This window comes from Crotalus tigris, unplaced genomic scaffold, assembly GCF_016545835.1.
Source record: "Crotalus tigris isolate CLP2741 ecotype Arizona unplaced genomic scaffold, ASM1654583v1 scf7180000017611.44802233496:7321179, whole genome shotgun sequence".
Classification (NCBI taxonomy): domain Eukaryota; kingdom Metazoa; phylum Chordata; class Lepidosauria; order Squamata; family Viperidae; genus Crotalus; species Crotalus tigris.
Window position 1 is genome coordinate 3,875,034 of NW_024096511.1, and position 133,197 is coordinate 4,008,230.

General features: G+C 37.3%; 1 protein-coding gene across 7 annotated transcripts; it reads right to left on the reverse strand.

The window, feature by feature from the left end:
• Positions 1 to 52,117: 52,117 nt before the first annotated feature.
• Positions 52,118 to 99,181, reverse strand: TMEM200A (transmembrane protein 200A). 7 transcript variants are annotated; one of them, XM_039324485.1, is made up of 6 exons: positions 98,451 to 99,180; positions 97,623 to 97,845; positions 94,227 to 94,316; positions 89,019 to 89,120; positions 62,555 to 62,674; positions 52,118 to 56,437 (listed from the first exon to the last, which is right to left on the reverse strand). In XM_039324485.1, the coding sequence occupies exon 6, from the start codon at positions 56,419 to 56,421 to the stop codon at positions 54,943 to 54,945; it is 1,479 nt and encodes a 492-aa protein (XP_039180419.1). In that variant the 5' UTR covers positions 56,422 to 56,437; positions 62,555 to 62,674; positions 89,019 to 89,120; positions 94,227 to 94,316; positions 97,623 to 97,845; positions 98,451 to 99,180; the 3' UTR covers positions 52,118 to 54,942. The 7 variants fall into 7 exon arrangements, with proteins under 7 accessions (XP_039180419.1, XP_039180439.1, XP_039180457.1 ...); XM_039324505.1 differs by lacking the exons at positions 89,019 to 89,120; positions 94,227 to 94,316 and adding an exon at positions 60,435 to 60,568 and having other exon boundaries at positions 98,451 to 99,181; XM_039324523.1 differs by lacking the exon at positions 97,623 to 97,845.
• Positions 99,182 to 133,197: the final 34,016 nt, after the last annotated feature.

Below are 133,197 nucleotides of genomic sequence, written 5' to 3' on the forward strand. Positions count from 1 at the left end.
CAATACTACACCATCCAGTATTTGCCTGATCCTCTCTTCTTCCAATAATAATCATTTTTCCCCACTATGCAAGTATAATTCTTACTGCTATTAATACCTATACAAGTAAATATAAACATCTTCATCACATTTCTAATGTTATACATAGTGTCAATAATATCAGTTTATAATACATTCTCTAGGCAAAACATATCTCAAATGTATTTTCAATCAGAGTTCCCTTATTCAATCTGTATTTTCTTTTTTTCTTTTTTTATATAATTTTAATTTGTTTTTAATTTCCCATAAATATTCAAAATAACTTTATCAATTATCATTTTTCTCATAATTAATTACATTTGGGTACTAAAAGCTTCCCTTATACCGACCCCCTTAGTATTTTCATATTTCCCATCTTATAGAAAAATTATGTTATCCTAGTTACAAATCACATCCTTCTATTTTATAATGGTCCTTTTTTTTCTAATAATTGTCTATTTTTTAAAATCATATTCAAACTTCCATTAGATAGTATAATAACTCATCTAATTAGTCAGGACCTCTATTTTCTTCAGTCTTACTCTAGCTTTCTTTCTTTGCCAAATAGCTTTGCAAGTCATTACATTTAAGTCACCAAGTATTTCTTTCTCTGTTTCTGTATATATTATTTAGAATAAAAAAGACAATTTAATTAAAGTGTTTTTGTAAAAACGCTTAATTCATTTATATTCATTAAACAGCCTCCATTTTCTTTCTCCTTCAGTTTCTCTTTTAGTTTCTTGTTCCCCAGTTTTCAGCATTTTTTAATGACAGCTGTCATCCATTCTATCAATTCTTCTTCCTTATCCTCAGATATGATCTGAAGTCTTGAAAAGTAAAATGTCTTTCCCATTTCTAGTGTTATATCTGGGTCTTCCAAATTTTTATTTATTTGAGCCTGTCTGTTGGTTTTTCTTTCAAATCCTCTATTTTTATGTTAGTTTCCTCTATTTTTTCTTCTGGTTTCTCAGTTTCTAGTTCATTCTTTATAGTCATTTTCTGAATGTTGGAGAGTTGCTCATTTATATTATTTAAATTATTTTTAGTCTCCTCATAATTTAAAACAATTGTTTCTTGAATTAATTTCAACATGAAAAGAATTTCTGAAGTCCATTTACATTTTCTTGTTGATTATTCATGTTTCTTTCAAAAAGAAATAGTCCAGAAGCAACTTTACCACTGTTTCTTAATATTTCTTAATAATTCTTGAAACTAAAAGTCAGTCAATATTTGTAATCAAGGCCGGCCAATTTAGAATCATTTATTGTCTCTTTCATACAGATAAAACAGCCCAAGGATTTTTTTTTCCCTTTTACCAACTGCAGTCTGCAAAAGTGAAAGTTTCCAGGAACAACAAAGAGCCTTATCTATGTCCGGGCTTCGTGCCAAATTTTCTTTAAGCATAATAAATTGTAATGCCAAGGTTCACCACTAGATGCCATTAACATCCATCTTCCAGCTTTTAAATCCAAATCTATTTCACCAACTTTCCAAATATCTTTTAGAATATAAAGTCTTAAAAATACTTTTAGTCCCCAAATTTGTCAAAGCTATGTGTCTATATTAAATCCAAATTAATCTTGTGGTTTTCTCTAATTTCCCCCTAAAGAAAGTTATTCTCTGCTTCTCTTTTCCTGAGAGAGTGGGGTAGAAATTCCCCTTCTCTCAATCATCTGGGGGATTCTTTGCTTTGGGAGTTCTTTTTTCCAGGGAAAGGTAAAGTTATAAAAAGAAGATAATTCTCACCCAGTTCCATCCATGTTGTTCAGAAGTTGCTAGTAAGTGCTTATCTTGAGTTGTCGGTGGCTTCTGGCTGGCCACATAAATGCGGCCAGTCTTTCTTCCACTGGTTTGAAGGGCTTCCTCAGATCAAATGGAAGGGCTGCCACCCCTCTGTGATTGACAAGGGTCCTCTTCTTCTTTGTCACCTCTCCAGGGTGGCTTTAGACCCTTTTTAGGGTGCCCAGCAGAGCAAAATCAGACATGGAAAACAGAGCCCCATTTTCCTGCGCCCGTGACACCACGACATCTAACCTGGAAGTCTGTGTTTATTATATTTCTGATTGTCTCCTAATCAATAGATTTATCAGTTTGTGAAACAAGCTAATAAGGTATCATCTGAACTATCATACAATAGATAAGAGTGGTAAAAAGACCAAGGAATTTACCACTACAAGATCGGGGTTGCAGTTAGGATTTACATATTTCCCTTTGCTTGATGAAAATGTAGTCAAGCAAATAATGTTTTGGGGGGAAAATATGCAGAAGTGATCCATTTGAAAGTTTAGGGGCAAGTCAGAAGGTTTTTTTTGTTGTTATTGTTTTTATGTTTTTGTTTTGGTCAGGAGTTTCTATCCCCTTCCAAAATGATCTCAGGGAGTTAGGGATTAAATATGATCAAATATAATAGCAATGGGCATCTAATAGGTTTGATGATTTCCTGACATCGGTGATGAGAAACAAAGCCCATTTAGACTGAGATCTGCTTTTGCACTGAAAAACTGTTGAGCTTGTAAAACCTCCGCTCGGGGACTGTGTGATAATACAGTTCATTCCACCTTTAATAAGAATTTCTTCCATGCTGCATACTGAATAAAGTTGCTTGCAAAATCAAAAAAAGTAACAAGGCGCATACAATATCATCCTCATTCATTCATTCATTCATTCCCATCTTTTTTATTATTATTAGAAATAATTCAAGGTAGTGAACACACACACTGCTCCTCCCATTTTTCTCACAACAACTCTGAGGTGGATTGGGCTGAGAAAGAGTGACTGGCCCAAAGTCATCCAGCTGGCTTCATATCTAAGGAGGAACTTGAACTCACAGTCTCCAGCTTTCTAGTCTGGTGCTTTAACCACTAGACCAAACAGACTGTTGTTGTCATCATCATCATCATCATCACCACCACCACCATCATCATCGTCGTTGTCATCGTTGTCATCGTTGTCGTCATCGTTATCACTTCATTATCTTTTAACACTATTGAGTAATGTTTCTGAAAAAGTTATGGGCTTGTTGAACCCAGTGCAACTTTATGCAGAACTAATTCTCATTGAGCTAAATGGTATTTGGTCTTAAGTTAATATTCCTAACAGGATAGCAGTCTTAGTGTTGTGAAGATTTTATGACAGTAAATAATATCCAAGTATGCATATTTAAATTTGATACTTGCTATTTAGTGGGAAAATGTGATATATAGTAGAACATGCTACCATCTGCTATTTATACAGAAGATCCATCTCTTCTGGCACGCTGAAAGAATTGAGGGTTTGGGGGGGTTTTTTGAGGAACTTTTTTAAAATCTACTGTTACAGAAATGTTCACAAAGGCTTTAAAAAAAGAATAAAAACTTGTATCACTGCCATAAATGAAATTGCCATGTGTTATTTAGATCTGTGACTTATATCAGATTATCTCAATATTTCTAATCTGGTCACAAAGCTGTTACAATATTAATAAATCTGCTAGAGAAATCTCTATTACATAAAAAGCTATTGACAGGCTGTTTCTATTTTCCCTAAGACTAGTAGGAAATTATTAAAGTCACATTGGCATGTGATACAGCTAAAGAACTTGTAGTTTAAAAATGATTTAAATATAAAAAGGAAAATTCCATGGGCAGCAGATGGTCTGTACTCAAAATATTGCATCACACCCGGCAAATGTTTCTGAAGCTCCATGAAAATAAGAAAGCTGTCCAACAAAGTCATCTTGCCAATATGAGCCGCCTTCAAGTTATACTTCACAGGAACTCTGATTATCTTATCCATATTTCCTAAAATAGAAAAAATTGGATCCTTTAAACCAATGTTTCTCAATCTTGACAATTTTAAGGCATGTGGACTTCAACTCCCAGAATTCCACAGCCAGCATTGCTGACTGTGGAATTCTGGGAGTTGAAGTCCACATGCCTTAAAATTGTCAAGGTTGAGAAACACTGCTTTAAACCAAGTTCATTTTGAAACTTTTCTTTTTTTCATGAGTAAGAAAGGCAGTGTGATTGTAAATTTAGATCCATAGGCAGAAGATATGTTTTTACCCATATCTTCTCCAAGCAAGTTGTCTTATAAACCCAGTTGACCAGACACAGGATGGAAGAATAACTATAACACAGAAACATGTTTTTATTTTAAAAAAGAATATCTGGCAGTGAATTTGCTTTAGTATCTCACTTAAATCCGATTGTTCGGAAAGAGTGCTGAATTATAATGAAGTATATTTCTTGAAATTCCAGGGATACAATCTCTCTTTTCAGCATTCCTATTGTTAGGCTTTAAAATTAGAACCTTGTGAACTAGTTTAAATATTTAGGACATATTTTATATATTTGACAATGTTCCCAGTTTAGTTTTTACTATGTTTTTCTTGTTCCTTTCCTCCAAGGAAGTACTTCTTTGTCTATACTATCAAGTTATGAAAAATGGTATATCTTTTATCTGGCTTAGTCCTGACAGTTATCTAGAGCAGGGGTCCCCAACCCCAAGTTTGGGGACCAGTACTGGGCCGTGGCATGCCAGCAACCGGGTCACACAAATAATCAAAGCCTCATCTGCAGGATGCAGGCAGGACACCAAACTGCACCCCCTCTGGTCCACGGAAAAACTTCTCTCCAAGTAACCGGTCCCTGGTGCCCAAAAGATTGGGGACCTCTGATCTAGAACAGTGTTTCTCAATTTTGGCAACTTCAAGATGTGTGGCCTTCCTAGCCAGTATAGGAGTTGAAGGCCACACATCTTTAAGTTGAGAAATACAGTTCTAGAGCTACCATCTTTATGTTTCCTGTGAATACATTTCTATTATTATTTCTGAGTAACATTTCCTTATGTTGACTAGAGGTTCCAGAAGTCATGTCTTCCCTGTAGAATTGAGTAAGAAGAGTTGCCAAACGTGGAATTTCTGCTGGAAATGTTGTTTAAATATTGAACGGCCTGGACTTCCCTTTCAATGGAAATTCATAAAGCTGAAAGTTTTACTTAAAAATAGTGAAAGCAAAATTTGGCTTGACAAAGAGGAAGAAACGAGAAGTTCCTCCTTTACTGAAAGAACAGAAGGATTTTCTCTCTGCGTCTGTCTTTCACTCTCTCTGTTTTTGTGTGAGTGTTTAAGAGAGTGAGTATTGGCAGGAACATTATAGTTCACTTAGCAATTAGATTTGTGCACATGTAAAGATGTTAACCATTATTAATAGTGGCTGTGTAATGGAGTTTCTGCCAGCAATATGAGTCCCCAGAGTCACTGAAATAGAAATCAGAGTGGTTTTGCCATATGGTTTCATACAAATATAAAAATAACAGGAGGGAAAATATGCAGCTCAACACTATCTCATCAAAAATTTAGAGATATGACCTAATTATTCTAATTTCTGTTTTTGTTAGGAGGCAAATAAGAATTGGCATACACTTTAAATAAAAAATATCCATGATGATTTTTGCAGCAAACAGAATAGATTAAGCCAGCGTCTCTCAATCTTGGCAAGTTGAAGATATGTGGACTTCAACTCCCAGAATTCCCCAGCCAGCAAAAATGGTTGTGGAATTCTGAAAGTTGAAGTCCACCCATTTTCAACTTGCCAAGGTTGAGAACTGGATTAAGCAATCCAATCCAACCCGATACATGTTTAATCACAAAGTACGTCAATCTGTGTTCCGTGGCACTTATAAATGACTAATAAATTTGTTAAGTGCTTCTTAAGTAAGCTTCCCAGAGATTGAATCCTACAGAACTCAGCAAGAACATCAAGAAGCTGCTTCATTTGGAGTCAGAAATCATTAATGCTAATTGATAGCAGAGTTTCAAGATTTCACTTACCTGAAGAAGTTGTATGCAGTAAAACTGATGGTTTGCAGCTGCACATTGGCTCCTACCAAATTGCTATCATCCACAAACTCTGAGATATGCTGCCACTGATTGATTTTGTTTAAAAATGTTGATCATAAAATCAAAATTTTAATAATAATAAAACAGAAATAGGATTGATTCCAGAAATTTGTTGCCTTTGCTCGGAACCGTGAATTCAGCTGAGCAAATAGAAAATCCCAGTCTTATGTATGCAATATTGTGTGGTTGTCAGAATAAACTCACATCTACCTAAGAATTTGAAAAGTAATTTGATGGAGAAATGAGTGTGACCGTCAAGTTTTTAAAGAGGGATCTGGTTATGTTAGAAGTGAGAGGACTCAATGAGGAGATGATATTGTAGATAACAGAATTTGTTTCAATTTCATCGTTCTTCATGAGTCATGCATTAGTAGATCAAGTGGTATCTTAACAGTATGAATGACACAACATAGACAAAAAAGAAATTGTCACATTATTCCACAACTCTATATCTTGTCAGATGTATCAGTTGGGATCTATAGTGTATGTCAATTCTTTCATTCCCTTTTATGTCAATTGAGGAGGATATTGCTCTAGGGTGTAAATGAATTGGAAATAGCTTTAAAAAATAATTTTACATAGCTACTCAGATGTAATCCAAAAATATCTATTTATTCTCATACTCTCTCCTACTAATTTCTCAGTGTTTCCGTATGATTGTCAGTTAACAAAATCTTAAAAAGGAATATTGAATTATTCTTTAACATTGGGTGGTATAATCCTTGTGTATCATTTGTTTGAAGCTGGCTGCAAATGAGGATCCCCTAAAGAGAAGCAACACTGAATGGTGTATTCTCTTTTAATAGTACCACCTTCTGTTTCTATGGAAACAGCACAACTTGTTTGCGGCTTGCAAGACATGGATTCGGCCCTTATTAAAATAGATTGTACACTGTGAAACATAAACTTTAAAATTCAGAGCTGCTTCCTGCTTTATGATACAATTATACGTATGTATGTATGTATGTATGTATGTATGTATGTATATGTAGCTAATTTTGTTAAAAACACAAATCCTGGGTAGAGTCAAATTATAAAAACAAAAAACAAATAAACATGAACACCAGGAAAAATTTAAACTGAAAACATTTAATCTAATGCCAAGATTTTGTTGGCCAACTACCAACATCATCAGGGCTTAAAACAGGTCGATGCGAGTCTCCTTTATAGTGTTAGTCAGTTTTTGTGCACGGCTCCTGGACCTTGTCACCGGTCCACTTGGTAGTCCTAATTGGTTAAACTGTATATTGGTTGCTTTCTTGATGTTATTTGGTGCTGCTGCTCCGTTACTTGCTTCCCTTCCTCCACTCTCCCCCTTTGTGCATATGTTGTTATCTATCCCCCACTGCAGGCTCCTAAGGTCCGCGTATTCCTTCCCCCACTTTTTTGGCCGTTCGTTTCTTCCATGTTTATCCAGTTGTTCCCTCTCACTCTATTGGGCTGTGGGCTTGATATTCGCCTCTCATCTTTTTCTCCCGTCATACTTCCCATGCGTCCATGGCCATGTCCTGCGCATACACCACCTCCTATGGTCTCCACCCCCTCTTCCTCCTCTTTGATGTTCATTTCATTCATGTCGCCCCGATCATCGCATTGCAACCTTTATTTTGATCCGTTTCTTTCATCTAATGTGGATCGTACACATTCCCTCTTCACGGGGGTATTATTGCATTGTGTGTTTAAGCCTGCCCCCCTCTTTCTCGTATCCCTATGATTGCATACAGGGTTAGCTGCTGGAGTGGTCGTTCGTTCCTCCCCCCCCCTTTTTCTGTGTTTGTTGTATGCATATCGTTGCAATCCTCATATTGCCTATAGCATTCCGGGTTATCCTCTCTCCTTGATCACAATCGGGTTTTTATTATGGGGCTGTCAACACGCTGTTCATTTGGTTCCACTCCACTGTTTTTGTGCTTTGTTGTTACTGAGCATGTGTGAGTTTTTTTGATGTCATTCATTGGGCAAACTCGGATCTCTGATGTAAGGGCTTTTTGCCAGTGTGTTCTTACCCTTGTTCTTTCATTGGGGCTTATTGTTATACCCCCTGGGTGTCCTGAGGAATCTGGGGGACCTCCTGCTGTGTTGGATTTCGCTCTCCCATATAACAGCTCTCTTGCTCTTTTTGAACGCGTACATACCCCCAGGAAAGGGGCTTCTGTTAGTTGTTTATTGGCAACCACTATCTGATTGCCCATGGGTTGCGATGGTACTTTCACTTCCCCTGCTGTCCTATCTCCTTGATCTTGTGGCACGTAACTGGATTGTCTTTGTTGGGATTCATGATTTTGTTTATCCCACGCTCTCAGTGCCTGGTGTGCCAGGCAGAGTTCTATGCGTCGGTTTATTAAGTTTTTATCGGAGAGCCAAGGCTCTTTAAGTAGGTGGCCTCCTTTAGTAGTGTCGCTGGATAGGGTACGTATGTCGATGAGGTCGAACTGGTGGCCAAAATCAGCCATATGTATCCATAACTGTGAGTGCTGTTCGCACCTTTTGATAGCCAGCTTGTGCTCATGTATCCGGGTCTTCAATCTTTTGGAGGTCTCCCCAACATAATTGCAGGGACAGTCTTTGCAATTAATCCTATACACCACCGCCGATTTTTCTGTGTTGGGGAGTGGATCTTTAGGGCGCATGATCCTAGAGCGCAGTGTCTGGTCCGATTTGTGGACTACTTTTATATTATGGGGGGCTAGTAGCCTAGCTTATGCTTCAGACACATTGTTGATATAAGGGAGGGAAATGTGTACCACCTGTGGTGATGTCCTGCTGATCTGTGAATTCTCCCGGGTTTGGGTGGTGCATCGTGGTGTTTAATAAACCTCACTGGGTAGCCGTTGCATTTGCAGATGTGGAAGAGATGATTCCTTTCCTCTGCTTTTGCTTTGGCTGTGCTACAGTGAGAGTCTATCTGTTTGAACAACATTCTGATGCAGCTTGCTTTATGGGCCACCGGGTGGTTATTCTTGTGGTGGAGGGTTCTATCAGCATGTGTTGGTTTTCGGTATACTCTTGTATGCAGGGTTCCATCTGGTTGACGGTGACTAGCACATCCAAGAAAGCCAGGGAACCCTGATTCTCCTCCTCTGGAGGAGGTTCTGGAGATAGTTGTGTCTTTCATAAGAAGCACCAATTTGGCCTGCGAGGATATAGTCAACCAGTACAACTCTTTTAATTTTGAAATAAAATGATGGTTCCAATTGGTCAAAGCCGCCTACATTCAACAGAAGCTGAAACTTCAAGTTGTCTTCAAGAGTAACGCATCAACATAACTGGTGGATAGCTCTTGTTTTATTGTGTCTGCTAAGTAGTTTAATTTTTTACATTGAATGGATTTAAGCCAAGCATCAGCCTTTCACTGATATGATATGCCTTCCCACCACCGTGGACTGACTACATCTTCATAATTTCCAACCAGAATTGTCTTTATCTCTCTCAGTTCCCCATTTTCCTTTCCTTATTATCCATCAGGGCTCAGGTTTTAGTTTGGAATAGTTCAAATTCTTTTCTTTCATGGTGGTGGTGGTGGGGGGGGGGAGAAAGTATGTATCTTAGACCATGTAGAGATTTAACTCCATTGAGACATCCTATTAATGTAGGATTCTACAGGTGAAAATTAGTTCTCATATAGTTATAATTAAACATAAATAGATTTAGCCATTGTCAAAACAATCAACAGATATTAATTTCCTTTATTTACCCAAATAGATTTATTTTTAGCCTTTTACACAGAGCGGGCAGGAGAAATAAACCCAAGAGCTTTGAGCATTAATTGTTAGAAATGATGTTTGCATTTGATATATAGCAGTTGCTAGTATTCTTTTGTGACGGTGTCTTTGCTTTTCTGTAATAAAACTCCTGGATTCTTATATGACTGTTTAATTGATTCTAGTATAGCCCGTCAGGCAGAAGCTTGACATGACCTGACTTGTTACATTTGAATATTGAGCTCTGGATGACATGTGGTGATAAGACAGGCAGGGCTTCTCTTCTGCCCAACACACATTTCCATAATGCAATAGAAAAGTTTCATGGATTCACCATCTTTATTGCCACGTTTCTATATGTGTGCTCTAAGATTACATTTCCTTTGGCAAAGTGAAATTGATCTGTCGTTTCTCTCACTGTAACACTTGCTAACAAGAAGCTGGGCTTGGCAAGTGATGTTTCCTTTGGCAATTCAGTCTCATTTTCTGCAAGACCCTGGATTCATCTGGCAGCATTTATTTAAATGCCCAATGCTTCCTTTCGAGATTATGCAGCTGAACTTCATGGGTTAGCAGTTAACGCAGAAAACAAAGGACAGTCACAAATGATTTTGAAGAAGTTGTTCTCTTTGATTACATACACGGAAATTTTCTGTTCTATTTTGTACTCCATGAGATAGAAAATAAAATAATGGTGAGCATACAAGCCTTTTCAAAATAACACAATCTAAAATTCATCCATCTTTCACTAATGTTTGACTTTGCTTGTAAACAAAGAGGTAAAGCACCTTCTGCAAAGGAGAAGATATTGTTTGAAATCCTTTTTTTTTTAAAAAAAATCACCTCACAAAGGAGGATTTACTTCTACTTTCTTTTTACTGCTGCAGGTCTGATTCCTCTGATTACATCTTTGTTCCTCCCCCCCCCCAATCTCCATTTCTTCTGATCCTGTTAAAAATTCATTGTGCAAAGAACAAGTTAAATGGTGGTGCCCCTAAATTAGTCATTGTACGCCCACAGTTGGGAGCCACAGAAATGTGTACACACGTGGCTGCTTTGCCTTTCAGATGTCAATTCTTCTACTAGGCTTTTATGCAATTGAAGCCTTTCAGCAAGAAAAGGCTTTGAGTTTTTTGCCATGTCAAATTGATCAGCTTCATCACTGTCACTCTTCTCCAAGTGTTTCTTTTGGTGAGAGGGCTAGGCTTTACATTTATCTCTTTAGCCAGGCTTCCTTTTTATTTAGAGCAACAGAAAGGCGGGGATCCTTCTATACTACAGTATGTATGCAAAATTCCATTTAAGTCAGGGTTCTTCAAACTTGGCAATTTTAAGACTTGTGGATTTCAAATCCCAGAATTCCCCAGTCAGCATTCCTCAGTGGAAGTCCACAAGTCTTAAAGTTGCCAAGTTTGGAGAACCCGGATTTAAGAGAATAAGAACATCTGCTTGGTGCACAATGGACCACAGAAAGAGTGGAGAATTCTCTGGGCATATGCAAAAGACATATTTGTTTCACAAGTTTCCTCCTTCCAAGGTATAGCTGAAAAAAATAAATCCTGGAGAACACCTGAGACATGTTTCTTGACTTTTGCTTAGGGAAGTTTAACTGACTAAATCTCTCCTGGCTTTTAACAAAAGGGTCTTCAATATTCTCAATAATAATGAAAGTCTTCTGCTTTCATTCTTCAACTTATGTTTTGGGGCTTCATTTATAAGTTTTAGGGTGGTTTCACAAGTACTGGATTTTATAGATATTGATATATTTTAACCTCCTCAGGAAATCTGGTATAGATTCAGATGGAATAACATTATCTGGAAAAAAATGGAACAGAAAACTTTCATTCCATAAATATAGACAATTGGAGATTAAATAAACACTGGAAGTTTTTAAAAAGAGACTGGACAGCCATTTGTCCGAAATGTTGTAGGGTTTCCTGCCTGAGCAGGGGGTTGGATTCGATGACCTCCAAGGTCCCTTCCAACTTTATTATTATTATTACTATATCATTATTATCATTCATCGCACAGTCAGCCAGATGTTCAGCCTGGATTTGGCATTTTGTCTACCTATCGAGTCCTTACCCAGGACCTGGGATAGGCAGATGTGGATGTTTGATGGTATTACAGGTATCGTCGCAGGATGGAAGCAGTTCCTAATAAGGACGCCTTTTGCAATTGACTAATAGCGAATTTGTCAATGCCAATGGTGTTCAAGTGGTGCTCCAGTTGTTTTGGGATTGCACCCAAGGAGCCTATTACTATTGGTATACCCTTGCTTGCTTTTGCCACAGTCTTTCTATTTCTATTTGTAGGTCTTTGTATTTTGTTATCTTCTCCAGTTCTTTCTCTTCTATTCTGCTGTCTCCAGGCACTGCCACGTCCACTATCCAGACTTTTTGTCTTTCTTATCGACAATTGTTAAGTCTGGGGTGTTATGTTGCAGGTGCTTGTCTGTTTGAATTCTGAAGTCCCAGAGCAGTTTAATTTTATCATTTTCTATGACTTTCTCTATTTTATGATCCCACCAGTTTTTGCTTACAGGCAAATGATATTTTTTGCAGATCTTCCAATGCACCATTGTGCTACTTTGTCATGCCGCTGCTTGTAGTCAGTCTGTGCAATCTTCTTGCAACAGCTTACAGGTGGTCCACTGTTTCTTCAGCTTCTTTGCATAGGCGGCACTTACTGTCTGTTGCTGTCTTCTCAATTTTGACTTTGTATGCATTTGTCCTTAAGGCTTGTTGTTATTATTATTATTATTATTATTATTATTATTATTATTATTATTATTATTATTATTATTATTATTACTTAAGGTTCCTGCCCTTTCCCCTTCCAATAGTGCTTAACACACCAGCTATTTATATTAATACTACACTACTAGCTATTGTAGGCTGCTGGGTTGCAAATTGTCTATGGATCTGTGCACAGCTGTTTCAGGTGATAAAGGTATCAACTGCAGTTTAGAATATCTCTCTTGGATGGACAACTGGTAATCCTCCATGTAATGCTGAATCATAATTTGTAGGAGTTCCAGTTAATAGATCAGTGGCATCTGAAGATCTTTGAAATAAATAATGAAATATCATACCATGCAGCCTGCTTCTTACAGTGCAAAGAGACTTCACTTGTCATTGTTGAGGAAGCTAAAGCTGGTTCAAGATGTTCTGGCATGCACCTTTTTATTTTTCCAGCTGTTGTGTCAGTTTGCTCTATTGAAAGAAAAATCTTCATCAAGGTCCAGTCCAAGCCGGGAATAAACAAAATGGAGACTGCTTTAAAAAGAAAGTTGTAGTTTATTGAAGAACAGAACCACAAGACATGTGGCTCTGGAGCAGCTGGCCACATGTTGTTGTAAGTGGTGGGTTTTTATACCTTCTTGAGCTTTTATGTTTGGAGTTATTCCTGTGGCATGAACTTTGGCCTGAGCTTTTGAGCCTGTCCTTTTGGTAGTCTGATGGTGGTGGTTTAATCCTATTATGTCCTAAAGGTCATGTCCTGCTTCCTTGGAGCTATGTCCTGTGTTGGATTTTTTGGATAAGGGGTTGCTGGTTCTAGTTGATTGCCTTGCCAATCGTGCTGGGGTGTAAAAGGTATACTGAGCCCACAAATATTTTTTCTCCTGCATTAGAAATAATGCATAAATAACTAGCTAAAGATTCCACCAAAAAGAGCAAATCCAGTTATGTGGATTTCAGAAAATCATGCAGACTTAGAGCAAAGTAGGTGAGATCTTTGCAAAATCTATGAATAAATCCCAGAGGATTGCACTCTATTATTTGTAGAGCAAATACGCTGTAGTAAGTGATATTCTCACTTCCAGGAGAAAACGTTCATATGGAAATACAATTAGTAGAACTGAAGCAACATTCTAAAAGAGACTTTTAAAATCTAACTCTAATGAAAACCTTCATATTCCGCTAAGTATGTAAATGTGTGATTGGAGTAGCTGACTCAAAACAGCAATCAGGAATTAAAAGAATACTTGCTTTCTAGCCAAAGCTTTCTGGAACAAAGTTTCAGGGCAAACAACTTCAGAAACAAGTGTGGCTTTTGTTAGATATAAGGCATCTCAAATTTTGAGGCATAACGGGCTAAATTGTGTGGAATTTGAAAATGACTTTAAGAGGAAAAAAAAATCAAGTCTTCATTACAAAATAGAATTGTCCCAGATATCTTGATTTGTGTAAATCTACTTTTTTTTTGTAAGCAACATGGAACCAAAGAGACCAGTTCAAAAGCATTTGATAATGTGTGTGGATGTTGAAGCTAGGGAGATGGGAAATGAGTCTGAGATTAGAAAAGACTATTCTATAAACATAATTCTGATAAAACCAACAGGCTGTATGAGAAATGGACCACAATCAGACTTCTATACAAGGCAAATGAAAGAGGCTTAGGAGCTGAAATGTGGGGTAGTGTGTGTGTATTTGTGTGTATGTGTGGAGAGGAAGAAACTGCTCAGATCTTACATAGGTTTCCTACTTAGGCTGAGACTCAGCCTCTATTTCTTTAAGCTAGGGCCGGTAGATAGTGAAGACCCCCTTGGGGGTGAGTCTAGGTCAGGACAAGGATAGGCAACCTTGGGTCTTTTATGACTCGTGGACTTCAACTCCCAGAATTCCTGAGCCAGCATGGCTGGCTCAGGAATTCTGGGAGTTGAAGTCCACGAGTCATAAAAGACTCAAGGTTGTCTACCCCTGGTCTAGAACAACTCACAGTGGCCAATGCAACACGGCCATCTCGCCATCACCATCTCATCATGGCCATCTCACCACGACCAAGGACAACTTGCTGTGGACAATTCCACGCAGGATAAGTCAACACAATCAATGTTATTCGCCATTGTTTCTTCAACATTATTTCCATTTTTGTCAGTGGAAATAATGTCAAAGATGTTAACATGTGACGGGTAACATTTATCCTGTTGAACTATCCCACGTGGAATTGTCCCATGTCAAATTGTCCCATGGTGACTTGGCTATGGTGAGTTGTCCTGCAGCGAGTTGGTTGTGGCGAGTCGTCCCATTCCATTGAGGGCAATTGTACCCAAGGGTTGAGATCCTTTCCTCTCCTTTTTTCTTTTTTTTCAGGTGGGATTTTTATATTTATTTAGGGTTTTTTTTTATTAATAGATTTTGATTAGGGGATTTGTTAGGATTCTAGTTTTCATTTTTCCTCTTCAGTTTTTGCTATTTTAAACATGATTTTTTTCTTTGCAGATCTTTTAGATCAGTTTTGCTTGGAGTCCTCGGTTAATCTTTCGGCCCCTGTGTAGCTCAGAATAACTAAATTCTTCTACTTTTCCAAGATTAATTTTTATAAGTGCCATATTATGTATATTATGTTTTGGTTCTTTATGTCCTTGAATTAATTTTCCAATCTTCGTTTTCCTAACTTGGTCTGCATCTTTCTAACTTTCATCCAAAACGAGAGGGATCTGTTTCTCAGCTTTTTGCAATGAATTAGATTCCCTCCCTCTTTAGGTTTTAAAGCAGTGTTTCTCAACCTTGACAATTTTAAGGCATATGGACTTCAACTCCCAGAATTCCACAGACAGCTTTGCTGGCTGAGGAATTCTGGGAATTGAAGTCCACATGCCTTAAAATTGTCAAGGTTGAGAAACACTGTTTTAAAGCATGTTTAGAAGAATTTAAATGTATCAAATTGGACTGGTGAAAGTTTAGATAGAAATGAGTAAATTAGAAAAAATAAAATTGCTGTTAATACAGCTCGTCATAATTTTCTAGAACAAAAATTAAAATTAATTTTTAATTTATCAATTAAATTAATATTTAATTGCTTTTTAAACTTTAAATTAATCAATTAATTGTAATTGCTTTGCATACTCGTATTTAACCGATATTTAGGAATACAATGCTCTTTTTCATTTATCTTACTGAAGTTCACTTGGGTATAATATTCTTAAATTTCTTTTCTAATGGTTTATTCTATATAATGCATTTGCTTTTCCTATCTTGAACGCACTTGCTGTTTATCCAGTTTAAAATTTTAAATAATATTTTCAAAATGTTTGGTGAGAACAGATTATCTCTTCCACTGTGACAGATGGGAAACTTCATTTTAATTTACTGCTAGAAAATGAAACTGGGAAGCTGTTCATAAAGCAACACATAAGAGACCCTGTAGAATCATTAAAGGCGAAAGAAAAGACTGTAATCATTAGATACTGGAAAAATAAATAAAGCTATGCATTATTTAAGTCAGTGTTGCTATGAAGTTGGAAGTAAACAAATCAGGTTATCAATGATCTGTTTTAAAGTTATGGCTGCATTTTGGCTTTAAGAAAGACTTCACTGGCTGGAGATGCTCATGGCTACAGACATATGCTGTATATTACAACTAGTAAAATATACTACATTAGCACTTAGTACTTTTATGAGATTAGAAACCAGGTTAATAAATATTGCCCTAAATAGGGTTATGCAAGAAAAAGAAAATGTGTTTTCTTTCAGATGTGGAATAAAATAGCTCTATCTGGAAATTCCATTGGAATAACCTGAGTTATTTATATTTTGACAGAATAAAATTCAAACCAGATTCATTGTTCCATGTTCTGACAGAAGTTTCAAGTGATCTGGCATAGAGAACAACAGGAACTGGGAATAAATCACTGGATGCCTTGTTTTTACTCCATTGCCTTCAGGGTGACAAATTGTAGCCTGTGCTGACTGCCACCAACTAGCAAATATCAAAAAAAAAATGATGTAACAGATTATTTTAAAAACATTTTGGAATACATTAAAATATCCTATAAAAATATGGAAACAACACATTGTTTCCTATACCAGCAGCCAGAGATATTTTTTCCCCCATTGGGAGGATAGTAACTAAAAAGAATGTGGATTGGATTTGACGATGTTATTTTCAAAGGACATATTAATTTCTGCATTTCTTTCAGTAACCCAGAGAGTAGATCACCTAAATTTAGTCCCAGCCAGTGCACTTAAATCAGGTTTCTTTTTAAAATGTTCTTTTAAAACACCACTTTAATTTGAGACTCCCTTGTACTTTCAGCCAGCAGTTTTAGTGTTTCAGGGCAGGTTGACCATCATCTGCCATTAAGGTATTTATTTTATTTGCTATTTTAGTGTATATAATCACTTGCTTATCATATAACTCAGGGTAGCTTATGAGGAAACAAACAATACATATTAAACCAAACCATTAAAACAGATCATGTTGAAGAGAGTGCATACATTCAAACAAAGCAGGTTCACATTGTCTCCAGAAAAATAGCCAGTCTTAAAAGCTTTTTGAATGGCAGGCAATGTTGGCCCTTAGAAGAAATGCTGTTCCAAAGGCTGGTGAAGTGATAGACAAGCATATCTCCGGTACCAAAAGATGACACTGCTTGAGTAATGGGACCTCAGACATTTCAACTCTGTAAATTCTTAAATGGACAGAGGAAGTCAGAGACAGTGGTTCTGCAAATAGCCAGGCCTGTGAAGGGCTTTGTAGGGGACCATCAGCAGTTTGAATTGCACCCATAAGCTCGCTGAGAAAGCAATAGCAATAGTCCTTAGATTTATATACCACCCCATAATGCTTTATAACACTCTCTGGGTGATTTACAATGTCAGCAAATTGGCCCCAACAGTCTGAGTCCTCATTTTACCAATCTTGAAAGGATGGAAGGCTGAATCAACACTGAATCCCATCAGGATCAAACTCCAGGCTGTGCTGGAGCTCAGCCAGAATTGCAGCTTCTCTAGAATCAGTATAAGTCATAGATTAGTGGTGTTACATTGGTGTGCCAAGGTATACCTACAACTGGATGCTACATTCTGGGCCAGCTGCAGTTTTCAAATGGTCTTCAAAGTATGTTGCAATAGTCTGTATGCAAGATGACCAGACACAAGTGACTTTGAATAAGGCCTCCTGATGCACAAACTGTGCACAAAAGCCTTCCTATGCACAGCTGCTACCTACTCCTTGAGCAGAAGCCATGAATCTAGGAGGACCTCAAGTTGTGCACCCATCTAGAATTAAATGTAACCCATCTAGAATTAAAAATGGAAAACCTCCAGATCTAGGTGACTCCAAAATCTACAGCTACATCTTCTTGCTAGGGTTCAGCTTGAGCTTTTTCTTCCCCATTCAAGCCCACTGCCTCTAATTGCTATGAAAGAACCATGAAGTCAGGTCTTGACAAGTCTTGACTTGAGATGTATCACTGGCTATCATCAGCATACCAATGAAACCTAACCCCATGCCAATGTATGACTTTATTCAGCAACTTCATGTAGATATTAAGCAGGAGCGGAAAGAGAATCTAGCCTTGAGGCATCTTATAAAACAAGGACTTAGAGCTGGATCTCTCCCTCTACTAATCCCAAATGGAAAAAGTCCCAGATGAAGAAGGAACAATTCCCAAATCCCACTAGCCAATCTAGAAGGATGTAATGATTGATGATATCAACAATTCCCAAAAGATCATGGAAGGTCAGAATGCATGCACAACTCTTATCCTGAGCCTGCTGTAGCTCATCAATAAGCATGATCATTGCTGACTCAGGACTCTCTGCAGGCCTAAAACCCTGACAAAAAAAGATCCAGGGATTCCTCCAGAGCCATCTGAATGTGCAGCCTGACCATTTTCTCAACATTTTTTTGCTGGAATAAGAACAGTTGCTAAAGGAGTAACTAACAGCAAGTGTTAGCTCTCTACACTGAAGAAAGATCTAGCAAGAAAATCAAAAAACCTCCATGTCTGACTACGTGCACTGACATCCTACATTTTTAGCTGAGAACAAAAAGGCAATAATGAATTATGCACACTTCATTGCTTGGCAACACCCCATTCTCCAAAACTGCTATACCTGAAGTGTCCTAGTGTTAGAAGAACTCAGCAAACAAGCTCAACCAACACATTCAAACATTTCTTTGCAACAACATTCATTATGGACTGCATCAGTGATGCACAAGAGCATGAATAGTTTGATGAAAAAGCCTTCCTTTTTAAATGCACTCTAAAATCTCTACAAACAGCATGTCACAAGATAATTCAAAGTGCAGTAAACATTGAAAGCTTAGCAAGTCAATCAAACACAATATATAGGGCATTTTATCTTAGCTTTTTAAAAATGCATTTGTGCTCTAGAAGAGCCAACACTCAACCAGTCAGTTCTGTATGTACTCTAGGTTGTCTAGATTGTAGAATGCTTTTGAAAATGAAGACTATTTTTAAAGGCATCCTAAATCTCAACATCAACAGAAAAATAAGAGTGTAAATAGTTCACACATGCACATCTGAGCATAAGAAGCCAGTGGCATGAGTAGTATTTGCCTTTACATATAATATTAGATCAGGGGTATCAAACTGCCGGCCCACGGGCCAGATGCGTCACACCAAAACCATGCCCCCCCATTGCCGGCAATGGGAAAAAAGTCACGATATGTCCTGACACATCACGTGACATCACGAGTTTGACACCCGTATATTAGATAATGTTCACTGCTTTTGGCTGATTAGGGCAGATGGTGGATTTATTGGGACTATTCTGAAAAGAACAGAAGGAAAGGTAGCCCCTGTTTCTGAAGGTGTATCAACACTTTTGGGTGTGGGTAATAATAATATGGTTTGGGCCTATTGCAAGATCTATAGCCATAGGCCATGCTAGGCTTCATCTGCATATTATTGGTTTCTGATGGTGTTGAAAGGTTGGGCAAGGCAAAATATGATTGATTTCAAGCTGATTCTTGCATCACATTTTTGGCCTTTGAATTCTTCCTGCTATTGTCTTGAGGTTCAGGGATATTTCTTATTTTTAAATGAATTATGAATGCAGTTTGCATGGGTAGGGATGGGGCTCATTAAAAATCGAGTGTTGTGGGAAATGAGCCTTACATCAAAACATTGGGAGAATCTTGTTTATCTCTTTTTTTTATTGAAAGTTTTTAAATTTTACAAAACAAATCCCTTCCCCAGACCCCCCCACCCTGCCATACCCTCCCCCACCTCCCCAAACCTCCCATACCCTCCCCCAACCTTCCCAGAGCTGAGTACAGGCTTGATTAAAATTTTTCAAAAAAAAAAAAACTTAAAACACATATAAATCCTAAGCAAGTCTAAATACATTAAATTAAACAGGTTATCTTCTCTAAAAATAATAATTACAATCATTAAACACATTATAATATACTCTAAACTTTTTCTAATATCATACTTATATTATTATCCATCATTCTTTATAAACTCCCTCCAAAACACAAATTTAAACATTACTTTCTTTAAATATCTATACCTACAATATAAAATCTAATCTCTCCCTCTTTCTTTATCCTAAAATACAAAAATAAATATATAAACATTCGTTATACCATTAAAACTAAATACTCTTTTGAATACTTAAACTAAATACTTAAACTTAAACTTCTTATTTAAAATTTTCATTCAATCTCCATAATCTTCTCTCCTATCAAAAAAAACTTAAAAAACATATAAATCCTAAACAAATCTAAGTGCATTTAATTAAACAAGTTATCTTCTCTTAAAAATAATAATAATAATAAAAAAATCTCAATCATTAAACACATTATAATATACTCTGAACCTTTTCATATCATACTTATATTATTATCCATCATCTTTATAAACTCCCTCCAAAACACAAATTTAAACATTTCTTAAAACATTGAAATTCCCTTATACATATTTAAATCTTTACCAATAACAAATTCCATCCACAATAAACACATTCCTTATCAGTCTCTCTTATCCATAAACCATAATCTTCTCTCCAGTAACCAATTCCATCCACAGTAAACACATTACTTATCAATCTCTCTTATCCATAAACCTCAAAAGAAGTGCTTTGAAATCTGCCCTTAAAGGTAGCTCCAAAAAGTTTGTAAATCCTGCTTCTCCCACAGACTCAGGAACCAATACTTGTGAGGCTTCCTTAACCTCCTTCTTCTGTTGCTCTTTTTCTTTATGTTTATATATTGCACGAGTTGTCCTCTGCTCCTCCATCTCAACTTGTTGAGGCCCCTCGAACTGAGATTTCCCATTTTTCATTAATATAGGCTCTTCAGACTGCAATTCTATCCTTAAAGGTTGCTCCAAAAGATTTATAGATCCTACTTCTCCCGCAGATTCAGAAACCAATACTTGTGAGGCTTCCTTGACCTTCTTCTGTTGCTCCTTTTCTTTACAGTTATATGTTGCACAGGTTATCCTCTGCTCCTCCATCTCAACTTGTTGAGGCCTCTCGAACTGAGATTTCCCAATTTTCATAAGTATAGGCTCTTCAGACTGCAATTCTACCTTCTTCTCTTCCAAAGCTTTAAACGTAATAGATGGCGATGAACATACCCCCAGGACCGAAGTATAAAAGTCTTTTGCTTGAGAAACAGTATTAAGTCTATAACGTATCCCCAGGTAACTCACCACCATTCCAGTCGGGACATCCCATCTGAACAAGATTCGTCTCTTTTTAAGTTCATCTGCTAAAAAAGCAAACTCTTTCTTCTTCTTAAAATTTTAGATGGGATCTCCTTTAAAATTATAACATCTTGTGAAGCAATTTGAAACCTCTTCTTATAAAAAGCTTGTATAATTTCATTGCGCAGGGATCTTTTCCCAAAGTAAATTACCACATCTCTTGGCAAATTCTTTTGCTCTGCCACCACAGAGTTAACTCTGAATGTTTTTTCAATTTCACTAAATATTTCCTCTTTTTCTCTATTCAAAATCACAGCAAAGTCCTTTGCAACCATCTCTCTCAAATCTCCTTGCACAGACTCTCTCATGCCTCTGATTCTTAAAGCATATTCCATTTGTCTATATTGAAGCATAAGAATCTCATCTTGAAAATTTTCCATCTCTTTTTCCATGCTTTCAAATTTTCCCTCCATCAATTCCACTTTTTCTACTACCTCTTCTACGTGAGAGTTCAGCTTTTCAAGAACAGAGGCAACTCCTTTTAAAGCCAAAACTATCTCTTGCCTCAAAATCTTATTATTTTCCTCTAAAATCTCTTTCATTTCTTCCCTAATTTGAAATATAACATTTCCCATCATATCTTGCAAATCCTTCACCATTGTTGACTGTGCCAAGGAAGAGGGTGAAACTATTGATTTAGGTTGTTGCACTGATGATAGCACTGAAGAAGAAACCACCTTAGGAGCTTTAGGAATTACTGGATGCTTTGGAGCCATCTTAAAAAAAATCTTTACTCCTTCTTAAAAATTACAAAAATTAAGCAAAAAAAAAAAAAAAAAGAGAGATTAACTCCCAAAAAATCAAAAAATCCTTCAAAAAGAGATCATTATAATAAAAAGAAAGGAGTTAAAAAAAGGAAAAGGGAAGAAGAAGAAAATGATTAAATAAAAAAAATCCATTCCATTTTTTAAAAGTACAAAAAACAAAACAAAGAAGTTGAACAAAAATAATAATGCCTCTAAAATCCAAACCCAAGATCAAAAAAATCATTATAAATAATCAGGTCCACATTCCGTTCCAATCATTTAAAAAAAAAGAGGAAAGGGGAAAAAAAACACCAAAAAGCCTGCCGATCGCCATTCTACCTTCCCAAAGGGAAAAAAAAAAAACACCGAAAAGCCTGCCGATCGCCATTTTACTTTCCCTTTCAACAAAGGAAAAAAATAAAAAATAAAAAGAGGGAATATAAAAGTAAAAGTAAATCTTTCAACTTAAAATCCAGATAAAATCAAAGAAAGCGAAAGCTAAATCCTCTAGTCAGCTCTGTCCGCTTCTAAGAAAAACTCACCAGATCACTTTAATCGTGGAGGTGGTTGCAGCGGCTTGTTTTGTCCCTAGGGACAAAAAAGCCTTGGGGGTGCATAAGAGGCTCTACCACTATTCAGACAACCCTCTTCCCCCCCCCCTTTGCCCGGGAGGGGGATTTTGAACCGCTGAACAGCTGATGTCCGCTGTTCATAGAGATTCAAACACTTACCCAGGAGGACGGCTACAAAGTAGCCGCCATCGCGCGCGCAAATCTACCGGAAGTCCTTGTTTATCTCTTTTATTCACTTTTTAGATGCATAGAGAGAAATAGGGACAAGAGAACAAGAAACACATGTGGAGTTTAAAAAAAAAGATAGCAATGGAAAGAAGAGAGAATGGGTTAGGCACGACAGGCATCGAGACATAGAGACAGAGATGGACTGGCACAAAAGAGAAAGGGATACAATATCTACCCACAGAACAAATAGGAAATAAGGAGAGGAGAATGGACAGAGCAGCAAGAGATAGCTAGCCATACACATAATAGGGATAGATAGTTATTCTGATATACATGGAAGGAATACCAGGACTGGTGTTTCTTCAGAGAATCAGGAAAGGAATGGTTTTGCCTTCCCAGTACAACTCAGTTGAGGGATTCAATGATCAGTGTGGCTGAGAATTCTCAAAGCTGCATTTTCAACACAACTAAGGTCTATCAAGGTAGGCAAAGCAATATGAATATGCTGCTATTCAAAAGCTCTTCGTGACCCAATCACCATAAGTTCATTGGACAGTTGGTGACTGCTGCTTTGAGTTCTTTAAGCATACACTTAAGTGATAGTGTCTATCTACTTTCTCTTCTGTACGTCTGTATTTGGGCTTCTCTTCCATTTTTCCAGGCATCAGGATTTCTCCAATGATTCTTGCTTTTGTACTACTTGTCTATTTTTTTAAAAAAATATGAATGCATCCAGTAAAAAATCACAGAATATAAGGTTTTCCAAGACCACATAGTAATGTATTGTGTGGAATTTCGCAGACCTTGAAAGATGAATGTTCTTGGTTAAGGTTATTTTTTTGTTCACTGTTGCAATTGCATTTTGCTATTGTTAAAGATAAATCAAAATTATTATAAGCAAGGTTGGGAAAGCAAGCAAAGCACAGCTTCTGGAATTATTCCCAACCCTATAATATAGTAGTCATAAGAGGATTCTGCATTTTCTTAGGTGTACTGTAATTAAGACACATGTTGTGCTTTGTGAATGTGGGATTTCTGGTTTTTCCTTTTATTTCATGTACAAATGTATGTACAAATAAGCGTACTAAGAAACACAAGGCATGTGTTCTGGATCACATGAGCATTTGAGGATTGTCCACAACCCCAATCTGATCCAGTATGCAAAGCATGGCCTTTGGGATTCTTTCCAATCCTTTAATACAGACATGTCAAACACAAGGCCCGGGGGCTGGATGCAGCCCGCGAAGTGGTTTCATGTGGCCTGCAAAGCCATCCTGGAAACAGTGAGGGAACGGCCCCCGCTGCCTTGGCCCTGGCCTAGGCCATCCGGGAGGGAGCCAATGTAAAATTTTGTGATGGCCATCTATGCTGAAACATATTCAGTCTTAGCTCCACAAGGTCATCTAGAAACAGCGAGGAACCAGCCCCTGCTGTGTTGGCCCCACCCCCTGGGTGCATGCTGGGGAGGTGTCACCCTTTGTGAGGAATGAAGAAATGGACCATACCTTGGTGCTTGCCCCGGTCCCACCCCCTTCTGCCAGAGATCATCAGATCTGTCCCACTCCTGTCCAGGCCCCCACAAGCACCCTTGATGCGAACGATGTAGAGCTGGCCATGCTCACCCAGTAGGCCACACCCACCCGGCCCCCCAAGGGCAACCGCAATGCTGATGCGGCCCTCAATGAAATTGAGTTTGACACCCCTGCTTTAATAGAAAGCCACAGATATAGGAGTTAAGGTTCAGGACTAGAAAGAGGGAGATCCAAGTTCAGATCCACTCCCTTCATGAACATTCACTGGCTAACTTCGGACCACTCTCCCAACCCAAACTTCCTCACCTTCTTCTCAGTAAAAATGGGACGAGGAAACACAATGTATGCACTCAGAGCTTTGTAGGATAGGCAAGATTTAAATATAACAATAGAGGCGTTCTGGTCACATGATCCAGAAGCAAGGAGGGGGATGGAATAGAGCAATCAGCAACATTCTGAGTCTCTCCCATGGAGAAAAGCAATGAGGATCTTTTTTCTGGAATTGTTTTCTCTGCAACTCCTTCGTATAGCTTAGACCAGGGGTAGGCAACCTTGGCTCTTTTATGACTTGTGGACTTCAACTCCCAGAATTCCTGAGCCAGCACGAGTCCACGAGTCATAAAAGAGCCAAGGTTGCCTACCCCTGGCTTAGACCTACTTTTCAACTCAAGATTTCTTTTGTTGGCCTCCCTTACCCCAAGTGTGGTCCTGTTTTGTTCATTTTCAGGAGCATTACCCTGGTGACAGACAGCTGGACTGACAGGCATAAGTCCACTATAATTTCTTTTTAATGTTCTGTTGTGTTGGAAAAATTAAAAATCTAACTGCAAATTTTCAGCAATAATTCTATTGCTATATTTGCAGGTACAAATAATTAAGATAGCCAGGAGAAAAATTATGTCTTGCGTGATTGTGAATGTTTGCTATAAACTCTTGCAATCTTGTTGGTCTGAAACACTTTATATGACAGATTTTAAAACCATTGCACTTAAAAAAAAAAAAAGTAGTGATAGCAAAATCTATAAAAACTCCCTGAACAATTATTCTACAGATTGGCAATTTTTAATTAGCCACCATGCTCTTCTGCAAATTCCTCCCAATTGCTCAATCAAATTGTTTCAGTCCTGTCCCTGTCCTTAAAGCAGTGGTTCTCAACCTTTCTAATGCCGTGACCCCATAATACAGTTCCCCATGTTGTGGTGACCCCCAAGTGGGTGTGGCCACCAATAAGAGGGAGTAGGACAGCTAGGGAAAAGGGGAAAAAATGGCGGACAGCGTGGTTTGGCGACCCCCATGAAATGGTCATTTGACCCCAAATGGGGTCCTGACCCACAGGTTGAGAACCACTGCCTTAAAGGAAAAGCAGGAGTTTTGATTGTGAATTTAATTCTTGGATTCTCACTGCAGCTTCTAGCTAGACTGCAAATTAGTTCAACGTGGGATAAGGTTTCTGTTGACCTGTCATCACTGGCCACTAAAGCAACCATCCTCTTTCCCCAAGAAATTGAATTTCTCTCATTAAGTGAATTGGAATAAACCCAGACGTATGGGATTGTATCGTTTTTGGAATATTCATGAGCAGGAAGAGTCATGTGGTAACTCAGTCAGCCAATGTGACGAAAGTGCTACTGAGTGTGTGCAAAAGGGTATTGGGTTAGGAGCTGAATTTTCAGTCTCAGATTTGTCTCTGTATCTCTCTGTAAGAAGTCTTCATTGAGCTATGTTGCTGTAAAGAAGAATGTATGGTATTGTAAATATTTTGATATGAATATAAAAAGGTTATTTGAATCAGCTAAATGCAGTGAACTGTGAGAGCTTCTGATTTATTTTTCACCAACAGAGAAATTAAAATTCTCTAACACATCCTGTAGGACAGAGAAAATGAAACATTATTATCATCCTGTTGCTGGAAAAATGGCAGGTACTTTGTGAAAAATTACCCTGAACTGTTGTTCTTAATCTGCATGCAGCACAATCAACTTTTTCTGTGCACTGAAGCTTTTCTCTCTGTGTGATTCTCTTTTTAAATGGCACTTGAAGTGCATTTGCACCCCAAGAGCCAACAGTGTTCAGAAATAAAAACATTTCTATTGAAAGTGAATCAATAGATTTCTTTCTTCTTTTCTATCTTCAGGTGGCATCAAATAAATGTTGATTATAAAAAAAGAAACAGGGATATTGATTATAAAAAAGAAATGTATGTAGCATCTCTGTTGCTTTGGAGCTGTGAAATAGCACAAAGCAAACCAATTCATTTCAAAATTGGGGTCTCTGCTCTTGAGTAGACTTCAAGAAATTGTGATGAGATTCCTGAACCAAAGTGTTCCACACAGCCTGGTTTTGTTGTGTGTTCCACACACCAGTTTCTTTTGGAGTCATGTTGTATGTTTTCACTTAGGATTCATATTGAGTTTAAGAACAGATTTATATTAAATTTAGTCTGAATTATTGTTGTGTTAGATCTAAATCACGCACCAGTCATTCAGCCATACCTACCAAGATCTTTCTTAAATCTTGTTACAGAATGATAGTCATGTCACCCACAGAAGTAATTATAGTTATAATCAGGAATACTGTGAAGGATAAGTTTTATTTTTCCTATTTACAATTGGTTTCACTTCATAACTAAATCAGCTTTGCAGAGATCTTCAGAGTGCTAAAATGTTATTTTGTACACAATGTTATGAGAAAAAAGATAAACAACAGAATATAGGATACAGATAAATATATTAATCTGCTGGAATGCTAAAATACCAGTTGGTTAAAAAAAATCAAACAGATTTGACTGCAGTTGCACACACTGTTCTTCTAATTAAACTATTTAAATAAACTTTATGTAGAGGTGCTCTTGAAGGTGATTCAGAAATGTTAGCTGACTTGCTTCCAAAATCTGGAAACCTAATTTCAATCCTGGGTCAGTTGCAAAAACTACTCTTATTTATTTTATTTATAATAGCAATCCTGCATTTTATTGTAAAACAATTGTGTAACATTTTTGTGCCCAGTCCAAGTATCTACTTGTACCTTCAATGGCTTAATATCTCTATCTCTATCTCTATCTCTACCTCTATCTCTCTCTCTCTCTCTCTCTCTCTCTCTCTCTCTCTCTCTCTCTCTCTCTCTCTATCTATCTATCTATCTATCTATCTATCTATCTATCTATCTATCTAAAAGATGAATAGACAAATTCCTGTGAAAATGCTGTGATTTGTGTGAAAATATTAAATATTAAAATCTCAGGAGAGACTTGTGGAATAGGTGCCCAAGATCAGAAAATATTTCCAAACTCTGAAATTTTATCTTTCTCATATTAGCTTTTCCAACCAATATGGTCCTAAGTGTTCTTTTGCCAACTGGGTTGGACCATATTGGTTGGGAACATGTGGAAGATGCCTTCATCCTGCAGTGGATAGACAACAGCTAGAATGATGATGTTATTAGCTTTTAAATAGCATGTATGAATGTCCCACCAGTAATACAGAAGTGAGATGGTAATAGCCTAAGTAAGCCATCATGACTAAGGCAAGTTTTATATTCTTGGAGTATTATTGATTGAAAGAGCTGATTTCAACCTGATGTCTGAAAATATCTGTGTTTCACTCTAACAGAACCAGCGTTAACTCCTTTTGACTGGAAAAAGTGAAAGTTACCTGATTATGGAAGAAGTGCTGGAAAAGGGCTGAAGAGTCTAGACCAGGGGTCCTCAACCTTGGCAACTTTAAGACTTGTGGACTTCAACTCCCAGAATTCGTCAGTCAGCTTTGCTGGGAGTTGAAGTCCACAAGTCTTAAAGTTGCCACGGTTGAGGACCCCTGATCTAGAAGAAACTCAGCATGGGGATGCTTTCATGTTATTTAATCCAAGAGAAGAAAGCCAGCTACACTATTAGGAATAACATCCTTGAACATTCTGAGGCAAAGTCTCTGTGTTAGTAAAGGGGTTGTTTGTTGCATACCAAATTACATTTCAGATGTCGCTAGAAGGCTCTCCCTGTCATTGCTTTCTTGTATATTTTATTTCTTTGTCAGAACATCAAAGGCAAGTAGCACCTCTCAATAGTAATGAGCAGGATGTCTGTAGGATTTCATACTTATAAATTAGATTTGCTGGAATTTAAGAATGTTGAAAGAACAGCAGGAGTTGTCTTGAAAGAAGGCAACCTAAAATACAATTTTCAGTGGAAAAATACTTAATGGGAAAGGGCATTAAGGATGGAAGTATGAGCTGTGGAAAACCGAGTCGTGGGTAGCCAGTACATATATTCCAGTACCTATAACTATGGTTTAGCACTATTGATTGGTAAATAAAATAGTACTCCAATTGCTCTTGTTGGTTAAACATTGTTGTCAAAGCAGTGCATTCTTAGACAAGAGAGTTCGGGGTATGCATCTGTCACCCAATTTACTCCCCAGGTTAATTCATGTGGATATATTAATCCAAGTGCTGATTTTGTAAACTTATTTTCCCACTAGTACATTCCATTGAAAGTTATTTGTTTGCAGATCTTATAGTGGTTCACCTCAAGCATTTGGCATCTCAGGAAATAAGGCACTGATGGTGAACTTTTTAGAGATTGAGTGCCCAAACTGCAACCCAAAACCCACTTATGCATCGTCGAGTGCTGGGTGGGTGTGGCCCATTGGCTGGGCATGGCTGCTGTGGTAATGGCAGACTGGGTGGGACTAAAAAGTTCAATCAATCAATTCCAACTTTGTAAGACCATTTTTCCCTGCGAGAAGTTGAAATTGACTAATTGAACTTTTTTTTTTTTTTGCACATGGCGGCAGAGGCCTAAAGTGAAAACGTTTTATAAAATCCACCTGAAGGCCTAGGACTGGGGTGACGGTGCACGTGCCTACAGAGAGAGCTCTGAGTGCCGCCTCTGGTACCCATGCTATAGGTTTGCCACCACTGAAATAAGGAATAATTCTTTGCCAGGCACTTGTTTCTGAAGATTATTTTTTGTAGAGCTAGTACAGGGGTAGACAACCTTGGCTCTTTTATGACTCATGGCTATGCTGACTCAGGAATTCTGGGAATTGAAGTCCATGAGTCATAAAAGAGCCAAGGTTGCCTACCCCTGAGCTAGTGCATCTGGGCTGTAAAAATCCAGAAGACCACTAAATAGCAGCAAAGAGCTAGAGTTCCTGTGTCTTGTTGCTGCCATCCAGTGGTCATCTGGATTTTGAAGTCTGATTCTGCTAGCCTTAGTTTTAGGCTCCTTAGATCCTTAGATCAGGAGGAATCTGGTATCCCCTTTTCAGACCAACAAAAATAGCATCTGATGAAGTCAGACACAAATCAAGAAACCTTATGCCTTTTAATAAAATATGTTAGTTAGAAAAGAATCTACCAGCCTCATTTTTTTTATTTTTTTTCCTTCTATAGACTAACATAACTCTTCTCCCACAATAATTGATGAAAGAGAATTGCTGGAATTCAAGTAATCAATTAATTATTTTCTAATCTATATACTACTAAAACTCTCTTGTTTGTCTCTGTGTAAACTTTAAATGGACAAAAGAGTGTATTGAAAGGCAACAGTTTTCAAACCGAAATTGGCTAACTTACAGAATTGTACCCAAAATCTGGAACCTAGGACTCCCATGAAATTAAAATTTGACAAATTTTATCAAACATTTAATGACATAAAATTTAGAATAAAACATTTAATGGCATAACGTTTAGGATAAAACATTTCATGACATAATGAAACAAAACATTTCCTGTGATCAACACCTGACATTTGATTGTTCAGCATGGGCTATTTTCAAAGCAGATATATCTCTGAATATGTCCCTGAATTTTTAAGAACTTATCCAGCGAAAGCAATACATTAGAAGTTCTGCTACTGTTGGAAGCTTTGGGGAAACTGGTAAGGAAATATCTCTGAAACAATGACCTAGTGCAGGGGTGGGCAACCTTGGCTCTTTTAAGACTTGTGGACTTCAACTCCCAGAATTCCTGAGCCACCCATGCTGGCTCAGGAATTCTGGGAATTGAAGTCCACGAGTCATAAAAAAGCCAAGGTTGCCTACCCCTGACCTAGTGGGTCACAGGTTGTCTAAAATTGAGCAACAGGAGGTTGCTGCAGGTTGTATAGTCTTCGTTAAGCCAATATCGATAGGGTACGTATTAGAAATAGAATTTGATTCAAGGAAAAGAGAGCTGTGATCTTATTATCTGTGCCATCCCCAGAGCTCAGAAAACTCTTTAAACTCCCATGAGCCTTATATACAGATGGCTGTTGTAACTGCTAAAACTGTGAAATTCTTCCAAGGGACTCATTTTAGCTTCAGAGTAAACACTTTTTTTTCACTTAATAGTGTTTTCTTTGAAAAAGTCCTTTGCAAACTTTCAGTTCATAAGGTAATAGGAGCAAACCAAGACAAGTAGGATAAATTCAAGAATAATAATGTTTGAAATTCATTAATTATATTAGGGCTATTGCTTTAAGATTGAGATTACAGGTGGACTACAAAAATCTGGATGATCTCTCTGTGGCCCCTTTTTTATTCCATTCAATCATGTCCAATTCTTGGAGACTGCCTGGATAAGTCCCTTCAGTTTCCTTGGCAACATTTTTCAGATGCGGCTTACCATTGCCTCCTCCCTACAGCAGAGAGAAAGTGACTGGTCAAAGGTCATCCAGCTGGCTTTGTGCCTAAAATGGGACTAGAACTCATGGTCGCCTGGTTTCTACTCTAGTAGGTGGCCACTAGGCAGTTACAAATAACTGCAGGTTCTTCACGGCACCCCTGGATTGTCTACACCTCTCTAGGGAAGAGACAGCTCATCGTCTGAGTAATGTTTTGCAGCTCAGATTCTCTTGTGATAATTGATGGTGAAATTGCTAATCAAAGGCTAGTAACACAGGTCACCTCCTCTCATTTATATTCCAGTGTCAAACCTGCAAACAAATTTTGCTAAAGTCATTTTTTTCTTCGTTTTTGGTTGCCACAGAATTGGGAGGGGAAAGGAGTATTTCTTCAGCTTAGACAAAACAATAAATATTCCTGTGGGAACCAAGGCCATTACTGCCTGGGTTTTGGCGGGCTGTAGCTTCCATTAAAAAGCCCGCCAACGTAGATTATTGGGGAATGTGATTTATGAGAAGGGAACTGAGGAGGGAGGGAATTGGGAAGATGTGGATGGAAAGGGGAATCTGAGTGGTGCATGCCAAGGAAAACTTTCATCTGTTAGAATGACATGTTTACAAATATAGTTACCACCAAGGAAGGTAATAATGTATAAGCTATATTTGTAATATTAAATAAAACTGTTTATAACCCATTTAAATCTATTTAATACAGGCTATTTTCTTTCCTTGCTTGAATGTTAGCAAGTGGATTGTACTGTCCTATATCTTGCCCATGTCTTTCTAGTCACTTTACCTCAGAGAAATAAGGGGGGGGGGGAGAGAAACAGAAGAATTTCTATGCCAGAAAAGAAACCACCACTTGCTGGTGGTGGCAGCAAGACAAATATATTCTTTAGAGATTTCTCATTGTTAATGAACTTTTGCTTTAGTTCTGTAGAACAAACAGTTAATAAAAAGATATTCACAATAGGCAGGTTATGCTGTATCTCTAAAATACAGAGGGGAAACCTGCAGGAACTTTTAAGGGTATTAAGCTCTGATGAGGTTATTATTGATTGTCCCCAGTAAATTTCAAATTGTCTTTACTTCAGTTTGAAGAAGGATTTGATTAGTTTGAACATTCTGCTATTCTGATTTGTAAAAAGGAACAACAACAACAAAAAGAAAATGGTCAGAATTTCTTTCTGTAATAGAAAGAGTGGACAAACAAAGCCACCTGAAGACGCTCTGGAATTGGGCAGCAGCTAACTATAATAAAACAAATTTTTAAAAAAAACCTTAATTGAATCTGCCAACTTTGTACCAGTGTGTTACTAAATAGAATTTAGGATTAGTAAATTTAGTAAAATTAGTAAACTTAAATTTAGCAAATAGAACTTAAAAAGGAAAGAACCAACCTAGAACTAAGGAGAAATTTCCTGACAGTGAGAACAATTAATCAGTGGAATGACTTTCCTTCAGAAGTTGTGGGTGCTCCATCTCTGGTGGTTTTTAAGAAGCAACTGGGCAGCCACGTCTGGAATGGTATAGGGTCTCCTGCTTGGGCAGGGGCTGGACTAGAAGATCTCCAAGGTCCCTTCCAACTCTTTTATTCTGTTATTCTGAATTGTCTGTAAAAACACTGCAGTGACTTAAAATAACCTGTGCATGATGACATCATGACAATGCAACAGTTACATAATTGTATCATGTTGCCTGACACAAGTATGTAATTCATGGCATTTGTGCGATGGATATTATTAAATGCTTGCTGTCATTTGTTACACCTTACTCCATGGTGGATGCTGCTGGGGGCTAAATGGATAAATATGACAGATGTACCTTCTGGGAGACAAGCTACATTAACACTTCTTCTCCAGTCAATATTGTACATCCCAAACAAGATGCTTTTTCTAAAAGTAAAAATACAATAAAAATTAAGAAACTTAGGTTTGTTTTGTTTCTATGGTGTATCCTGTAGTACCCTTCCATCAAGCTATTAAGTTATAAGGTATTGAAGCATGATTCAACTTTTACCAACATCATGCAAACTGTAGAGTCATCATGGTATTAATCATCTCCAAGGTGATCTATATTTCCATGGAAACTGTGATGTTTGTATTCTGTAAGTTGGCTGGTGTTCAAAGTTTGGAATCTTTCAGGAAGTAAGCCAACTGATTAAAAATGTTAAATCCTCATCATGAATTTTTCAATGCATCTGTAAAACTGAGTCAGTCATTTATTAGAATAATGACTAAATCATAAGGAAAATTAAATACGTAGATGGGCGAAAAAGTCTCCATAATGAATTTATCCTTAAGTAATCAGATATGCATATGTGCTAGCACACAAGGTAAAATTGTCAATTATAGTTATTATCTCTTAAAATCTTTTGAATATCCTTCAGATTTCACAATCAGACCAATACAAAGCTATTTTTCCTCCAAGGAGTGTACTGTATATACAGATAAAGAGTCAGGTTTTTTTTTTTTTTTTTTTTTTTGCAGATGGCAGCAGAGATCTAAAGCAAAAAGGTTTTATAAAACCCAGCTACAGGCCTAGGACTGGGACGATGGTGCGCGTGCCCACAGAGAGGGCTCTTGTGTCATGCGTGCCATAGGTTCGGCATCACTGGTTTATTCTATCAACTCTCTAGGGCAGTGTTTCTCAACCTTGGCAACTTTAAGAGGTGTGGACTTCAAACAGCAGGGAATTGGGAGTTGCCCTCCATACCTCTTAAAATTCCCAAGGTTGAGAAACTCTGCTGTAGGATAACAAGACATAATTGTGATAATATACAGTGTCCACTAATTAAAACTGAATTTGTTCATTCACAGAGTTGCACGGAGTATTTCACTCTTAGCTGGGAGGTAATAGTTATCTTTTAAATCAGTTTCCTACTCAAAACATTTGCAAAATATTTTAAGGAACAACCAGTTAACATTACAATCCTTTTGATATCTGATGTTTTTCCGTCAAGTCCAAATTTATTCTTTAACTAGTTACACAATAACAGATTATGAATTTGTGACTATATATATTTAGTTGGCTTATTATATATTATATAGTTGGCTTATATATATATTATCTATAATAAGTTGGCTTATTAAAAGCTTTCTAGCTATTGATCACCTGCTATTTATCTGATTCAATTATTGTATGTTTATACAGCATTCACACACACAACTATTCTAAATGAGAAAAAAAACAACTCATATTTAGTGTCAGGGATGCCTCTATGCCCATATACTCCTCCCTTAATGCCACAAGCCTCTGCCTTAACATATTTCTATGCCTGTTGAAAGAGTGTTTTAATTTTAAAAGGGGAAGCTGAAAGGCTGCAAAGCCAAGGGCCAATTTGTGATGCCGTCTTTCATTTCCAACATGACTGCTGATTTGTTCCATATTTGGAAGATTTTTTTAAATTCATTATATAAACTCTTTCATTGAATTTCTATAGCTGCCCAATACAACCAAGTAACTCTGGGTGACTTCCTTAGCAGCTTGTATAAGTATATGCCCACCTGCCCGCCCCCCCCCCAGAAAATAAACTCTGGTGGTTAGGAGTATTCATGGTAGTAGAAGGAAAAACAAGAACTATACTCCCCTCTTTATCCTTGGACAATGCAGTTTATTTGTTAAATTTAAATGCTACCCATCTCACCAGCAAGCAACTCTAGTCAGCTTACAACAAGATATTTGCTATGTTCTGAATCTACTTCCTCTAGCTATTCTTTTGCTCTTCTCTCTCTACCTTCCAAAGGAGTCTATCCCAGTTCATTGTGTTAAATTTCTAGGGAAAGACTCCATAAATAACCTTACAATGTGTACTAATTCAACTAAATTTATTTATTTAATCCTGGTGACCAACCCAGATTGGATCCTGCAATACGTTTTTTGTCACAATACAGAGATTATTTTACTAACATTTTGATGAACCTTTAAAACAAATAAGCAAATTTCCTGGCTTAGATTAATACAATTGAACTGAACTTAAGCAAACAGTTTTAACTTCTTGCTTCAAAAAAAAAACCTCTTGTATTCCTGCCTCTAATTATGCTGATGACATGGCATTTCATCTTTCAAAAATAAATTTTAAAAGGTGAAATTGTACTTACGTTATGCATACGCACATAAACAAATACAAAGATATGTTTTTAATATATGAAAGTTTCAGGAATTTGGCACTCTAATTTTGGAAGGATATGGAGGGATTCTTTTAAAGCTGCTTAATACAGAAAAGTCTATGCCTTAAAAAGGCAGATGTGTTTTGATTTATGAATTAAACCGCTTTTTATTATCAGTAACTCTTACCTTTTTTATTACTTTCTTCTCTCTGTTGTAAGAGACAAAATAAGCAAATCTGACTAAAGCTTCTATTAGTGTAGGTCAGGGGTCTTCAAACTTGGCCCTTTTGTGACTCGTGGACTTCAACTCCCAGAATTTCTCAGCCAGCATGCCAGGCTGAGGAATTCTGGGAATTGAAGTCCATGAGTCATAAAAGAGCCGAGTTTGAAGACCCCTGGTTTAGGTGAACTAAATAATCCTGAGATAACTGCTTTTCATCAGATTGGTTGACAGTGAAACATATTGTATCTTGGCTCATCTGAGGAGTGAAGAAAGAGAAGGCCTCTGAAGAAATCCGAAATCACCTAAGTGCCCAATAGGTAAATTTGTGGCTTGCATATGAACTGTGACCTGCCGTGCAGAAGGTTCAGAAACGGTGACCCAAAATACAGAAGAAAAGAAAGGAATTGAATGTAAGAAATGATATGTATATCAATGGCATCTTTGAGATCCACGTTCTTTTCATGCAATTAAGCTGGGAAGGGAAGTCTCACTTAAGCCAGAAACTTGCACTTGCTTATCTTTGTTCAATGCAAATAGAAATGCTCTTAGAGATCACTCCAGACAGCTGTCACTATATTTCCAGAAAGGCTTGCTATTTGTTGACTTGGTCTGACGCTGACTGGCAAGGTTGACATTCCTTCAGGAGCAGTCTGGTTTGGCAGAAGGGTACAAATGCATCCAGATTCTGCCAAGGCTTGGGAACAGAATCATCCGGGCTTTTTCCAAAAGTTGCCATCCAAGGTCCTCTTTAAGGTGATAGAAAAGGGAAACAAGGAACACGCAGGAGGACTGCCCACATTTCTCTAGCCTGGAAAACATCATGCACTTGTGTCTTCAAACCAAAGGCACATTATGTTATTTGCACTTTGATAAAATGCAGGGTTGAAACTGGGTCGCTTTTATTTGGGAGGCAAAACGTTTGTGTTACAATCTTATACTAGTTCATCTGGGCTTTCGTCTCCCATAAATGCATGGTTTCAAGGAAGTGCTAGAGTCAGAGGAAAGAAAGAAGCAAATATGATAATCAGAAACTGAACTTTCAGCACAATCCAGTGTGGCTAGTTTCTGTTTAAAAGGAAAGTGCCAGGTGACACACATTTATTCATTGCAAGCCTTCTCCCTGAACATAAGGGTACTTGTATTTCCGTTTCTATTATACAAAGCTATTGCTGCCATGCAGATTAACAGTGCTCTCAAAACAACACAGAGCATTGCTTGCTTTTAGGATCAGTTGAATTTCCTGAAAGTAATACTTGAGTCAAAAGAAAAGTATTTTGAATTAATTTTTTTCTGGATATTCAACTTAAGCCTCTACATGGCATATTTAAAAATATCTTTAATAGCGATTTTACTATAACATTTACTAAAAATTAAAGGAATAGAGAAAAAGATACAAAGTTCAGAAAAGGAAAACAAAATAGAAAGAAAAAAATAGAAAAAAATTACTAAGAATATACAGATAGTCTTTGACTCATGACTATAATTGAGCCCAACATTTATAGTTGCTAAGTGAGACATTTGTTAAGTGAGTTTTGCTCCATTTATGATTTTTCTTGCCACAGTTGCTAAGTCTATCATTGCAGTTGTTAAGTTAGTAGCATGATTGTTAAATGAATCTGTTTTCCTCATTGACTTTGCTTGTCAGAAGGTAGCAAAAGGTGATCACATGACCCCGGGACACTGCAACTGTCATAAATGTGAGTCATTTGCCAAGCATCTGAATTTTGATCATGTGACCCTGGGGACCGTGAATGGGGACCATAAAATGGTCATTTGAAAAATGGCCAGAAGTCACTTTTTTCAGTGCCATTGTAAATTTGATTGGTCACTAAACAAACTGTTATAAGTTGAGGACTACCTGTAGTATAAAGAACTATTAAAGAAATTACTTCATCACAAGGAGTATAAAAAACTTCAGTAAGTTACCACCTTCTCTCAAAATACAACAATTACTCTCTTCCCTTTTATCTCTGATATCAAAGTTCTTTATGGGTTACCAGAGATAACGACATATCTATTTTAATCTTAATCAAATAAGCCATCTTTATATCCTTTCCTTTTCCTTTTAACAATCTTGATCTTTAAATAAAGACCTAGAACTTGTTTTCTGTTCATTTTTTTTCCTTTGTCACTTCACACAAAATTCTTCAAAGTTTTAAGTCTCTTTTAGAAATCATTTGGAAACATTTGGAAATATCAAATGAATATTTTAGCACATGTTCAGCTGTGTGTTGCTTGCCTGTAGCAAAGAAATGCCGATAGTTGGCATTAGTTTATTTCCAGGACAGACCACAAAAGGATTGGAAAAGTTTTAAATAGAAATGCTGAGTGTCTGACTCATTCAGGGTTATGTGATCAAGTCAGACTTAATTACCATTCTTTGGCACACTGAGCAGGTCATAAATCAAACAGGAAAAACTCATTATCAAGATACTGTACAGAAAGCCATGCATCAAAGTTGAAAAATGTGGGTTACTTCCTCATCAGTCTTGTGTATTTTCAGAGGATTTTCAGTGAACGTATGAGGATGCCCTTCCTCATCAGTTATGAGGAGAAATATATGTGGGAATTGGACTTAGGGCCTCTTCTTTGAAGAAGCATATACACCTCTGTATTATATTTAATGGAGTCTATGTGCAGCTCAGTGGAGTGATGGATTCGCAGCACTTCTTCAATCTGCCTGAGATGTGGGAGAAATTCGCTCCCCACTATTTTGGGAACCACGAAGCATCTTCAGAATGCTGAGTGTACCTTGCCAAATGTTTGCCATTCTGGATGAGCCCATTATAAAACACTCATTTCCCACCAGGCAAGTTGGAGTTCAAAGGTTCGGCAAAAAAAAAAAAAAAAATCCCAAATGCAAAAAAAAAAAAAAAAAAAGCAGTAACTGCACAAAGACCCTTGATGAGCAATATTGAAAGAGGAGCTGGTCCCTTTACATATCTCCATTATAGAAACCAGAGATAGCTTAGACTAGGGGTCTTCAAACTTGGCCCTTTTATGACTTTTGGACTTCAACTCCCAGAATTCCTCATCTCAGCATGCCTGGCTGAGGAATTCTGGGAGTTGAAGTCCACAAGTCATAAAAGGGCCAAATTTGAAGACCCCTGGCTTAGGTCCTGCTGTCTGAAGCAGAAAAGCAAATAACTCTCTCTCCCAAACAAGTTAAGATGCACAATATTGTTATTTTAACTCCTGAGGAAGGAAATGCACATATACCCCTCTTTAAAATATGAGTGCTAGAAATTTGATGCCCGTTAATGATACCCTCATTTGCACAACCACAAAATATCTGACAAAATATAGATGGTCCTCATTTAATGACCACAATTGAGATCTACAACTCAGTTGTTAAATGAAGTGGTTGCTATGTGAAACTGTGATTGTGCTTCTGATATTACTGTGGTTTTTCTTTGATTTACAGACCTGCAAGCATTATAGTTCAAGAATTGATTGTAAAGTTATTTTTTCATCACCACTGTAACTTTGAAAGTTTTCTGAATGAAGTAGTTGCTACCTGTACAAAAAAAAAACCAGCTTTCTGTGCAAACTCTTATTGTCTTAAAATCTGCTATTTGCTAAAAAAGATCTAAACCAGTATTCCCACTTGAGGCTCTTTATTTGTAATTAAATAATGCATGCAACAATCAATTTTTTTTCTCAAATGTCCACAAAAGAAATGAGCAGATAATTAGACTTGCCACATGTTTAATTAAAGCTCTAATTATATACAATCTTTTTCAGCCTAAAATTGCAAAAAATCCAAACCATGCTGTGTAATGGAAGCAGCTCTCACTTCCAATCAGTAGTTTGATGACTCACTCATTCATTTCTGTAAAGGTTAATAGCAACATATTACCCCACTCTCAAACATTGGCTGAGGGTGATCTGGTGGACATTGTGAACCTTTGACAAAATAGTTTATCAAAAGCTGTTAAGTAGGAAACATGGATCGTCAACTGGATAAGAAAAAAAAGCAGAAGAAAGAACTAAATTGACCATTTTCACAGTGAAGGGATATAAGATTGTATTTTATTCATAAAGGTTTTGAAGATGGAGAGAACTGTGGGACTGCTAAATTAATAGATAATACAAAATTATTGATGCTGCTGCTGCTAATGATACAAAGAGTTTTTCCAAAGTGGCAACAATGGTTTTACTATTGTAATAGGACCCACTTCTGAATTGTCATAAGATGTTAAATTGAAATTTAATAAGATAGATTATTAAGTTTTAGTAGATGACCAATTTTTTTTCTTTAAAAATACTGCATACCTCCCCTTCCCCACAATGATGTCATTGTATAACCTATAATCCTTGGAGCAGGGACCTTCAGACTTGGCCCTTTTATGACTTGTGGACTTCAACTCCCAGAATTCCTCAGCCAGCATGCCTGGCTGAGGAATTCTGGGAGTTGAAGTCCACAACTCTTAAAGTTGCCAAGTTTGAAGACCTCCTGTCTTGGAGGAAGAAAGGGAGCTTGAACCAGAACAAAAACGTTTTGCTTTCTTGCTTCTTTGGAGTTTGCAGGTTATCACACAAATATAAATAGGCTGTGCTCCTCAGCAGTTGGTAGTGAGAGGACTGCTTCCTGATGATAGAGTAACACCTTGGTACTCAATTGCTTTGAAACTCATTGAATTTGGTACTCAGTGCATTTTGACATGAACATTTTGTCCCAATACTCATCATTTGTTTGGTACTGTACTCAACACACTAGCTAGAACCTGTCCATGTCACTTGCCTCATGACTAATACGTTATTCCCTATGGGAAAATTTGTTTGGTAGTCATCATTTTTGGTACTCATTGCACTTCCTGGAACCAGTGGTGGGATTCAGCCAGTTCGTACCTGTTCAGGAGAACCGGTAGCTAAATTTACCTGAATTTGGAGAACCAGCTGGCTTCTGGAATTCCTGTCTAGACCTTGGAGGCCTCCCAGGCCTAGAACAGCCCACCAGAAGTGAAGGGATACCACTTTTGGAAGTCCGTTCTAGGCATTGGAGGCCTGGAGGAGGCCTCCCAGGCCTAGAACAGCCCACTGGAAGTGCATGATGCCACTTCCGGAAGTCCGTTCTAGGCATCGGAGGCCCAGGCCTACATCACATAACAGAACTGGTTTTTCAGGTATTTGAATCCAACCACTGCCTGGAGCCAATTAATAACGAGTACAAAGATTCCATTGTCCTGGATAATTATAACCACTGATAGAATATCTAACCATAAAATTGTCATCTATATGGGTTGATGTTGGTGACCATTATACTTTGAGATAGCAATTTCCATAGTTTAATATTGCACAGAAGACCCAAGGTGTGAGGTTGTGATTAGGAGGGTCAAGTTCAATAGGACTGACTCTGTTTCTAAGTGACCACTCTCACTTATCCCAACCTGTCACACCGGTTATTATGAGGATGACAGGTGGTACTCAAATGGACTGCCTGAAGGCTCCTATCATATGATGCATATTGATTGAATTTGATTGAAATGGTGACAAATATTCCAAGGATTTTTTCCATTTCATTCAAACTACTGATAAACCTCAGTTTTATTGCTTAATCCTAAAGCTGTGAAAATATGTTTTACCAGACATTTCATTGTGGACAACGTCACAAATTCAGATAACATTTTTTTCAGATAATTTTTTTTCTTTCCATAACTCCAACTTTAAGTTGTGGTCAACTGTATCTTGTGTAGATTATAATAAAGCATAACCTAGATATGCATTATTTTAATTCTAACCCCTATCTGTTCTGCCCAATTCTATAATCAAGAATGAACGTACAGAGGCATTTGTGGAAGTATTTGTTCTCTTTCTGGATCAAATGGACAGACAGCTGGTCTTGATCTAGCTAGTGATCCTTTGGCAAGTAAAACTTTCATCTCCCCCCCCCATATTTGTCTAAACTTTTAATTGAACTATTAAGGAGTTCAATTAGTAGTTTAGACTATCATCTTTTCTTCAGCATTGTTCTCCTAGATTGTGCTTTTGAATGATTCACGTACTTTAGTCTTCTCATGTACCAGCAACTCTTCAGTAGTTGCAACCATTGCCTAATTCAACTGAAGATCAACAGTCATCTTCAGCCATCACAGAGAGCTGTCTAGATCTATTTTAACCCATCACAACTAGAATAGAATAGAATAGAATAGAATAGAATAGAATAGAATAGAATAGAAGGGACCTTGGAGATCTTCTAGTCCAGCCCCCCTGCTCAAGCAGCAGAACCTGTTTCCTGCCTGTCATTGTCTCCATTTTCCAGTTTTTTCATCCTAGAAGGTGCTGAAAGCTTCATCTTTAACGCTACTATAGCATCTGATACTGATACCAGTTGATTTACTATCCTTTGATTCCTATGAGAATTATGTCCAAAGAAGACATAATCTCTCCCAAAGCGAATAGATATAATTCTGTTTTGGTACCTATATGAATGCGAAGATCCAGGAAAAAAAGCTATTGCTGTAAGATGCTGTGGGATATACATTTAATTATATTTTACAACTTCTTTTTGTGTGTCTTGAATCCAATCATAGTATTTGATTGAGTGACCTTTTTTAGTATTATGTGAAAAACACGGGGGGAGGGGCACTCATCCACTTTCTCCACCTGATGCATGCTCTTAAATATCTGTACTATCGTATTATAATATTTTTTTAAAAAAAAAACTATAACATTTGGTTCTTTTTACTAGTATTATGAATGGTTACTGGATGAAAACAGTAATCGTGACATCAGATTCTGCTATCTGTTGAACTTCTAATTCTCTTCAGCTTTGTGTCAGGCTGGTAGAAGTGCTTTAAGAATTGCAACCATGCGGCTTTCCTGTCGTGTATTCTTAGAAAGACACTAAATGAATAGCTAAAATCCTTCCTGACTGCAAGTACTGCACAATGGAAGAAGCATAATTCATTCTCCCCAATCTAATGACTCCTAGATGCATTAAACATCTGTTCCCATAATCCTTCAGTGGCAAAAGGACAGCAAGCATTAAAGCTGGGGGAGGCAGGCTTAGCCATAATATGCAAGGCTTGAAAACAGCCAGGGCACTGACATAAACCACCTCTTGGAACCAAAAAAAAAAAAAAAAAAGTCATTTAACATTGATCACCACAGAGTCTTTTTTTGATTCTTCCTACCTTTGAACCCAGAGCTGCCCTGTGGTTAAAAACAATATGACAGTGTCAGTGAATGAAACTGAATCCCTACCTAGGTTAATTGTTAGCATGTCAGCTTCATCTCTTTCTGAGCACTCCTCCCTGTAACCCAAACCCAAGAAGCAAATCTCTTTGAGGGAAGGATTAGAAAGCCTCTTCCCATCCATCTTATATCAGACAAGGACAAGTGAATCCCATTGAATATTTAGCAAAGGAAAACATGAGCTCATATATTCCTCAGTGCAATGGCAAGATTCTCTTTGTGATGATCTATAACCTATATTTGCATGTACATCCCCCATGTGCAAAGTGGGAGGATGCTTGGTGTATTTTAGGTGCCTGTTTGAGAACACCGCATTTTGTGAGCAAAGAAATCCCTCTGGGTAGCAGAGTTCTGCTGAAAAATACAATCAGTTCCAATTGCAAGTTTAATAGGTCCCTTAATATTTTCATAGCCCTGTGTGGTGATTTTCTGCTTTCATCACGTAAAGACACTGTGCTTAGCAATTCCAGGGTAATAATCTCTAAATGTCACACAAACATTTCCTCTTTATTTGCTTCTGGCTAGTTGAAGAATAAAAGGTTTCACATGTGAAGATGATAAAGAAAGACAATATATCACAAGACTTGTGGTCTCACAGATGAACTCTGTTTTTTTGTGATGACAAAATAAAATGGAAAACTGAAAAAGACTTCACAAACAATGTGTACAATAACTTTGAAAGAAACAATACCGTACGAATTGAAAAAAAGAGAGATTAATTAATGGAAAAAAGCAAACACCTAAACCATCTTAATTTTATCCAATAACTAATAATATGAACTAGTTGAAAATGACTTCTAGATACATGGAGACCATCTCTTCCAAATATAAAATGTTGTACAATATCAATTATATCAAGTAGAATCCAGTGACAATTTATTAAGATTTTTTTAAATTGAGAAACCTAAATGTATATGCCTTATTAAATACAAGGGCACCTCAGAAAGGATTCTGGGAGTTGAAGTCCACATATCTCAAAATTGCCAAGGTTGAGAACCCCTGGTCTAGGAGAATAATTGTCTTCATTTGCTTACTTGGTTGCTGGTATTAAAGAATGATGCAAAACATTAGACATCAGGGCATGATATAAATTATTTTAAATAATGTGGAAAAAGAGAAACTAGATTAATGTGGTGCAGCAGTTAGAGTGCAGTACTGCAGCCAACTTTAGCTGACTGTGTTCAGCAGGTCAGCGGTTCAAATCTCACCGGCTCAAGGTTGACTCAGCCTTCCATCCTTCCGGGGTAGGTAAAATGAGGACCCAGATTGTTGTGTATATATATATGTGTATATATATATGTGTATATATATATGTAAATATATATATATATATATATATATATATATATATATATATATATATATATACACATTGCTTACTGGTGTACACCGCTTAGAGAGTGCTTGCACTTAAAGCGGTATATAAGTCTCATAAATAAATAAATAAATAAATAAATAAATAAATAAATTATTTTTTCCCTTAGCAACTTCACATTTAACCTAAGTGCCTCTATTTCTCCATGCTTATTGTCTCTGAATATTTCGGAAAAAAGTCTTACTTCTAGGTAGGCACCCAAAATAAAATGTGCAAATCAAACAAACACATGTGAATATGTGAAATTTTGCAATGTATTTTAATCACAAAATAAATGACAGGATAGACTGTGATAGTACCAGAAAAACATATGTAATTTGAATGTATCCATATGTATAAATCAAAACAATACTATTTTTTTAATGAGGTTGAGTTCTTTCTTTTAAAAAAATGTTTAAAGTTATTACTGGTTCAATTTTTGTTTTATTAAACTTTGTAAAGGAAATACTAAATACTATCTGCTGTATGATGTAAGTAGGGTTTTTTGACTATTGAACAACAGCAACAAAAATGAAATAATATTTTTCCTAGGACATTCTCTTTAGTTTGGAATTCTCCTTTAAAAATGCCTCGAATTCTGTATCTGAATTACACAGATCAAGCGTTTTGGAATAGATTGACCTTTAAAATGCCTTCCAATTCTATTTTTCTGTGACTTTATGATACATAGTGCCTCACTTTAGGGCTTTGCTGAACTTTTGACCTGAATTTATGATCCTTGTTATTTAAATGTAAATGTTCCCTAATAATATTAAATGTTAGTGTTTCACATTTATAATCAGATTTTTGCCAAGTAATGCGGACTTGTGTGATTGGAGATTCTTTCAAATATGCACTCTGCTTTTTATTGAAAGGAATGCATACTTTATGATCAGTTCACAAGGTTTTGCTTCAGGGAAGTGTCTTTACTTGAAATAGAGGCCACATGGGAGCAATTCCATTTGCACCCTTTGATCCTTGGCAGTCCCCCTTGGAGCAATGTCATTCTGTAACTCTTCTTGATTTATAGCTCTTTCTACACATTCATCGCTGGTGTTCCTTCTCACAGACTGCTTGGAACTCAAGAGGCTACGTGACTGGCAAAAATGTAACTAAATGCAGGATATCAGAACGATATTCTTTTTTATTAAAGCAATAATAAAATTTCAGCAGGGACAGGGACGGTTTCATTACAATCCACGCTCAAGGTCAGCCTACACTTAAAAGGCAGTCGACATTCTCAATGACCGAAGTTCTTGAAAAAGACGCAGTGGTGAACACTCCAAACAAGTAGCAAAATCAGATCAAAGCACAAGAAATGTCTGTGTCAACCTAGTGGTCTGTATGCAACAGAAAAACAAATATCCAGCTGAAGAGGCAGGTCTGGGTTTTTTTTTTGTTTTGTTTTGTTTTTTGGTGCTTGATGAATTTCAAGTGACCAAACAGTCATGTGATCTGGAGTTGTGTTTTGAGAGTGGGGAGTTTCCTTTTTAAGGCAGTCTCCCTCCCTCCCCCCCCCTCAAATGGGCAAATTAAAGATAAGGTTAAAAACAAAATCATGATCACCTCACGGTTCTGATTACAGTCAGTCCTTGACTTACAACCACAACTGAGCCCAAAATTGCTGTGGTTAAGTAAATTTTGCCTCATTGTACAACCTTTCTTGCCACAGTTGTTTAGTGAATCACTGCAGTTGTTAATGACACAGTTACTAAGTGACTCTGGCTTCCCCAATTGATTTTGCTTGTCAGAAGGTTGCAGATGGCAATCACATGACCTCGAGACACTGCAACCGTCATAAATAGATGGCAGTTGCCGAGCATCTGAACTTTGATCACGTGACCACATGGATGCTGCAACAGAAAAATGGAAATGAAAATGAAATGAAATGGCCATAAGTCACTTTTTTCAGTGCCATTTGAACAGTCACTAAGTGAGCTTTTATATATGGAGACTACCTATACTTGTCATTTCTTTCCGCTTTTTCACTTTCAGTGGGAACTGTTGCAAGGAAGGGACAGTGTTGAATATATCCACAATGTTGTGTGTGTGCGTGTGTGTGCGTGTGTGGTGTGATAGAGGGGCTCTGTCTCCATGTTATGTTCTTGGATTCCATGAGAGGAAGCATTTGGGGGAAACACGCATTTGACATCCCAACACAAACTGCACAATTTATGTACTTTACTATGACCCAGGGAGGCAACTATGAATTGCCAGATTTTTGTGTTATGACTCATGTTTCAATATTTTCTCATCATTGCTATCTCTGCCTGAGATGTATGCTTCCTACTGAACATAGATGGGAAGGCTGGTCACACAGGTAAGACAGTCAAGATAACTGGATGTTATTTTGAAACAGTGATTTCATTGTTGTAGTTCATGGGCTGATGCCTTTCCTTGAAAATTTCTTTCTACTTGCTTCCCTCTGAAAGATATTAACAAACTTATAAACATGAAAAAGGAAAGAAATAAAAAAGATATCTATTTAAAAAAATGGTTGAACATTCTAATTTTTAGCAAAGGAATGAATACACACCATAATGAAAGTTATGTAAATCAGTTGCTTTTATCACCAGTTCTTTTGTTAGAAAATTAATAGGAGTACAATGAAATTCAAAAGCAGACTTACAATTGATTAAAGAGCACACATTTAACAGGTAACCTACTGAAGGAAAATCATAGGCCTGACCCTGAGCAAGGTGGCAGCATTAGCCTCCCCAGAAAGGGAACCAAAGATCAAGATGGCAGCTGTGCCCATGAGCTCAAAGTTCCCACCCTTTTGATTACATAGACACCTCTGGGTGGTGGCACTTTGTCCATATAAGATAATTAGTACAACAGAAGCAATCTGGCATAGCTCACTAAGGAGTAGAGAACACAGTATTCACCTCATGAGCTGTTTCGTGTCATTTTTTAGTCTTCCACTAGCGTATCCACTAGATGGAAAGACTATGCAATCTACACAGGGCACACAGAGAAACTTTTCTGGCTAATGGGGTACTCCAGGAACTAAGTGGTGTAAAATGATGCAATTTTGTTTGTTCTTTTTGAAACGGGAAGAGGAGATTGCTTTGTAAAATATCTTCAAAGGGTACTTTGCTCAAAACAAGTTTTCAAAGCTTTTCATGCTTTCATTCTGCTAGCAAAATACAAAGTCCAATGGTAATTGTAAAGTATTGTTGGCCATGCCGGAATTCTGATCTTAAACTGCTGAAATTGAATATAAAGAGTAAAAACGCCATATGTGGATATTAAATAGATTTGCAGAGCAATACACTATCTGAATATAATGTTTTCAAATCACTCAACTACTAAGACCACAATTGATCAGATTTTTATGACCATTGGTTTGGATCTTGAGGTACTAAGGATAAGACTTCTGTTCACAACAGGGTGCCCCTGGTAGAAGGGCAGGGAGGCAGTTTTAGGCAATTTCCTTCCAATTTATCAAAAAAATTAGGACTGAAAGATTGGGAGGATCTTTTCAGAACAGAACACAAGGTGTTATGGAGGGAATCAGTAAAAAAAATCTTCCTTTTTTATATCTGCCAGTGGGAGTTCTTGCTTCACTAAAAGCCTTTCCATTTATACAAAGAACTCAAGATGAAGTCATTGGCAACATTGAATGGTAAACATGGTTTCACTTAAATTCTTATACTCTTCTAAAAGCTGTCTTTGCAGGTGTATTGAGTCCAGAGGACAAGAAAAACTAAATTGTACATCTGAAACCAACAAGGCTGAATAATACCAGCGCACATTTTCAACCTTTTTGATAACTTCAGCAACTTTGTACCCTGTATAAGTGCTGGACTACAAAACCTGTAAACTACGTCCAGCACACTGGTTATGAATTAAAGGAGTTATAGTAATAATTACCAGAAATGTGCCAAATTCCAAAGAGTGCTTGCATAGTCCCAATCTTCAAGCACAGGTATTTGAAAAAACAAAAAAAACAGTGAAAATTTTGGTAAACTCTGTGTTAGAATTTTCCCCTCCCCAAAGCTGCAGGAAAACAACCCAATTGCACTTTTAAAATGAATTTAAATGACTTCTATTGAAAAAAAAAAAATAAAGTAGGTACCTACTGCATGTGAAATAGTATTCATAATATAGTGACTTCTCACATATCAAGATTGAGCATAATCTTAATTAGTAGTTATTTCAGTAGCAGGCTACAGTTCTGTTCTATTGCTTGTGAACCATCTCTGGTAGCATAATCAAGGTGTTGTACTGCGATTCGGTTTCCTGCTGTTATTGACCCATATTGCTCACTTTATAATAAATCACTGTCTAGACTCAGCTTTTTCCCCCCAAGATAAGTTGTGTGCCATCTTGAACTATTTGAAGTAAGGTGGGATAGAAGTATGTCTTTGACAATTAATAGGACTCTCATTCATAGTATCATTATAATAATGATACACAGTAGATACCAATAATTGGATAAATGTTGATGCTTCCTTACACAACCAAAACCAGGAGCCATATTAATTGGAGTACACATTCTTGCATGGCAAATGTGGTGGACTTCAGAATCACAAAACTTCCTTTGATTTTTCATTACTAGAATCCTGAGGTGGGCCAGCTAGTACCTGGGGCAAAAGATTTATAATCTGAATTCATGAATTTGGGGGCAGAAATTGGATCTGAATACTAAACACTCCAACGTTTTGGTATGTCAATAGTAATTTTATAGGAGGCAAACCATGCTGTTCCTGCTGAATGCAAACCCTTCAAAGACCCACTATTTCTATATGCTGTATGAGTTGGAAATAATTGTACAGTCCTTCTAGTACAACTCTTGCTATTATAAGAAGCTATTAATCCATCTGCAATAAATGACTTCATCTGAAAACTTCCAACCAGGAAATCTACCACTGTTCTAGACAGACCTTTCCATCATTTAACAGCTCTTGTGGTTAAGAAATTCCTCCTAGCATACTCAAAAGTGACTTACATTTCTTTTAACTGCTTGGTCTACTTCTGCTCACCTTGCTCTAGGGTGGAAACAGATTTTAACCCAGATTCAGGAAATGATTTTAGCAAATTAAAAAAAAAACCCGACTGGTATCTTTCCATTTGCGGTACTATCAGACCAATGTAATTATTATTAGGAGCAAGGTGGCAATGCAAAACAAGCCAATTATTGTAATAGTAATTAGGTTTCATCCTTGATAGTTGGCTCCAATTCCTGGAGTGATTTGGCAAAGATATGGGTCTTTACAGAAAGTGTTTTTCAGGTTGTAAATTGTCTAGGTTTGTTCCCACTTTTTTGTCTACTCACTGCTGTTTATCTTTATTTGGATATTATTACTATATACACAAAAATCACAGCTGCCAGAGCTTTAGCTGGTATTGGCCTTCAAATGAATCAAGTTCTTCTAAAAAACCTAAAATGTCATAAGGTATAGGTGTAGTATAAGTGCACATCTAAGCAGTGTTACCTTTTGTTATTGACAGATTGAAATTTTTGTCAATACACAGGTTTTCTAAGTGCTGTGCAAGATTTCTTTTAATATGGCACCCAGCGTGCCAATAGCCGCTGTGATTAGTTTTTGCCATAATTTTTCAATTTCTATTTTCAGATCTTGATACCTTACAATCTTTTCCAATAATTTGTATTCTATTCTGCTGTCTTGCTTTGCCACATCAATTATTATCACTTTCTTCTTTTCAACCACAGTTAAATCTGGTATGTTATGAACCAAGACTTTATTGGTTTATATTCAGAAATCCCACAATATTTTAACCTGCTAATTTTCAACAATTTTTTTAACTCTATGTTTTTCATTATTCGCACATAATTTTTGCAGATTTTCCAGTGAATCATTTTGGCAACTATGTTATGTTGTTATTCATAATCAGTTTGTTTAATATTTTTTCACAAACTGAGTATATGATCTACTGTTTCTTCAGCTTCTTTATATAATTGTATTGTGAATCCTTTGATGATTTTTCAATTTTGGGCTTGATTGCACTAGTTTGAATAACCTGCTCCACAGCAGCCAAAATCAAGCCTTCAGTTTCTTTTTTTAATGTTTCAGTTGTAACCATTTCCAGGTTTTATCTTTATCCACATCCTCCTCTACATTTAGGGAAATTGACCATACAATATAATGCTTTTCCTTGCCAGCATTCTGTTCTTGTTTCTAATGCATTATTTGAATATTCATGTTTTGTGTCCTGTACATTCGGTAAGTTCCAATTTTTAACTTACATCAATACTTGTTTTCACCTTTTAGATAACCAGAGAATTCATGTTATTCTTCAACAATTGGTTTGACTTGAAGTAAATCTCTGCCTACATTTCTGCAGGGCAGATATAATAAATATATCAATATCATTATGCGGAGTTACTAGCTTTCTTGTTTTTTAGTCTAACTGTACAGTCCAGTTGTGTCCTGTTAATAATTCCAGCAGTCTATCATATTGACTGATGGGATCTTGTCAATGCCCCTGATGTTCAAGTAGTGCTCCAGGTATTATTATGTGTCGGTAATCTACAGTTAGATTTATAATCTAAGACTAATGAGAACTCAATAATTCACATTTTATCCAAGGACTTAAGAATCATTAAATTATTCTAAGCAGGATGTGTTTTTGTAAAATTAGGGTGTTCAGAAAAATTCAATATTTCCACATTTCAAGGAAGTCTTGGGTATTGCTCTGAGGACTCCAGTCATATTTGGTATAACAACAGATTTCTGCAAGTCCAGATATTGTGTAATTTTTTCTAATTGTTTTTTCTCAATCCTAGCATCACTCAGAACAGCAGCATCAATGAAACAGACTTTCTTGTTTTCAACAACTGTTATATTAGGCATGTTATGAATGAGATGCCCATAGGATCTTAACCCACTTATTTTCCAAAACCTTTTCAACTTGATGGTCCCAGTAGTTTTTTTTTTTTTTTTTACTGTATTCAAATAAAAATCTCTGGCAAAGTGTCCAATGAATAATTCTGGCAACTCAAGTTATTATAATTATGTGTGGGTAATCTATAGTTAGATTCACTGTGTTATTTTTGGATTGCAGGGGACCTCTAGGTAAATGTGTTTTTCTTATTTTGCCATTTTTTAAAGTTAATAATAATAATAATAATAATAATAATAATAATAATAATAATAATAATAGTAAAGTTGGAAGGGACCTTGGAGGTCATCTAGTCCAACCCCCTGCTCGGGCAGGAAACCCTACACCATTTCGGACAAATGGCTGTCCAGTCTCTTCTTAAAAACTTCCAGTGTTGGAGCATTTACTGCTTCTGGAGGCAAGCTGTTCCACTGATTAATTGTTCTCTGTCAGGAAGATTCTCCTTAGTTCTAGGTTGCTTCTCTCCTTGATTAGTTTCCACCCGTTGCTTCTTGTCCTGCCTTCAGGTGCTTTGGAAAATAGCTTGATTCCCTCTTCTTTTTGGCAGCCCCTGAGATATTGGAAGTTGTAGAAGGTAATGTTTTCTAGAACTTTTTAAAGGATTGTTGTTATAGTACTGCTTCTTTTTCAGGCTTAGCGTGGCAAATTGAAATGGATTTTATACTGCTTTTCTTAAATTGCATTGATGATGGAAATGCTTACACTTAGCATATTTTTTACACAGGCTGCCACAGTTTTTTTCCTATCACAATGTTACTAATTGCTTTTTGAAAAGCCAAATAAAGGTTTTATTTTGATTTTTAAGTAGAGCAAAGATAAAAGAAGATAGGGATGAAACTTATACCTGTTTTCGGTCATGTTCAAAAATAAAAACTAGTGCTGTGATAATTCAATAAAAATACAATATACCTTTGGGCCGTACTTTGTCTGATGTACAGTGGCCTAGAGCAACGGTCCCCCAACATTTCCAGCTCTGCACACCATTGGTGGCAAGTGGAGCTTTGCGCGCAAGTGCACACATCTGCTGCTTGTGCAAATGTAGTTTTGTGCACTTGCCCACTCGCCCGCCAATGGTCCACAGCCTGGGGGTTGGGGATCCTTGGCCTAGAGGTGAAGATGCTAGCCTCCCACTTGGAAGGTTGATTGTTCCATCCTAGGCAGCGACAGATGTTTCCATCAGGACCAAAAGAGAAAATATATGCTGTGAACTCCATGTAGGCATCAGGAAGGGTATCCAGGCAGTAAACACTCAACTCATTCCATCACCCTGACTCCACCCCAATAAAAAGGAATATAGGATTGCAAAATGAAAAAAGTGGGTTAGAAATATGCATATATATATCAGTTCCTTCTGATCCACATATTTTTCTTCTTGGAAATTCTGAAAGATATAATCCAACATAGTCAAAGGGTAGCAAATTGGAGAAGAACCTCATTAGAAATGGACACATCAAAAGAATGGATCAAGTTGTAGGATATGCTATAAAGAAAAAGGATGTCCTGTCTTGATAAAATTATCTTTTGGAATAAATTTTGCCCCACTATAACTACATACTACATAGAGAAAAAATAAGCAGCAAGAGCATATGTCTAACTGGGTGAAATGAGCCATTCTTTCACCTCTATTGATATAACAGCAGAACTACTGAATACTAAGGAAACAAACATTTACCATATATGCAGTTATATGTTTTGCTTTTATTTGAAAAAATAGTAAATGTAATAAGAACACTGACCAGAAAGTTATTAAAAGCTTCATAGCAAAATATTGAGTCAACTCTGTTACAATATTTAGGCTTGAAATTCTAATAAGTTAACACCATGCCTCAATTCACTGGGCAAGTAATGCTTTTGTCACAGAAAGAGTTTATTAGAATACAGACTTGGACAACTATAGAAAAAATATCTTTCGCAGTCAATTAAAAGTAAATTTTGACATATAACTATTTTGGGAGAAGCTAGTAAATCAATTCCTGAGTTATTTATATTATGTCCAACATCTTTCGATAAATTAATACTGTGATCTTGTAGGCAAAACCACAAACAAGAATGGACTACTTGCCTATTAAGCAAGAATAGGCTTCAGGGTGGCCTTCTTCAATTTGATGCTACTAAAATAATCTTGGGCTTCAAAATCTCAGACAGCATGGACTTTAATTTGCTGGCTGGAAAAAAAACTGACATCTGCATAACACCAAATTGTGAAAGGCTTCTCAGAGAGGCATATGAATTTATTTCTAATGAACATTCACCCTACTAATTTAACAATAATTTTCAGTGTCAGTATTGCTGTCTTTGTGGCATTTCACAATCTGATTTATCACTGCAATTGGCTGTGTTACAGTAAAGAAACATGGTCTAGAGGAGCTTCATAACGGATGGTGGTAGGCATAATGAATTTCTTTTTCATGTTCAGAAAAATTATACTGGGCAACAGGACACCAATTCTGTTATTTAAAAATTTCATCTAAATTCACTGTCTTCTAGGAACACTTGTGTAGGCTATCTGCATTATAGAAAAAAATAACAATAGGGTGAACCAGTTACAGGAATCAGTTGGAGGATTTTTTTTAAGCTATTTAATAGACTTAATTTTGGAGTGAAGCAACTGTATCCAACTTGGAAAAACTGATAAAAGATTTTAAAAAAATATGAATGGTGATTACATCCATAATCTTCCAGTGGAAATCATGAAATGCCAGAACTTGACAATTCTATATAGACACTTCTCAACAATTGAAGCGTAACAAAACTTCAGGTAAATAATTGTAACAATAAAGGAGAATATCTTAGCTCAGGGTTGAAATGAGGGGGTCCTTAGTGCTCCCTGAACTTGGTTGTTTTCTTGCAGACGTTTCACTACCCAAACTAGGTAACATTATCAGTGCAACAGGGCTCAGAGAGCATCAAGGACTTCCCTCAAATAACTCTAAGGATATGTGTGTATGGGTGTGAGTCCTACATTACTTTAAACATTGTTTCTATGTTACAAAAGGGCAAGCTATGTTAACACTTGTAAAATGTAAAATTCCCTTCTCTGGAGTTTAAGCAATATATGGCCCTCGTGATGACGAAATACTATGATCTCTAACCAGCTTGCTGAATCTCTTCAGTAAACAGACTAATGGTGGATGGGTGGGGTGGAAAGAGAGGATGCAGCAAGAAGTAGTGATAAAGCAGGAAGTGATTAAAAAAAAAAACCTTTGTTAACACCTCTCTAACTATTGGTCATTTTTACCAGAACAATATATATCGCTCCTTGATAAACTGCCAAATAAAGCTACAAGGACCTTTGTGTTAAACTGCATCAGAAATAATTTTGGGAAGAGGATGATAAAATTGTTTCAGTTTCCTCCCACTCAACCCTGGGTGATAAATAACAAAAGATCTACCTTGTATGTCCTTCGATATAATAGTAGATCCATAATAATGGATCTTCTTCATTCATGAAATAGGAATTAGGTAGTTTCGGAAAATGTACATACTATTATTTTTAATTTGCATATTCCCCGTTTTCCAGAAAATCCCAAATATCTAATGTCATTTCACTTAACATTTTTCCTATATATAAAAGAAAAATGGGTGCAATCTATTGAAATAAATGGAAAGTTACTGAATAGGTAATATTTTAGCATTCTCCAATCATGTACCTTCCAGATATGTTAAAACTATTACTTTCAATGCTGGTTTGACATTCAAACATATCTAATTGGGAAAAACTATTATTTTTGGTAAGTTTTGCAGGACAATAGCCTTGGATCCTCTGCTTGTAACATATTTGGCTTATATTCAAACCACTATGCAATTCTCCATGCTCAGACTAGATATGGACTTTTGTTTTTTGAACAGTAGCAACTGAGGCAAATGACAATTCTCTCTGGTAGCAGATGAAAGCTTTTAGATACAGAAAAGGGGAGAAAACAAAAACATCCAGAAATTTTGAGTTCATCTTAAGTACCTTTGAGGATTCTACAAATGATACCAAATATGATCTTGGTACTTCAGACTTTATATGTTTCCATTGTGAGCCAAAAACATCATTCTTAAACTTGCAGTCTCCGATGGTTCTGAACACTGAAACTTATTTAATCAGCCACAACTCTACTTTTAACTATGAAAAACAAAAGCAAAACAAAACATCCTTATGTAGAAACAAAAAACTGACTAGAAAGCAATCTGGATTTAAATCACTCAAACTTGCTGAACAAGTGGCACAGTAGTTGTAAATTAAGATATTATTTCTTAATCTACATACAATTGCCACCTAATGCAATCACTAACCAAATAACATTATGTCAGGGCCATGTTTTCCTGAACAAGCTACTTAACTTTAAACTTTTGTCATTGTGATGAAAAAAATATTTTCAAACACAAGGCAATTTTAATCAGAGAGAAATATTCAATAAGAATACGGTTGCACTAAAAGAAATGAAAGGAAGGGTTCAAAATGTTTATTTTATAAAATAAATACTGTCAAATATATTAACTGTAGTCATCTGATCATCAAAATCTTGTTTCTGAAGTTCCACGCTTTAAATTGTTACTCAAAAACTCATCATGCTCAAAACTCAAATTATTGTGAGATCTGGAAATCATCAATAGTTTTTCTTTATTAGTAAAGTCTTTCTTCGCTGCAGCTGGTGGTATGAGAAGCCTGTCCATAGGGTCTTCCTTATTTTCTAGTTTCATATAACCTTTGCTGTTACTACGGTCCAGTCGTGGCCAGCTTGGATGTTTTCTTTGTTCAACTTGGACAGTGAGAGTAGAAGGACCCCTATCCAAGTCTAGGGATTTTGAATGTGCAGACAAGTGATGCAAAGAGGTGTTAGACCCGAACTGTTGTCTGGCTGCACCAGGTGATAAGAGCTGTCCAGTGCTGGCTCCAAGAGTCATTGAAGATTTGAACTGACTGAATGAAGAGTCTCCATATAAAGTATTGCGTGGCAACAAATCATTGGCAGATTTGTAGCTATCACCAGTATTCATTAATGGGAGAGCCAAAGAATCCATGGACAAATTTCTAGGTCTGTCTCTACTCCTTGATAAATCCTCAGTGATATTGTCAATACTTGGTTCATCAATAACACAGTTATTCAGTTTGATTACAGGTAATGTGAAAGCATTAATGGAAGATGACACAATCGATTTTGTTTCACACTTCAGAGAGCCACTGCTTCTTTCGTCCCTCGCTTTCCCAGAGTGAGGGTAAAGGCCAAAGACTGAACCAGAGTGTTCCATCAGCAAAGGTGACATAAGATTTGGGATTGATTTCTTGGTCTCATTTCCAGCAAGTTCATCCTCTTCATCGTTGCTAACCCTTTGGAAGTTGCTTGCAAAGCCTGAGAAAGGAGCAATTGTATTTGCAGCCAGCCGGGATGCACAAGAGCTTCCACCATGCTTGATTTCATTCTCTCCTGCCAAGCCGGTATAGGCACCGTTCAGCTGCCTTTGCTCACTGATTCTCAGAGTGTGGATGTCAATTACAGTGGAATAGATGTCCCTCATGTGTATGATTTTTGTCTCCTTGTCCCGGTTTTCATGAAGCATGGCATTTGCACAAATAAAAATAAATATTCCAATCCCCATAGTGAAAGGCCCCAGCATTTTCATTTTATCAGAATGTAAATGCTGCTCAAGGAAGCGCATAATAAATCCCCCTCCTCTTCCTATTAACTGAGTCTCGTTTAGTGTCAAGCTGTCTTCAGGTTCCAGGAATGAGTCTTTTGGGGGCCAGTAACCAAGAATGGCCATAGCAATTCCGAGGAAAGAAATCAGCACTCCCAGGATAAGGAAGAATCCTGATGGGGAATACAGTCGGATTTTGCCTCGGACTACAACCACATCCGTCCTTGGCCGACGCTTGGCTGGTTTCTGTTCCTCAGGAGCTGGTGATGTTGCACGACTGAGATGGTGTTGGGATCTGGCAGAATCTTGCCTTTTTAAGGCAGCCAGTCCTGTTATGACTCCTCCGGTGGCTATCATAATTTTCTATTGTGATCTGGAATTGAAAGCAAAAACAAAAGACTTCAAAAAGTAACAACAGGCACTAAATAGGTAGCATTCGGTACTTCGAACTCCCCAGAACTGTGTAACTCTAACCTGTAATTTAGTACACTCAGAACTCTTCATAATACAAAGACCGAGTGCGTCGTATAATATACTGTATGCTGAATATATTCTGAAACTGTCTTATGTAATTACATATTAAAAAATTTACTTGTAAATCAATACAGGTAGTCCTTAATGTACGATCACAATTGAGCCCAAAATTTATGTTAGTTAAGTGACAAATTCATTGAATGATTTTTGCCCCATTTTATGACTTTTTTTGTCACATTTGATAAGAGAATCACTGCAGCTGCTGAATTAGCAACCCGGTTGTTATGTGAATCTGATTTCCCCACTGACTTTGCTTGTCATAAGGTCGCAAAAGGGGCTTGCATGACTCAGGGATACACTGCAACTGTCATAAATGTGAGTCAGTTGTCAAACATCTGGATGTAAATCATGTGGGATGCTGCATTGGTCATAAGTGTGGAAAATGGTCATAAGTCACTTTATTCAGTGCCTTTGTAACTTGGAATAGTCACTAAGCAAACTGTTGTAAGTCAAGGACTAGCTGTACATGGATTTCCAGCAGAGCTAAGAATCAAATACAATGTCCATAACAAATGAAATGTCTGTTCAATAGTAAAATATCTTATCTAGTAAAATCAGTAACAAAGAATATAGATTTTAGATGCCAGTCTTGAAAACACTTGTGATGCTATTTCTTGATTTTTTTTTTCATAAGTTATTTCAAGTCATTAAAATACTGATATTTATTTGCAGGACCATATAGTGCCAGGCATTGCTTCATATAAGTTCCTGATGTTAGTAACAAATGGTTGGAACTGTGATTTCACCAATGCCTGAGATGGAAAAAGTGACAGCTAGATTCAAGATCACCTCTGATGCTTCAGAATAAATTTATTTTAGAACAAAATCAAAATACTTTTACCTTTCAATTTGTATTATACAATAGCTTTTGCATGATGGATTCCATGAATCTGAGCATTGTGCTATTTAAAGTTAGAAAATCAGGGGCTTTTTTTTTAATGAGCATTGGAAAACTACTATGAAGTCTCTATTTCAAATGAGATGAGACTGCATAGGTCAGTGGTAGCGAACCTATGGCACGGGTGCCAGAGGCGGCACTCAGAGCCCTCTCTGTGGGCACGCGCGCTGTCGCTGGGTTTTATAAAACCTTTTCGCTTTAGGCCTCCACTGCCATATACAAAAAAAAAAAGGTTCAATCAATCAGTCAATTTCAACTTCTCACGGGAAAAAAAAAGATCTTGCAAAGTTGGAATTGATTGAACTTTTTAGTCCCACCCAGTCTGCTGTTACCATCGCAGCCACACCCACCCAATGGGCCACACCCACCCAATGGGCCACACCCACCCGGCACCCGATGATGCATAAGTGGGTTTTGGGTTGCAGTTTGGGCACTCGGTCTCTAAAAGGTTCACCATCACTGGCATAGGTACAATAGTGGTGCCAAATTAATGGATGTTTTTTTTTCTCTTCAGGGATTATTTGCACAAGTAATTAAAGCCTGTCCTTCTCACCCAGCAAGAAACAGAAACTTATTAAGAATTGACTTAGGACTACCAAGCAATTCCAGTAAACAGTGGCTAATTAATCCAATTAGGAATCAAAACCAAGAAGCAGAAGCTGCTTTAAAGAAAAAAGCAACAAGATACCTCTAATTAAAGGGCTACTTGGAAGAAAAAGCAAAATAGCATTTTGGAAATTCATGTTGGATAACTTGATATTGCATGAGGTTTAAGAGCAATATTGATACAAATCAAGACTGAAGGAAGCAAAAAAAAAAAATACTCCAGAATATGAAGTTATTTAGGTTCTTTGTAAAAAATTTCACTGTGATGAAATGAGCAGTGAGAAACTAACCATTTAAAATTACACAACAGTCCAAGCCCAAACTTTATCCTGTTAAAAAGCAAAGATTTAGCCACTGAAGCTAAATGCATGTCAGATGGCATGGGGCTGATATAATAGACTGAAATGAAAGCATGCTTCAACAATTTATACCGAAGAGAGTGAAAAATGAAAATAGGAACATTCCAATTTACAAGGGAACGCGAAAAATAGAAAAAGACAGCGAGCGATTAGCTTGTTTGGGAGAAGATTTCTATGCTGAAACAACTTTTTCAAAACTTGAAACTCTTATCTCTTTGCATAGACATTTATTGTAGGAAGTAAAAAGAACAGCAGACCAGTGAATTCATAAGATGGGCTGGATTCTATGAAGTGAATAGTAGGTTGCCGCTGAGAGGACTTTTAAGAAAGAGCTAATGCTGCCTGGAGCAAGCACTGCAGATGCTTAGCAACAAGAGAACACCAACACGGAGCCTACAGACCTCTTGGTAGGCCTGGTGGTAGAGCAGGTTGCCATGACAGCAGTAGCACAAGAAGAAGAACTAGGTATACTACTGTTGGCCAGCCTCACAGCAGGGGCACAAAATCAGAACTTGGTATATCTGCTACAGATTTACTGAGACTAAAAACAGAGGTAAGAGTGACACAAATGATCCTAGCACTGCATGGATGCAGGCTAATTCACACTTTAGATGTGCCACTATAAATCAGGACTGATTACAATCCACACGTATACATATATGTAAGTAAGGATGGTGATAAATGATCGTGCAACTTTGAAAAGGCAAAGACTTTCTTGGCAGGCCACACACTTTTCATGGAGAAGACCTGGCAGCTCCAGATGAGGCTGGAAAGTCCTGTCTCAAATCTGAGGTTAGATAGATCAGTAGTCTGACATGTTGTCCTTAAACTCTGAAGATATGTGATTTTGATAAGTCCCTCCTTCTTGCTGTGTCCTTTCTCTGGACAAGTCATTCCCACATCTAGTATGCAGAAGGCTACATACTGGCCAATAGTTGGAAGCAAAGAGCTAGGATTTTTCTATATGTCTCTGCTGCCATATCATGATCATCTGAATTTCTGCAGCCGAGATATGGTCTTGTCATGCCAAAACATAGACTAAAAAACATTAATGTGCATCTTTGACTAAGTTCTCCTATGACACAGTCTCATGCTAATCCAGTATTGAATTATTGGCTGAAAGACATCTAATTGAGTCATTCAATGTAGCTTCTGAATTTGCTCTGTCTTCAACCAGCCAGCGAGGAATAAGACCATATGTAACAAAGACACAGGAAGCCTTGGCACAGGGTAAATTTGTATGTTATCAGTTCAGTGATTACAATATAGGGAAAATCTAAAGACTGAGATTCTGCAGTCTATAATTCTTCAATTGCAAGCTATAAGTAAGCCTTGATCCTTATGTATCCAGACCAAGGGCTCCAAGGGTTTTGGAGGCTAAATCCTATTAAGAGTGCTAGGCATGTTTAGCCTAAAGAAGACAAGAAGGGAGATGTGATATTAGTTTTTCAATCCATACGTGAAGAGATGTCACAGGGGAAATAGTATGGATTTATTTTCCAAAGCAACCGGTAGATGGAAGCTCTATAGCAGTGGTTCTCAACCTTTTTAATGTCGCGACCCCCCCCCCAACCGGTCGTAAGTCGAGGACTACTCAACCGGTCATAAGTCGAGGACTACTCAACTGGTGCAGCACCATTTGCAGAATGGGACTTTTGGCGGGCTCAGCAGGGCAGAGACCGCCTGGACAATTCCTATTGGCTTTTGAAAGCCAATAGAATTAGACTCTATTCAAGAGAGTCTATTCTATTGGCTTTCAAAAGCCAATAGAATAAAAGGGAGTAGCACAACTAAGGAAAAGGGGGGAAAATGGTGGACTGCGTTGTTTGGCGACCCCCGTGAAATGGTCGTTCGACCCCAAATGGGGTCCCGACCCACAGGTTGAGAACCACTGCTCTATAGTAAGAGATTCAAACTTGAAATAAGAAGGAATTTCCTGTCTGTGAAAGCTGCTAAGCAATGGAACAACTTGCCTTCTAAAGTCATCGATGCTCCATCCGTTGAGGTTTTCAAAGAAAGACTGGACAGCCATATGTCCAGGAGCCTGCACTGGGCAGTGTAGTCAATGAAATACAACAGGAAAAAGAAGAAAGAATGCTATGATGCCCTGTATTACATAGTGATACCAAGGAAAGAAAGAAAAGAAGAAAAGAAAGAGATGGTGAAATTATTGTTTTTAATTGAAGTATACTAATTTGAGGAAAACTTTATTCTTATTTCATATGTTTGTCTTAAACCAAGGACAGTTACATGAAAGAACACTAACTGAACATCATTTTTGTTTAGTATTCTTTTTCTCTGATATCCTCCTACTTAGCTCATTTCCTGGTTATATTTAATCTACAAGCTCCTTGTGTTGGAAATTTGCTTTTTGCTTTTATTTCCTTGTAAACTGCCATACATATTGATGATGGTATGAAAAGAATAATAATTATGTGTTTGAAATTAACTAATGTTTAATGCATTTACTATGGCAAACGCTCAGATTGTCATGGTGTGACTTTCAAAGTGACTTCATTATTTGGTTTAGTTCATTTATTGGTGCTTTTATCTTTCTTTGCACCATTACATGAACTGAGCACATTTGTGAAATCAAAAGTCAAAATTTCCTGAGTTATATGATCTGACTACTTTAGAAGTAGCAGAGGAATCTATGTTTGGTACACATGATGATGATGTTATGCTAAAAACTAAGGAATACATTAAAAATACAGTAATAAGCATATCCATAAGCACAGCTAATAATACTGGGGGAACATACTTCGCAACTAACAACAACAACACTTGGTTCATTGGAGACTAACTTTTATGAGCCAACCTTAACACTCAGGATAAGGGCACCCACTCTTTCTAGTCCAATGAGATTGCATTACTTCAACTCCAATTTATCTATGCCCAATATAGAATTAATTTCCATATCTGAATAAGATGAAAAGGAAGTGATGGCTTGGTTGCCAAAATTCATTAGCAGAAAGATGTTCTCCTCCTCTCTCTTTCTTGCATCTAACTCAGAAAGATGAATCTTAGGATAAACAAATCTTAAGAAAACTATTTTCTCTGTGGGAAAATACATTTGCATTGAAAAAAATGTTTAATGTTATTTTTACCCTCTCTTTTCTCTGCATGTTAGACTATCACACAGGGATGTTGTGGCTCTACATTTTCCTTGCGCCCAGCCAGCGCAGTCAACTGCCCAGAATCATTCTAATATGTTTTATGTCCCATGTATATAAATATTAGCTATTTTTTCCCGTTTTCTTTCATTTTGATTATTTTAATTTTAGATTGAAACAGGGAGCCTATGAGTTGACTCAGACCAAGGTTGTATCAGCCTTCCATCCTTCTGAGGTCGGTAAAATGAGGACCCAGATTGTTGGGTGCAATATGCTGACTCTGTAAACTGCTTAGAGAGGGCTGTAAAGCACTGTGAAGTGGTATATAAGTCTAAGTGCTATTGCGATTCACTCTTTGGGCACAAACGACCTGTGTGACCTTGAGCCAATCTCTCTTTCAATCCTAGAAGAAGGCAATGCCAAAGCACTTTAGAACATCTTGCTAAAAAAATTGAACAGACTAATCCAGGCAGTTGCCTAGAGTCAACACTGACTCGAAGGCACTCACAAAGAGGGAAAAAATACAAATATGCCGTAATACTTTAACAGCGGGTTAGGAAAGCAAGAAACATGTGATTACTTGAGTGTTCAGTACAAATATTGTCATAATAAAGAGCTTTAATATGAACGCCTACCCTGAAAGAATAGCCCTTCTTTGCTAGCTAAAGTATTAGATAACTAAAAGCCTCGGGCACGGTCTTGGGCACCCGTAACCGACTGATGAGATAATAGATCAGATAAGCAAATTTGAGCTGAACGTTCTACTAAGCAGTTCTTCTCTGCCTGCTACTGATGGCAGCCAACTGCTGATGATAGCCTATTGCTAAGGCTGATAGAAAATCTGTTCAAGGAGACCAAATCATGTAAACTTGACCTGTGACCCCTTCTCTATTTCAACTGAGCCATGTAAAATCTTACAAGCCATTCCTGTTCTTTTTCCACTTTCTAACTCTTGCCACCCTCATTCTTGATGTACCTACCCCCACTCAGGTACTATTAAAAGACTGTCCTTTCAAACATCACTTCTCTTCAGAACCATCTGTGGTGGCAATCGCATCTTGTTGCCTCTAGACAGTCGCTCATCACTATCCAGCAGTTATCTGTAAATGGAACACAAAAAACAAAAGGACAACCATTTGTATGAAGCACAAGCTCTCCTGTGGGTTGCCCTACTAAGCTCTTTAAATCATACTTCTTTCTTCTGAGATTAATCTTTTTTTTTTCAATCCTGATTTTTCAATCTAGTAGATATGCATTTACCACAATAAAAATTACAACAATGAATTAAAAAGGGAAGTGAGGGTAGGAATTAGTACACTGAGGCTAAGAACGCTTTTTCATCCATCATGCCTTCACAAACTGGTTAGATTAATCAGAAAACCACATTTATCTTCCTTAAATAAGATTAGCAGAAGCTATTCCTGAAGGCCCACCTGCTTTTAAGAGCATAATTGCTTTTTTCTTACTCTAAGAAGCATTTCTAGTTTCAAGAGGTACAGCATTCATAGCAAATCAGCTGAGAAGGAGCAAAGAGGCAAAGAGAATAACAACACAATATACTAGCTTAAAGGCAATTATAATTGCTCTTCCCAAGCAGGAACACCAGTGTCAAAAGATATGCACAGTGTATAATACCAAGCTTTTTAGGAATATGGATGTGAATATTATTACAATAGTGTAAATAAAATTAAAGGTCAAATATACTTCTAACCATAAACTCCCTATTTGACTGCTATTTCATTCTTCCCATCTCAATATTTTTTCCTTTTGTTTCTCCTTCTACATAACAGATTTGCTAAGACTGATGTACAATTGGGACTGATGGATAAACAGCTGGAAAAAAAGTCATGGAACTTTGTTTTATATATATATGGTGACTGCAGTGAGATGATTATAGGCTCAAAAGTGGAAAGATCCATACTGCCCAAAATGGAGGAATGGTTGGTGAAGATGATGGGACTTGCAGAGCTGGCTAAATTGGCTTCCTTGATTAAAGTAAAAACAACTTCATTTGTCGCTGACTGGAAACACCTTAAGGACTTTTATATGAAAGAGAAAAAATGAACTTTTGTTTTGTGGTTTCATGATTAGAAGACATTAATGATACTGTAGAAAAAAGAGAGCTTTTTTGTAACCACAAGTAAGGAATAATTTTGTTATCATACTACAGTATATTTGCTACAAAGGAAATCAGAAAGCTTTTGTATTTCTTTTTATCTTGTCTTTTTTGCACTTTTTCTTTTTCTCCCTTTCCCTTTTCTTTATTTTTCATTGGTTTTTGTTAGTTTTTAAATCTTCTTTTAAAAACTTTTAAAATGCATAAATAAATACAGTAACACATTTGTAGAGGCAAATAAAATCTTTGCCTTTGCTTCAGCAATCTTTAACTATTCCTCTTCTAATTCTACTATTATTCACTAAATCCCACTGAATGATTAGTGTGCATAATTAAAACTCATCACTTTCACTGTTCAGTGCTTCATCTTTTAGTATCTTTCTTCAACCTCAATTGTTAATCCCATGCATCTATCATCTACTGTATAATCATCACAAACCCAAAATCTGAATGGAGGACACATATCTCATATTAGAATTTTAATGCATGTATTGTTTTTGCTAGATAGAGACAGAGATTTCAGCCTTCCCAATGTGATACCGTCCAGATATTTTAGATAATAGCTACTTTCATTCTGAATGTGAAGACTGCAAAATTATAGATTTATAATCTGACACACTTGCAAATTGGAAAAAAAATGTATATGTTTCCAATTATTAGGAAAAACATGTTCAGGGAGGCAAAAAAGGTAGAATGGAAAAATGTAGAAATGTAAACTGAAACCTGCAGGAGTGCTATAATTACATATAAATTACATATTTATATTCTATTTTCTAAGACTTAACATGTCACACATGATTTCTATTTTTGTTTTTACTATTAGATTAATTTTTACCACGTGCCTTATGCTGAAAGCTGATGGTCCTTCGAGGTTACAGAGTAGAGGTGAATTGAGATTTGAGCGGATATTCAAAATTGAAAATATAGCAGTACTTGTCCTTTTTAAATAAAGTAAATAATCCATGAATTTAATCAATAAAAGCACATTAATCAAATTGTGCATTTGATTGTTCATTATCTATCATGAAATGAAAAGTTTATTTAATCCAACATTCTGTTTCCACATAGGGGGCAAGTGGATGCTAGTAGAAATAACACATTTCTATTACTATTTCCAAGCAAGCAGTGCTAAATGACATAACCTATTGCCATCAAAACTAATAAATGATAGTCTTTTCCTCTGTGTTTATCTTAATCCCTAACAGTTTATTTCAGCGAAACCTACACTCTGAGTGATATGCTGGGTGAAGATCTTCTTTTTCTTTGTCTCTAATCTTTTTTCCCAATCAACTTAATTAGAAGATGGCTATGAGAATCAGGCACATTACTGTGGTTGCCCAATTGCAGGCAGTCCTCAATTTACAATCACAACTGAGCCCAACATTTCTCTTGCTAAGCGAGACAGTTGTTAAGGGAATTTTGGCCCATTTTATGACCCGGTTTCATGACCCGGTTATTAAGCAAATCACTGCAATTCTTAAACTAGTAACACAGTGTTGAAGTGAATCTGTCTTCCCCACTGACTTTGCTTGTTGGAAGGTTGCAAAAGTGGAGCGTATGACCCCAGGACACTGGGACCATCATAGATATGAGTCAGTTGCCAAGTGTCTGAATTTTGATCACATGACCATGGGGATGCTGCAATGGTCATAAGTGTGAAAAATGGCCATAAGTCACTTTTTTCAGTGCCATTGTAACTTTGAACAGTCACTAAACTAACTGTTGTAAGTCAAGGACTTTTCCAAGGATCTCCTTTTCTGCTTGAGATGTGAAGAATGCAAAACCTGTAGTGTAAGCTTTGACATAGGCTTAAGGCTTGAAAAAAAAAAACTCTCCAGAAAAAGTTAGAAAAAAATAGCAATCTTGTTCCCTGCTACTCATATAGCCCTGGAGTCCTCCAAGATATATTACATGTATATCATTGAAAGATTTTACTCTTGAAAACTTTTGATAGCTTCATTTTCAGATCAAGAAGGCTCAAATGATTACAGCATCAAGGAAAAGAATCCAGGAAAGAAATTTGCTTTGAATGAATCCCTCCATTTATTCCATAAACAGGAAATTATTTCACCTTTGTGGGCTGTATCTGATGCCAAACCAGATATGGGGGTCACACATGCATGCATATCCATATAAAACTATCTGGAGATGGTGCAGTTGTGGCAAGAGAACAGAACACTTCTTTCCATGCTACATAGAAGCCCTTGCAGAGCTACAGGTGACTTTTATGATACAGATGATCTATTTCTAATCCAAGTTCTACCGAATCATGCTGAGGACCTACAGTATTTTAGTAGATGATGAGGCCTGAAATAAATGTAATGTAATTTCATTTACATTTAAGTATCACAATCACAACCTGATTACTTTCAAGTGTGTGTATATAATTTATTTATTTGTATCCTGCCTTATTAGTTTTACAAATTACTCAAGGCAGCAAACATACACAACATACCTTATTTTCCCTACAACAACAACCCTGTGAGGTAGCTTGGCTGAGAAAAAGTGACTGACCCAGGGTCACCCAACTGGCTTTCATGTGAGACTAGAGCTCATAGTCTCCCACTTTCTAGCCTGGTGCCTTAACTGCTAGACCAGGGGTAGGCAACCTTGGCTCTTTTATGACTCGTGGACGTCAACTCCCAGAATTCCTGAGCCAGCATGGCTCAGCATGGAAACCTCTCCATTTCTCCTCAGCACAGCTGGCTCAGGATGTCTGGGAATTGACGTCCACGAGTCATAAAAGAGCCAAGGTTGCCTACCCCTGTGCTAGACCAAACAATTTATCCTCTTTCCTTTTAAATATAACAAATTAGAAGCTGATATTGAAAAAGTACCAGTTCCCCAAAGTATCTTGGAGAGTACTCAAACCTTTTGACTATCTTATGCAATCCTGGGGCTTCAGGTTGTATATATCTAATCTGTCCTTTAAATTCACCACTTAAACTTCCCCTCACAAAAGAGTATGAAGTTTACAGAATCAAACCTCTTTTTTCCACAAGCTTCAGGGCACGCAGTCAGAAATAAACCAGCAGATTTGAAATTGCGGTTTAAAATGGAGATAGGCGTAATATTAAAAATTAAAGCTTGCATGCAAATTGAAGTGAGCTGGGTTTTCTTTAAGTAAAACATTCATAGGACAGAACTGCACAACTAATTTTACTTGTAAGTGAGTCCTGTTGTACACTTATTTCCGCTGGTTTTCACAAACCACTAGAAAAAGCCTCAAGCCAAATTTATTTCTCTTCAGCGAAGAGACATTGAAACAATATTGTGAAATGCTTACCTTGCACACCATCAAGTCACAGATTCATTTTCAAATGTGCAAAACTAATATGCAAACAAACAATCCCTCCCCCCCCCTCAAAAAAAATCTATATTTCTGCAAAGAGCGATATGGTAGTCTGATCCTTTTCCATTTTCAAAGCAATTTTCTGAGGCAATACTTTCTAACATAAGTTATGTTTACAGTTGTGATTTTGACTGACTTCAAAGTTGCGAACTGATATTGGCAAGCAGTGCTCATAAGAAAAAAAAAATAGGCATGCTATTGCTGATACCATAGATGTTAAACTATATTGCCTGTGCTTTCTGAATAGGCAAGTCCTGTTTTTGGAAATGTAACCAGGCAGGAGAGAAGCTTTCCTGCTGGTTACTTTGAATACATTCCTCTATTGCTTTTTGCTCTTGAAGAGATCTAAGTGGGAAGCACTGAAGCAGGCATGTACTTTCACATCTCTTTAATCTTCCCTTCCTGCAAGTAAGTGAAACTCTTCTCAAAAGGCAGAAAAATAGATTCTTTCAGCTCTTAAACCTTCTTTCTCCATCAAGAGTTCCAGGATAAAGCATATTGAACTGAATTCTGAAAGGATTATATATAAACCCTGCACTCTCCATCTATGCATTATGTTATATCCATTTTTTTTTTTTACTTAAAGCATCCTCATAAAACCTACTGTCCTAGTAGTTCAGCCTGGTAGTATTTTCCAAAGGAAAATCAATATATTGGAAGTAAAAAAATGGAAAACTGTAGCAAAAAATGCAGAGATAAAATACAACTTTTTGTTGAATTACTACTTTAAAGTTCCAGACTTGATTTAATCCAAACCAGTTGAGACATTAATGTTTCTTGGCTTTGGCAATTCTAAGACATGTCGACTTGAACTCCGAGAATTCTGGGAAAATGCTGGCTGCGGAATTCTGGGAGATGAAGTCCACACTTCTTAAGGTTTTGCTGAAATTGAAAAAACATTTCATTATAAAAAAAAACTCATTCCCCCACCATCTCTCTCCGCCACTTCTACAACTGCATACACTGCATGCTTCTGTAGAAATATCTGAATGTGGGGGACTTTAAAATGTAACGCAACGTGAGATTAGCAACTTCAGAAAGTGTTATCAGTTCAGAAGTTTGTAATAAGAACAATCTGAAAATGTAAACTTATGCTATTTTATGTAAGGACAAGGTAGCCTGAACAGAAGCAAGTATTTTGAAAAGGATTTTGCTCTGTGACTGCTTTGATGATGCCACTGTTAAGTCTTGAAATATGTTGCTGGATTACCACTGGGCAGTTATTTGCATGCCACCAGTCTGAGATAGTACCCATTTTTAGAAGCTTTTGAAACAGCCTTTTCCAACCTCACGCTCCAAATAGATAAATTAATTGGCATGTGTGGTCTAGGCCAGGGGTAGGCAACCTTGACTCTTTTATGACTCGTGGACTTTCAACTCGGGAATTCTGGGAGTTGAAGTCCACAAGTCATAAAAGACCCAAGGTTGCCTACCCCGATCTAGGTAGTTCTTTTTTATAGATACATATTATGTTATTTTTGTTTTTTTTTCAGGCACATGATATGAACAGAACTATTATATACATCTCCAACCTTCCACCCACAAGTTCTGTAATATGTAGTAAGTATATCTAATATACAAAGAAGAGTTGCCTCAAACTGCAAGAAAGGCTGGAAATAAAATTAAATAAGTAAGTAAGTAAGTAAGTAAGTGTCAAATGAAGCCTTATTTTACTATTTAATGAAAAGAATCTAGACCAGGGATGTCAAACTGCCGGCCCACGGGCAGGACGCATCATCCCAAAACCGCACCCACCCCATTGCCAGCAATGGAGAAAAAGCTCCGATATGTCGCGCAACGTCACAAGTTTGACATGCCTGATCTAGACCATGGCCAGACAGTAACAGAAATATAGATTTTTCTGTCTCTTCACTGCAATCTAGTGGTAGTCTGGATTCTGGGAGCTTAAAAGTAGTAACCATAACTATATAAACAGGAAAGAGCTCAGGTTTATTCTGCATCCTTTGAAAAACAACAGCTGAAACAATATGGCAGATCTTTTCATAAGTCTTGTAACCACAGGCCCTTGCTGGACTATTATGGAACATTTAATGCATTAAAACTGTCAGCCGACTGATGTATTTTCCACCAGGCAAAGGTTAATGTTTGCTATGTATAAATCAGATCAATTTGTGTTATTAATTTGGATGATCTCTACATTTTCAAGAAAAGCTGTCAGCAGGGCAGGAGGGGACGATGAAACTCTACTATAACATGGCAGCATAGCATGTCCCCCAAATCAACCTTCTGAATATTATTCATCTCTTTATCAAAGTAATAGCATGCAAGGATGAATTTAAATCGAGCACATCTGCAAATAGTTTGGCATGAAATCCACTGCCTTGTTAAGGGCCATATCTTCTGTCTGAACATCTGTTCTGGTGGGGAGAAGAATAGCACACCAAATATGGAGCTTAATATTTTCTTATGAAACTCCTGCTACAATAAAGATTTTAATAACAGATAAAAATTAATACATCCAGCTGCACTGCTTTTCTGCAACAGTTGTCAAATAACAATTTTCATCTTGTTTACAGAGATGCTAATACCAGTTTGTGCCTAGGACCAATCATGTTTAGTCCCTTTTGGGGTAAGCAATGATATGCAAAGAAGAGAGAATAGGCCAGGGAAATTAAATATGTGAGATAAGGAAAGAAAGAGAAAGAGAAATCTACTTCACATCAACACAATTTATTATGCCTCTCCATGCTTCTCTGTTTTTGCAAGGCATCCTTATTTCCATCATATCCGGACTACTACAGGAATTGTCACTTGTCCTTTTTAAACTTCTCACTTATCTCTTTTGAGAATCTCATCAACTCATTGAACTGCTACTCTTCCTCTTCTTCATGGCTGATTCATTCTGCCTTTATATACTGCCACTTCCCATTTAGCAGCTAACTTGTTTAGCAACTATTCACAACTGCAGTGGCAATTTTTTTTTTTAAAAAAAAAAATCATTTACAAGCACTTAACATCCAAATTTCTGCACTTAACAATGGCAACAACCAGCAATCTCCGCAGTCTGCCTGTCGGTATGCATGTATGTATGTCTCTCTTTTTCTGTCTCTCTCTCATGTGATTGCTTAATAATCATTTCATTTAACAACCATTTCGGAATTGATTGTTGTTATTAATTGAGGAGGGGGTATACTTGTTTTGCAACTCATTCCTCATTCATTCCCTCTCTATATGACCAAGTCAGTTGAAGATGCTTCTTTCACACTTTCTATTACTCTTCTATTTAATTAATATGCATCTCCCAGTCTTTTTTTTAATTTCATTTTTTGTCTTACATTTCTTTAGGTATCCCTTCCTTACTCCATTCAATTTACTTGTATATTTCTCCTGATATATCCATCACTCACTTCCACCCAATAAGGCATGGGCAAAATTTATTTATTGACATGGCCACTTCTCTTGACAAACATTAATTCCTCACAGCTGACCACCAGGACATAAGAATGTCTTAAGGATAAATGAGAACAATATTTCCAAGAACCATGAACTCATTTATTTATATTATTTGGTATATTATTTTTAACATAGGTAGCATCTAAAAGCCATTCAGAACAGGACAAAAGTAGATGGGATAGCTCTCTCCCATCAAAACCAATCAACTAATTCAGCAGTGACATACATCTAAAAAACTTTGATGATTCAACTTAATGCAAACCTGGCCAGTACCAAGATATGGATACATGTATGGAATAAACAGCATCCATGGATAATTTGTATTTTATAACATTGATCCACCTTGGTTAGTAAGAAACTGGATAAATTGATAAAAACTGACAAAACAAATAAAATAAAACTGACGAATTTGAACCGTTTTCCTGTCTTGAATAATGAAGCTTCAAGTAGTTTTTGAACATATAAATTCGGTAGATGGGATTCTACTGAAATAGGTAGTAGAAACCTACCTATTACAATCTATTATAAATTAATGCAGTGTTTCCCAAACTTGACAATTTTAAGGCATGTGGACTTCAACTCCCAGAATTCCACAGCCAGCGTTGCTGGCTGTGGAATTCTGGGAGTTGAAGTCCTCATGCCTTAAAATTGTCAAGTTTGGGAAACACTGAATTAATGGATGGAAACTTATCAAAAAAAAAAAGAGAGAGAGAGAGAGAGAGAGAGAGATCCAACTTAGAACTAAGGAGAAATTTCCTGACAGCGAGAACAATTAACCACTGGAATGACTTGACTCCAGAAGTTGTGGGAGAAACATGACTGGAGGTTTTTAAGAGACTGGATAGACATTTGGCCAGAATGATATAGGGTCTCCTGCCTGGACAGGGGATTGAACTAGAAGACTAGAAGACTACTCTGTTATTCTGTAAATAAGGCCTTTGTGGAAGTTTTGTAACTTCTAAAGTTCTTTTAGACTTACATAACATATGAGTTTAGTTGGTTTGGCTGGCTGGAGATAAGTGTTCCAAACAGAATGCTACATGAAAATATGAAAATATAATATTTTCCTTACTTATCTCTAACACCCACAGCATTAATGTTATTTTTTTTAGCCCCATCGAGCTCTCTCCATTGTGGCCCCTAATGAATAATTTTCTCCATATTTTTGCCTTTTGCCTCTGCTTCTCTAGAATGTCAAGTCTTGCACAATCTTTCATTAAACAAGACAGGGTCTATTTTGCTGTAGGCAGGGCTTTGGACATAGAACAGGCAATTTTTGCTCGGAGGAAGATGCACAGCAACAAAATCTAATCATTAATCTTTTCACTGGCCTTTCTGTTCTGCACTGAATACATCCCTAAAAATAAATGCTAAGTAAACAAACTGTAAAGAAGCAGTAATTCTGGTCTTTTGAATTTCAGCAAACGGGATTTTCCCCCACTTATCTTTAACATATTCCATGTAGAGATTATTGGGTAGCCAAAATAATAAAAGAATCAAGGTGTGCACAAGATCAAAATAAACGATTAGGTGCTCTTCCCCATTAAATATGTAGAAACGTATGCATTTGGCTGCTCACATTAATGAACTGTGGTTTCAAAACCCAACAACTGGGCAGCTGTGATAGCAGAGATGGTACAGAAGGTATGATATAGAGGCAGGCTGATTTAACACGGCAGAAGATTGCTAACTCATAGCAGCTACCCATCTTTACATTACTACTTTGAATTTCTGCTTCTTTAATCTGGAGACAGAACGTGCAAAAACAGAACCAAGTTTCCAGGGCTGAACTGGCAAAGTGAAAACCACTTTTTTATACACCGGTATTACATGGGAGGAAAAGTAAAAGAAGAGTATAAGATTGAAAGATGACATCTGGCTTCCAGCAAATGTGGTGCATAGGTGTGGAAACAGTTCTAGCTGTTGAAATATCTTTTGAGTCATAGCAGGGTTAGCCAGGTCTGTAGCAGAAGCAAACCAAGGTCTGTCAGGCCCATCATTTCATTCCTAAAGCTGCCAGCCAGAAGCTTCTGAAGCTCTTGTGAAAGTGTTCCTGTTTGCCCTCAATGCAGGGTTGTCATTAAGGGGGTTGCCTGGTTACCACAGGTAAGTAGAAAATGCCCTTAGGGTGTCCTGATTTAACACTAATTGGCCAGCTGTAAAATTAACCATTTTTATTATGAACATTAACATCATAATCTAAAAATTGTCAATTCAGTGTTGTTTGACTTTCAGCAGTTATTGAACTATGAACTATGATGCTAGTACCAGCCCCCTCTGATTATTGCTGTCTATTTATCTGATATCTTTTCTTTCCCTTCTGGAACAATAAATTAAGGCAATAATAACCAAGGAATGAAGTTTTTTTCCCCTTTGGGAGGAGTGATTGTATCCTTCTCTTTACCTTTTCCTTGTCCTAAGGCTGTCACAAAGAAAGTAATTAGAGTGAACACTAATAGCTGTTCCCTTTGCTGCACCTGTCTTAAGAGAAAATAGCCTGGAAACGGCTTGGGCATGTTTTCTTTGGTTTACTGAAGCCTGGATATTGTTCTTTGTTGAATTAACTGATGTGCAGAGAATACGTTTCTTCATCTGGTGAGCAGATTATAAAATCTGCCCAAGTCTAATTTAAATGAAATCGCATCTTTACACACTGAAAAGCAACAACACCAATAACTCAATCACAAAACAAAGGACGGCAAGTCTAAAGGACTGACATCTGTGCTTGTATGTTTTGCAGGTTCTTTCTGAAATAAGTTCTCACTCTGCCTGTGGCACATTCTGGTCTACAGTAAACAGAAACACAAACGGAACTTTTAGTCATTTCGGAAAAATGAATTACAGTTCTTGTATTTTTCCAGAATCCCTGCCAAGTCTTAAGAAAATGGCCAGACCACATTTAAACAGACAAAAGCTTTGAGAAAACACAAAAAGAATGGCTCCTAGAATTTTCTCTTTCACAAAATTAAAAGGGAACTTAAAGATTATCCAGTAGTCCAACTCCCCAGCTGATACAAGAAACTCACTCTCTAAGATGTAAGCCATGTATAGACTCCTTGATTCTTCTACTTTACCCTAAAGAAGGGTTTTGTGAAAGTGCCCACAATCACTCAGGTGAGATGGTGGTGTATAATTTAATAAATAAATCTGAACAAAGTAAAAAAAAAAAAAACATCTCCTCTCAACTAACCAAATTAAATATACAACGTTTTTCTTGATACATTTTTTCCAATTGCCAGCCCAGGGGCTGGATGCATCATGCTGAAACCATGCCCACCCCATTGCCGGCACTGGGGGAAAAGTCCCAATACTTTGTGCGACGTCACGTGACGTCACGAGTTTGACATGCTTGCTCCAGAACAAAGATTGTAGAAGACCATAACTACATTGTCAGGACAAGAAAGACAGGCGAAGATAATTGAAGAATTGGAATGAAAGATACAGCACAGTTGGCTGATGATGACTGGGGCTTTCAAATGCCAAATTCCAGAAGGACTTGAATGAGTTACAAAGGACTAAGGCAGCAATAGCCCCAATGAACTCAGCCACCTGTTGCAATCCCAATGCTTGTCCATCATTGTCAGAAATGTGAAGTGGATGGCTATTATGTGAAGATGTACATAATTCATCTCAATGATTATTTTCCTGTTTCCTTTATTAAAGCATCTTTAAAGTTCTGTTAAAGTCACTCTATGCTTTCTCTCCTTTTTAATGTAGTCATTTCTTGCTCTGCTTGAGCATTGTCTGGTTTATTGAAAGCCTAAGGAAGATTAAAGAAATAATTTGGAAAACATGACCCACATGCTAATTTTTTAGTTACTTGAGGGGAAAAATACACAACTCTTATCTACTTTTTGCATAAAAACAACAAAAAGAAACCTGTGATTTATGGTTTTGATGAATATATTATAGAAAGAAGAGTAATATGACGTAACTTTAGAGAGGTCAAAATATATTTGTACTTATAACTGCTGTAAAGGATATCCAAAGCCACTTCTTTGTATCTTTATTCTTCCTTTTCTATTTTCCTTTATTTTTTTATTTTTTTATTATCTTTTCTTATTTTCCTTTTGAATACTTTATTTTCCTTTTTTCTTCCTTAATGTCTATTAGTTTGTGTTAGCTTTTACCTTGTTTAAAAGTTTTAATAAAAATTACACATACAACAAAAAAGAAGCAGTTCTCCTATTCATGATACAGTCATGAAGAAACTCAAAATTTTCACCCTAACAATCTGAATGGTAAACTATAGGGATAAAAGTAATATAAATGCTAAAATGTCTATACGTTTATTCCTTTCAGCAAATCTTGTAAAAGTCAACACTGTGGGAATCTTGTCTTTGATGAGTGGGCAAAAAATAGCCTGACAGTTACAGAATTGCAACTGTCCTTTTCTTTTAAACATATTATATCATGTCTTTCAATTATATTTTTTTGGGAGCAATTGTTCCCTTATACATCTTTCTTTTCATCTACAGCCCTTTTCAACCAAACATTCCACCAAATGTCCTTCTTCATACTTCCTGTTGCTGGAACTCCGTAAGCTTCTGGGGCACCCTACAATTTAATTCTTTTCACTTTGTTTCAAGCAGTCTCTACATCTTATATCTGTTTTCCATTTATCCTGTTAGACAATCAATCTAGCTTCTGTTTACCTGATGCAAGTTGATACAGAAAGCTAGGCCATTCTGTTTTGGAATCCATTGTATTCTTCTTAAAATATATATTTTCTTTCATATTTGCTTCTACTCTCTGAATATTCTACATGGGAAGAATGGTATAAGGGTCTTTTACAGTGTATTCAAGGTCATCCTTGTTTAGCAGCTGTCTCATTTTGTGACCACCAGTTATGATGGTGATGAAAAAGAAACTTTAAAGCAAAGGAAAGCTGAAAAAAGAGCATAAGCAGAATCTCAGTTTCACTCAGCAAACACTTCACTTAATGACCAAATTGCTGATCCCAATTGTGGTCACTAAATGAAGACTAACTAATTCTTCTGCATCTCCAAAAACAATATAAGACCAATGGTTAGGCCTTATAGATCTACCAGAAAGGTAAGTTTCTGATCTGTGATGGCAGGTGGGGAGGATAGTGTCAGATCCACTGAGGCAGGAAGCAAGCCCAAGTTCTGTGGAGACACAGTGGGGTGGGACTGGGGGATAGATAGATGGAGGGGCACTGTAGCATTCCTGCAGATGATCTTAAGTACAGGTGGATTGCCAAATGCTCAGATTTTATTCATGTGACTGCGGGGACTCTTCAGTGACTATAACTTTAGACATGTTCAGAATTACCATAATTTCAAGCAGTCGCTGAATGAATGCTCATAAATCAAGGACTACCTATATGTTATCTTCACCCTGGATTTGCTTTTCAACTCATCAAGCTGCATTGTGGCACCTGGCAAGGATGACCCTTGTCTTCTTTAATCTTTCATTTGGTTCTTGAGTCCTTGACTTCATTAAGACAATTTCAAGATATTAATGGTATGCTGGCATTTGATGCTGAATATAAATTATTTCTATATACAGAAATCATCAGTGTGAGCAAGCATGGGGTTTTCTCCCCGAGTCTATGCAGCAGCAAGCGCTGCCAGTTTTGATGGGGTGTGATTTGCTCCTTGAATAATGCCTCCTGCCTGATGGTTTGTTTGGTGCTTGTCCCTTCTTATCTGTATATGGGCTGCTGGAAGGATTGAGATAAAACGTAAGTGCACACCATTCAAAAGAGACAATTTTAAAAAAACCTAGGAAGGAAACAAAAAGACCACAACACATTCTTATTCATACTGATGATGTTGCCTAGTTGAGTAATGGAATGTCTGAAAACAAACATCCAAGCTCAGAGAGCAGCAAGAACTTCACAATTCATTCCTGAGCTATTGAGTAACCCATCAGCTATTGCACTAAAGGAAATACATATCTATTCACTATAACCAGGTATATACCCAAACGTGAGCAGATGCACTTTTGGCCCGTCTTCTCACAAGCGAGGAGTATACGATCACCCTTCTGTGCTTGAAGAAAGAAATTTTAACCATTATGATTAGGAAAAATGGCAATTCCCAAGTTCCAGCTATAAATGCTTGTTTGATTCTTTCTGTATTTCCCCAGATATTCCAGGGCCCTATTTACAATACAGATATAATACAGATAGATAGATAGATAGATAGATAGATAGATAGATAGATAGATAGATAGATAGATAGATAGATAGATAGATAGATAGATACATACATACATACATACATACATACATACATAATTTAACAAGCCAAATCACACTGTAAGAGCACAACTTGAAAACCATTTCTAAAATGCTTCTGGAATATGTTAAAACTTTTGGAAGACATGTTGCCCACTTCACAAAAACTGCACCAATTCTCCCTTAGGCATTTTAAGATAATATAACCATTGTGAACTCTCTGCCAGGAAAGAGAGATGTGCTCCACTTAGAAAACTGCACAATTTGAACAAAATAGAGTGAAAAGAGAAGAGACCCCAATTATTTCCCTGAAGAAAAAGTCTGGATGTATGCACCTCATGCTTTCATGCCTGGAATAATGAAGGCAACGGTTATCATCGCAATACTCTAATGTATCACTTTCTTCCCATCTTTAAATGCTGCCTGCTGAGGTTTTTTTTTTAAATATTTTTTTCTGAGATCACTCCCATTTTAATTCATCGCCTTGTCCTCATTTTTTTCCATTTATTTTTCTTTTGCCAGGTTTCTGCATTGTGGAGGCAGATGAGTCGTATGAAAGTATTCTCAAGCATGTTGCCTCCAGATGTGTTGAACATCAGCTCCAATAATTCCCAGCTAAAATGATTAATACCTATGCAGGATGGGAATCATAGCAACTTAAGTTCCAAAACCAGCAAGGGAAGACTAACTTAAAACTTTTGCTTGAGGAACATCTTTTAAATGAAGGATGAGGGGGGAACTTAAGTTTACTGAAGTGTCTTATTTTTTTTCTTTTCCTTTATTTCAATGAGACGGTGCCTTGAAATTCTACAGAGGAAAATTCCATATTTTTTGAATTGTTCTTTCTTTCTCATCATATACTGAATTATCATTTCTTTCTCCTCTAGTTTTACTAACAGTTTGCATCTTCATATGTACAGACTTAGAGAGAAATGGGCTGATATGGTAAAGCCTAACATGTTTCTTCCTTCCTTCCACAGGCAGTTATTTTTCCCACCATAGTACTAGGCAACAATTATGGGAATGAATGACAATTTTTTTTCTTTTTAAATATTTTTTTCAAAAGTGTCAGTAGAATAAATGGGCAGAAGCAGAGAATTGGAATCAAAAGTTTTGTTTTATTGATCTTTCCTATCTGAAACTCTTATGAAAGCATGAATATTTTCTCATGTTTCTGTATGTGTGCCTAACCCAACCACATGGTTCCTGTTATGAGGAAAATAGGAGGGAGTATTAAGTGTGTTATTTATAAAAATAATAAACAATAACAAAGTTAGGATAAACAAACAAACAAATCCAGTCCACTAGTTTCACTAGGAATAAAATTCTCTTCTGTCCTGTCCTGTCCTGTCCTATTATTTGAAGATCAAGTGGGCTACAAAATCTGACTTAACAGTCTCATCCTGTATCCAATGAGTGGAATAATGCTGCTTTTCCCCGATTAAGTTACAATTGGTTAGAGCATTTCAATTTTTTTTTCTGAACACATGAATAGTTTTGAAAGTCTTTGTCAATATAACATGAAATGTTTTACCTACACCATATACATACATACATACAGGGGTGAATATACACATTATCAATAACCCAAGAGAAGAAAAGAAAATCACATTCATTCGGCAAAAGGAGCAATCAAATAGCTATTCTACTGTACTTGAAAACTGTGATGCTATCTGAAAATTGTTGAGCAAAAAATAGGTTACACAATCTTTCCATATCAACAAAAAGGGAGATAATGTAGTGATGTTTAGTGAGAACTGAATTTGTATCATTGTAAAGACTGCTCTACTATAAAATAGGAAATATGCCATGTCTTAGAAATAATCCAATCAAAATAAATTTAATATTACTTCTATATTGTGTTATTGAGTTCAAAATAAATGATCTAAAATATGCTTAGCTTGAATTGATTTTGCTCTTTTTCTCAACTTCTGTACTTTCTGTACCCTATTTAATATGGGGGGATATCAAATCTCTTTGTTGGGCACTGAGTTAAAACAATTAAAATAAGTATAAAGAAATGCATTATTTAATCAAATATATGGTATAATCCAGCATGGTCGTTCATGAATTATGATTATTCTTAAGGTTTTTTTTTATTCACACTATTTGAAGAAAAGGGGAAAGTAGAACTTGATCTCACCTATATATCAAGGTTACCTATTCTACATTTGCCCTCTCAAAAAATATTACGCTGCATTCATCTTTAAATAACTTAAAAAATTATGGATTCAGGAAGCTTAATTGCTGGGGCAGACAAACACACAAAAGTGAAAATTATCCAAGTGAAAAATATTTACAATTATCTTTAAATGTAGGAGGAACTTATTAATCTCCTTGCAGTTATAGCTTGATGTATATATAAATCCTTTATACTAGAGAGAACAAGAAAGAGAATGGCTGCTCAGGCAGGAAACCCTATATCATTTCAGACAAATGGTTGTCCAGTCTCTTCTTAAAAACTTCCAGTGTTGGAGCATTCACAGCCTCCAGAAGCAGGTCGTTTCACTGATTAAATTGTTCTGTTAGAAAATTTCTCCTTAGTTCTAGGTTGCTTCTCTCTTTGGTTAGTTTCCATCAGCTGCTTCTTTTCCTGCCTTCATGTGCTTTGGAGAATAGCTAGACTCCCTCTTCTTTGTGGTAACCCCTGAGATACTGTTATGTCAACTCTAGTCCTTCTTTTCATTAAACTAGACATTCCCAATTACAGCAACAGTTCCTTATATGTTTTAGCCTCCAGTCCCCTGATCATCTTTGTTGCTCTTCTCTGTACTCTTTCTCGAGCAGGGGTATCAAACTGCCGGCCTGCAGGCTGGATGCATTATAATGAAACTGCACCCACCCCATTGCTGACAATAGCAAGAAATCGCGATACATCGTGACACGTCATGTGACGTTGCGAGTTTGACATCCCTGTTCTAGAGTCTCAACATCTTTTTTACATCGTGGTGACCAAAACTGGATGCAGAATTCCAAGTGTGGCCTTACCAAGGCATTATAAAGTGGTATTAACACTTCATGTGATCTTGATTCTATCCCTCTGTTAATGCAGCCTAGCACTATGTTGGCTTTTTTGGCAGCTGCAGCACACTGCTGGCTCATATTTAAGTGACTGTCCATTAGGACTCTGAAATCCCTCTCACAGTTACTACTATCCAAATAAACTGATGAAGATGTTGAAGAGCACTGGGCCCAGAACAGAGCCCTGGGGCACCTCTCTACACACTTCCCTCCATGTAGATGCAGTTTCATTGAGGATCACACCCTGAGTACGGCCGATCAGCCAGCTATGACTTCATCTGGTGGTGATGCTGTCTAACCCACATTATTCTATCTTATCAAGTAGTAGGTTGTGGTCTACATTATCAAATGCCTTACTGAAGTCCAAGTAAATTATATCCACAGCATTCCTCTGGTCCACTAATTTTGTCACCTGATCAAAGACTGCAATAAGATTCATTTGGCATGATCTGTTTTTGACAAACCCATGTTGACTTTTGGTAATGACTTTGCTTCTAGGTGTTTGCTGGTTCATTGCTTGATTATATTTTCCAGAATCTTCCCTAGTATTGAGATCAGGCTGATAGGTCTGCAGTATGAAACTACAGAAACTATGCAACCACGTTGAATTACATTGCTGCCTGAAACAAAAAGGTATCCTTTTTCAATAAAGCAATTATTAATAGAAAAAAATACCTTTCTATGAGAATAATAGCTATGATTAAATGGAGGTTAAAATTTGGATTCTACAATTTATGAATAACTAATGAATTTCCTTATTTGAATGGATTAACTCCCACAGTAAGGTTTGACATTATAAAAGAACTCCTCATTTTCTCTAATTCATTTGAGTTGACACACATGAATATAAAACTTACATTAAATTTGCATATATTGAAACTTTTAAAGATCAATGATATAAAACAAGCAAGGAAATTTGATTCTTTAATTAATCTAAATCTCACCAGAGTAGTTGAGAAACTCTGGTAAAATTGCAATGCTTTACAGTTTGAAGGGGAATTGTTCGATTTGAAAGCAAATATATATCTATCATTGCATCATAAGGTCAGGAATAGCTGAAAGCGTGAAGGGAAAAAAATTAAAGATGTCATTCTTCTGGTAATCCTAACCAACTTCAGATAGAACGTGACTTCTCTGGGAATCACTAAATTATGACAATCTTTGGGGTTTTTTTTTTTAGCTAATTCACATAAAGAATTATTTGTCACACACCATGAAATATTCTTGCAGAACATTCTGGCTGATGAACAAGCTTTCTATTCCTTGCATTATTCAAGTAGACTCTGAATTACTAGTTTCTGGTTAGAAGTCCATGAGTCTTGGCAATTTAAATCTTGAAACTTACAAATTACAGAATTTTAAAAATAATAACATTCCCACCTTGTGCTTTTCAGTTACTTGGAGCTGTACTCACCGAATTTCACTATATCTGGCCCCTAAAATTTCAGGGCAAATGAATGATGGACATAAATCCTAATACCACTGGATTAAATATGAATACAGCCAGTGATTTCATTCTCTGTATTTTCCCCCTAATATTTTAGTTATACCAAATGCCTTAAAAATAATATAATTTAAATGATATTAGAATATATCCAAGAATAAAAAAGAACACCCTACTGAATAAACTGACTTGTTTATTACATAAATATATTTCTTTTGTACTAATCATTCACTCTGTTATTCAATACACATTAATTCAGTATCAAATTATGCTTGATACTACTACTTCTTGGTTTAGTGCATTATATATAATTTGAAGTAACTTATTCACTGTGCATTCAACTTATTTTTACATTTCCTTGGACATGCCAAGTTATCTTTTTCATATAAAAAATAAGGCACGGGCGTGGCCTTATACACTACCATTTTCATTCTTTCTACATATATTGTTTGCTTACAACAGACTTCATACTACTGACATTTGGTTATCTTGGAACTTCTCCAGCCATTTTTCAGATTTAATGAAAATGAAACCAAAATACTTAAGTTGCTCTTCCTACTCTACTTTTTTCCTATATTCTACATTCATAACTTGCAATTCAACTCTGTTTTTCATGTTAAATACAACGAACCTTTGATAACATTGTTCAGATCCATACTCAAGGCATCATTTTATTTATGTAACATTATCTGCAAATGATTCAAATTCTCAGGAAACAACAAAGCATCATAAACAAATAACCATTCATACATTCAGATCCCCAACTAACGTATCTCTAATATCACAATTTCTATAAATACATTTTGAAAAACTAGTGAGGCTTCATACATCTATATCTCACTTCCTGGACAATATTAAACCATTCATTAAACACACCATATTTTCTCAAAAACATTTTATTCCCATTATATCCCACTTTTATTGCATTTAATAATCAAGTTCCAACTCTACAATTATGAAAGCATCCCATAATACAACCTTAATCCCTATATATATTTTAAAATTATTAAAATTTCTTTTTCACTCTCAGTAATATCTCAGTTACTTCTTGAAGTACAGAACTCTGCCCTATATAGCCCCGATTAGATATAAAGCTGAAAAATACTGCGAAATTATATAATAATTGTAATTCTGGCAAATATTTCAGTACATCCCACCAAATTCATTAAGCAGTCTTTTTGCATTAGAATTGTGATGCAGAATTGCCAATTTGATGCATGAAAAATTAATGAGCTCTATCTGCCGCAGTTTCTGAAAATTCCTGATTCTTATGCAAGGATTTCTCCAGGTCCAAGAACTCAAGAGAAAAATCTACTCATGTGCAAATGAACATTAATAGAACTCTTTCCAGATTATCCTGCTCACAATGAGGTTATCAAAAATGACTGGAGTGTAGAAATGATATAAAAATAAGCCATATATATACAAATTCTGTAGTTTCTTAAATTATTGTTATTATTGATCAATTATCAGAGCTGCCTTTAAATGTTTAATTGTTAATTGTTGTGGAGTTAGTTCTTCTGGAAGAAAAGTAGTTTCTGACTAACTATCTTTTGCTGATAGTATAAAAGACACAGCAAACCCTGTTATTTTAATAAGTTTAACCTCATTATAAAATATTTTGTTTTCAAGCAACAGATTCTTTGTATTATTATTGGGTAGAGAAACAGGAACTCATAATAGTACTTGGCTGTAACTAGTGGTGTGCTGGAGCCAGCTCATAAGAGCGGACTGCTAAATTTGGGGGAATTGTGTGACACAACTGAGATAGAATTGAGCTATGACATTGAGTGCACTGATCAGCTAATTCTGTTGCTATTGGCCACAGTGTAATACCAGCAATGGAGCTAGCAGAACTGGTTCTTGAACATTTACCACCACATAACTGACTGTAAGCCTCTAGAAAGCACAATTTCCCGTCCTCCCTTGGCCCCATCCAACAAGTTGTATCAAGGGCATTCTACCAAAGGTAGAGCATCTGATCAAATGGCTAACAGATACTGTTGATGATACTAGACATTTGAGTTTCCCCTTGAAAGGTCTAAAAAAACTTACTGCAGTCTGGTTTGACTTTCTTCCTTTGGCGGGTTTACATACATCTGTTGCCACAAGGCAAAGAAGGTAAATGGAGCTGCTTCCACCTAAATGGCAACACTGGAAATAAAAGCTTCTGAGAACTCCAGGAAACCCAACAATAGTAAATCATGTATGCATTTTTTATAAAACCCTTAACCTACTTTTACTTATTATAAAATTATGAATGGAGGCTTTGGATTTTATTCACGGTCTAGTTATCATCTTTTATTTTAATTAACCTATCAACCAACGATGATACACATTTATTCTAGAGACATGTGAACTAGAACTTTCAAATCTGTCCTGAAATCCATGAATAAATCATTCTAAATTAAATCATTCCAATATCAACAGTCTGAAATTATATTATGCAAGATAGATATCCGAAATCCTGTCTCAGACCAGCTTTTAATTTTGCTCCTACAAAACATGAAATACTGTAGTATTTCGGGGTTTGCCTTAGCTCCCTTTTTGTGGCACCTGCAGTCCTGTGTAAAACACTGTTGCCATTTTGACACAACGAAACACACAAACTGTAGCAAAAAACTAAAATAGGTTCCATGTATTTAAATATGCCTCTTCGAAATCTCAAAACTAGTGGGAAAAATCACTCATTTTATAATACTACCCATCACAACCATGGCATAAAATATGACATGCTGTCCCAATTACTAAAAGACAATGAGAGTTATTCAAAAACCAGACTATTGAACATTATTTATCAAACCATGGTTTAAAAATTCTGGCTTGCATTGAGAATAAGCACCATTTCTGACTGTATAGCAGGCTTGCAATTTGTGATTCATCAACCCAAATACCTCCTACTCGTTATATATTGTAGTCGGCTGATTTTTGATAGATGAGATTTTTGCAGTTCTAGTCAGGCAGAAAATTAGAGGTCACTGTTCACTATACATCAGAAAATACATCTCTCCTTGAAAGGGCTACTAATAACTTCCTGTTTTGCTCAGAGTTGGAAATCGCACATGACAAGAACATAACTGGACAACTTAAAACTGATTCAGATTTCTTCTCAGCTATTAATAAGACATTAATGTGGCCAAGAGTAATATCATCAGTGAAAAAGACAGATTCTCATCATGTAGTAGCAGGTCCCAGTTGGCTCAACATATAAAGGATTCTCAAGGAGTCTCAGACACAGACCAGAGCCAAAAGCCGCTTAGCTTCAGTAATTCAGTAGAATCAAGCTTTTTCTCACCATAACTAGGAACTACGATACATTGATATATCATTTATTAATTTTCAGCAGCAACATCGTATGCGTTCTATAGATGAAAAATAGAAGCATGAGTCAATATTGTAAATAACTGGTCTGGAAAATGTGGTTATGGCTTTCAATCATCATTGGGAGTCCTGGGGTGCTCTTCAGCCTAAACTATATCACAGTGTTGCTCTAAAGATAAACCAGATTAGGCCTTTTACACATTGTGTACAACTCCTTAAAGGCTAATTGTTAAATGTGCTCTAAGCAAATTTAGATGAAGTCTTAAAAAAATAGGCTGCTTTCTCATTCCCTTCTAGTATAAGCTAGTATAAGCAAAATTCTGAACAAATACTAGATTGCAGCAAACAATTAGTTTTCTTGCACCTTTTTGTGCCTAGATTCTTGCATTACAGATATGGCAGAATTAACTACCAAGATCAAAACCTAAATGGGAAAGTGGAAGATCAGTGTTTGGGTCTGAGAATATATATATCAATGCTCTTTTGTGGCTTTCAGAAATGAAGGCAAATATATGTGTCCCAAGTTAATGTTGCAGGATCCAATCTGGGACTATCATCAGAACCAGAGGTTTAGTCTTCCAAGCTTTTGAACTTGTGCAGGAGTCTATCCTCACGGAACTTCTCTCTCACCAGAATGTGTCTTTGTTTTACCTCTGAGTGTAGTGGTTGTCCAACTGCTCAACTTATTGTAAAAGTTGTTCTGGCTATGCCATCTCTTCTACAAGATTTATTTTTCCAAAGAAATTCTTGAGAAATCATTTGCAGGTCCCTAACTTCAGAAAAAATAATTTATTCCCTCAGTTCTGTGCACAATTTCCTGCTTTCCATCTTGAACACGTTCTGTGTGCTTCCTACATTTCTTTCCAATGAGGTCAAACATTACGAAAAATTCTAGAATGACATTCCTTTGCACTTGCATAGCAGTCAAGTAATAATTGCTTTTATAAACTGACAAACAAGCAAGAAAAGGACATCCTTCTGCAGTACAAGATTTTAAAAAGCAGACTTGGAAGATAAAGGACAGACTGCCAATAAACCGGGAAGTGCAAGTCTGTTTTCAAAGCAGGCAAGTTTTACTTTAAGATGCTGCACAGAAAAATAACTTTTGAGTTTTCACAACAACATACACAGACAAGTCCTAGTTTGTCTAGTCACCACAAATGCCTAAATCAATTTACCAGGCTCAGGATGCTCAAATCATGGGCTCTTACATTAAGATCAGGCTGAAAATGGTTTCTATCCAGCAGCTGCATCTGTGATAACACAGATGTTTTGTCACCTAATTAAACTGCAAAGTATATTTCCGTCTCTTCTCAAACTCATAAAATCTTAAATCAAAACCAGTGGCAAGAACAATCAGCTAATTTCAGGAATGCAGTGCATACATTTGTTTTGTCACTTGTTCAACACTCTCTAGTATACACTATTTGACATGACAGTTAATTTAGCCAATGGCAGGACTGACTTGGCACATATATCAAGTGTCCCAGTCTCAACCAGTCTGAGAAAAGCCACTTTGGTGTAGCAGTTAAGAAGCTGACCTAGAAACCAGGGGGCTGAGAGTTAGGCACAAAAGCCAGCTGGGTAACTTTGGGCCAGTCACTTTCTTTCAGCTCAACTTACCGCCCAAGGTTATTGTTGAAGGGAAAATAGGAGAAGGAAGGAGTATTATATAAGTTTGCCACAACTGAGTTACGTAAAACATAATAAAGGTGAAAATGAAAATCTAATAAATAAACCATAACTGTAATAGAGTCTTGTTGAAAAATAAACAAGATCTGCTGAGGTATAATATGATTGGTAGCTTCCCCTAAATTTAACTCGCCCATGATTTTCTGAATTAAACTAATTTAGTAGTGTGTATGGATGTGGGTGTGTGAGTATGACAGTGAATTGATTATAAGGGCCAGGTCCAAACAACACACAAGGGAGAAATGTGGTTTGTGAAATTACGGCTTAGTGTAGCATGATAATGTGAACACCGATTCTGGAATATGGAATAAACAAAGATCTGGGACTAGATCTCCCAAAAGGAAGAGTGAACTTTCTGCTTTGCGCAGTGGCTCTTTTGAGACTACTCAGTGGCAACTTCCTTGCCTGACTGCTGCAGAGTGCAATCTGATGTGTCATATGGGGAATGAGGCAGCAGGTGGTTGATTACTCAGCCAAGCAGGCACCCTGGAAAATTGTGGAAGCAGCTGGCATCTCTGGAGAGCTTCCCACTCTCTTATCTCCTTTAAAGCATAATCACCTCAAATACTTCACTCTGAGGGCTCCTTATTAGCAAGGTGGACACACAGGTGGTCTCACCAGCGTAAACTGTTTCCACAGACACTTGAACTACAACCCTCTTTCAGAAGACAGTGGGTGGGGAAGGAAAACATTTGAACCAGGCACTGGAATACAACCTTTATATTTACCTTTCTCTTCTGCTTATTACTAAGCATTTGGCACACAATGATTATTTTTAAAATAGAAGCACCCCTCAGCATCTGGTTTCTCTTTTTAAACAGTACCTCATGGCAATTCTTATTATTAGTTCATAGAAAGAGAGCAGGAAGAGAATTTATAAACCAAAAGGAACTGAAATTATCAGTGCAGGTAGAATTTGTTATAAGAATAAATTTGAATTAAATTTCATATAGAAGTAACATGTGTCACTGTATTTTACTTTTGTATGCTAATTTTCCCTCATACACAAAGGATTCATGTCTTCAGAGAACAACTAAGAATCTCTCATTTAATTAAAGTATGATATACACGATCAAAGTCTTTTCCTGTAATTTAATCATCATGTCTCGGGTGAATAAGGGATGTTCAGATGTGATGCTAAACCAGGGGTTCCCAACCAGGGGTGCTTGCACCCCCTGAGGGTGTGAGACGATATTCCAGGGGGTGCGAAAACTTGGGTTTTCAAAATTATAGTGTACATGCATAATTCGTTTCCGTTATTTCAATCTTTTATAAGGGGTCCGAGGTGGCGCAGCAGTTAGAGTGCAGTACTGCAGGCCACTTTAACTGACTGTGTTCAGCAGGTCAGTGGTTCAAATCTCACCGGCTCAAGGTTGACTCAACCTTCCATCCTTCCGGGGTAGGTAAAATGAGGACCCAGATTGTTGGGGGCAATGTAAATATATACATATATACATTGCTTACTGGTGTACACCGCTTAGAGAGTGCTTGCACTTAAAGCGGTATATAAGTCTCATAAATAAATAAATAAATAAATATATCAGAAGCGTTCTAGGAGTGCGGGGCATAGAAAAGGTTTTGAGCTGCTGTGCTAAATCATGGCTTAGCACTACAGTTAGAAACAAAAGCAGTCCAGTGCCTATCTAGTTCGTACTCCCCTCTCCTCAACTCCACCTTCCTAAAGAAATAGATGGAGGAATAAACCAGGATTTAATTTCAATTTCCAGCTTGCAATGGCATATGAACCTAGAGCTGTTGTTTAAAATAAGTGATATTTTCGGAAATAAACCTGCAAACTTGGCTTCTATAACAATTCATTAGAATTTATTTTAAACCATGGTTTGTTTTCCTGTAATAAACCAGAAAGTAAGAAATGTAGTGTAGCGCTTTACTAATCAAGATTCAGACAAGCTTTAAAACAAGAAGTAAAGTTACTCTTGTTTGTTCTGTAATTAGGGAGCCCCAATTTCTAATTCTTATATCACTACATAACAATGTTGTTCACTTAATGACCACAGACTTGCTTAACAATTGCCACAAAAAATGTCATAAAATTGGGTCTAGTCACATGGATTCCTCGACTTATGATCACAATGACTTACAACTAAAAATCCAGTTCCAACTGCAGTCATAAATTGATTTGTATGTTTTGACAAACGGTTATAAAATATCTGAACTTAATAAAATGAAATATGTTTGGTTGAACATGGCCACTAAATCTTATTGGATTACACACTCAATAGGATTACAGGATTCACATTTTAAAAATAATTAGGAAGAAGTAATTTAGATTTTGCATGACACTTCAATAAAGAAACTCATCTCTTTACTAGCTTTCTCATAAGCTTGAAAAAAGGATAAGCTGCTTTAATGCTGGAGAGTTGCTGTGCTTATATGGTGCCCAAAGCATTTCTTCAAAATCATTTGGACAGCCCTAATATTAGGGTTCTCAAACACCTATGTATTTACAGTAATGACTGGACAGAAAATACCAAGTTACTTTTAACTCAAGAAACAGGATTTGCACCAAGGTAATTTTATATTTTATGCTGCAGCCAAGTTTGCCTCAAATAAAGCAAAATAATATTGTGTAAAATATGAATAGCAGATATATGCCCTGAACACACCATACATGCATCTGCCATCTCATTTGGATCAAAATTCCCAGACCTCTTTTCCTACTGATATCCATATATCTGTGGGACCTGCAGACACATTAGATAGATAGATAGATAGATAGATAGATAGATAGATAGATAGATAGATAGATAGATAGATAAAGACAGACAGACACACATACACACACACACACTGGCATGAGCAAAAAATGCAGGGACTACACATCAAGGATATTTTATCCCACGGTGTTTCTTTTTTACCTTGATTGCTGATTATATATGTGTGTTTTTATTGTTACGTTTCTTTCTTGTATTTTTAACTGTTGTTATCTCTCTAATCTCATGAATTTGAGATGGATGGCCCTATGGATAAAAGAAAATAATAAAAAATAAAACACTCCCTGTAGGTTTCATCTTCCCAGTTAAAGTAAATAGGCGCTTATATTGGGCAGAAGCAATTCTGGAGGTGGACGTTTATTTTAATGACAACAGCAAAGGCATCATTCATACAAGATTAAACCATGCCAGTATTTTCTTTAAAAAAAATTCCATGGATAGACAATATAAAGTAATTGGCAAAATAATGCTGGAGGGTGGGCCCTTCAAATCAGATGGGACTTAATAGCATGCTATTGAGGAAGAGCTGAGGAGCTTTCAGAGTGGTTATAATATGCCTAAATTGAAATGATGTTTGAAAAGATTGAACTCGCTAGATTAAAATGATGTGTATGATATGGCTAGATTGAAAGCTTTTGAGACATCTACTTTCCCGACGTGCAGGAAAACATAATCCAGTTCTACAAAGGAAGAATTACAGTGGAAACATGGAATATAAAAAAATATAAACATTGGGAAGCTCAACTCAGCAAAAGATAAAATTAATTATTTTAAATTTTGTCATCTTTTCTTTAATGAATCTATTCCATCATTTCTTTGATTTTAGTGTAACTCTTATCCTGCAGTGAGTTGTCCGGCAGCCAGTTGGCCTCGCCAAGTTGTCCTAGACCAGCACCAGATCACTTCCTTTTCGCTGTGTTTACACTCCCTTTGACACTTCTTTTTTGTACACAGTTTCTGTGGTGAATTTACATGTGTCTAAAGCAGCTTCTTTAGCCACATGACTCAGAAATGCTTTCCAGAGATATTGGGCCCAAAAACAAGGCAAAGGAGAGCTGAATATCCTGCTTGGGATATCAGTGAGTGAAGAGACACCTGTGTGTGATCTCCACCTTCCAGAGTCTCCCTCATCTCTCTGAATGCACCCCACCCACCTTACCCACCTCTCTGTTTAATGACCACAACTAGGAGTGCCAGGATTGTGGTCACTGAGCAAAGCAGTCACATAATTTCTCACTTAACTAAAGCTTTACTCAGTGACCAAGATTCTGGTCCAATTGTAGTCGTAAATCAAAGACTACCTGGTAATGCAAGGTAGATGGACTTAATTACAACAGTGGTGCATGCAACTGCTGGAAGTTTTGAAAGGCTAGGTCAGCGCTAGATCATCCTGATGAAAACCCTTCTATTTGACTTAAAGAGCCAATAATTACTTCATGGTACATAATTAATCAATTAATCCTACTTTCAGTCATTACAGCCATACGACATCAAAAACTACTGTATGTAGTCATAGATAAGTCCATCCACAAATAAGCTAACTCTAACATTTTTAAGCAAAATATACTACCTAATAAGCCCGACCCTCAAAATTTTCTTATGTTTCTTCAGTATATTCTGAAGGACTTCTTTTGTTTTCCTATTTTGTATCCATACATGTTATTTTCCAGAACAGATTCTGATTTAAATTTGCACAACAGATTCATCTACAGCAGGGCTTTTCAACCTTTTCACCCACTGTACCACTTTTAGGATATGGCAACATCCGAGTACCACCAGTCGCCTAGCAAGGTGTCAAAAACTTGATGACCAAAAAAAAAAAAAAGGGAAAAAGTGATAAAGTAGAGATAGTCCTCGACTTACAACAGTTCACTTAGTGACTGTTCGAAGTTACAATGACACTGAAAAAAGTGCCCCCCAAGCCACAGCCGAGCAAGACACCTGCCTGCCCGCCCGGCGGCACTCTTCCTCCTCTCTCTCATTGTTGTGAGCATTTCTGTTGAGAATTGGCAGCGGGGGTGGGGTGGGGGGAGTGTTTGTTTTTTATTCCCCCGTCTGCTGGGTGGTTGCAGCAGATTTTGGTCACTTCACATGACCCTGGGACATTGTGACCATCATAAATATGAATCAGTTGCCAAGCATCTGAATGTAAATCACAAGACCCTGGAGATGCTGCAACATTCCAGCTGATCGGCGCTTCTTCTGGGCTCAGCAGAAGCACCGGGATCAGTGCTGCTTTCCAGCTGATTGGTGCTTCTTCAGGGCTCAGCAGAAGCACCAGGATCAGCGCTGAGCTCCAGCTGGAGCCTGGCGCTGATCCTGGCTCTTCCACTGATCCTTGACAGCCCTGCAGCTCCAGCCATCTCTCGCTCAGGTTTGTGCGGTGCTGCCACTGGTTCAGCTCATTCCCCTCCCTCGCTGCCACTTTTCTAGGATGGTCGCGTACGACTTGTCAGATGCCAATGTACCACAGGTGGTACCCGTACCACTGGTTGAAAAGCCCTGATCTACAGGAGGTACATTTTCATGGCATTTTGGTTAAAAATTTGAGGCTTCACTTACTGGCAAGCATATACTTTAGAAAAGTATAACAGATCTATTCATGATTCAGCCCATCTGCAGATAAGCCAAACCCAAATTTTGGGGTTTATATTAGAACCTAAAATTCTTGGCTTATCCATTGATTTCATATGGTGAAAAGATAAAGTTGCCCATAACACTTCACTTAGACAAGCCGTTGCAACATTGCAACATTATTCTGATGCTGCTTATGATAGGGTTCTCTATTAATATACTTGTCTCTAACTATTCCATTGATTACTGTGAGAGTTGCTCCCATATAAAGATTGCAGCTCTTATGCAGCAATCCAATCTTATAATTAGTAATGGGATTCAAGAGGAATTATATTATTTAATACAGATTTCTTCACCAAGCATGGTAGGACCACCATCTTTTCTATGAATTGATTAATTAATGCAAAGATTCATTATCTTTCAGTTTTTATTTCCCTACTCAGATAATTTCTTAATTAATTCTTCAAGGTTGCCACAAAGTTTAATTTAAAAGGAAACATAATGAAAAATTATCATACTTCTCATCATACAATATTAATTGTTAAAGTTAATTATGGTAAAAAACAGAACATTGTTAAAGGAATGTGTTCAAGTTCCCATCTCTTCTCCATACATTTTAACTATGAAATAAAATAATTAATTTAATATGGCCTTTCAAAACTTTTTAGTATTAACAGAATATTCACTCAACTATCTTTTGAATAATGCATTTTCCTCAACATATACTTTGCAACGGTTTCTTATGAGAGCCTGACCATTTTTCAGAAAATTATAATGATGTAGTTTTGCCAATTATTTCCAGGCTTTTATGGAGAAAAAGACTTCTGACATTGATTGTGAAGAGGTACTTGGGAATGGTTTTACAATTAAGGTGTCTTTCCATTACAATTATATGATTCACTCTTTATGTAAAAGCTGAAGTACATCTTTCCTTTTACCCAAGAAATAATATAAACCTTAATTAATAATACTATGCATGCTATATATCATGGCAATATTAAAATAGTGATGAATTACATACAAAACCAACTACCTGACAAGGTTTTATTGTATTATATAACTTATTTGGACTAGTGGGTCCCTTTTAAAGACCATGTAGTTAAATAATACAAAAAGAAATACAAAAACTGTTCTGTAAATAGCATGACTCATTTTTTACTTTGGGATAGGAGATACTTTTGAATTAATAGAAGTTGAACTTTTGTCTTCGTAAGCATATTTTTCATGTTTCTTTTTGTATCTTTTAACTACAATACTTTGAAAAAGAAACATTTCCAAAATGTACTCATTAATACAATAAAAGTTCCTTCTGCTCTGTGCCTTACTACACCATAACTTACAGTAGTGCATCCTAACCTACAAAATGTAAGTGCCCATTGTTTATATATAAGGAATTAGTTCTATAAATGTCTCCATGAGATGAGAGCACTGTGAGTTACATTGGGCCAAGACAGAGTGATTGGTCCATAATCATCCAGTAAATTTCCATATTTTAAGGTAGACAAGAATCTAGTTTTCTACAGGAACAGTCAAGCACCTGAACAACTCTACCATACTGTTTATTACATGCATTTTGCTCCAGAAAAATTTTGGATCTGTTTTTTTTAAAAAAATACTTTTTAAAAAGTATTTTAAATTAAAATCAGTGTTTTTATAACATACTTGAAATTGCTATCTATTATTCTATGTATTAGAGTGTTTCCTGATGAAAAATTCTGGAGAAAAACACTAAGCACACCAGTTACTTTAACTGAAATGACAGAGCAGTTACACAATGTCTTAGATCAGGGGTGTCAAACTGCCGGCCTATGGGCCAGATGCGTCACACAGAAGCCACGCCCACCCCAGCTCCGGCAAGGGGAAAAAAGTCGTGATATGTCGCGACACGTCATGTGACACAGTGAGTTTGACGCCCAAGTTTTCAGACTCGTGGTGAAGCCCATTCTCAGGGAACTTCTCTCTTTCCAGGATGACATTCTAGAAAAAGGCAAGTTCCCTGAGAATGGGCTCCAGTACTAGTCCAAAAGCTTTGAAAAGTAAACCTCTGGTCCCAGTGACCGACTCAGATTGTATCTTGCAATATTATTCTGGGACACATATATCTGTCTTCATTAGACAGGTTAAAGGCTGTAAAGTAACATTGCTAGGTGACATAGTCTTTAAAAAATGCTGTGCTTCCACATTTCAGGATACAAAGCTATAGCATCATCAAAAGTCAAGATGCTAAACCAAATTCAGATGGAGATGCTGGGAGTTGGCATCAAATTTAATAAATTATTATGATTGCAATGTTGATGATAATAATAAGCATTTATTATTGTCATCATAACCTTCATCAGCTTAATAGCCATGAATCCTGGTTACAGATTTTTACAGTTGTCTTCGTAAAACTGCTAACAATGAATTATGTGATTATATATGTATTTACTTCTATCTAAGAAAGGAGGATGAATCACTTTTGCCAAAGTAGATATGACATTCAGCCATGTGCAGAAAAATAGTACTAATTTACTGATGCTTATATTGCATGCACAGTCTTATTTTAATTCCTGATGGTTCCATATTGAAATAGAAAAAAATCCTATGTGAAACATGCAATACATATACTATTGACTGATCTATTATTAGGTAATTCTTGCATTCTTCTATATGTTAATCAGTATCTATAATGGAAAAAGTTCTTTCATAAGAATATCCTTTTGTTTTCTCTTCCAATGCACACATAACAAGAACCATGGATTAGTATGCATAGCAATGCATGGCACTATTCATACTTACAGACTCCAATATTTTTCCAACAAGAGATTCATATCCACATCAGAAAAAGTAACTCATGAAGTATCCGATTCCTAATGTCAGCTCTCTCCTCTTAGTTCATACAAGAGAAAAAGTGACAAGATGTCAAAGGAGAGTACATCAGAGAAACAGTGAGTAGAACTATATAGACCAGGGCTTTCCAACTGGTGGTACGCATACTATCTGTGGTACATTAGCACATGGCAGCTGGTACATGGCCCTGACCAGCCAATGTAGTAGGGGAGGGAACAAGCCAGCACAGAACAGGACTTACTGTGAGAGAGTCCTCTGGAACTGCAGAGTGGCTGGGGCAAGGCAAAGGCCCCAGGCTCACTTCCTGGTCTCCCGGATGAGAAAGGAGGAGGAGCGGGTGGAGACAGGAGAGGCTATAAAAGGAGAAAGTTTGGGCAAGAGAGAGTGAGAGAGAAAAAGAAACAGCCTTGGGAGGAGGTGGAGTCAGCTGTAGCTGCACTGAAGGGAAAGAAAGGTGGGGGGAGAGAAGAGTAGATCAAGCAGGCTGGCCATGAGCCAATCTGCAACTTCTGTGGCAGCCACCTGTGCTGGCAGCAACAAAGAGGCAAGAAACACAGCGGGAGAAGGGTCACCCTCCACGAGGAATGAAGAAAGGCAGCAATGAAGAAAGGTAGCATTGGCTGGAGGCGAGGCACGGAGGGAGGGAGATGGAGAGTGGAAAGATTCTTATGTGTTTTTGTGATTTTGAAGTTCTGGGATTTGTGCAATGTGGGCTTTGTGTTCTTAAGGAGTGTTTGGCAATTTCTATTTGGCGGATGGCTGATGTCTCATGTTAGCTTCTATTGCTGTGCTATTGTTAACTGTAAGTTTTGCTGCAAGGGATTTTGAAGTATTTTTCTCCTGAATGGATTTTGCCTGTAGCATTCCTTTACTTATGAATGGTGCCATTTGGGGAGGCTGCCTTAGCCGGCAGCCAGTACTTACTACATTTTTTTTCTTCCTTAAGTTCCGGCTGCAGTAACTTTCCTTTCTAGCCAATAGCTAATTCTTAAAGGGGAATGCGTTTTAAGCTAGTTCCCTCAGCGGCTTATATGGAAGAGGGAAAATATGGGCGGGGGTTCAAATTCAGAAGGAGATGGGAATGAGAAAGAGAGAGGCAGGGAAGGAAGGAGGGAGGGAGGGAGGGAAGGAAGTCCCGCCTTAGCACTTGGCCACCAGCAGCCCTGCCATTGACTTTGCTTGTCAAAAGGTTGCAAAAGGGATCACATGACCCTGTGACACTGCAACTATCATAAATATGAATCAGTTGCTAAGTATCCAAATATAAATCACATGACCTTGGGCATGCTGCAATGGTCATAAGTGTGAAAAATGGTCATAAGTCATTTCAGTGCAATTGCAACTCTGAAGGTTTTTTTTTTTTTTTTGGTCATCAAGTTTTTGACACCTTGCTAGGTGGTACTTGAATATTGCCATATCCTAAAAGTGGTAGAATTGGTGAAAAGGTTGAAAAGCCCTGATATAGACATCCCAGTTTTAAAATCTATAGATAAACCATTGTCTTCTGCGTGGTCCAGTAGAGCTGGTAGACATTAAAACAAAGGGTGAAAAATAGAATTGCACATACAAAGAAAACGCTCACATAGAGGAACTGTTGATGTAAATCAGTAATATGTAAGGATGTTCTTATCCGTGTAACTTAAACTGACTTTTTAAAATTTAAAACTGCACTCTTATTTCAGATACATTCCAGAAATCAAAAACCTGTTTATGGAAATGGTGAACTGCTTACGTGACCCACATTTTCCATAACTGAAAGCCTAAATAAATTAATGGTAATCTTATCATATTTTTCCATCAGGATCTCACAAATAATCCAATAATGAGCAACAAGTAATATATATTTCAGTGTCAGATACAAAAATGTAATAATTTCTTCTCCAAATTACTGCATATCTATATTTCGTTTTCTTCTATATGAACACTACTTTTTATTCAGAACAAAAAAACTAATTGTTACTCATGCATTAAATTATCCAAATTACTTCTTAATTATACACTTACAAATATGTTGCTTGAAAAGAAAAGTTAGTGGCAATGTAGACATTAAAATGCTTTTATTTAGGAATAAAATGAAGAAGTATTGCTAAATTATTCAACTATTCATGCTTCTATTTAATTACAATATAGCTTTTCTCTCTCTTTTTAAGTAGATTTTCTTCAATTATCAAAGTGGAAACACTTCTATTATTCAACACATTTACATGTTGTCTGCCAAAGCTGGAATATTAGAGCATGTTCCAGTTTCAACAAACAAAATAACATATCAAGTAATAAAATTTTAAAGAGAAACTACAAGAAAATTCCAAGCTACTTAAAGTTTTTTCCCCCTTTGTTTTATACAAAATGGAATCCTCCACATTGGCAGTGGCCATAAATAGTAAAGTAAATGGGATTTCAATAGCCCTAAGGAGACAATGGCAAACTACTTCTGAAAAACCTTGCCAAAAAAATTGCAAGGATTTATTCAAGCCATCTTAAAGAATTGGACACGATTTAACAGAAAAAAACCCCTGTGTGAAACACTCAAGCTATTATGACTAAAATACATGTCTTCAGTATTACCTAGATTTGAACTGAGAATTTTTTTAAAAAAACTAGTTTTACAGAAAGACCTGAACTAAATAGTAAGGGTTAGATCCTGACATTTCTCTAATTAGGTGCAGAATGTCTGAAAACTTCAATTTATTCAGAATTTTACCATCCAAGGTTTCATGTTTAGTTTTCTAGGAACTTCAATTTGCAATCTTCCCCAACTGAGTATCCACCCCTTTGGAAGCACTGGATACAACTTCCATCATTTTCAGCCAGCTTAGCCATAGAGGTAGTCCTTGATTTACAACCACAATTGGGAACTAGAACTTCTGTCCCTAAGTGATGTAATTTTTAAATGAGTCATCACACAACCATGACCAATACTGTGACCTTCTTGCCAAGCTGTTAAGCAAATCACATGGTTGTTAAATGAATTCAGCTTCTGCCATTGCCTTTCCTTTATCTCACTGGGAAGGTTGCAGATGACCATCACTTGGCCCGAGGACACTGTAACCATTATAAATACTGGACACCAAGTACCTGATCATGTGATTGCAGGGATCCTGAGATGGTTGTTAAGAGTGAGGAGCAGTCATAAGTCACTTTTGTCAGCACCATCGTAACTCTGAATGGTTGCTAAATGAATGGTCATAAGTCAAGGACTATCTGTATTAGTGGATAATGACAGAAGTTTAGAGGTACTATATTTTAGGAAATCTGTTCTATAACTTAAGGGTTAAATCACACAAATCAGAAAATTCTGTCACCTCCCACAAATACTACACTTAACAAACTTTTTTTTATGCTCACCTTTACTTCTACAGAATGATTGAGCAGAAATACGTTCAAATTTAGGGTCCATTTAAAGTCTTAGCAGGTCATATGAATATGATAATCTGTTTTGCAACCAGGCTAGTTTAAAACTCCGTTGAGACCACAATCCTAGTGCCATTTAGGATGAATTGAAACGCCTCATCACCACGTCTGTCAACCAAGGGAAAAGTAGTGTTGCTCACTCTTGGTCCTTCTTTGGCTGTAAGAAAGCCAGAACCAAACAACTGTTGGTTGTATGCATATGCGCACAAATGACCCAGCGTCCCGCTAAAAGCTAAATATAAAGAGCAAAAAAAAACCCAACCCTTTTTAAACGCCCAGAGAGGGCGAGAGAAACGTTGAAACTACCCAGGGAGTCATCCCACCCAGCGCCTCTTCCCATTTCCATGCCTTTAAAGCGGTTTTGGCTAGGAATGGACTCCGAACGGAAGAATTCGCGAATGTTGCCAGTCAAACAAAAGAGGGTGTAGCAGCTGCAGAAGACGGGCGGACCCGAAGGAGACCAAGCGGCTCCATCGAAAAGGCGGGAGCGCCCTATTTTGAGAAATGCAGCCCTCGATCCTTTAGCCTGCCCGCCCCCCTCCCTCTTCCGCGAGCCTTTCGGCTCTTCCCGGGACCCGGATCTGGGAACGGAGGAAGGAGAACAAAGAGTTATTCCTCCACGCCGGAGGGAATCCCTAAGACGCCGGCGGCGCCTGCCCTACTTCACACGAGGCACGGGCATTTCCTCAGCCACAGAACGGCAGCCAAGAGAGGCGTCCTTCGCCCCCACCCCCGCCCCTCCCTGCTTCGTTTGGCATTTACCTGGCGGGAGCCACCGCTTGGGGCTCTTCGAAGGCTCCTCCGCGCCCGCCTCGGCTTCACGCAAGCGACGGCTCGGAGGCAGCCAGACCCGTGTCGCTTCTCTTGTTTCTTCCCTTCCCCCTCCTCATCTTCAGAATTGCTCAGGCAGGGAAGAGAAGGGAAGGAAGGGGGAGGAAGCAAGAAAAAGGGCGCGCGTGGCGCGAGACGGAGCCCCGAAACGCCCCGTCAGGTTTGACAGAACCGGCGAACCGGGGCGTTTGTTCGGGACTTCCTGGGAAGTCCTTTGCCTCGCCAGGCCGCTCCTGTTCCTCTCTCCTTAAGCCGGCCAGATGTGGCGGTCGCCTCGGTGGGAGAAGCAGAGGTGGCATTGGTGGGAGTCTCTTTCCGAGGGGCGGGGCCAGCCTGTCCCTCCTCGGTGGCGGCGGGCGATGGGAGGCGTCACTCAACGGAGAGGCGAGGAGGAGGACGACGACGAAAGCGGTTCCGAAAGTTTTCAGCGCTCGGTTGATCGAGGGGAAGCGCGGGCGGGCCCGCGCCGCTCCCGCGCTCTGACCGCAGGAGAGCCTTTTCCCCGCCCAGGCTATAAGCCCGCTCGTGAGGCAGCCGCGGGCGCTAGGAGCAGCCCAGGTGTGCAACAACTGAGCCTCCCGTCTCTGTCACCTGTGCATTTAAGGCAGATGTCTGAACTGGGATACCGAAAAAGGAATTGTTTCCAAGCAGTAAACTTTACTTGCTACCTACATGCACTTTTGTGTGTGTGTTTGTGTGTGTGTGTGCGCGCGCGCGCGCGTGTGCGTAATGTTATTGTTGGCAGCAACAAAGAACTTCCAATTGGTACAGACGAACTTTTCCTTTAATGTCGTGCTCGTTATTGCAGACTAACGCCCACAATTTTTTGGCTAATGCTTAACCCGTTCCTCGCTTTTTTTTCCTCAAGCATTTGGGGGGGGGGGTACCATTGTGGGTGTGATTCACCTGTTAGGGAGAAGTGTACTTGGGAGACCGACAGGCGAATGTAGTGGGAGATCCTCTTGCTTGATCTCCTGTTAATCAAATGGGAGATGCATCGCAGTCAGACTTAAGCTCTGTATCTTTAAGGTAGCCCCAGGCAGGAAAGAGCAAAATAGGAGAATCCAGTTAGTAATTTAAGAAAAGGAGGGAGTAGGAAGAGAAAAAGCAGGTCAGCTCTTTCCCATGGGGCAAAATATATTACAGTGGTGGTAACTGGTTATTTCCAGAAAAACAAAATGTCACCTAGGTATTGAAACCACATTCCATGTTGAAAACTTGGTTTTACACTCTGCTTCACACTATGATCTTTTTGCCCTATCCTGGAATTCAGTTAGTGATGGATCAAGGGCCAACCAGTTAGTGATGGGTCAAGGGTGGCTTCAGGTTCCCTCAACAAGGCATTTGATAACAGATATTGTGCAGAGTGTTTCACAATGAAGAACTCTTCTTCTTGTGCCATATCTGTTATCGGACATTGGTGATCATGTTGGCCATCCTGTTTTTATCAGCAGCCGCACGAAAAAGTGCTGCTGAGTTTTGTCCAAACCAGTCCCTTAGATTTTGAAGCCATGATGTTCTTCTTCTGCCTGAACCTCATTTACCTTTAATCTTTCCCTGGAGGATTAAAGGGAGTATCCCGTATTTTTCTGGGTGTTGCATCACATGTCTGAAATATTCTAATTTTTGTTTTTTAATTGTTTTGATGATTTCCCTTGGCTTTCCCAGGCAGCTTATCACTTCCTCATTTCTGATCTTTTCAACCCAGCTTATAGATAACAGCCACCTCTAAATCCACATTTCAAATGCTTCTAGTCTCTTCAGGTGGCCTTCTGTCAGAGACCAACTCTCTACTCCATAGAGCAGGATAGAAAAAATATAGCATCTGACAAGCCTGATTTTCAGTCTTAGGCTTATGTCGTGACTGCAGAAGACCTTTTTCATTTTGAAGAATGCTGTTCAAGCTTTTTCTATTCTTGTCTTTACTTCAATGGTCATGTCCCAGCTTTCATGTAAGTTGGAACCGAGGTGTGTGATCTTTTCAACTTTTTCTAATGGTATTCCTTCTGAATTTATTGGTGGTAAATTAATGGGTTGTTTGCTGACAACCATGATCTTGTTTTTTCAGGTGTTAAGCTTCAAGTCGTATTTTTCAGATATTTCTGTGACTCTGTTGATAAGGAGTTGAAGGTCTTCATGCTTACTGGCAAGCAGAACTGTATCGTTAGCATATCTTAAGTTGTTGATCCAAACACTGTTTACTTTGATGCCAGCATCGATGTTCTCCAGTGCCTCGTTGAAGATTGACTCAGAGTAGATATTGAACAACAGTGGAGAACTCACCTCAGCCATTCCAGTAAGTGGGTGGGGGGTGCTTTGTACTCGCACTGCATAGGAGTCTTTTAGCACTTCTAATCAGTTCTTAGGTGGCCAGACAGAAACAATTTCTTCAGGCTTTGGAATCTGTTGGAAGACATTCCAAATTAAGAAATGTGGCCACTTCACTTTCAAGAGGCAGAAAGAAGAGTATTTTCTAAAGCAGAGATCCCCAATCTTTTGAGCACCAGGGACCAGTTCTGTGGAGAGAGGTTTTTCTGCAGACCGGAGGGAGCATGGTTTCATGTACGGGGCTTTGCTTGTTTGCACTGACCGGTTTCTGGCATGCCGTGACCCAATGCCTTCACAGACTGGGGGTTGGGGACCCCTGTTCTAAAGGAGCTTTGAAAGGAAGCTTAGTATATATTTTCATGGAAGTAAAACACCCTTTCAAAGGTTTATGCTATCTTGCACAAAGTCAGTGCTACTGGTTGCTCTCTAAGAAGCGTGTATATGTTAAAGGTGGTCAGAATTTGATAGTTGGGAAAGAGCATCAATAATCAGATCTGCATTGCTCAGGTCTCAGCCAAAAACTTTAATACTGTGACATCTAGCGTCTTCATGGAATGTGAGCAGCCATTTATGAGGGAATAACCAATCAAAAGAGCTGTTAAAACTAAGGAATCAATCCCAGTTAGGCTTGTTATGAAAGAAGAAACACTGCCTGGACAATTTCATGTCAGTGGGAATGTTTCCAAATTATTTGAATCATATACATAAAAATCTTCTGGAAGAAGCATTGGCCAACGAAACAAAACAAAATAAAACAAAAAGATTCCTGGGAAAGGACTGAAGGCTAATTTGAGAGAGAGCAAACGAGATTTAGTGAGTTTGGAGGAAGGAAGAATCCTAAACTGAAGAATCTCAGGATCATAAAGTTTTATTTTAGATAGGCAGATCTCCAGAAAATGTCAGAAGATATGTTTTTTTTAAAAAACTGCAGTTATTCTAAGTACTGTATGGGGAATATGATTTATCTGTAATTTTACTTTAGAAATATATGCCTTGTTATAAACTTTGACATAAAAATACTTTATGATTTGGAAAAGATTGTGTTATGTCAAGTTATCTGAGATAACAAGATAACAAGATGTCAGTGTAATATTGAATCATATACCAAAAATGTGTAACTGGTTAATATATGAAGAATATTGACTTTATTAAGCATGAAGTATAGCAATAAAGATTGAGAGAAAACAGCTTTACTCCCAAGTGACAATCATGGAGTAGAATAAGAGTAGAGTAGAGTAGAGTAGAGTAGAATAGAATAGAATAGAATAGAATAGAATAGAATAGAATAGAATAATAAAGTTGGAAGGGAACTTGGAGGTTTTCTAGTCCAACCCCCTGCTCAGGCAGGAAACCCTACACCATTTCGGACAAATGGCTGTCCAGTCTTTTCTTAAAAACTTCCAGTGTTGGAGCATTTACTGCTTCTGGAGGCAAGCTGTTCCACTGATTAATTGTTCTCACTGTCAGGAAGTTTCTCCTTAGTTCTAGGTTGCTTCTCTCCTTGATTAGTTTCCACCCGTTGCTTCTTGTCCTGCCTTCAGGTGCTTTGGAGAATAGCTTGACTCCCTCTTCTTTGTGGCAGCCCCTGAGATATTGGAACACTGCTGTCATGTCACTCCTAGTCCTTCTCTTCATTAAACTAGACATACCCAATATACTTTTAAATTCTATATATTTTTGCTTTTTTATTGTATTTTTCTTCCTTTTATTTCTGTATAACAAAATATTTTTAAGGCCATAGGAAGATCCATTCCAAGAGAGTTTGATGGTGTACATAAAAAACTAGTTAAGTATTTTCACTAATTATAAAACCTAATATTTAAAATAGATCATAAAAGAGATGTTTTAATATACATCGTAATTTGTGAATTTCTCAGACTTCTGGATCTGAATCTTCAGATGTCTATATTCTTGGAGGGGCTCAGCAAGGTCTCAATATAGGACTGACAAGGATAATTGGTGAGTGGGTTCCTGGGAGCTGACTTCATCCTTTGTTAAAAAAAATATTTGTTTATTAAAAAAAATTACAAAATACTCCATAGACTATCAAAAAAGAAAAAGCAGAAAAAAGAGAATAGAATAAGAAAGTAAAAAGAGAAAAGTACAGAAAAAAGGAAGACAAAGAAATAGAAAAAAGCTTCCAATTCCTTTGCAGCAAATTTAAGTTGAATTACAAAATTATCTCTTACTCTATGATTACAAAAGAAAATTCGTTTTCTATTATCCAGCGTTTTTTTCTAATCATAAAAACCACAAATCCTAAGTGCATTTTTTCCATTTTATGCAAAAAATCTCTAAGGTGTTTCCAGTCAGCCATATATGTAGATATTATTTTCATTCTAAGCAACAAAATTAATTTGGCCATCTCTGCAAGTTCTGCCATCTTCACCAGCCATTCCTCCTTGTGAGCGTTATTGAACCTTTCCACCTTTCTCTTTAAGGGAGCCTGGAATTGCTATCGTACGTCTTGCCAGTTGTTAAGCAGGTCGTCGTGTGACTGATTTTACAATTTTTTTCGTGATGGTCGATCCACTGTAGTCATTAAGTGAATCTGTGGTTGTTAAGCAAGTACTGTGGTCATTAAATGAACCCATTGTCTGCAAAGGGTCTTTTTCACTGGAAACTAGTAGATATGGGAGGGGCACTTAAGAAATATGAAATATAAATGTCAGTTTTTAGCAAACCCCTCCCCTCAAAACATTGCATAGTGCAGTCATGTGACTGTGGGAGGTTGCAAATGGCCATAAATGTGGGCTGGTTACCAAGCATCACAAATGCGATCATGTGACTGCAAGGGGGGGCAGGGTTTCCTCTGACCATTGAATCCGGGTTGTAACTATCTTTTTTTGGTCCATCATAACAGAATGCCCATTAAGCGACCAGTCATAAATAAAGGACTACTAGTATGTCTCATTTCTTTATTCTGTATATAAACTATTCTAAGGGTTAATGAGTGTGCTTGTGTGTGTGTGTGTGTGTGTGTGTGTGTGTGTGTGTGCAGAAGGCCAATATGTTTGTGATAGCAACTGCATCTTTGTGTGGCTGCATAGCACTCAGGGCGTATTATAAACCATTCATAGTGATCTTATTGCTACTTAACAGCTGCTCTGGGTACATAATCCTTCCCTGCTGTGGTAATAAAAGCCTAGCACATATCTTTGTTGACTCAGGAAGCAAATAACTTGTTCAAATAACAGGAAGCCAATGATCATGTTCAAATATCAAGAGCACATGTGGGCTTCTATAATAGGAGATGTTATGCATTTCTTTCTTTTCAGTTATGTCTATTAGTAGCAGAAATATTTACAGCGATTGCCATCCATTTAGTGTATATTGAGGTAGAATCCCAATTTTTAAAATTTACCCTGTGAATGACTTGGCAGTATGGATCACTCTCTTCAGCAGGATGGGGAAGTCATCTTAATTCAGCCCTTCAACAAATAGTGTTTTCCAAAACTTTAGTAATAATGAACAATCGTGGCCATAGATGGCAATAAATATACAGAAAAAAAGCAGTGTAGGAAAAGATGAGAATCTTTTGGATTTTTAGTTTAGGGGGGAAAAAAACCAGTAACGATTTTTCATGGGCTCATCGGTTGCTTTTTGATTATCCTTGATTTTGGCACATGTCTTCTCCAATATGAAAATTCAAATACTATTTCTACGCTCCCTGAAAGACAAACTAGTTTCTATAGCGTGTCACAGGAAAACCACTGAAGATGAAATTGCAGGAGGAAACATCAATAACATGCATTACTCTGATAACACTATTCTGATAGCTAAAAATAAAAATGATTTGCAATTCTAGTAATTAAAGTCGGGGGCATGATGAAAATATGGCACTAAGCTAAATATAAAGAAGTCCAAACTAATGACAACAGGTACTGTATAGCAACCAACTTTAGAATAGACATTGAAAATATTAAAGTGGTGGGTACTTTCTGCCTTTTTAGGATCTATCCTCCACAGTAAAGGAACCAATAGTCTTACCTGGCTTTCACCATATGGCATCTCCTTCCATTTTAAGACTCCTTCCATTTACCCAACTTAAGGATGGACATTTTCCTCTGTAAGAAATGCTGATAAATTATATAGAAGTTACTTAGCATTTGCTTCTGCTCATTCGAAAACAAGCAAATGGGGAAATGTTCAAATAACTATAGATGTAACTTGGAAGATTAAGCTAAAGATTAATCTTCATTGCTTATGGCGAGCTACTTGCCAGGTGAATTTAACCCTTTTAGTAACACCTCAACAGATCTCCTCTTTTTTCCCTCCCTGTTGAACTTCATCTTCCTTTCTCATATCCTTCCCTCCAGCTAGGTTTCTTTTTTTCTTTATTTTTTTTAGTGCAGCTATATTATTCAGATCTTCTCTCATCTCTGTCTTCCTTCCACTTATTTCTTCTGATGGAAGCTTTGTGGGTGTGTGTTAGTACTTGCGTTTCATTGTGTGATAATGGTTAGTGTGTGAGATTGGTATATGCAGACAAGGGATAAATTAAGGCAAAAATAGACTGTTTAATCTAATCAGTGCCTAGTAATCCAATTACAATACTGTACTATCATGGACCTGCTCTTTTTTTGAAATGTAGCTTCTGAGAGATACATATATATTTATCAGAGGCTACATGTGTATAGATATCCAGAGACACAAATTCATGTATTGATTTACATGTATGTTGCATCTTCACAGAATTAATTTCAGCTGGAGGTGGCCACACTAGCCAATGCACAGAATATTTTTACTCTGTTGATAATTTAGTTCCATTTCTTTTTAGTGGGTCATCTTAAATTCAAAGTCATCTTCCTTTCTGTCAGGCTCCTTGCCTTGAACTTGGCAGAACTGTCAAGACATTCAAAGTATGAACAGCAAAACTACTTTCAATCATTGATTGCCCTCTGCCAACATAGAGTGAAGAGACTTCTTATAACCCCAATGGTTAATTATGGCATTCCCCCCCCCCTGCTTTTCACAAAGTTTGAAATTTAGCCCGGTACTTTTAAGCCTTAGATCTAGACAGCTGACATTTCTATCCCAAATGCTAGCTCCTAATATAACTCCCACACTTTCAGGTGAATATACTTGGTTAGCTATGATTTCTATACTCTTTTTTCACAAATGTGGATTTCTATTTATCTGTCAAAGAGATTGGCCAGAAGAATGCTATATTAGGAGCTACCAGATACAGGCAAAATTATTTTAGTACATTGGAAAGTTGACAGAATATTTTAATTTTACTGAGACCTTTGTTCCTTTGTATCTCCAGCTTGCTCCATAAAGAAGATTGTGCATAAAAACAGAGAATCCACTGTCTGTGGGACATTGTCATGGTGCAGAATTAGAAACTAACAGTAGACTGAATGCTATACAAAAATACCCTTTGATTTGAGCTTTCCTACTGTCAACAATGCCCTAAGGAATAAATATAATATTTAAAAAATACTTTATTGAACAGAATTTTCTGTCTGTGCCTTTTTCTATAATTTAATCATTTTGGTCAATGACAATGACAACAAAATGTAAAAGTTTGTAAATCCAGATCAGGGAAAAAAAAATTCAATCCAATTGCTTTAAACTCCCTTTTCTTGTTCATTGGACACACACACACACACACACACACACACACACACACACAACATTCAAGTATTAAAAAACAGAACCTAGTAACTTACTGCTAACCTTAATCACATGTACATTTGGTCTTCCAGTTTTGCTAATGATTCCTTTGGCCAATGCATATTAATGACAGGCATACAGTTTGTGATGTTTTGATGCATTCCAAATACTGGGGAAGTAATCAAGCAGAACATATACATCGGGGTCTTCAAACTTGGCCCTTTTATGACTTGTGGACTTCAACTCCCAGATTTCCCACTCATACTGGTTGAGGAATTCTGGGAGTTGAAGTCCACAAGTCATAAAAGGGCCAAGTTTGAAGACCCCTGATATACATCCTGGACAAGCAGCAGGTTGAAAATCCTATGAATTTCAGTTCCAAATATGGTAGTGGTAGAATAGATCAATCCATATGGATTAACATACTGATTCATTAACTGCATCTTCTTCAGCAATGAATTCTCAATAAACATTTTGAGATATCTAATGTACACAGAATGATATGTTAAGATCAAGTCTTTGCAATTTAAAGCAGCCTTCCAAATGATGTACAAAACAGGACACTTAATTATGTCTTTTTATTTTTAAAAGATAATAATATGGGACCAACAGTTCACTTTTCCCTGACTGTTAACAAAATCGGGGTTTCTGTGGCAGAACAGCATCAGGATCAAAAAAAAAAAAAAGCTCCAAATACAGTATTTATTTCTTTTGTTCACCTTAGAGCAGTGGTTCTCAACTTGTGGGTCGGGACCCCATTTGGGGTCAAACGACCATTTCACGGGGGTCACCAAACAACGAGTCCGCCATTTTTTCCCCCTTTTCCTTAGCTGTGCTACTCCCTTTTATTCTATTGGCTTTTGAAAGCCAATAGAATAGACTCTCTTGAATAGAGTCTAATTCTATTGGCTTTCAAAAGCCAATAGGAATTGTCCAGGCTGTCTCTGCCCTGCTGAGCCCACCAAAAATCCCATTCTGCAAACGGTGCTGCGCCAGTTGAGTAGTCCTCGACTTACGACCGGTTGGGGGTCGCAGCATTAAAAAGGTTGAGAACCACTGCCTTAGAGGTTGCCCAAATCCAAAAACTTGGGCAATTGAAATGGAAGAAACAAACATAACACTCCAAAGATAAACCAAGGCTCAACAACCAACTTAACCACACATTTGGGAACAAAACCAAGGTTTTTTTAAAAACAAAATTTGAAACATTGTTGGGGGAGGTTTCTGTCTGGACACTGTTCCAGAGAATAATGCTATGATAGACAAGGTACATTTTTAGGTCCTGATGGATGACATTGTTTAACTGAAGATACCTGATGTTCCTTTACTTTGCCTGATCTTATTAGATGGGCCGAAACTATTAAGATAGGAAGTCCCTTCAATAACTAGGCTTTATATCTCAAAGCAAATGTTTCAACTGAAGCATTTTAAATGTTTAAATTGAATGCATTCCCAATATTTTTCTTAGGTGTATCAAACTCAGTTTTAAGTATCAGTTCCCTTTTTTTAAAAGCTTGGTACTTATCTGCACTTTTAAAAGAATTAAATTCAGTGTTATTAGGGAAACTGACCTAAATAATGATTAATATTGATATAATTAATAAGCATGCTAAAGAGGACAAAAAAAATTAAAAATGCTCTTCAATCTTTTAAAAAATAAAAGGAAAATGAGAGAGATGATAGGGAAAGAGGGGGGGGAAGCAAACCAAAGCTACATAGAAAACCTACATTTATGATACTTTGAAGCATTTTGTAAATAAAAAAAAGCTTTGTGAACAAATGTAAAACAAGCAGATGTCTAATTAAATGCTGACAATAAAACAATATTGTATGCCACATTTCTCTCATCTATTCATCTCTACTGCTGACAGCTAAAGACTGTAGTTAGTTGCTGGGTTTTCACAAGCCCATTAAGGATGGAAAGGCCTTGGTGAATGTTTATTGCAAGTCAACATGACAGTATGTCATCAAATACAATTGGGGTGGTGGTGGTAATAAGAGTCTAAGAGTTACTACTTCTTTAAGGACTTGATTATTAACAGATAACAAATCTCAATTTAATTGTCCAAGCAATTATTCTTTTTATGAATGAAACTTATGACATCAAGTCCACAATAATCCATAGCCAAGTTGCTCCATTTTCTTAATGATAAAAAGAGTTTTCCATGAAATAAATCAAAGGCTACTATGATTATTACCTATAATATATTCGGAGAGTCTAGATCAGTGGTTCTCAACCTTTCTAATGCCACGACCCCATAATACAGTTCCCCATGTTGTGGTGACCCCCAACCACTTATACATCACCGGATGCCAGGGGCGTGGCCAAAGAAAAGGGGGAAAAAATGGCGGACAGCCTTGTTTGGCGACCCCCATGAAATGGTCATTCGACCCCAAATGGGGTCCCAACCCACAGGTTGAGAACCACTGGTCTAGATACTGGTTTGAAATGAAAAAAATGATTGATTGTATTGTTCAATGAGGCAAACTTAGAGAAAAAGATTTTATATGCGTATTCTTGCAAAAGGCATTGTATAAAATCTCTTTTCCCGACATTTTCTTTTGGAATTCTTATGACTGATGTACTAATGACATTGTAATACAATAGTAAAATACATGCCTTGCAAACAGAAGATTTAGAAACTATATTCAGTTTCTGAAAGCTTCAGTCAAACATGATCAGTGATAGGAAATGTTTTTCCTGTCACCCTGCAGAACCTCTGTCAGTTAATAATGCAACTTCTGAATGTTTTTTCGTAAGATCTGGCTAACATATTGATCCTTCTCAGAGGAATAAATTGTACCTTTGTTATATCAGACATGAAGGTTCACCAAATAAATATTTTTTAAAATAAAATAAAATGGAGGTTTAAAGATGGCAATATGAAGAGTTGAACTATAGTATAGTACCTGCCTGAAACAATTTTTGATGCAGTTATCATGTTTGATCTTTCTACAGCACATACTATTTACTTTATGTGTAGTAAAATCTAATAGAATGGTCAAAGTGGTAAAATGGATGGAATCATTTCACACTTTATGTAATTAAAGTTAACTAAATTAAATTCCCAGTGGTAAGACTGAGGGTGGCAAAGAGAAAACCAGTGATTCTCAGGCTAGGCAAAATTGTTATGTAAACAGGAACAGAAGGGAATGATTTTTTTTTTTTAAAAAAAACCTATGATTTAAACTCTGGAGCAGATGCAGAAATAGGGTTGGATTTATGTCCATCTGCAGGAGACGGATCTTCTTTGTGCACATAACTTCTATCTCACATCCAAGAAAGTAAGTATGTAGTTTTATCACCTTTGTGAGCTTCTTTGTAAGCAAGTCCTTCAATATGGGATTAAATGTCTACAGACTTGAGATTTATTGCCTTTTGTTGGTAAGAAGCTTGTCAGCAGTCACCCATAATTTACAGGGGGGAAAATCCTCATATGAATGAAGCATCAAAAAGTATCAGCAGATGATGGCCCAAAGGCTCATTCTATTTCATAAAGGTTCCCCTCTGAGGCTAGTCTGATTCAATATCTGTCTATAATTTGTACCGTATTCCTTTATTCTGGACATTCTGAAAAACAAAAAGTTGTATCAACTATTTCCCCTCACTGTTATCAAGGCATACACAGTGCTTAGCTATGATTCACTTTACTATGGCTTATTTAATAAGCCATAATAGTTCATACTTGTTAATCCACAATGTGGCTTTCTTCTCTGCGACATAGTGTGATGCAGGAACACAAACATTATAGTCTGCAAACCATCATTTATGTCTTAATGCAATGTGTTATGACAAACAATTGTGACTTATTTCACAAGTCATTGCGGCTTTCTGCTATATGTGACAGCACTCTCACAAGAACCTTGGCTTATCATGTTGAGAAAATAAAAAGCTGAAGAGACCATTATAGCAACGATTGTATCACTTGTGAAAATCTTGGGCCCAAACACCTTGGTTAATGTGAAAACAAATAATTGCCCCTTTCATGCATTTTTTTTAATGTATAAATGCCTACTGGAACATTTTTTTTTATTCACATTCTAATCACATATCAAGTTCCCACTGCAGCCTTCCACACCCAGAGACAGAAGATTATAGGCTCCATAGCCAATTTATAACCCAACGGAATCAATATAGCAAATATATTAATAGCAGATAAAGAACACTGGCAAGTTAATAGGTTCTCAACTTTTTCCTTCAAAGTCAATGGGGCACATGGCCCCATAACAGAGAAAATGGTGCAAATGGTGATCTTGTTACCATGGGACACTGCAACTGCATGGAATTCACCTAACTGGCCCTGCCGCAATTGCTGTTGTTAGTGCAATCACATGACTTTGGGCTTTATGACTACATTAATTGGCAATGATGCTCCTGGACCCAATCACCATTATTAAGTGAGGACTAACTGTATTCAAAATTGACAAAGAGACAAAGGTGGTTAAGTCTGAACTTCATTTTCCTTTCCTGTACAATTATTACATGAAACATTACATTAATAATACATTAAGTATTATTCCTAAATCTCCTAGGTATTGAGGGAAGTTAGCCCAGAGAAGGAAATATTAATAGGGCAGGAAAATATACTTTTCACCAAAAGGATTTTTTTTAAAGTATTTTTTGAAAAGCAGAAACCAAACCTGGCCCCAAATCTATCTCTTTGCCCCAAGCAAAAGCCAACCCTATACAAATGCAGATGTAAAACCATCAGGAAGGTTGGAGCCAGGGAACTCAAGACAAAGAAACTCTTAAGAGTCATTAGCCCAGCCCCAGGAGACGACTTTTGGGACTAAACCACAGATACTAAGGCCTAGAAGAGCACTCAGATTCAGTTCAAAGTTCATGCCACAGGAACAGGAAACTATTCCAAACAAAAAGCTAGAGAGGGTATAAAAACCTACTACCCCATGTGCTCACCCTTTCTCTCCTCTGCTCTTTTCTGAAGAACATCTTTCTGCTTCTTCAATAAACTGTAACCATCTTCCCAAAGCAGTCACCATGTTGCTTATTTATTCCCTGCTTGGGTGAACCAGGATGAAGACTTACTTCTGACAGTACAATATATTGTTTCATTGTCATAACTGATCAGTACTAACAAAGGCATCCTCAACATCAAAATTATTTTTTGCTAATGCAGAAGACTGATGCTTCTAGGGCAATCATTATCTAGAGAGGATTGATGTCCCAGATGCGTAGTTACTTAGCTGTTTTCCTCTATTAATTTTTAAGCTGGTGGTTCTGATAATATTTCAACAATCATTTATGAATTAATTTACTTCCAATGTCATTGGAAGTGAATGGCCCCATTAAAACAGTGCTAGTATTGTGTTCATTTTTTTTTATTTTTTTTTCTGTTGATTTGGCTCTTGGTTTATCTTAAATTGGGAGGAAATAGGGAATAAAAGCCCATCTCTCACCACATTATAATAATAGAGAGCTGAAATAGCTTTTGATTGCAAATTGCATTTTGAATTATTTTGTTGTTTGCATTTTTTAAAAAGTAAAAGTGTAATCAGCACTGCAACTGATTTATTATATTGAAGTAGGATAGGGTCACAATATCTTTAAACAAATGGAATTGCTTTGAACAATAGCAAATAGAATTGTTCTATTTTAACCATTCAATTTTTAAAAAAATATGCAGAGAAAGCTTCAATAATGTCAGCAACATTTTAAAAGATATTTGATGGACAAAGTGATGAAAATGGAGACCAGGCCATTCAGAAAGCATTTTGCAGTTATGAAGGAAATAAGAGCTAAACAGGCTAAATTGGACATTTGGAAAGCCAAACAGAAAGATGAAACAAAAACTGAAAAGAAAACAAAACAAATAAGACAAAATGAGAAAGGAAAAGAAATGAGATAATGGAGGTTTACTAACTGTTTATTCTGAATCATATTCCCTTGGTTTTTTTTCCCATTCTCAGCAAAGCACCCGGAAGAAAAATTCTGCCTGGAAACTAGCAAAAAAGATTAAAGAATTATCCTTTCAACTACTGTTGTGTGATCATATTGCTTTTGGTGACCTCCTTTCCGTGAATCAATAAAGTAACGAAGGCTTTGAAGACATATTTTAAATATAGTCAATTCCTTACTTGTAACAGAAGTTTTAACAGATTGCAATACGGTAGAAAGTCCTCTCCACTCTTTACAGGTAGTTCTCAAGTATAGCATTTGTTTAATGACTGTTTGAAGTTACAATGGCACTGGAAAAAGTAACTTAAAACCATCACAGCATTTCCACGATCACTTGATTCAAATTCTGGCACTTGACAACTAGCACATAGTTACAACAGTTGCGGTATCCTTCAGTCATGTGATCACCATTTGTGACTTTTCCAGGCAACTTCCGACAAGCATAATCAATGGGGAAAGCTGGATTTGCTTGAAAACCACATGATTCATTTAAAAAATGATAATTTTTTTTGCAAAAAAAGTTTGCAAAATCAAGTGTGATTTACTTAACAACCACCTTGCTTAGCAAAGGAAATTCTTGTCCCAGTTATGGTTGTAAGTCAAAGACTACCTCTATATCAACTAGGACTCTTTTAAGTCTTAGACACACCACTTGTCAGCCTGGAGGGCCTCACAAGTTATTATCAACTGCTCTTCAATAAAGCCATCCAATATAAAAGAATGAACAGTATAAAAACACATTACACTGTTTATAACTGATTATGGACATAAGTGCTTAGCCATTCTTATATCTAGGCAATTTACCCCAATGTTGCTGGATATCTTTAACAAGGAAATTTTAAAAAATAGATATGGAAACAAGCATTCACAGAAAAATTCATTACAATTATCTCTATAGGACTACAGCTGTTTCATTTCCAAACATTGGGCACCCAAACCCATAGATTGAAAAATTTAGAGAAAAAAACATCAGCAAAACTTACTTGATCGATCATATAGAAAAACAAGCAGGCAGTAACTGAAGATAAATCTGCTTTGAAGAATTAAATTAGAATAGAGAAGGCTGCAATATTCCATCACTGTTTTATCTACCTCAGCGCTACAGCAATTGCCTTAACCTAGTATTTCCATAGGTATATGGCACCACAGCCTTTATCATCCTAGGTTGACTGGGGATGAGAATTGATCAGACTACGGATTTGGTCAGCACTGAAAGCTCTAGGATTTCAGACTGGAGATTTCTCAAGCCCTGCCTCAGCTTTCCAATTACAATTTTCCCCTTTGCCAAGAATAGATTCTTCCAAGCTTATCTCAGTGATTTGTTCTGTCTCTGTCTGGTTTATGAAAGAAAAATACATTTAAACAAACAATATGGGACCTTACTGCATATCTACTCTCTGTTTGTATGGAAGAAACACACAAGGGAACCACTTTCTAGGATATCACAGTAATCAAGGAGTTTTTATAAGTTGCGTTTGTAGTCAAGTTTCCGCTGTGATGTTCACATGCATTTTAAAAAAAACTAGGCCAAGAATGTTCAAAATTTAGCAGAAAGTTAAGGGACTTTTTCCTGTATTCATAATGCAAAGTTCTAAGAACTGAGTCATCAATCCAGGGATCTATTCTGAGAAAGAGAAATAGGACCTCAACATGAACCTCTGCTACAGAACCGGCTAATAAAATGTTAACAAGTTACAACCCAAATTATTTAGGATACTTTAATTTTCACTCCCAATCATCCCGTACATCATTCCTAAGATTTTTTCAAATACTCTGAGGGAAGGCAGACTTGGTCCTCGGAATGGAGAACAAGTTATCAGGGGAAGAATTTCTGAAAAGATTACTCAGTCCTAGAAACTCAAAATAACCAGGCCTGGTTTGGTTTGGTATAAGTTGTGGTACAAAGAAGCTGATAGACTTTCAAGATTCTATTATTTTATAGCCCATCATCTGAAATCCCTGCTGTTCCTGTTTCTTGGCTTTACTTACCCTGAAGGGACCTTTATCTGTAGCCTTCAGGAGCTCAAGTGATATTAGAATACCAAGAAATCCAAAACTAACAGAAGAATTCTCATTTGAAACCATCTCGTGAAAGATCTCAGAAGCTGGGAGAAGCCAGGGACAGATTAGAGAAGAATGAAAGTCTCCAAAGGTTAAGACAGAGCCAGCATTCGTATTCTTGTCTTCACCAAACCAGAAGCAGCATGAATGTCCAACTCTCTGAAGGATAAAGTGTGTTTGTACTTTCAACATATGCTTTGTGTTTGCATGGAAAATGTCAGCAAGCATCTGGAACAGGTATGTGACATCAATTTTGACATACTGAGCGCTGTCAATGAAAGAAATAAAGATTTATCTGGCTTTTTCTAGAAAGGTAGAAAATGCATTGTGTGATTATTATTATTATTACTACCATAACAACAGAATGTGCACACATCGAAATGTCATGAGCAGTACAAAGTCGGTCTCTGTGAAGAAAAGAAAATCTATCAATCAGGAGCTTCCAATCGGACTGATGAATTGAGAAAGAAGTGAAATATTTTCTCTCTGGGAATAGGCATTTCTTCATGAATTTGAGAAGCATGGAGATTATTCTTCTCTTCTCTTGGTTCTTTATACCTAAATCATGTCATCTTATGGTATTTGTTCCTATTAACTCTTTCTGAGTGCGGTGCAGCAAATTACCCACAAAATTTGCACGACTCGAAATAATTCATATTGTTAGTTTCAAAAAAAAAGTAAGAAATGTTGACTTCAGGCACTGATTTAGAACTGCGCTGTGACCAAAAAATATGTTTTTGTTGTTGCAGTCATGAATATTATTTCCATAGCTAAACACTCCTCTTGAAATAAAACACTGCGGTTTGCAGTTTTTTAACGATAAGATACTATTACCATGTGACGAAGCTCCCAATGCAAACATCTTTGAGGATAACTGCAAATGCAGCCCATTCTGCCCAATTCATTCCATTTGCGCCGAGGTGGCGCAGCAGTTAGAGTGCAGTACTGCAGGCCACTTTAGCTGACTGTGTTCAGCAGGTCAGCAGTTCAAATCTCACCGGCTCAAGGTTGACTCAGCCTTCCATCCTTCCGGGGGTAGGTAAAATGAGGACCCAGATTGTTGGGGGCAATGTAAATATATATATACATTGCTTACTGGTGTACACCGCTTAGAGAGTGCTTGCACTTAAAGCGGTATATAAGTCTCATAAATAAATAAATAAATAAATAAATCTGACCATCACTAACAAGTCTCAGGATGATTCTAGATCCCACCGAGAAACAAGTTTTCCTGAAAAAATGGAGACCAGCTGATTTGAGCCCTTCAAAACATACATTGAGAAGTACAAATTAGAATGTGATGCTAAAATTGGGAAAGCATTTTGAATTAGGCATTTTTTTGGGAATAAGAGAACCAAACACAGCTCACAATCCCTTTACACAAAATCGATGTCTGATTACTGCAAGCTTTCTTTATCTCAGTGGTTCAATGGCATCATTTGTTGCTACTATGCTTACTAATAATCAGATTCCTTGCTGATTTCCTATGAATCACCCAGATCTCTGTCAACCGAATAAATAGCAACCAATAGATTTACCGTTTACTGGCCTTGTTCTAGAGTAGTTTGGCAGTTTGAAACATAGAATGGATCCCACTTGACAAAAAGTGTCCACAAAAGAGACCTAAAACAAGATGGATCAATAACATCAGCAAGAATTGCGGGCCCAATTAGCAAAAGAAAACTGAGGACTGTTTTGGTTGGAAACATGCAGAAGAATGGATAGACAATGGCTAAAAGGATGATGATGATGATGATGATGATGATGACGACGACGTAATTGTTTTCAATTACTTGTGTAGCACAAGTAAAGAACTTTTATAAAATAACGGGTAATTGTTAATTGATTAAGTATGCCTAATACTGCAATTTGTTTGTTTGTATGTACCCTCCCTTTATTATTATTACAAACAATCTAAGGTGGTGAATAAATCCAGCCCATCTTCCTCCTCCTATTTTCCTTACAACAACAATCTTGTAAAATGCGTTGGATCAAGAAAGTGACTGGCTCAAAGACACCCAGCTGGCTTTCATAGCTAAGCAGGACTTGAACTCACAGCTTCTCACTAGCCTGACGCCTTAGCCACTGGACCAAACTGGCTCTATTTGTTGCTTGATTCGCTTGGCTTGTTTGTATATTTTGTAGTTTTCATAGCCACCCGGGGGTTAATTTTAGAAGTTTCAATAAAACAAAACAAGAAAAAAAACGTCTCCTCCAAATTATAGTGTCCTTTGTTTGATCAGTAGACAAGACACAACATTTTCAGGCCTCCTGGCTCATTATAGAGATTAATCAGGAGGGAACAAGCATGTTATGATCACAGTCATCCCACTGTTCTGTTAATTTTTACATGAACAGGCTAGAAGTCTGTGGTGCTGTTTTATTGGCCAACCTCCTGCTAGCACAATTCTGAAAATGCTTTTGATTACTTCATTTGTGTATAGACATACCAACTAGGCATGTGTTGCTAGTTAGATCTTAGATTTGGTAAACGAAATACATTTGAGACAGGCAGGCAGATATATGCTATGTGCCATAAGTTTAAGAGAGCAAAAATGTTTAAAGTCAGCAGAGATAGATTATATATCTACAATCTACTTCTAAAATCAATTCTATAGTAGTAGTAGTAGTAGTAGTAGTAGTAGTAGTAGTAGTAGTAATAATAATAATAATAATAATAATAATAATAATAATAATAATAATAATAATAATAAAGTTGGAAGGGACCTTGGAAGTCATCGAGTCCAACCCTCTGCTCAGGCAGGAAACCCTATACCATTTCTGACAAATGGCTGTCCAATCTCTTCTTAAAAACTTCCAGTGTTGGCACATTCACCGCTTCTGGAGGCAGGTTGTTCCACTGGTTAATTGTTCTGTCAGGAAGTTTCTCCTTAGTTCTAGGTTGCTTCTCTCTTTGGTTAGTTTCCACCCATTGCTTCTTGTCCTGCCTTCGGGTGCTTTTGGAGAATAGCCTGACTCCCTCTTCTTTGTGACAGCCCCTGAGATATTGGAACATTGCTATCATGTCCCCCCTCGTCCTTCTCTTCGTTAAACTAGACATACCCAATTCCAGCAACCGTTCCTTATATGTTTTAGCCTCCAGTCCCCTAATCATCTTTGTTGCTCTTCTCTGTACTCTTTCTAGAGTCTCAACATCTTTTTTACATTGTGGTGACCAAAACTGGATGCAGTATTCCAAGTGTAGCTTTACCAAGGCATTGTAAAGTGGTATTAATACTTCACATGATCTTGATTCTATCCCTCTGTTAATGCAGCCTAGCACTGTGTTGGCTTTTTTGGCAGCTGCAGTACACTGCTGGCTCATATTTAAATGATTGTCCACTAGGATTCCGAGATCCCTCTCACAGTTACTACTATTGAGCAAGGTACCCCCTATACTATACCTGTACATTTAGTTTTTCTTGCCTAAATGTAGAACCTTATGTTTAAGTCTGTCCAGATCCTTCTGTATCCTAAGCCTGCCTTCTGGAGTGTTGGCTATTACTGCCAGCTTGGTGTCATCTGCAAATTTGATGATTTCCCCATCTATCCCCTCGTCCAGATCATTGATGAAGATGTTGAAGAGCACTGGGCCCAGAACAGAGCCCACTACACACTTCCCTCCATGTAGATGTGGTTCCATTGAGGACCACACGCTGAGTACGGCCGGTCAGCCAGCTACGGATCCATCTGGTGGTGATGCTGTCTAACCCGCATTTTTCTATCTTATCAAGTAGTAGGTTGTGATCTACTTTATCAAATGCCTTACTGAAGTCCAAGTAAATTATGTCCACAGCATTCCTCTGATCCACTAATTTTGTCACTTGATCAAAAAATGCAATAAGGTTTGTCTGACATGATCTGTTTTTGACAAACCTATGTTAGCTTTTAGTAGTGATTTTGTTTGTCTCTAGGTGTTCGCTGATTCGTTGTTTGATTATCTTTTCCAGAATCTTCCCAGGTATTGAGGTCAGGCTGATAGGTCTGTAATTTCCTGGGTCCTTTTTTTCCCCTTTTTTGAAGATGGGAACTACATCAGTTTTTTTCCAGTCCTCTGGTAGTTCCCCAGTGCTCCACGATCTTTGAAAAATATAGTTCAGTGGTTCTGAGATCATATCTGCCAGTTCCAGATGGGGTGTATAATCCATCTGGTCCTGGTGATTTGAACTCATCTAGGCTGGACAGGTGTTGCCTTACCATTTTCTTGCCCATCTTAACTTGTATTTCTATTTTGTTTTTATGGCACTATTTTTGATAGGTTGGTCTGTTTTTTCCCTTTGTGTAAAGACAGATGCGAAAAACGAGTTAAATAGTTCTGCTTTCTCCCTGTTGCTTGTCACCTTCTTGCCACTTTCACCCACTAATGGACCAATCATTTCCTTCACTTTTTTCTTGTTTTTTACATGTTGAAAGAAGCTTTTTTTGTTATTTTTGACTTTGGTCGCAAGTCTTAGTTCATTTTGAGCCTTAGCTTTCCTCACTTTGTCTTTGTAGGCTCGGGCTATTTGCTGATATTCTGACTAGTTATGTGCCCCTCTTTCTACTTTCTATACTAGTCATTTTTATCTTTCAGTTGATCAGAGAGTTCTTTATGCAGCCATGCTGGTTTCTTTTGAGATCTGTTATTTTTCCTCTTTGTTGGTATTGTGCTAGACTGGGCCTTTATTATCTCTCTTTTCAAAATTTCCCAAGCCTCTTGAGTTGTTTTCCCCTGGAGGATTCTCATCCATGGAATCCTTCCCAAACCCTCTCTAAGTTTATTGAAATTAGCTCTCTTGAAGTCCAAGACTCTAGTTTGACTGTGTTCTATTGCTTGTGCTTCCATAATGTTGAATTCCAATATTGCATGTTCACTTCTTCCCAAGGTTCCTATGGCTTCAACACCTTCTATTATTTCATCTCTGTTAGTGAGAATTAGAACCAAAATGGCTAATCCCCTAGTTCTCTTCTCTACTTTTTGGGAGACAAAGTTGTCTGCTAGATTTGTCAGGAATCTGTTTGATCTTTCACTTGGTGCAGAGTTTGTCTCCCAGTTGATGTCAGGGTAATTAAAGTCCCCCATTACTATTGTGATGTGCTTCCTACAAACCTTAGTTAGCTGACTAGCAAAAAGTTCATCTATTTCCTGTGTTTGGTTGGGTGGCCTATAGTATACACCTATGGCAATGTCGTCCCCCCCCCCCTTTTATATTGACCCATATGTATTCAGGACAGTTTTCATCATTGTTGTGCTCTATTTCTGTAGAGATGTAGTTACTTCTTATAGAGAGCAACTCCACCTCCTCTTTTATTTGGTCTGTTTCTTTTAAATAATTTAAATCCCTCTAGCTGTGTGTTCCATTTGTGGGTTTCATCCCACTATGTTTCCGTTATGGCAACAATATCATATCTGCCCTCATTAACCTGAATTTCTAGTTCACCCTGTTTGCTGTTCATACTCTGTGCATTTGTGTATAGACAGTTGAGTCCTTTATGACTGACCGTGTGTTTACTTCTTACATAACCTGTATGGTGCCTGAGTTCCCCTAATGTCTTACCACCTATTTGGTTAGTGCACTTTGTGTGGCACTCACTATTAAGAGCTTGATTTTGCTTTACAGCAAGATTGATGTTCTTGTCCACACACACATCTATGTTATATGCACTGATAGCCCTATAATTTTTAGATTGCCGGGGACAGGGATGTTCTGTATCAGTTAGCTCACTGTCCCCACTGTTTAGTTTAAATATTCCTCCAGAAAATCTGTGAATTTATAGCCAAGTAACTCAGTCCCTTTCTTTGATGGATGCAACTCAGAAACTTTGATAATAGCAACAAAACTATTTTAAATGCATTTTCCCCCAGTAAAGAATTTAAATGATTTTTTAAAAACTAAAACAGTGATTAACAATATAACATAGAAGCAGAAGAAGCATAGCCAGCACAGATCTATTAAAAAAGCTTTGCTCCAGCATCCAAACATACAGTATTAATATATTGAAAGGCTTCAGAGAGTAGATAGAAGATAACCAGTTGGTGTCAGGCTAGGAAAAAGCATTTATAACAGAAGCACAGCTGTTTGCCATACTCAGCATGGGAGTGACAGAAAACAAAAGTGTTTTTGGATAGAGTTTCTCAAGTGCAGTTCAAAGTCCCCTGGAATCCCCCAAGTCCCTCTCAAGGACCCACAAAATCAAAACTATTTCCCAGCCTATATTGAAAAATAATAAAATATTAATATCCCTTCAAACAATTGTGATAAGGGGGTAGCAGCAGAAGATGTGTCATTTTTAATTTTTAATATAGTAAATATTAATAAATATAACTCAAACAAGCAAATGCCCTTTGGGATCCTCCATAACTTTTAAAACTGGGGGGGGGAATATTTAAGAAAACTGTCTTAGGATATAAATAGGATCGTATGGGAGAAAGCATACACAATGGTAGTTGGCTAAGAAGAGCTTTATGTCTTGAACTGGGGCAAAAAAATGAGGTAACTTCAAAAAGATTATGTCATTCTGATGTCATGCAATCATAATGCTCCATTCAAGTCAGTATTCAAAAATGGGATGTACTTTTTTCAAAGTTCATGGCTGATGACCAGCAGTTTCTTGTTTCATGTATTATTTTTGAACTACCTTAAGAGAATCAGAAACTCAGTCCTGTAAATGTCAGATAACTTGCTGCTGAGGATTTAAAACCAAAACATCAGAACATGGGCTGTGCATCTAATTCCATCTGCTACTCACCCTCCTCGTCCTTCCTTTCCTAGACTGGAGTTATAGTGCTTCATTAGATTTTTTTTAATAGTGTTGATTTGTTGACAGCCCTAAATATAAGAAGCCATAGCAATTTTCTTCCTTGTGGTGCCAAAGAAAATACTGAAACCCTGCCAGGACAGTCTTCAGTGATGCCACACAGTAGCGATGTGGGAGGTGAGGCATCACAAATGTCTGCTTGTGTGGAGTGATTTTAAGTTCTTTCTTATAAGGTCTCTCTAGAGGTCTCAAGCAAACGTCACTGTGCATAGGAACTTGCATAATTAACTGAACCAAATTGGAAATGTTGAACTCTTGTGAGCAAACTTTTTGAAAAGTCAACCCTACTTAGAGATATATTAATGCTCTTTGTCTTCCTGTCAGAAAAGTTCATTAAAGCGAGTGCATAGAGAGCCATCCAGGTGTGGTAGCTGGTATTGGTGGCTGGTATTTGAGACAAGAAGTATTAAAATAAGTAATTTGATTCATATTCCAAATGTGGTGTTATGACTATAGCTGAACCCAAAGTTATAGTTTGTTTTGATGAATATTCCAAGGCCTGGGAGATTGCCCTCTCTCTATATTATTACATGTAGCAATAAATAACATAGGCAAATCAGCCATTGCTTCTAACCATTCACCAACAGCAGCATCATATAAAAATAAAATGTTTATGAAACTAAGTAAAGGGTGTGTTTACATACAGATTACCTTTCCTCACTTATTTGTCACTGAAACACACTAGAATTTATAGGTTGCTATTTAGCCATCTCCCATCTTTCCAAGCTGGTGTCCTCTCCACAACACAAATGAAGGATGAGTGCTTTTAGCGTGTGATCTCAGAAAAAGATCCCAAATACCCATGCAAATGAGTTTGTTTTATTCCCAAGGATAACCCCTTCTCTTTATTTAAGTTTAAATTGGTTAAAAATAAAATTTCAAATGTGCATCCCTGAAGAAGGTGTCTTTCAAATTCTCAGATTCCCAGCTTTAGTTTAGAGAAGCAACTAAGACTTTGAATTGTCTTGAAAGTCTATTTACAATCAGTGTTATGTGACATTGGCAGCTGTTATTTGTTTTGTACTAATTGCTGCTTCTGAGTAGTCTTCAAAGGCAGCTCCATGTTGTCAGAACATCATGATCCAGGAAGGTTATATAAATGATACAATTAAAACAGGGAATTTTTATCACTCTTCATGTTTCCTTTTCTTTCTCCTCCTTAAGCAAAAACAAAACACACTCCAAGATTTTAGTTACCTTAACATTTTTTATTCTTTTGGGGGGGGGTCTTTTGGGGAGTTTAAGGATAAAAAATAAAACTGAGACATAAAGTGCTCCCATTCTTAAGCCCCTTAAAACCCTGGAAAATATCCAAATGTCAACTGTAATTTTCAAGTCACTTTTTAAGGTTTTAATAGTGGAATGGGAGTAGTCTTACTTTTTCTCTACTATTAGTTTCCCGCTCTTGTTTTCAACAGAAACCAAACATTATAATTCCAGCCACAATTCTCACAGTTTCATTCATCTGCCAACCTATGGAAGCTCTTCTTCTCAATATTTATGATCCTCTCAAAAGTGATCCACCTATCGTAGGGGAAAGTTACGAAGTTTTTACTGAGACCATATGTTGTAGAAGGGTAGGGCTTTATTTTTTGCTCTCTGAAACTTTCTTCAATAGTCACTCATTTACTCTAAGAGCCAGAACTGCAATTCCAGCTGACATTTATCACTCATTATTTTTTTTTCCCAGGAAGTGGGAGAAGCATCAGCTCCAAAAAGCATTTATTTTCAACTTTTAACTGTCAGAGGAAAATTCCTCCTGCAAATTGATGGATTAGTGACCTCTGCCATCCTTCTAATCTTTACCATCTCACCTGGGCAAATACTGGTGTATTGACTTTGGATTGGATTGACTTTAAACTCTTTGGGTAATTAAGTGTCACTCAACAAGGTTTCATCAGTGATTTTAATTTGCTGGTGCTAACAGTTCAGCTCAGAATCTTATGTCATTGGAAGAAAAAACATTTTTTTAGTACAGTATATAGTTTGTTTCATTTGATAGATTGTATAAGATATATAGGTAAATTATTGATCTTTCATTGTGTTACAACTGGCCCTCTGTACAGCAATGTTTTGTTGTCATTGAGCCCTATTGGCCTGCTTCATAATAAATTGAAGACAGGCATATAGCAATAGCACTTAGACTTATATATATAGACCAGTGGTTCTCAACCTGTGGGTCGGGACCCCATTTGGGGTCGAACAACCATTTCACGGGGGTCGCCAAACCAGGCTGTCCGCCATTTTTCCCCCCTTTTCTTTGGCCACGCTCCTGGCACCCGGTGTTGTATAAGTGGTTGGGGGTCACCACAACATGGGGAACTGTATTATGGGGTCGCAGCATTAGAAAGGTTGAGAACCACTGATATAGACTTATATACTGCTTCACAGTGCTTTTATAGCCTTCTCTAAGTAGTTTACAGAGTCAGCATATTGCCCCCAACAATCTGGGTCCTCATTTTACCAACCTTGGTAGGATGGAAGGCTGAGTCAACCTTGAGCCGGTGAGACTCGAACTGCCGGCAGCCGTCAGTCAGCAGAAGTAGCCTGCAATACTGCATTCTAACCACTGCACCACCACGGCACTATACCCTGTAAGATCTTGCAATGGTATGTTAGAAAAATCTTGGGAGACAGGGAAGAAATGCTGCCCAGGGAACAGTCGGATAAGAGAGGACATAGCCTGCAGCTGCATAATGGATGGAGAAAGAGGCTTAAAAGGGATCCTCCCTAACTTCTCAGGCTTTAAAGGAGATAGCAGAAGATCTGTACTTTCAGACTTTCAGCAAGCTTCTGTTGAAGTAGCCTTAACCAGGCATCGTAATAATTTTAATACAGGTAAGTCCTTAATTTATGACCACAATTGAGTCTCAAATTTCTGTTGTTAAGACAGATGAATTTTGCCCCATTTTATGACCTTTATTGCCACAGTTGTTAAGTTAATCACTGCAGTTGTTAAGTTAAGGACATGATTGTTAAGTGAATCTGGCTTCCCCCATTGACTTTGCTGGTCAGAAGGTTTCAAAAGGTGCTCAGTGACCGTGTGACACTGCAACCGTCATAAATATGAGTCAGTTACCAAGTGTCTGAATTTTGAGCACATGACCATGGGGATGCCACAACGGCTGCGTGAAAAACAGTCATAAGGCACTATCTTCAGTGCCATTGTAACTTCAAATGGCCACTGAAGGAACTGTTGTAAGTACCACATGTATTCTTTTTTCCCTCCACTTTAACCATGTATTTGTCTGAAATGTTCTGAAAGCTGCAACGTTTTGAAAACATGTTAAATGAGCACCAGAATCCTTAAAACATCACATGTAGCTTGCCTTCCTAGACAAAATAGAATTAAGAAGTTATATAAACAAGTAGAGAGCCTGGATCCCATTGCGGTTATGAACAAAGCTATTTACAAGGCACCATTACAGACCTTTCGTTATCCAATTTTGCTTCCTAGCAGGATAAAAGAATATATCATCCCCAAATGAGCAATACCATAATTTAATCAGGAGATCTGGCTGAAATGATATACAGTGCGACCAGCAGCAAATCCCTATGATTAAATATCAGGACCACATGTCATGCGGGAAATGAATTTAAACCCCCCCCCCCAAATTTCTTTAATAATGAAAAGGAGGTATGAGAGAGACAGTAAATGGGGGCAGAATATTTAAAATCCATATAACATGGGGTTTTTTAAAAAAAAAAAAAAGGTCAAGAAGCACATTTGGTTTTTATGGGAAAAGAAGATGGGTCTGTTCCATGCCTAGAGGACTTCTTATGAAACCAAAGGGCTAACTAATAAGAAACATAACTATTAGCTGATTGCAGGTCTGGTAGAATAGGCAGCAAGAGCAAGCTGAGTTTACAGGCTGACTATTAAATCAGGTAATTACATTGCTGAGTTACTAGAGGGGAATGTTAATGCGGACAAGATGGTACTTAAAAACTATTATTAATAATTTAGGATTCAGAAAAATTACATGGCAAACATGGTAGCACTGAACTTGGTTCTCCTAAGGACATATCTTTTGTGAGACCAAACTGCTTTAGGGTGTTTTGTTGTTACTGTATTAGAATTATGTTTAATCCAAGTGTGGACAATATGTGCTTCTAAGAGAGGCAGAAACATTTTTTGGCCTGAAGATCGCATTCTTTTGGGGTTAACTTGAAATGGGGAATACCAGCTGGTGATGGAGCCAAACTTAATGTGGGAGGGTTCAAGTAGAAAGGATCAACCAGTGGTGGGATTCAAATACCTGCATCCTCTGCGTGGATGCAGGCCTGGGCCTCCGAGGCTTAGAATGGACTTCCGGAAGTTACATCCACGCATTTCCTGTGGGCCATTCTAGGTCTGGGAGGCCTCCTCCAGGCCTCCAAAGCCTAGAATGGACTTCCAGAAGCAACATGGGTTCAGCCAGTTCTCCGAACTCAACAACATTCAACTGATGCGAACCGGCTGAATCCCACCACTGGGATCAACCCACACTCTTTCCACAGGGCATAAGGAGGACTCTTTCTATTTCCAGCTCCTGCCATTTCCCTTAATATTTCCTCCTATCTTATGTCTGTCCTACCTATACAGGAGAGATTGTGTCAGAGAATTGTGGGGCATTGGGAGGGAAGGATGAACTAATTAGATGATTTCTATTCCCCAGAACTATATATGCACACCACATAACCATCTGGTTCCACTTCCACTGTTGCTGATGAAGCTTTCAAAATATCCTCAATTGTCAAGGGAAACTGAAGGAAACTTCTTTCTTAATTGATAGGAGAGGTTGATGGAGAGGTTTCTAAACCAGAGGATGAGATTCTCCTCCTCACCCCAAATCTACAGGAAAATGAGAAACTGAATGTATGTAGAGAAAACCCTTTCTCAAGTGATAAGACCAAACTTTGATCAGTATTGATGGCTAGGTTATTCACAGCATAGATTTTGATTGATGAAAGTTGTCTTAGTGGAGGCTTCTTTTTATTACTATTTACCAAACTATCTTTCAGGTCTGGCAAAAAACAGATTTTATTTTTGTATTTATAAGATTTGTATGGAGTAATTCTGGATGGCTAGCAACAATTGAGCAAGTAAAACTCTCCCTTTTTGTGACCCCATAATCACTTAATTCAGGGTAAAGTTGGGGCAACTAGATGGAGCTAAGCATTTACTAGCCAGATGCCCTTCCTGACACCACATGGATTTCACATCATTTTTTCTTTGTGCCCTAGGAGAGAAATATCTGCCGCTGCTTAGGATTGAACTCTGAATTTTTACAGTGGGAGGCAAACATCTTTACCACTGGGCCACCATGCTATTCAGTAACAATTGAACAAATAACAAATTATAAAAAAAATTTAAAAAACTTTTCAAACCATCAAGGGCTTAACAATCCCATCCTAGTACCAAAACCTCGGCTCCCTCCTGACCCATTCCTTGAAAGAAAAGTCTGATCTTAATGGAGGATGAGGGCTCTCCTCACTTCAGCGGAGACTTGTTCCACGACGTAGCTGCAGCCATACCTTATGCATTTCAGTCTTTTTTCTCCCACATTACCAATATTGTTTGTTCTGATGATGCCAAAATATACCACGGTGGCATGGCAAGTGGTATGGGAACAAGCACTTAAGTATGTATGCTTGCAGCTTAGTGTCAAAATGTTGGTGCGTCATGAGTATGTCCTTGTATGCGCTGAGTTGCATGGAAAAAAAAATCTGCAGATTGACTAGAGGGCAGCCCCGATCTTACGGTTGTAAATCACCAGAATTAAGCTTGACTTGAAGAAGATTTTGCTTTTAATGAGCCCTATGGTTTTAACATTCCATATTAATTGTATAGCACCTAATTCAGTGGTTCAGGTTTGAATAAGGTCATTATCCCACCAAAGGGGGAAAAAAGGTCTCTGCTGTTTTCTTGGGATGACGCTCCTAAACTAGATCTCAAACAAGCAATTGCCAATTGCTCTATTACGACCAGGATATGCCCAAATAATCTCCTTTGAGAACCACTGACCTAGTTACTTAAGTTCCTGATAAATATATCTTATGTCCTAAGAACTAGCACAAAATTAAAGAGACATGTGAAGGATGTCATGTGTGGATGGGATTTCACAATAATCGATATTAACATCCAGAATTATAACTATAACTACGTATGTTACATGATGCCACCAGTAATATAATAGTAGAATTGGCAGCTGCGTCTGCTTAATCTTATCAGACTCAAGGTTTAGTTTCATGAGTAAAATTCAAGAATTTCACTTCTGACATGGAGACTGATAGTGTAAATATAACCTTCAAAAATGAGAGGGTAGGGAGGAGGAATCCAATCTTTTTTTTTTTTTAAACCTTTTAAAACTCTTTTAAAAAGACCTTTAGCAAGGGTATCTTTAATTTTGTTGAGAAGACAACAAAAGTCTAATTAGATTGCCATCTAGTGGAACTTTTGCACTTGAAAGACAGAGTACTCCATGTGGCTGCTCTGTTGTTGTTTTTTTCCTTATCAGGAGCAGCTTAATTTTTAGATGCACTTAATAACCCAATTTGTGCTAGCTATCAATATTTTGCAAAAATTTTCTTAATGCAGAGGTCTCCAAATTTGGTAATTTTAAGACTTGTGGACTTCAACTCCCAGAATTCTGGGAGTTGAAGTCCACAAGTCTTAAAGTGGCCAAGATTGGAGACCCCTGTCTTAATGCACTGGGAGGGTTTTTCCAGTCCCATCTTAAGAGACACTCTCAGCAGTGTTTTAATTATCAAATCAGAGGGACCCCATCTACAGCTCCAGGATCAATAGGAGCCCCAAATGCCTGGGTGGCAGGTTCCAGAGTCTCTCCAAACGTTGTCCCCAAATGTTCAAAGAGGAAAGTTATAAATGCATGAGTAATTGAAAAAAATCTGTTAGTAGTTAATTAATATTGACTTTTTTCTTTTAGACCCTGGCCTATACTCTTTTAAAACTGGACTAAACCATTTACCCAGAAATAGATCTATGTAGCAATTCTCAGAACTAAGTTCTAGGCCCAACCTATAATGTGTGGGGGACTTGCTATTGTGGGAAGAATCCAGAGAAAGAAATATTTTGGGAAATATTAAAAAGGCAGAATATATTTCCCCAAAGGATTTTTAAAGGCAGAAACCAACCCTCGCCCAAGTCTCTCTGCCCCAAACAGAAATCAGGTCTGCAGAAATGCAGATGTGATAATTTTGCCAGAAAGATTGGAGCCAGGAAGCTGGGATTAGAAAGAAAGATCCCTAGAATTAACAATCCCTCACACCAAAAAATCCAACAGTCATCAGCCACAGCCTCATGGAAGCAGGATATGACTTTTGGGACATAATAGGATTAACCCACCACCATCAGAATACCAGAAAGGCACACTTTGACTCAGGTCAAAGTTCATGCCACAGGAACAACTCCAAACAAAAACTCAAGAAGGTATAAAAACCCACCACTCTGCTCCATGTTGTCAGTTTTTCCAGAGTCATCTTTCTGTCTTCAATAAACTACAACCTTCTTTCTAAAGCAGTCTCCATGTTGCTTATTCCTGGCTTGGACTGGACACCGATGAAGATTTTTCATTCAACACTATCCATTGGGAAAGATAACATTTTTTTAATATGGGGCTTGAAGATGGATTTTGTGTTTTGCACATGGCTGTTTCTACAGAGATTGCAGTCAACAAGGCTTCCAGTCTCTCTAATCATAATAGCTGAATCGAATGTGGGACATTGCATTATCTGAAAAGCTCTCAGGGAAAATTAAATCAGCATTTAAGGCATTGGAAGCAGAATGGCTTCTGCTTTTGTAATGATATGCCCTCCTTTTGTTTTTATACATATAAAAAGAGCTTCTTGTCATATAACAGCATCTGTAAGTAAATGTAAGGCAAGAACTATGGTTGCTTGTCAGCGGCTAGAAATGTAGATGTTGCTCTGACATTTTTCAGGAAGAATGATGAAAAGAAAATATATCACTGTGTTATTTTATATTCATTTTTCATATATATTGTATTTTATTGTCATATCTAATTTACATTGCATTTATCTTTTGCATTTTTATTTAAAAACAAATACCAGTGGCTGATCTAATTTTCTTGGGAATGGAAAAAGAGAGAAGAGGTTTTAATACCACACAATCAAAATGTTGATGTTGACAAATCTCTCTTGTAAAGGCAACATTTTTTCCCCTTCTTTTAGTAATGGTGAGGCGGGAAACAGGGCCTAGTAGAAGCCAAATGCATACTGGAGAATGATTTCCTTCAAATATTTTGTCTTTCAACTGTTGGGACCAAGGATACTATTCTGGGCAAAAGTCACATTTGGAGCTTTTAGAACATGTGGTGGATCACTCATAAGCTGGATGCCTAGAAATCTAAAGTATTCATGAAATACCTCCATGGGCATCAAAATACTTTATCAACTTCATCAATACTTTATGAGCTAACTTCGTTGTGTGACCTCTGGTGTACCAGTGGGATGTTTGAAGGCTCGAAAAGTCTTCTTATAGATCAGACATGTCAAACTCGCGACGTCACGTGACGTTGCACAACGTATCGGGACAGTTTTGCCATTGCCGACAAAGGGGTGGGCACGGCTTCCAGATGACGTGTCCGGCCCGCAGGCAGGCAGTTTGACATCCCTGTTATAGATCATTATGACACAATCACTTTCTCATTTTGCATATTGGTTATCCTGAACAGGATTAGCAACAGAACATGGATCTGTCTGTCTTTCTGTGTGTCTGCCTGCCTGCCTGCCCGCCTGCCTAAATGTCTAGCATAAATATATGAGTTCTTTTTGCAAGCAGAAGATATTATGAAAATATATACCCATAAGTTTTTATCTGAAATTGTATAATTCCATCTCTTCAGTGCTTTAGGAAATAATGCCTCCATCATATTTATTTGTATATTTGACACTAAGTACATGTGGCACACATTTTTTCATGGTTCAGCAAGAATATGTTGAGAAAAGAAATCAAGTAAAAATTGATGCAATCATGACATTTATCTTCATTAGTTCCAACGTATCTACAAAATTTACTGCAAATTGCTTTAGCGCATAATCAATTGAGGCAAATCTATTGATGATGAAGGCTGATCATATTCCAAAGGTATGTTGGCATAAATATTTGTAAGGCTTCTTTTCAGAAATAACACTCTGACAATCACTTGTAATTATTCTGCTTCCATATAAGAATGTTTCGAACAGACTGACCACAATCGAGTAAGAATAGAATGTAAACTTCAATTTATTTGGGAGACAATTTGCAGAAGCATCAAAATCATATGCATATAAATATACTTGGCTGAACTGTGTCCTTGTAAGATAGATTTATAGCAAGGAATATGTAAATCACAAGCAAGTTTTGAGATTTCATTTTAATATTATTTTTGTGGAAATGCATAGAATATGTTTTAATATCTTTTGAATTTCCTTTGGATCTTTATAAAAACGTTTGAGCTAAAATTACTAAATGGGGGGAGGGCTTAGTTTAAATTTGGACTTTGTGTTAACCCTTCCATATCCCACATCCCAATCCCAAATCAGAACACCCAGTTCTCCTACAACTACAGTTCATTTTGAAGTTATTTGCAGAAATGCTAGCTGCTCTTACTGCCATTTTCTGAATGGATTGCAAAACATTCTCTTAAAAGGAGTCATGAGTTCCACTAGATCAGAAGCACTTTTCCCCGCAGATAAAATAATACATAAGAAGTTGTTTCAATTTCATTCCCAATGAGGCAGCTTGACAACAAGAAGTGCAGTTCTAAGTACAATATCTTAGCAGGTACATCCCTTACTGACTATGTCTCATCTCAGAAGTGAAGCAGGCACTCACCAGTATCTGGATTTACTTTTATTTTTATATTTTTATTCCACCTTTATTATTTTTATAAATAAGTGAAGGTGGCAAAATACCCAAAAGCCTTTCCTCCTCCTATTTTCCCCATAATAACAACAAGCTGGTGAGGTGGGTTGAGCTGAGAGAGAGTGACTGGCACAAAGTCCCCCAGACAACTGTCTTGCCAAAGGCATGACTAGAACTCTCAGTCTCCTAGTTTCTAAACCAGCATCTCACTACACCAGGGGTAGGCAACCTTGCTCTTTTATGACTCATCGAATTCTGGGAGTTGAAGTCCCCGAGTCATAAAAGAGCCAAAGTTGCCTACCCCTGCACTATACCAAACTGGCTCTCTGGATGCGGTTGACATAAGAATTCCAAGGCTGTTGGCCTAACCAGGAAAACGAAAAATCCCCAGAAGAAGACAGTGACAAATCACTTCTATGTTCTTCTGAAGAAAGTTACATGGATGCAATCATGAAGAGTCAAATGCAACTTGAGGTGTCTTTATTTTAGAACTGCAACAACTACTGGCCAATTCTATAAACAGAATAATAAAAAAAAATACCTAAAAGCATGGCTCTGAACTTAACTATTCAGAGATCCCACCAATTTCAGTTGTCTCACAATTAGTCTAGATTAGGAGTGATTAGTTAATAAAATACCTTCTTGAACTTCTTAAATAGTTGTGTTGTTGATCAAACCCATGTCAATGATCAGATCCGAGGCTCATGAAATAAAAGACTTCAGGTCAGTGTAGGGAAGTTGAGGACTCAATGTTAAACATATTTTACCCCATTTTCAGATTGTTCTATTTTGACCAGGTATAATTCTTGAGAAGGACGTTGAGCCTGCATTTGTGTCAGTGATGGCAGGGAGTAGAATTCTATCATGCTTCTTATTTTTCCTCCCAGCTGTGAATATTAGGCTTCATGCCAAGGAATGTGCAAAGTTTGGGAAGAAGGGGTAGAAGGGGAGCTAGCCCCCAGCGTTATGTGAAAAAAGTTATCCATGCAATTACTGCTTATTATCTGAATAAAAAGGAACAGTTCTCTCAATTCAGCTTGACTTCTGATTACTATGTTGTATTCTTGGTTAAATGAGGAAGGTTGATTGCAAATACCTTCTGTAATTTGCTTTCCAACTATCCTGCCTAGCCTAAATTTCTGTAATTTCTTAGAAGCCTCCCATCTAATTGCTAACCAGATCTTGTCTGGTTATTATTATTACTATTAGGGAACAGCCAAGATTAGTGAGTACTGTTACTTAGCTAGGCAGAATCAAGATATAGAGAAGCAATAACCATGTAGGGAGATCATTTATATAATATCTTGCTAAATTAAAACAATAATCAATGGAATGAAACATCAGAAAAACAGAACAAATTAGAAATTCAAACCAACTAGCATTATTTGTCCAATGTATTAGTATCTGCAAAAATAACAAAGCATTATAGCCCATTATAACTAGAATGTATGATTTTTTTAACAGAATAAGAATCAATATGTCATGAATGGTAAATAATCACCAGATTTTCTTACCATTATCAGTTAGCCTAACCAAAGTCAAAGTTATTATTTTCTTTACTTGTTAATATCACTCCCTTCCAATTCAAGACTGGAAATCTTTTTCTTCTTCTTCTGATTATCTTCAATCATCTTGGCTGCAGATGGCAGCAAATACATATTGTCACTCCAGATGCCTTCACACAGGTGAAATAATGCAATACATTTCTCTGCCCACTTTTAAATGTGTACATACATCAAAATCAGGGGAATTTATTTCTAAATAGTAAGCACATATAGGATGTTTCTGTATATGCAGAATGTTGAAATGTATTGCTGATTGAGAACATTTTTGTGATGGCTTTTAAAGGGGATGCTTAATATTTTTTTTTTTAAAGAGAACAGCTGTTCAAGATCTTGAGATGTAATTGTGATTTGATATTTCCAACTGCATATTTATGATAAATGCAGCTTTCTCACTTTTATTTTCCCTTATTCCATTTTCAGTAAATAGCATGTGGGTGTTGATTGCCCAAACTGGAACCTCTAAGTTCTAAAGAAAAATAATGGTTCTTCTGAAATTATCAGGTTTTCATCAGACTAGAAAAT

Bases quoted from the DNA above. Each gene is read 5' to 3' on its own strand.
- TMEM200A (XM_039324532.1), bottom strand. From the start codon at position 56,421: ATGATAGCCACCGGAGGAGTCATAACAGGACTGGCTGCCTTAAAAAGG.